Here is a 143,848-nt window from a genome sequence, read left to right on the forward strand (position 1 = left end):
GGCATTTCTCTCACCTTAGGCATCAATCAGCAGTTGTCCATGATGGATGAGGTGCCCAGAGACCTGGGGAAGGCAAGGCCATTGCAGGCACAGATAAAGTAGAGGTTCTTCGTGTGGCTCAGTCTTGTTGAGTGGACTGAGAAGGCACCAGGATAGTCCACCAGACAAAGGTACCTTGGCAGGTTGGAACCAAGGTGTGGGGGCATGACAGACAGACAGAAGAAGACATACACCCGGAGATCCTTGCTGGCTGGGACCTTTTAAAGGGTGTGTGAGCCTCATCCTGGAATTGTGCTACACTTGCTAGGTTGGGTGATATCCTAAGCTGCAGCAGCTGAGCTGATGAGAGGCAGGGCTGTGGAGCACCTCACTTACAATCCTGCTGAGCTCCAAGGTCGAGTCCCAGAGATTCTACACCTTCAGACCTGAGTCTCTGCTCCTCCTTCCCTGACAGTGAAATGGCGGGGTTTATCCTCATGTTCCCCAAAGCTTGATCGCTTCTGAACTTTCAGTCCTTACTGCAACCTTGACAGAAACTAATTTAAAAAACAAAACAGAACCCTGAGGTGGAGGTGCACACCTGAAATCATCACTTAGAAGGAGAAAGTACAGCACCAGACAGCTGAAGGCCACTCTCAGCTCCAGAGACTTTAGGGCAACCACGGACTCATTAAGACCATATCCAAAGAGAGTGGAGGATGTCAGCATAAAATGCGACCAGACTTAGGTCTGAGTTTGTTATTGAAAACAACAAAGTCCCCATCTGGACTTTTGTCTGTTATTGTGACAAAATGCCAGACAGAAATGGCTTCAGAGGGTAGTTCCCACCAGGGGAAGACACAGCGACTAGAAATGCTTTGTCTGCAGTGCAGAGAGCTTGTGGGCAGCTTATTCACATCTCAGGTACATTGGCAAGCAGGGAACAGGACTCAAGACAGGGTTGAGTATACTCACCTTCAAAGCCTGCTCTGGATGGTCTACATTTGCCAGATAGGCTCCATGTCCCCAAGGTTTCATAATGGCCCAAAACAGTGTCACCAGCCAAAAACACTCAGACATACAACTTGTTGGGGGATATTCATTGAGCATTTACACCCTAACTCCAGTCTTCTAGGACTGTCCGTGCTAAGTTTCTCTGTGTTGGGCCTTGGTCCCATTTAGTCATGGCTTGAGTGTTCCTGGGAAGAAACTGAGCCTGACAGTTGGGTGATGTCTATTTGACGAAGATTCATCATCGATCTATGCCTGTGCGTGGTGGTAACAGTGGGGAAGTTGCAGCAACTCTAGGTTAAAATGTATGTTAAATATAATAAATAAGTGGGGAAAATAATTCATAGCTGATTCAGGAAAGGACACTGGCATAAAGTTTCCTTTCAGGGGTGAGGCCATTCCAGGGCCTTCCTTGACCTGGGAGAGCATTAGAAAGCGTCAGGGTCCTGATGCAAGGAGCAGCTTCTCTTTAAAACCTAGAGAGTTCCTCCATTGGGGACCCTGTGTTCCATCCAATGGATGGCTGTGAGCATCCACTTCTGTATTTTCCAGGCACTGACAGAGGCTCCCAGGAGACAGCTGTATCAGTCTCCTGCCAGCTAGCTCTTGTTGGTATCTGCAATAGTGTCTGGGTTTGGTGGTTGTATATGGGATGGATCCCCAGGTAGGACAGTCTCTGGATCTTCGGTCCTTCAGTCTCTGCTTCACACTTTGCCTCTGTAACTCCTTCCATGGGTATTTTTTTTCCCCTTCTAAGAAGGTTTGAAGTATCCACACTTTGGTCTTCCTTCTTCTTGAGTTTCATGTGTTTTGTGAATTGTATTGGGTATTCTGAGCTTCTGGGCTCAGTGAGTGCATATCATGTGTGTTGTTTTGTGATCGGCTTATCTCCCTCAGAATGATATCCTCCAGATCCATCCATTTGTCTAAGAATTTTATAAATTAAGGGGCTGAAAGGGTTTGCAGCCCCACAGAAGGAACAACAATATGAACTAACCAGTACCCCCAGAGCTCCCTGGGACTAAACTACCAACCAAAGAAAACACATGGTAGGACTCATGGCTCCAGCTGCATATGCAGCAAAGAATGGCCTGGTCAGTCATCAATAAGAGGAGAGGCCCTTGGTCCTGTGAAGGTTCTATGCCCCAATATAGAGGAATGCCAGGACCAGGATATGGGAGTGGGTGGCTTGGTGAGCAGGGGGTGGAGGGAGGGGATCGGGGTTTTTGGAGTGGAAACCAGGAAAGGGTATGACATTTGATATGTAAATAAAGAAAATATCTAATATAATAAAAAAAGGAAACCTAGAAAGGTGCATCATCATGAGTGAGAACAAAAGACAACAATCAAGAAAGCCCCACTATAGGAGGATTGTGTGGATATGGGTGGGCAGGCACGGGCCAGAGCATCCTTGTCAGAGAAATCCCCAAACAAGGGAGATACTGGACTTGTATAGCCTTTCAGGGGAACTGGATATTTTACACCAGGTGATTTAGTTAACATAGCACACGTGACAGCAAGCATAGGAGAGCTAGGTACTGGGTAGGACTGTAAATTAGGAGCTGTCAGAGCACAACACAGGACAGCTCTTTACTCTCTATTCAGAGATAGAATGGCAGAGGGTTATGGGTCGTGATTTGGTTTTGTTTTGGTTTTTGTTTTTGGCTGTGGGATCTGGCTTCTTACAAGTTACGGCTATCTTAAAGAGGTGGGCCTCTAATGATGTGGCTGTAACCCCCAGGTAGTATTAGATTTACGTTTTTATTTTAATTCAAGTGAATGTTGTTAGGGTTCATACCTGAGACAAGCAGCTGAAGTGCCTATTTAATGTATCCAAGCAGACACTGGCTGCCAGGTTCTCCCTGTAGTCCCTTAGTCCCTACCTGCTCCAGGGCCCTCATTGTTGCCATGCCTGTCAGCTATCCTAAACTCTTGAGTCCGGGGGACCTGGGGTGCTCTTTCCAATACAATCAAACCATTTTGTTTCCTCGCCTTTTGTACCTTTGTTCTCCTGGGTGCTGTACCTGGTTCCCCTTCCCTTCTCTCCCCTTTCCTTTCCCCATGTCTCTCATCTCAGTCAGGTCATGTCCACTGTGGACTCTCCCAGATGTCTCTGCCAATGGCGATGCTCTCCCACACATCTATAAAAACTTTCTCCCCCACCACACCTAGGGGCAGTCATGTCCTTTCCCTTTTTATTTGTTTTTTCTTTTTCATTCAAATGTAAAGTGTAGAATTTTTTAATTATTTTCTTTCTTACTTTTTTCTTTCTTTTTATTTTGTTTTTGTTTTTATTTTTTTGTTTTTTCGAGACAGGGTTACTCTGTGTAGCCCTGGCTGTCCTGGAACTCACTTTGTAGACCAGGCTGACCTCAAACTCAAATCTGCCTTCCTCTGCCTCCCAAGTGCTGGGATAGAAGGCGTGCGCCACCACCGCCCGGCAATTATTTTCAACATTGAGATTTTTAAACTGAACTTTAGAGGAAAGGGATACCATCTCATCTTTTGGAAAAAAAAAAAAAACCAAACAAACAAAAAACCAAACAAATAAAAAAACCAACCCTGTTCCTTGGAAATGCATTCCTGTAGTGACATTTTTGAGTTTTAGAATTTTGGTCTCTTTAGAAAAAAGAAATATTATAAGAGTGTACTTTTGTTTTAATTCCAGGTGTGGCAGCTCTAATCCCATGTGGGGCAGCTTCGGCCTGTCTGCAACAGCTGACCATGATTTGCCTCCTGCTCTAGCAGAAGCGTGATTGTGCTGGCCTAGGATAATTCCTGTGATGGTGTCTTGTTTGGAATTCTGAGAACTTTTCAGAGGGTACATAAATGTGAGGGCCCCGAGAGGCGGGGTCAGTGGTGGTTGCTTGTGCGTGTCAGTGGCCACAGCTAAAGAAGAAAGAAAGAGAATGACATTAGATTCAGGCATTTCCCTAATCCCTGTATCCCCTCTCTGCTTGTTTCTCTATATAGTGTTAGTGGGAGAAATGGAGGCATAAAGGGTGGGAAAAAGAACCACAAGATAGCAGGGACCAGCTACACCTCTCTGAAAGGCTCTCAGGGACAATGTCAGGCTTGGCTCTGTATGTCTGTCCAACACTATTGATCCCTAGCACTTAACTCATCTGCCTCAGCTCACCAACACAAGTGACCTGCTTGTAGACAGTCACAGTGACTCACTACTTAGAATGCCATCGATGGCATCAACACCCTGTACCCCCTTCCGCCTCAGGCAGTTTGATCTCTTTCTCACTTGCTAAATTTCCTACCCTAGCAGTCCTTCACGGATGGAAGTAAAATTTAGGTAAAATTCCCAGGTGTGGGATGTGAGCCTGCTTCGGACTGTCCACAGCAGCTGACCGTGATTTGTCTCATGCTCTAGCAGAAGCGTGGTTTTGCCAGCTGCAGATAATTTTTGTGTGATTGGTGTAATATTTGGAATTCTAAGAACTTTTCAGAGGATACATGAATGAAAAAAAGTATGCCTAGACTATTGTGTCTGGGTTGACAAAAATCTCAGATCCCGATGAGACCATTTATCTTCACTTAAAGAATATGCAGGACATATATAATAATTTAAAGCTTGAATTATAGTCCATAACCTTTCTTTTAAATCTTATAGAGACCTTAAACAAAGTAGCATTTCTAAAATGAATTAAGTTTTTGAGGGAACTCCTTGGCAGATAAGAAGATTTCTTTAGAAATCTTAACTAAGAAAAGCTGGATCTTACTCTCTGCCTGGAAGATGTATTACCCTCTGTCAGTTCTCTTTAAAAGTTTGCATTTAAAAACCTGAAACACTGTAGCTCATTGCTTTCAGGACATCTATCTACTCACTGGGAAGTCAACTAGTGAGCATGCATATTCTGCCTTTAAAATTACACTGCAAATGGATAAAATGGCTCGCCCCTTCGTTTTTTAATTCATTTAGTTTTCCTCAACCCCATTCCCTCTCTCATCTGTGCCCTGCTTCCACTGAATCCATTCTTCTCCCCACCAAGTTTTACTCCTTCCTGGGTGTGACCCACTGGGTTTAAGTAGAGCTGTTTGCATGAGCATGGCTAGGAGACAATTCACTGGAGCACAGGGTAACTTAGTGCACACACTACTGAAGAAAGAGACAGCTCTCCCAGCAACTGCCCATGGCCAGGAATCCCTTACTGAGTGTCAGAGCCTCCTGAGCCACTTTGAGCGACTTTCTAAAGAGATTTTTTTCTCTCTGTCTTGAGGAGCTTTCTTAACCGATTTTCTATTATTATATCTGGATATAGTAAACTGGCTAGTTTTTGTTTGCTTGCTTTTGAGACATGGTTTCTTTTTCCAGTCTTGGCTGTCCTGGAACTCTCCATGTAGAACAGCCTCCCTCAAACTCACAGCCTTCACCTGCGTCCACCTCCTGAGTGCTGGAATCATAGGCATCTGCCACTATGCGCAGCTGACTAGCTAATTTTTAAAGAACAGAAAGAGTCTAATTTACATGATTCAAATATAAGAGATCATGTAATGCCTTTTTCTATATCTGGCCAGTTCTATTTGCCAAAATATCTTTGAAGCTTATCCATATTTTGGCTTATAATAAGATCTCAATTTTTTTTAGGGCTGAAATTTTTACCATATATGTATCAAGTTAATTGATTTATGTCATTGATATAAATATATGTATGGCTTATGTTATGTGTGTAATACTATATAATATGTAGTATATCTAACACAATATATTAATTATATATTAGCATATTTATTATATTATTAACATTTGTTATATGTGTTATATATATACATTCATATACAATACATATTATATTTCCCACTTTAACACATAACATAAGTCAGTCATACATATATTTATATTAGTAATATAAGTTAACCAACTGTGGTCCTGACCATACAGTGTATATTAAGCACACACACACACACACACACACACACATGCAGTGAACATGGGAGTACAGATATCATATCATTGTGGATGGTGTTTTAATCCTTTCAATAATGAGCACAGGATGGATTGCTGGGTCACAGGGTAACTACTTCTTTAGAAAACTTCATACTGTTTAACATACTGGCTACAGCATTCTACATCCCAATAATGTGTGCAGGTGTTTACTTTTTGCCACACCTTTGCCAGTGTTTATTCTCTTTCACTTTTTGATGAACACCATCTTAACAGCAGCGAGGCAGTCTCTCCTAGTTGTTTCAATTCGTATTTACTGGATAACTAATGATCTTGGTTACCTTTTTGTATTGCCATTGGCTACTTTTGTGCTATTTTTGAATTAGTGTTTCTTCCAATACTTGCTCACTGATGTGTGGATATCAAATGCATGCATGTGATGTATGTACATGTATATGTGTGGTTAATATATATGTATGTATGAGTGGTATATGTGTGTATTGTATATTCACACATATGTGTGGCATATGTTATATATTCATATGTGTGTGTGTGTTATATGCATGTGTGTGTATGGATTTCTTGAACCTATGTGTGAGTGCTCCCCAAGAGCATAGAAAGATATCAGGGGTACTCCTCTATTGCTCTCCATCTTATTCCTTCTTTGACAGAGTCTCTGGCTGAACAGGGAAGTAGGCAGTCTGTCCACCCACAGCACTGGGCTTACAGGCACAATACGTGGTCATATCATATCATATCATATCATATCATATCATATCATAATGTCTTAGGGTTTTTATTGCTGTGAAGAGACATCATGACCATGTCAACTCTTATAAAGGACAACATTTAATTGGGGCTCACAGTTCCAGAGGTTTAGTTATTATTATGGTGGGAAGCATGGCTGCATGCAGGCAGACATGGTGCTGAAGAAGGAGCTGAGAGTTCTACATCTTGATCTGAAGGAGGAGACTGTGAGCAACACTGGGCATAACTTGAGCAAAGAAGCCCAACTCCACAGTGACCTCCTCCTTCTAATAAGGCCACTCTCTACTCCAAGAAGATGACACCTCCTAAATTGCTGCTCCCTATGTTCAAGCATTCCAACACTCGACTTTATGGGGGCCATTCCTATTCAAACCACCATATCCAGCTTTCTCCTCGGGTACTGGGATCTGAACTTGGGTTCTCTTGCCTATTCAGCAAGCATTCTTACCTGCTGAGTCATCTCTGCAGTTCCCTCTTCCCCACTATTTAGTCAGATTTGTATACAATTTAAAAAATTGACCTCTTTTATAATAAGATTCATTATGGAATCTTATTATAAAAACTCCTAATGGCTAAAGTAATCCTGAGAGCCAAAGAGCTGGAAACATCACACTCCTTGACTGAACATTATTTCAGGAATCTATAGACTGGAAACAGTACTTACTGGCACCATTATAAACATGCACCAGTAGAATGAAATAGAGAATCAGAGACAACTCTGAAGTATATGGACAACTGATGCAAACTTTGTTGGCCCAATTCCCTGTTTGGAATCCTGGACTGTGTAGTGAATAAAGAGAAGTGAGAAGCAACATGAATCAATCTCTCTGTCTCTGTCTCTCTATCTGTCTCTCTCCCTCGTCTCCCTCTGACTGGGAATGCAATGCAATCAGCTGCCTTGAGCACTTACTGCCTTGATTTCTAGGTCAGAATGGACTGCATCCTTGAACTGGGTTTTATTTACTTTTCTACTGCTGTGAAGAGAGACCATGACCCAGACGACTCAAAGGAGAAAGAGGTATACAGGTTTTACAGTTCCAGAGGGATAGAATTTGTGACCATCCTCACAAGGACATCAGACAGGCAGGCAGAATGACACTGGAACAGTTGCTGAAAGCTGACATCTGATCTACAAACTGGAGGCAGAGAACAGAATAGGAGACTGGGAATGGCATAGGCTTTTGAAACTCAGAGCACACCCCCAATGACACACCTCCTCCGTTGAAGGCCACACCTCTTAATACTTCCCAAACAGTTCTACCAGTCGAGGAGCAAGCATTCAAATATATGAGCCTACGGGGAACATTCTCATCCAAACCACGGCACACTGAGTCAGAGTCAGCCCCCTTCCCCTTATGTAACTTTTATTACAGCTACAGAGGAGAGAATAAGCTAAGACCCCATCATGGCTCATTCCCATGATGCCAGCATTGGAGAGGTAGAGGTAAGAGGTAGTGTCTAAAGGCCAGCTTGAGCTATGGAAGATCCTACCTCAAACAACAAGACCAGCACTTGTGGAGAAGGAGAGGATGAAGGACTGGGCACATGTTGAAGTCTGTCTGTGGTGAGGGCCCGCTAAGATGCTGGCTAACACTGCATCCGGTGAACAGGCATAGTCTGTCACAGCAGTCCAGGAGGACATGTCCTTTCTACTCCTGCCTTGATCTGGTGTTAATTAATGGCATTTAGGAAAGTCATTTAGCTTGATGTCGTAGAGGCATTCTATGCCAGAATTGTCAGCTTGGCCACAAGACCTGCCTTAAAGGGAGGCCTAGGTGCCTGGTACCAACTATGATGCAAACCCCCCATCTCTACACTCGGTTGAGAATTTGGATGGGTAGGTCTTTTATTAAAAGGAGGACAATTCTTTTCTTCAGAAGAGTTGTTGGTGTGGTCAGAACATAGGATGCTAGTTTTCCCCCTGACTGGGGATTCTTAGTACAGGGGAAAGAGATGCTGGTAATTGCCTTTGGATAATAGACACAGATTGTGGTGGGGACAGAATTACACTCAACCCTCCCCTGCTTCATATGGTGAAGTTCTAACCCCAAGTGCAACTTATATCTGGAGACAGGGTCTTGGGAAGAACTTGGGTTAAATGGATGAGGATTCTGATCCTATAGGAAAGAAAGAATTAGTGCTAGAGAGGAAGGAGCTGTCTTACAATGCACAAGCACCAAGGACAGGATGTGTCAATTACAGTGAGAAAAGAAGGCAGCTATGGGCAAGCCAGCAAGAGACCCCCTCCTCCCCCCAGAGCTGAGCCATCCTGGCAACCTCTTCCCAGACTCCAGTTGCTCCAACCGTAAAATATATATTTCTTTTGTTCAAAGCACCAATCTCTTGTGACTGGGTGTTATGGTGCCACATTGTCCCAGGAGACCAATGCCTATGAAACTGCTTAGAAAACCAGATATCAGTAGTCTTCAAACTCTCTCTCTCTCTCTCTCTCTCTCTCTCTCTCTCTCTCTCTCTCTCTCCCTCTAAATCATCATTTCTTTTTGTGTGTGAAAGCACATGTGTATCATGGTATGCACATGGAGGGCAGAGGACAGCCTGCAGGGGTCAGTTCTCCCCTTTCACCATGTGAATCTCAGGGGTCAAACTCAGGCTTATGTGGTAGCTACTTTTACCCCCAGCCATTTTGCCAGCCCCTCTCCTTATTGTTGTTAGCATCTGTTAACCATGTAAGTGATGGGCCTGTAGGACCTTTTCCAACACATCTGTACTTTGAACATTTGGTGTTAGTGTAAAAGCCCTGCTTTTAGCAGCTGATTGCTCTAAAATTAGAGGAGACAGTGCCACGCTGTCCCACCCCCAGCCTTTCCATATCATCACTCTGTGTTCTCTAGTGTGAGTGTGAGTGTCAGCCATAGACCTAGGAAGTGGAGAGAGAATTGTTCTGTTAAGGAAAACACTTTAGAACTGAAGTGATTTAGGGTGGTGGGTAAAGCCGTGCAAGTTAAGATCTGTATGAGGTTGGGTTGGCAAATGAGAGCCTCATGTGTCAGAGGAGCCACCAACATCAGTGTTGGATAACTCCTGGCTCCCTGCCAGCCCCCTTCCTCCATCAGCCTGCTACCATGACCTTCTTGCTGTCCAGTGATTTGCATGGCCAAGACTGACTGGAAGGAGAGGAGCAAGGGGCCGTAGTTAAAATGTCACCCCATTCAGATGGAAGTTCAAGAGGGACAATTTACCATGATGTGTTTTAGTTAAGGAGAGAGAAAAAGTGAAGAGGTTGTATCTTTGAATCAAAGTAGGGCTTTGGTTACTGAAATGGGAATGGCTTCCTTGAATGGGAAACATGTTAATCTGGTCACCAAGATACATAAGAAGAAACCAAGAACATGTTTGCCACATCAGAGCTATCATTTTCTCATGGTACCTCAAATCTATGTAACAAAGATTCCAGAGTCAATAGCTGAGCATTTATAGCTCTGTGAAGTCAGTGAAACCCAGTTGTAGGGGAAACAGCACCTTTGCATTGCAGTGCAGACATTGTAACATAGAAAGGACCTTGCTTGTGCTCAGAGGCTGCTAGCCTGCATTAAGCAACCCACCTTTCCTGGAGGATTTGTTAGACTCGAGGGATGGTTACTTCCACCATCAGTGAAGTGTTGAGTCAAGGAGACTATATACTCATTTAAAGTTAAACAACCCTTTATATGTGCAGTGTGCTATACAGAACACAAGACAACCTGGAGGACCTTTTGTTGTAGTGGAGACTTATTTTGGTTTAAGAGTGGTAATATACAAACGTGAAACATTTTCCGCCCCCTAGTGGTTAAATGTAAGTTTGCAATGTTGGCTCTAACACTTTACAAGGGGGAAGGTCACTATTGAGTTTGGAAGTGAAAATTGCATGATGCACTGTCATAGCTAATTTCTTTTACTGCATATTTTACAAAGGAGGAACAATAGACTCTGCTTTATTAACCACAATGTACCAGTGCCTAAAAATCTGGTCAAGAAGTAAAATCAATTTTGGGATAGTTTTCCTTCAGGATTAAAATAATATTTTTCAATTTCTATAAAGAAAATGTTAATTTGACATCAATCTGGTTATAATTTATTTCTGTTCTTGATTCTAGTAGTGGTTTTCCTGTTTGGCTCCTTTCATATTTTAGTTCCTATATTGAAGATGAGGATATGGGTAATAATTCTCGCTATTTCCTTAGATACATCCAGGAATATGTGCATCACCTTCATAGTATGTTATGAGGAACTTTTTTTGTTGGTTGTCTTTGGACATATTTTGGGGTAATCATTAGTGTAGAATTTTCTGACATCAAGCGCAAAGTTTTCAGTTTTAATTGACTCTAATATGAAGCAGACAGGAAGTAAAGTAACAAGTTAGGTTCTTTCAAAGAGGGTGACCGAGTTCCCAAGTTCAAGAGAAAGCATTGCAAACAGCACACCAGCAAGCACAGCTTTTCATTTAAGAGAAGTAAACTACTCAGTCTGTTTTCATGGCTGTCCTTAAATGTCTCCTCTTATCTGACAGGCTCACAGAAAGCTGTGCTCGCCCAGGTGTTCCAGGCGCTCCATGAGCCTGGGACCCAGGTCAGTCATGCTGCCAAGTACTCACTCACTTACACGAGTGAGTAAAAGTGGAGAGGAAATAACATAGCGTCCTCTGAGATGGGCTAAGGACATTGTAGAAGAAGAATGGTTAGGTGACAAGTTTTGTTTGTTTGTTTTTGGTGTTTGGAGACAGGATTTCTCTGTGTAGCCCTGGCTGTCCTGGAACTCACTCTGTACACCAGGCTGGCCTCAAACCCAGAAATTCACCTGCTTCTGCCTCCCAAGTGCTGGGATTAAAGGCCTGTGCCACCACTGCCTGGCCAGGTTTTAACAATTCTGGGTAGCAGAAGGCACTGTAGTAGCGCCCAGACCTCTGGAAAACAGCTAGCTTTGTTGTTTCCCTGGGATGGTTTTTGTTTGTGTAATTAAGGCAAAACTTCAGGTGTGCTTACATTGTATCAGTGTGCGTATAATGAATAGAATCAGATGCCAGAAATAGACTACTGAAGTATATTTAATTGAATTGTAAACTTATAGGAGATTAAGATGATAAATGTTATGTTATATGGATTTTTATCACAATAAAAATTTGTTTCAAAAGGCAAGCAATATCTCCCCAACTTAAAAAGCACAGCAGTGACTAAAATGTGCAACGTCTGACAAACAGAGACCGAGAATACTCTTCCAGAGACTGAGTTAATTGCTAAACGGGAAGGTCACAGAGTCTGGGAATAGTGAAGATGGCCTGACGCTTGCTGGGTAATGTTTCCTAACTGAATCCTGTTGAGCATATGGCTACAGACATCCACCTGGCGGGAAGGGTGGAGGTGTCTACTATACTCCATGGTGGTGGGTCAGGGCACACTGCTGATTTATTTTAATTGCTTGCTGACTTGTTCCATTTCCCAAATAAGATCTGTAACAGACTGCAAATCGCCCAGGGACTGTATGACCTCTGTAGGTAGACATCACCTCTGGCCACTGCTCCCCAATTCTGCTTGTCAGAAATCACCGAGATTTCCTGAACCTCTCTGGCCCAGCTCCACTGCTGAAGCAGAATGGTAGGTTGGTCTTCATCATGATACAGGAGCAGTGTGGGAGCTGGGGAGATAGTTTAGTTGGTAAAGCGCTGCCTTGCGGACTTGAGGTTCATGGTGGTTCATGGGCTTAGACACATGAGTGTCTTTGAAAAAAATTGAGAAAGAAAGAAAACGAAAAATAAACCCCTGAACACCTAAGGCCTTTACTTGCATTTGCACATGTGCACATTTATGCATGCATTCACACTTACACATTGCACATGTTTGAGTGCATGTGTGTGTGTGTGTGTGTGCACGTGCTCGCATGTGCATAAATGCTTGTGTGTACAGACAGACATGCATCCCAAAGCACTTTTACTGCTGGAGAAGCAAAGCTATTAGTTGTGCTTAATGACCCGAGATGACAATGGTCCCCTCTGCCTCTGAGATGCTGGAGCCCTTACCTCTCATTCCCCAAGAGGTGGGTTCTCCTTTCATTCTCTGCAGGTAGATGCCTCAGGGAAGAGATAAAGTAATACTTTCCCAGAATCTATATTATGCCTATCTCCCCCTCCCTTCCTCCCTCCTCCTCTGCTGCGTCTCTTCTTTCCCCTCTCCCACTTCCCTTCCTTCCTTCTACATCCATGTGTGGTAGTCTAAAACACTAAGGGTTTAATCTTGAAATCCTCTCTCTCTCTCTCTCTCTATATATATATATATATATATATATATATATATATATATATTATCATTGGTGCTTAATTGAGCGGGTGTTTCCTGCATGCTCAGTATGTTGCAGCACTAGATGTTAGGAGCTGGGGGGCAGCCATTGCTGGTGGACAAGGCAGTGGATTGAGGCGAGTGTTACCTTTAAGACAGATAATGTCAATTAAACTGGTTAGTTGGCTCCTGTTTCTTCTAAGCCAAGTTCTCATGAATAGAAATCATTGTAACAGAATAGTAGTAAATGTTGAAACACACATAATCCCTACATCAACAAATCGTCACAAATTTTAGGAAGGAATAATTGCATTACTTGGCTCCTAGTCAGGAATTATTTGGACTTCCAGGTAACATTTGGTTGTGTCAAGAGACATGGGTCCATTGGCACATGACAGGCAAAACTATAGATAAAATTACCTGATTAGAAATTACCTGATAGAAAAAAACAATGGGCAATGAGCCAATAGTCCCCAGCCCAAACTCAATGGCTCATTGTTGTCTAGGGAACAGTTAAAATGTGATACATTCTTGCAACCGGCCAGCGGCTCACATGTCTGGGTAGTAGACTGGAAGGCATCTTGGAATCTGGAAGAGAAGAAGGTGGGCTAGGCGGCACGATAAAAATGGAACCAAGACACCCGTTCGATTAAGGTTCGATTTTACTATTCCAGACACTGGGTTATGAAGCAGGGAAAGGGGCCCATTCCCCGCCAAATAATCCTGGGACTCTAGTTGCAGGTGATCACGTGTTTGGCTCCAGAACAGCAAGGCAACAGGCAGCAGTAGTGGGAGTGGCAGAATGATCTCTTCCTACTAACAGTGAAATCTGAGAGCCAGGTTTCTGGCTGATGGGGGGAGGTTACAACACATATTTTATATACCAAGTAAGTGAGCTTGTAGAGTTTGCCGAACTGGTAGCCACATGGTTCCTTTTTATTTCACATTAATAGTGTTTGGGGCCACGACCCAGAGTGAAAGAAACAGTATATATAGCAGGAGAAGACCTAGTCGGCTGTCGCTGGGAGGAGAGGACCTTGGTCTGGCAAAGATTATATGCCCAGGACAGGGCAATGCCAGGGCCAGGAAGCAGAAGTAGGTCGGTTGGGGAGTAGGGCAGAGGTATGGGGGAAGGTTTAGGGGAATTTTGGATAGCAATTGATGTAAATGAAGAAAATATTTAATAAAAATATTGTTAACAAAAAAAGCAAAAAAGAACTTAGTAATAGCTGAGATTGACCATGTAATACCACTCTGAGATAAGACTAGACCTGCTTCTAGGTAGCACTCTTCAGTGTGCCCAGAATGCTTGCTTAAAGTAGCCCTATCAGGCTCTCAGTTCTTTACCCAAACACCAAGCAGAAACTTCAGGATCTCGGTAATGATGTCCTTAGATTCCATGATCCCTCCATGTCCTTAGAATCCTCACCTTTCCCTAAGGACTCCCCAGGTGCCTCTTATTCTTCCATAGTGATGCTTTCCCCGTGAACTTTCAGGACATTCTGAGTGTCCTCCTCTCCATCATGCTGAGCACACACAATTTCATTCAAGTACTACTGGTCCTTCTTGCCCAAAGCTGCATTCAGATCAATCCCTGAGCAATTGCTCACTTCTGGTGTAAGAATCTCTATTTTTCTTAAGCGTTGGAAAGCATCAATCATAATTGCTCAGCGAAAACTGTCTAATTAGTTCTCCTTTCTCTCTCTCAGTCTTTTGATGACGTCTTGATTACAAAGACTCATAGGAAGTTTTTCCTATGAAAGTTCAAATTCCACCACTGGATTTGATGACTTTATAGTTTCGGGTATCCTCCTTGGACTGTATCTTGTAGTCACCTCTTTCACAATATGCTTCCCCTTCTTTTGTGACAACTTTTCAGCGCATGACATACCTTTAATTTTCCACCAGGGGGTTCCTGTCCTCCACCAACTGCTGCTTCCACAGACACTCTGATATCAGGAAGTCCATCCTGATCCCAGTGTCTAAGATCCACTTTGACTCCTGCTCCTTGATGTTAAGCTCAACTGTCACATGACGGAGGAGAGGAGCAGTGTAAAGTTTTTGTAAGGTCTGAGAATAGGAAAGTTTCAGTGGTGAGGACCTACGAAAAGGTTTTAGGGTCTAAGAAGGTAGGGTTTTTTTCTCTTCTCTTCTCTTCTCTGTTCTTTTTTTGGTACATTTCCCCCACTCTTCTTTTTTAATTTGAATAAAGTCTTTATGCACATTTCAGAATTTATTCCCTTTCCCAGTTCCTCCACCCTGCCCCAAAAAACCCCTAACCCATCCTCATTCCCTCTGCTCCTATGTGGAAGTGTCACCTCCCACCCCACTGCCACCTACCCTCCCTCAATTACCCTATACTGGGGCATCTATGGAGACTTCCTCCATAGGACTAATGACCTCTCCTCCCTTTGGTGCATGACAAGGCAGCAGATGCATTTGAAGGCTTGGAGAAAGAGGGACACTCCTCCAGTGCTGTTGGCATTGCAAGCTGATACAACTAGTCTGGATATCAGTTTGGCAGTTCCTCACAATATTAGACATAGTACCACCTGAGGACACAGTTTACCATTCCTGGGCATGTACCCAGAAGAAGCTACAACGTGGAATAAGGACACCTGCTCCACTGTGTTACAGCAAACTTATTTACAATAGGCAGAGGCTGGAAAGAACACAGATGTCTTTTTTCTTTTCATTGAACTTTATTTTTAATTTCTTTCTTACACTCCATATATCATACCCTTCCCCACCCCCATCCACCCTTCCAATTGTTCCACATCCCACACTTCCTCCCCACCCCACCCTGTCTCCACTTGGATGCCCCCACCCCACCTCACCTCACCAGACCTCTAAACTCCCTGGGACCTCCAGTCTTTTGAGGCTTAGGTGCGTCATCTCTGAATGAGCACACACCTGGGAATCCTCTACTGTATGTGTGTGTGGGGCCTCATCTCCACTGGTGTATGCTGTCTGTTTGGTAGTCCAGGGTCTGAGGGATCTCGGGGTTCCACACATGTCCCTTTCCTTGCAGTTTCTCACACATAGTTACACCCAAGAGCATTTTACACCATAATTCAAAGATGTCAAACAACTCCTTAATGGGCAAACAAATACATTAAAAAAAAAAAAAATCCCAAAGTCAAAGTTCTAGACTGTTCATTTCTAAACAGCAAGTGCAACATTTAGAGAGATGAGGATTCACTCTCATTCCTGTCCTTATCTGGCTCCTGTCCGGCAGCTTCTCTTTCCTGTTGCTGTTTCTTCCACAGCTTGGCCATCGCCAGAAGCTTGAGGTTAGGCTGCTGGGCCGCATCCTCTGGAAAGATGTAGTCGCGGTATTCTTGCCATCCGGCATCAGAACCATCGTCGGCCTGGACCTTTCTTCTCTTCCTGACCTCTTCTGGCATGAGTTTGTCTACTCTCTCCTTGTCTGCTACGGTTCCAAACTCCCCTTCAAAAGTTCTCCAGGATTCCAGCAGCATAAGCCTCTCTTCTTTGTCCTCACAGTGTCTCATGGATCTGTTGGCTTCTTGATAAATCTGTCTGCATTTCGCCACACTTCCTTCACTCCCAGAAGAGCACTCAAACTGAGCAAAACTGATCCACACCTTGACGTGCTGTGTTCTCTGAAGCAACCGTCGGTAAAGGTTCCGTGTTCTCTCGGGCTCTTCCTGCTCCATCTCAAAATCAATATAGGATTTCCAAAGTAGCTCTGGCATATCCAAGCGCGGCTGGCTGATGGCTAATTCATAGATTGCCCGAGCTCTCTCAACGTCACCAAGGATTGTCTCTAACTCTGCAAACTTGATCCACGAGGCACAATTTTCAGGTCCGAATTCCAGAAACTTCTCATAAAGCTTCCTGCATCTGTCAAACTCTCGAAGCTGCAGCTCCAGGGCTATGTAGGCTTTGAACAACTTGTTCTTTGGACATTTGCCTAGGGAAGTACCCAAAGCTCTCCTGGCCAATGGCAGATTCTTCTGTCGTATTTCAAACTGGGCGTAATATAACCACATTTTGGCAAAGGTGAACTTTGTGTGAGGAATGAGCTGCAGAGACGCTTGATAGACGCGTCTCGTCCTCACGGGATCCTTGGCCTCCAGCTCTTCATAGAGCGCATAGTTAACCCAGAGGTAGATGTAGCGCTTCCAGTGCCTCTTCTCCAGCACCGGTGGCACACTGGCGATGGCTCTCTCATAGACTTCCCGCACGGTGTGGGCTTCTGCCTCACTTTCCACCAAGCGTAAGTAATCAAACCACGCGTCGTAATTGTGCGGATTCGCCTTCACTTCTTCTTCATAGTGGAACCGGCGTTTTCTCACGATGCTCTCTTCTACAGCCCTCCGGTCACCAAACTTCTTCTCAAAGATGGTGTAGTTTGTCAAGAGTTCTTGGGCCTCCTGTTTGGAAATCCTATCCAGGGCATATCTGTAGATAACTCGCACCCTTTCCAGTTCTTTCTGATTCTCCTCAAATTTTGCAAAGGCCACATAGAGGTGTTGGTCCATATGCTCCTCGCCGAAAAACTGCACGGCTCTCTCGTAGACTTTCCGCGCACGAGCAACACAAGCGTGCCGCTCTTCAAAGCGAGCATACTTGATCCAGTTCTTCACAGCGGGGTGCACGAGCACAAAGCGTTCATAAATGGTGCGGGCCCGCTCCACCTCTTGGTATCTCAGCTCCAAGTTGATGTAAGAGTGCCAGGCCTGCTCCTCAGGCTGCCATTCCATCCAGCGCTCAAACACCTGACGAGCACCAGCGACGTTGCCCAACAGCTCCTCCATGTACGTGTACTTGTACCAGAGCTGCTTGACTCGGGGCAGAGTTGTGATGGCACGGTCCCAGATGTTTCGGGCATGGTTGACCTGGCGGTTCTTCATCTCCATCTCTGCATATTTCAGCCAGAGGGTAAGATTGCGGTAGTCCACATCTAAAGCACGCTCGTAGATGGATCGAGCCCTATCGAGCTCCTTCAGGCTTTCCTCCCATTGTGCGTATTTGATCCAGTTGCTGATCACAGTCCTCTTGTGTCTGAGGTTTTCTTCAAAGGCCTTTCTTCTCCGGAGTTTGTAATCATTGAATTCGTCTGCGTCTGTGATCTTCTGCTGAGGTGGAGGCGCGAGGAGCTCGAGTTCTCTCTCTTTCGCTTCCCTTAAGAGCTGCTCTGCAGTTATCTGCACCTCGGCCGCAGCTTTGTTTTTGACCTGGGCCACTTTAGGAAGGCGCTGCTCTTTCTTGGCCACGGTGGAAGACGCCATGACTGCAGCAGCAGGGGAACGCAGCAAGTCCCAGGATCTAGTCGTTGCTCACACAAACCAGGTGCTCCCAACTAGGCTGGTTGTTTCAGCTGGCTCCCTGTAGAAGTCCTTTCCTACAGCAGTGCTGGCAAGGAAATGCAAGCAGGTGAAGCACACTGAATGAAGTTCCCTTCCTCTGCTGGCCTTATATTGCTCTCCAGCAGAGGGCGTGGCCAGGATTAAGGGTGTGTCCCACCCACCACGCCTGGATCTGGGACTTGTTTGGTCCCAGGATGACCTTGAATTCGGATATCTCCCCGCCTTAATCTCCTTATCTGGCCTTAATCTGATAGTAAGGGTGTGTAGGACTTTGCTTGGGCCTAATCTCCATACCCAGATCCAGATCTGAAACTTGTGTCTTTCAGCTAAAGATCTGGATCAAAGGGGACCCCTCCAATTCTGGACTGTGTAGGTCATCCCAGATAGATCCACGTTGACAACCAGGAATAGCCATTCCACTTCTGGATACAGGGAGGAAGTCCCCTGCCCCTCTTTCAGTCAATGTTCTTTCTGAAAATCCTTAATCACTGTTCCACAGGAGATTTCTGTCATGCCTGAGCTTGTTTCAAAGAATATTCCTGCTCTTTTGCCCTCTCAATCTCTCTCTCTCTCTCTCTCTCTCTCTCTCTCTCTCTCTCCCTCTCCTCTCTACTTCTCTCTCTCTCTCTCTCTCTCTCTCTCTCTCAGTCTCTCTGTGCATGTGTGTGTGTGTGTTTGTGTGTGTGTGTGTTTGTGTGTAAGAGAGAGAAAAAGAGCACTCACAAGTAAGCACACATGAAAAACATCAATTAGAATTTATTAAGGCTTAAATAGCATCTGTTAAATTTTTTTTTTTGGTTTTTTTCGAGACAGGGTTTCTCTGTGTAGCCCTGGCTGTCCTGGCACTCACTTTGTAGACCAGGCTGGCCTCGAACTCAGAAATCCGCCTGCCTCTGCCTCCCGAGTGCTGGGATTAAAGGCGTGCGCCACCACGCCCGGCTGTTAAATTTTTTTTTTTACTTGTTATAAATTGTTTTGTATGAAGATGGGAATGATTTAGAGTTTTGTAGTTTTCAACTTCCTGTGGGAGAGAGGTCAAGCTAAAACTTTTTCTGGTTCCAACCTAAAGGGCGTACTTATTTATGGAAAAAGGCTTTGTGGTTGTTGTTGTTTATTTGTTTGTTTTGAGATTGGGGTTCTCTGTGTAGCCCTGACTGTCTTGGAACTCACTCTGTACAGTAAGCTGGCCTTAAACTCAGAAATTCACCTGCCTCAGACCCCCCCAAGTGCTGGGATTAAAGGCATGTGCCCTCACTCCCAGCTGTGTCTGTTTTTAGATGAGGTGATTAGTCTCTGGACAGCCTCCAGAGTTTTGTGGTTCAGATATGACACAGTGAGACCTCATGAAGAACTAGATTCAAAAAAATCCATCAAAAATGTAGATTCTTTGTGCCATTCTTCACAAGGCATGAATGAAGATTTAGGATCAGTTATTCTTAAAACTGGCCCATAGAAACATTGTCGTTTTTATACTCAAACAAGGGTCAGAATTTCTTGCCTAACTACTCTGTACATCCTCCACAGACTAACACAATCCACACAAATACCTTGATGGTTCTTACATTTGGTTTGGAGATTTGTAGACGGCACATGGTTCAGCTTTGGTGAGATTCATCATGAGACCTGCTAAACTGACCTTCTAGAACTCCCAATGCCATGGAGTCCATCCAGGTCATCTTGCCTCATTAAACCTGTCAGATGGATCCAATCAGAACTTAGACATCAGAGACTAGAACAATTGTTGGCATGGCCTTCTTATGGCCTACCCAATTCTCCCATTTTCCCTACCCTGCCCTCCGTGAAAGATATCTCAACTCCCTTATTCAGCAGGAAGAAGTTTTCTTTTTTTTTTTTCTGCATGCATTTTATTATTTAATTTCTCAAGCTTTATTTATTTATGGATTTTAACATTTACATGCAAGTGATAGGTCATGGAATATGTTGTACAAAGGACTTTACAGAGTAATTTCCTCCTGCATAGGCACTATTTGAGGAAGTGTCTCCTTCGTCTTCACAGGGAGGTTTGCAAGAAGTACACATGTGTGGCACTGTTTGGAAAGTAGTTGTGACTGTGTTGTCTGCCTCATTTTAGCTCCCTCCAGCAATGGTGACTACTTCTCCATCTAAAGGGTTTTCCTAGGGTTAGCAGTTTCAAATCATTTTATATAAATGTCCCCCCAAACCAATAATCAGAAAATGCCAAAGAACTGTTAGCTCTTCTTGGTCTTCACTGACACAGATGCCAGAGCCAAAATGACGCAGGGCAAAACTCACCCTAGTCAGCTGTGCTGCAGAAACTTATTATAAAAATGAAGAGCCATAAGTAGAAAGAATAGCAATTAAGCTATGTTTTTGTTTATTTCAAAATGCTTAAATCAAAGGCTGCAGATAGCTGGGCATGAAAAGGCTCATCCAAAAACAATGAAATAATAATAAGGTTTGAGAGGTTTTGCTGATATGCTATCTCCAAGTATGGAGCACCATATTTTCATCCTACTCACTCCTTTGAGATTTGATAGTGACATCTCGGAAAAGATAACTTTTAATGCTTACCTTGAGATCAGGAGAGATAACTATCAGCCAGAGTGTTTCTGAAGGAAAAGCGCCTGGGCGTGTGGAAATTCAAATTCATACCACTGTACTTTGTTATGGCAGAGCCACAAGATGAAACTAAAAAAACAGAAGCCATTTTGACATAGCCTTACTATAATCAAGAAGTTCTTTAAGTATACATGTACCTCATTTTTATTATTCATTAATTATTAAATGGAAATCTAGCCTTCTTCAAATTTTGGCTATTCTGAATGAATATGAATAGATATACAGTTGTCTTTGTAATGTGATATAAAGCTCTTTGGATTATATCTAGAAGTGATATAGCTGGGCCGTATGGTAGGGTTTTTTTTTCTTTTTGTTTTTTTTTAATTTTTAATATTTTTATTACATATTTCCATCAATTACATTTCCAATGCTATCCCAAAAGTCCCCCATAGCGCCCCCCACTTCCCTACCCTCCCATTCCCATTCTTTTGGCCCTGGCATTCCCCTATATTGGGGCATATAAAGTTTGCAAGTCCAATGGGCCTCTCTTTCCATTGATGGCCGACTAGGCCATCTTTCGATACATATGCAGCTAGAGACAAGAGCTCCGGGGTTCTGGTTAGTACACCATGTTGTTCCAACAATAGGGTTGCAGATCCCTTTAGCTCCTTGGGTACTTTCTCTAGCTTCTCCATTGGGAGCCCTGTGATACATCCAATAGCTGACTGTGAACATCCACTCCTGTGTTTGCTAGGCCCCGGCATCCTCTCACAAGAGACAGCTATATTTGGGTCCTTTCAGCAAAATCTTGCTAGTGTATGCAATGGTGTCAGCGTTTAGAAGCTGCTTATGGGATGGATCCCTGGATACGGCAGTCTCTAGATGGTCCATCCTTTCACCACAGCTCCAAACTTTGTCTCTGTAACTCCTTCCCTGGGTGTTTTGTTCCCAATTCTAAGAAGGTGCACAGTGTCCACACTTTGGTCTTCATTCTTCTTGAGTTTCATGCGTTTAGCAAATTGTATCTTATATCTTGGGTATCCTAAGTTTTGGGCTAATATCCACTTATCAGTGAATACATATTGTGTGAGTTCTTTTGTGATTGTGTTACTTCACTCAAGATGATGCCCTCCAGGTCCATCCATTTGGCTAGGAATTTCATAAATTCATTCTTTTTAATAGCTGAGTAGTACTCCATTGTGTAAATGTACCATAATTTCTGTATCCATTCCTCTGTTGAGGGACATCTGGATTCTTTCCAGTTTCTGGCTATTATAAATAGGGCTGCTATGAACATAGTGGAGCATGTGTCCTTTTTACCGGTTGGGACATCTTCTGGATATATGCCCAGGAGAGGTATTGCTGGATCCTCCGGTAGTACTATGTCCAATTTTCTGAGGAACCGCCAGACTGATTTCCAGAGTGGTTGTACAAGCTTGCAATCCCACCAACAATGGAGAAGTGTTCCTCTTTCTCCACATCCTCGCCAGCATCTGCTGTCACCTGAATTTTTGATCTTAGCCATTCTGACTGGTGTGAGGTAGAATCTCAGGGTTGTTTTGATTTGCATTTCCCTGATGATTAAGGATGTTGAACATTTTTTCAGGTGCTTCTCTGCCATTCGGTATTCCTCAGGTGAGAATTCTTTGTTCAGTTCTGAGCCCCATTTTTTAATGGGGTTATTTGACTTTCTGGAGTCCACCTTCTTGAGTTCTTTATATATATTGGATATTAGTCCCTTATCTGATTTAGGATAGGTGAAGATCCTTTCCCAATCTGTTGGTGGTTTTTTTGTCTTATTGATGGTGTCTTTAGCCTTGCAGAAGCTTTGTAGTTTCATGAGGTCCCACTTGTCAATTCTCGATCTTACAGCACAAGCCATTACTGTTCTATTCAGGAATTTTTCCCCTGTGCCCATATCTTCAAGGCTTTTCCCCACTTTCTCCTCTATAAGTTTCAGTGTCTCTGGTTTTATGTGAAGTTCCTTGATCCACTTAGACTTGACCTTAGTACAAGGAGATAGGAATGGATCGATTCGCATTCTTCTACATGTTAACAACCAGTTGTGCCAGCACCATTTGTTGAAAATGCTGTCTTTCTTCCACTGGATGTTTTTAGCTCCCTTGTCGAAGATCAAGTGACCATAGGTGTGTGGGTTCATTTCTGGGTCTTCAATTCTATTCCATTGGTCTATTTGTCTGTCACTATACCAGTACCATGCAGTTTTTATCACAATTGCTCTGTAGTAGAGCTTTAGGTCCGGCATGGTGATTCTACCAGAGGTTCTTTTATCCTTGAGAAGAGTTTTTGCTATCCTAGGTTTTTTGTTATTCCAGATGAATTTGCAGATTGCACTTTCTAATTCCTTGAAGAATTGATTTGGAATTTTGATGGGGATTGCATTGAATCTGTAGATTGCTTTTGGCAAGATAGCCATTTTTACAATGTTGATCCTGCCAATCCATGAGCGTGGGAGATCTTTCCATCTTCTGAGATCTTCTATAATTTCTTTCTTCAGAGACTTGAAGTTTTTATCATACAGATCTTTCACCTCCTTAGTTAGAGTCACGCCAAGATATTTTATATTATTTGTGACTATTGAGAAGGGTGTTGTTTCCCTAATTTCTTTCTCAGCCTGTTTATTCTTTGTGTAGAGAAAGGCCATTGATTTGTTTGAGTTAATTTTATATCCAGCTACTTCACCGAAGCTGTTTATCAGGCTTAGGAGTTCTCTGGTGGAATTTTTAGGGTCACTTATATATACTATCATATCATCTGCAAAAAGTGATATTTTGACTTCATCTTTTCCAATTTGTATCCCTTTGATCTCCTTTTGTTGTCGAATTGCTCTGGCTAGGACTTCAAGTACAATGTTGAATAGGTATGGAGAAAGTGGACAGCCTTGTCTAGTCCCTGATTTTAGAGGGATTGCTTCAAGCTTCTCACCATTTACTTTGATGTTGGCTACTGGTTTGCTGTAGATTGCTTTTATCATGTTTAGGTATGGGCCTTGAATTCCTGATCTTTCCAAGACTTTTATCATGAATGGGTGTTGGATCTTGTCAAATGCTTTTTCCGCATTTAACGAGATGTCCATGTGGTTTTTGTCTTTGAGTTTGTTTATATACTGGATTACGTTGATGGATTTCCGTATATTGAACCATCCCTGCATCCCTGGGATGAAACCTACTTGGTCAGGATGGATGATTGTTTTGATGTGTTCTTGGATTCGGTTAGCAAGAACTTTATTGAGGATTTTTGCATCGATATTCATAAGGGATATTGGTCTGAAGTTTTCTATCTTTGTTGGGTCTTTTTGTGGTTTAGGTATCAGAGTAATTGTGGCTTCATAGAATGAGTTGGGTAGAGTACCTTCTGTTTCTATTTTGTGGAATAGTTTGTGAAGAACTGGGATTAGATCTTCTTTGAAGATCTGATAGAACTCTGCACTAAACCCATCTGGTCCTGGGCTTTTTTTAGTTGGGAGACTATTAATGACTGCTTCTATTTCTTTGGGGGATATAGGGCTGTTTAGATCATTAACCTGATCTTGATTCAACTTTGGTACCTGGTATCTGTCTAGGAACTTCTCCATTTCATCCAGGTTCTCCAGTTTTGTTGAGTATAGCCTTTGGTAGAAGGATCTGATGGTGTTTTGGATGTCTTCAGGATCTGTTGTTATGTCTCCTTTTTCATTTCTGATTTTGTTAATTAGGATGCTTTCCCTGTGCCCTCTAGTGAGTCTGGCTAAGGGTTTATCTATCTTGTTGATTTTCTCAAAGAACCAGCTCCTTGATTGGTTGATTCTTTGAATAGTTTTTCTTGTTTCCACTTGGTTGATTTCGCCCGAGTTTGATTATTTCCTGCCGTCTACTCCTCTTGGGCGAATTTGCTTCCTTTTGTTCTAGTGCTTTTAGGTATGTTGTCAAGCTGCTAATGTGTGCTCTCTCTAGTTTCCTTTTGGAGGCACTCAGAGCTATGAGTTTTCCTCTTAGAAATGCTTTCATTGTGTCCCATAAGTTTGGGTATGTTGTGGCTTCATTTTCATTGAACTCTAAAAAGTCCTTAATTTCTTTCTTTATTCCTTCTTTGACCAAGGTATCATTGAGAAGAGTGTTGTTCAGTTTCCACGTGAAGGTTGGCTTTCTATTATTTATTTTGTTATTGAAGATCAGCCTTAGTCCATGGTGATCTGATAGGATGCATGGGACAATTTCAATATTTTTGTATCTGTTGAGGCCTGTTTTGTGACCAATTATGTGGTCAATTTTGGAGAAGGTGCCATGAGGTGCTGAGAAGAAGGTATATCCTTTTGTTTTAGGATAGAATGTTCTGTAGATATCTGCCAGATCCATTTGATTCATAATTTCTCTTAGTTTCTCTGTGTCCCTGTTTAGTTTCTGTTTCCATGATCTGTCCATTGGTGAAAGTGGTGTGTTGAAGTCTCCCACTATTATTGTATGAGGTGCAATGTGTGCTTTGAGATTTACTAAAGTTTCTTTAATGAATGTGGCTGCCTTTGTATTTGGAGCATAGATATTCAGGATTGATAGTTCCTCTTGGAGGATTTTACCTTTGATGAGTATGAAGTGTCCCTCCCTGTCTTTTTTAATGACTTTGGGTTGGAAGTCAATCTTATCAGATATTAGAATGGCTACTCCAGCTTGTTTCTTCATACCATTTGCTTGGAAAATTGTTTTCCAGCCTTTCATTCTGAGGTAGTGTCTATCTTTTTCTCTGAGATGAGTTTCCTGTAAGCAGCAAAATGTTGGGTCTTGTTTGTGTAGCCAGTTTGTTAGTCTATGTCTTTTTATCGGGGAGTTGAGTCCATTGATATTAAGAGATATTAAGGAAAAGTAATTGTTGTTTCCTGTTATTTTTGTTGTTAAAGTTGGCATTCTGTTCTTGTGGCTGTCTTCTTTTAGGTTTGTTGAGGGATTACCTTCTTGTTGTTTCTAGGGCGTGGTTCCTGTCCTTGTATTGGTTTTTTTCTGTTATTATCCTTTGAAGGGCTGGATTCGTGGAGAGATAATGTGTGAATTTGGTTTTGTCGTGGAATACTTTGGTTTCTCCATCTATGTTAATTGAGAGTTTCGCTGGGTATAGTAGCCTGGGCTGGAATTTGTGTTCTTTTAGTGTCTGTATTACATCCGTCCAGGATCTTCTGGCTTTCATAGTCTCTGGTGAAAAATCTGGTGTAATTCTGATAGGCTTGCCTTTATATGTTACTTGGCCTTTTTCTCTTACTGCTTTTAGTATTCTATCTTTATTTAGAGCATTTGTTGTTCTGATTATTATGTGTCGGGAGGTATTTCTTTTCTGGTCCAGTCTATTTAGAGTTCTGTAGGCTTCTTGTATGTTCATGGGCATCTCTTTCTTTAGATTTGGGAAGTTTTCTTCTATAATTTTGTTGAAGATGTTTGCTGGTCCTTTGAGTTGAAAATCTTCATTCTCATCCACTCCTATTATCCGTAGGTTTGGTCTTCTCATTGTGTCCTGTATTTCTTGGATGTTTTCAGTTAGGATCTTTTTGCATTTTACATTTTCCTTGATTGTTGTGCCGATGTTCTCTATGGAATCTTCTGCACCTGAGATTCTCTCTTCCATCTCTTGTATTCTGTTGCTGATGCTCGTATCTATGGTTCCAGATTTCTTTCCTAGGGTTTCTATCTCCAGTGTTGCCTCATTTTGGGTTTTCTTTATTGTGTCTACTTCCCTTTTTAGGTCTAGTATGGTTTTGTTCATTTCCATCATCTGTTTGGATGTGTTTTCCTGTTTTTCTTTAAGGACTTCTACCTGTTTGATTGTGTTATCCTGTTTTTCTTTAAGGACTTCTACCTGTTTGATTGTGTTATCCTGTTTTTCTTTAAGGACTTGTAACTCTTTAGCCATGTTCTCCTGTAATTCTTTAAGTGAGTTATTAAAGTCCTTCTTGATGTCCTCTACCATCATCATGAGATATGCTTTTAGATCCGTGTCTAGCTTTTCCAGTGTGTTGGGGTGCCCTGGACTGGGCGAAGTGGGGGTGCTGGGTTCTGATGATGGTGAGTGGTCTTGGTTTCTGTTAGTAAGATTATTACGTTTACCTTTCGCCATCTGGTAATCTCTGGGGTTAGTTGTTATCGTTGTCACTGTTTAAAGATTGGAGCAGAAGCTGTGTTCCACTCACCAGCAGTCTCAAAATCCTGTGGCGGGGGTCGTGGGTAGCTGGCGGTACCCTGGTGCTGGTCCAGACGGAAGAGGCCTGTGGTCCTACTCAGGCCGGTTTTCTGCTTCCCTAACTAATGCAGTCTCTGGTCCCGCGCGCAATTGGATTGGAGCAGAAGCTGTGTTCCACTCACCAGAAGTCTTAAGATCCTGTGGTGGGTGTTGTGGGTAGCTGGCAGGTGTCAGGCGACCCTGCGCTCAAGCTACCCCTGTGCTGATCCAGCCGGATGAGGCCTGTGGCCCTACTCAGGCCGGTTTCTGCTTCCCTAACTAATGCAGTCTCAGGTCCCGCGCGCAATTGGATTGGAGCAGAAGCTGTGTTCCACTCACCAGAAGTCTTAAGATCCTGTGGCGGGTGTTGTGGGTAGCTGGCGAGTGTCAGCCGACCCTGCGCCCTAGCTGCCCCGGTGCTTTTCTCAGGAAGAAGTTTTCAAGAGTTGTCATCCCAGATCCTGGGCTTGGGGGCTGAAGGTGGTTGTTCTAGTTGTCTTTCTGGGGAATTTAGAATTGTCCAGAATGAATATTAGTCCCTTGTAAGTTTTAGGATTGGTAAAAATCCTTTCCCAATCTGTTAGTGGCCTTTTTGTCTTATTGACACTGTCTTTTGCCTTACGGAAGCTTTGCAATTTTATAAGCTGGATTCCAGAAAATCAAATATGCCCATTAAAAGATGGGGTACAGAGCTAAACAAAGAATTCTGAACTGAAGAAAACTAGAATGGCTGAGAAGCACCTGAAAAAAAAAAAATTCAACATCCTTAATCGTCAGGAAAATCAAAACAACCCTGAGATTCCACCTCACACCAGTCAGAATGGCTTACAACAAAAATTCAGGTGACAGCAGATGCTAGTGAGGATGTGGAGAAAGAGGAACACTCCTCCATGGCTGGTGGGATTGCACCCTTGTACCACCACTCTGGAAATCAGTGTGATGGTTCCTCAGAAAAATTGGACATAGTACTACTGGAAGATCCAGCAATAACTTATCCGGGCATATACCCAGAAGATGTTTCAACTGGTAATAAGAACACGTGCTCCACTATGTTCATAGCAGCCTTATTTATTTTCCAGCCTGAAGCTGGAAAGAACCCAGATGTCCCCCAAGAAAAGAGTAGATACAGAAAATGTGGTACATTTACACAATGGAGTACTACTCTGCTATTAAAATCAATGAATTTCTGAAATTCTTAGGCAAATGGAGGCATCTGGAGGTTATCATTCTGAGTGAGGTAACCCAATCACATTATATGCACTCATTGATAAGTGGATATTAGCTCAGAAGTTTAGAATACCGAAGATATAATTTGCAAAACACACGAAACTAAAGAAGAAGGAAGACCAAAGTTGGAGACTTGGTCCCTCCTTTAATGGAGAACAAAATACCCATGGAAGGAGTTACAGAGACAAAGTTTGGAGCTGAGACGGAAGGAAGGACCATGCAGAGACTGCCCCATCCTGGGATCCATACCATAATCAGCCACCAAGTGCAGACACTATGACATATGCCAGCAAGATTTTGCTGACATGACCCTGATATAGCTGAATGTAGTGAGGCTATGCAGTGCCTGGCAAATACAGAAGTGGAGGCTAAGAGTCATCTATTGAATGGAACACATGGCACCCAATGGAGGAGCTAGAGAAAGGACCCAAGGAGCTGAAGGGTCTGCTTTCCTATAAGAGGAACAGCAATACGTACAAACCAATACCCACTGAGCTCCTGTCTCTAGCTGCATATGTAGCAGAAGATGGACTAATCAGCCATCATTGGGAGGAGAATTCCTTGGTCTTTCAACGATTACATGTCCCAATTCAGGGGAATATGAAGTCCAGGAAGAAGGACTGGGTGGGTTGGAGAACAGAGTGGGAGGAGGTATAAGGGACTTTTGGGATAGCATTTGAATTATAAATGAAGAAAATATCTATTAAAAATTGTTAAAAAGAAAAAAAGAAAGAAATCAGAAAAAAAATGAAAAAATATGGCCATAATTTGAACAGGGAGGATTGTGTAATCATAAATCTCATTTGGTAGAAATCTATGTTTGGTTACAAAACTGAAGTTTTAATATCTTACATTTGTAGAGAATAAAGGTTTTGATTAGTATGAATTTCTAAGATAGAAACAAAAATTCAAAAATACAATGCTTAGATCCATTCCTTCTATAATTGCCATTACAAACTGTCTTTACATGATTAAGCATATGGATTAAGGGCCAGATACAGAACTCAATGTTGTGAATTAATTGTAAGGGTTTTTTCAAGATATTCTACTTAGAAATGGCCTAGAGCATTTAAAGGACAACATTCCAGATTGCTTTACATACATACATAGTTTCAAAACAGTCACAAAAAAAAAATCAACAGATTGTGACATTTAAGGAGATTTAATCATTTATTGTTGAGACTTAAGTGCTCCTGAGGGCACCTCATTCTTTGGTTCAGAGAAGAACCTGAGCATCTACACCTCCAGGTGAGGTTGTACATTGTGGCTAGGTGGTCACTGGCCAGAAATTGCCTATTCATCTTCGGACAAAAATACTATCCAGAAGAAGGACACACTATGCACAATAGTCCCACTACTGATATCTCTGCTAAGATAGGGTAATCAGCCCTTCAAAATTCTGCATTATAAAGGATTGTCAGATGATCCTGGGCCAAACAGCCAATGACTGGTACTCCAATGTGATGAGAAGCAGGGCACTGTGTAGGTAGGCAGCTGTCACTACAATTTGTTTCTGTTTTGGAAGCTGTGTTAGTGCGTCCTATTTTCAGGTAAATTTTATGTTGCTCACAGGATTCTGACAGGGTTGAAGACTAGTTGTAGTCTCCTAGGCAACCCAAGCTGTTTAGCATTGAGAAAGATGATAATTTTGACAACAAGGTTTTCAGATGGTACAAAATCTGAAACCAGAACCTAACAGGTGTAAAATTATAAGCCTTTTTAAGTTAGAATGGATGATAGAGTGTCTTACTCGACAAAATTGATGGGCTGATTGGTAAGTGTACCTTATACTTTATAAATTACAGAGTGGTAATAGTTGTGCTCAATTTATATCTCAGTGAAAATAGCCTTTTAATTGGACAAGAGGGGGGAAATGTTGTGGATTGCTGTTTGTGTGTTCTGCTCCCTCAATTGTTCCTAAACACAGATGAAGTTAGGTGAAATCTTAATTGTTCAGATAAGGCTAGAGTCTGTATTGGGCTTGGGAAGGCAAGGCAGAGCTGAAAGTTTTAGAGAGGGGAAAGAGGGATGGAGAAAAGAGAGGTAATGGAGAACAAATGATGGAGGAAGAGGAAGATGGAGCTGAACCACAGGGCCCTAGGGGCCATAAGTAACTGGGGATTTCACAGATGGGAAAGAGAGTAATTTAGGTACAGTTTCCGTATCTAGGGGTGCAACTTGTATTTATATGCGTTGAGTTTTGGATTCTTTGCAGAGGCATTTTGTGGTTGGAGATTTCCTCTAATAAATTTGGCTGGCATATTACAAGTCTTTTGTGTTATCCTTTTAAGGGTGTAATGGGAAGTGTGAGCGGCAGCCAGCTCTCTGTAGGCTAGCCACAGTTGGTGGATGGCATTGGAAGTAGGAGCAGCCTGGCAGCAGCTAATCCTGGAAACCAAGGCAAGACTGCTACTTGGGGATGAACACTGGGGGTTAGCAAGACCAACTTGCCTGTGCCTGACCACTTTATCATGGATTGGGTTTTTTGTTTGTTTGTTTGTTTGTTTTGTTTTGTTTGTTAGTTTTTTGCTACAAACTACAATCGCAAATCTCCTTTTGCTCTAAGGATATGAGCAATCTGGCGAACTTGAAAAAAAAAAAGAATTCCCCCATGCCCTCTTTCTTTTGTCGGTACTCCAAGCCCTCCCCACACTGTGTAAATGTCCTATCTGTTAAGTTTGTTGCAAAGTGGGAGTCTTAGCAGGAGCACAGGGTGGGTGGTGGAGTGAAGCCAGATGGGGGAATCGGGAGGAGTAGGGGGTGGCAAAGGAGCAGGCCAGCTGCTGTAAGCACTCAGCACACACACCTGCTGCCCCCTGCTGTGTCTCCTCCTATCCATATTTCTACATGTCAGAGGAGTTTCTATCCAGCTTCTGTAATTTGTCCATAGTTTTTTTAATTTTGGTTATAAAAATGTTTACTGAGAGAACCACATATTTGAATATGCTTCTCTCCACCCAAATTCAGAATAGCTACAGTCATTGCAGTCCTGTAGAATACATACACCCCTTGCAAACAAAACAAGCTCAAAAAGCAAATAATAATAATAATAATAATAATAATAATAATAAAAATATAATATAATAATAGTAAAAAAAAAAAAAGCCCAGCCCACACAGATCAACTTTAGGAGCACAGATGTCATAGGATCTAGTTTCTTCTTTAGGTGGAATTTTAACACCAGAAAGGAAGACAACATAAAATGAATTACCATGCAGCATGACCTACTGTAGAAGAAGAGACTCGGACACTTCCAACAGTGGCTATAAAGAAGGTATTTATAACAAAGCTGTGCCGGGCATGGTGGCACACGCCTTTAATCCCAGCACTCGGGAGGCAGAGGCAGGTGGATTTCTGAGTTCGAGGCCAGCCTGGTCTACTAAGTGAGTTCCAGGACAGCCAGGGCTATACAGAGAAACCCTGTCTCGGGGGGGAGGGGGGGGGAACCAACAACAAAAAAAAGCTGCATGTCTTAGTAGGGATTTGCTGCACATCTCATAAAAAGTCTCTTCTTGGTCAGATCACCCTAAGTTCTACCCGATTCAATCCTAAGAAAAAGCTTCAGTTGAAGTGCAAGGGACACTGATTCAACCAAAGAAAGCCACTACCCTGCAAGTGACTGGCAGAAGCTTTCCTACCTATGCATGCCTTGGACCCTAAGTAGCCAAATTGGCTTTCATTGTTTCTAAGGGCTCCACCTAGGCAACTGTGAATCTGAACCACCTACAGCAGCCTCCAGGCCCTGTCCTCACTACTCCTGAACTTGGACCTGACTGAAAGTAAAGACAGGGAAAAAACTATCAATGATTCCTTCATTTACTGTTTATTATTGCTACTAGCACAATGGTTATTGTTGTTACATGAATACATACTATCCCATCGTAGCCACAGGGCCCACTAAAGGCCCTTGGTCTACACTATAATGAGCAATAATATTGATCTCTTGTCATCTGCTAGGCAGCAGCAGCAGGCTCAGCATCTCACTTAAACAATATCAATGTGAGGTCTGGATTCTTAGCATCACTATCAGATAAGGAAGCAAAACCTCAGCGTGATGGACCCACTTGCCCAAAGCAGTAGCTAGAGCGTGGCGCTGAGAAGCTGTCAGTCATGATTATGCCCACCCACTCTTCCTTCTCTGACACCACACCCAACTTGCAGGGTAACAAGCCATCTGACCACATCACTGAACTAGTCCTGACCTCTCAGCACTGCACCACCTAGTGGTCAAGGTGATCAATGCTCTACTCTCCAAGGCCAAGAGCAAGTCCTCATCTTGTGAGGTGAGGGAGGACCGAGGGAGGCACAGGGAAGCCTGTAACTCTTCGGCATCCAGTCTTGAGGCTGTGCCTCTCAGCTGGCTCCATGGCCCACTTCCTCACCCTGTCCTCGATTTGCTGGTGTTCTGAACTCGTACTGGTATAATAGCCAACTTTATTTTTTGTTGTTGTTTTTGTTTGTTTGTTTGGTTTCTCTGTGTAGCCCTGTCTCTCCTGGAACTCACTCTGTAGACCAGGCTGGCCTCGAACTCAGAAATCCACCTGCCTCTGCCTCCCAAGTGCTGGGATTATAGGCGTGAACCACCGCTGCCCAGCAATAGCCATCTTTGATTTCAACCTTATAGCTCCTGTCTAATTATGTCTGTCCCGAAAGGTGACAAACATACTCTGCTTGGAAAGAAAAGCAAGTCTAAAACACAAGAGAAATAACACTTTTGGAGTTTTTTTAAATATACATTTGTTTTTATTTATTATAAATCCAGATTTTATCCCTTCATGGTCTACCCTCTGACAACTCCACATCCCATACCTCCTCTCCACCCCTCTGTGTCCAAGAAAAACCATATGTAACTGTAACATTACACTCTACTGCCAGACGGCAGAGTCCAAGAACAAGTAAAAACTGTAAAGGACCATTCAAAGATCACAGACTTTTGTTGAAATGCAAAAAATGTTTTCTATAAATGACACATTATGCCGGGATCTGCAGGACTTAAGCAACAGGGTTCTCAAGGGAGGGGAGGAACAACTACAAATTGGGATCAGGAGACTCGAAGGAAGGACACAAGACAAACAATTCTGGTCAAGTCTCATTTACTCTTGGGAAACAGAGGGCTTAGAAAGCTGAAAACCACAAGTGGTACTGGCCCAGGTGCATGGGCCAAACTGGTATCATCCCTTGGGTACACATGAATGTAAACGGAATGTCTCCATTGTAATATGTCCTGAAAGGAGTGTCCTCATTTTAAAAGGTCCGGAAAGTCCCGAGTCAATTCTGGAAGCAAGATAGTGGAAGGAAAAAAAAAAAAAAAAAGGATGTTAGTTAATAGATGATGGCCCACGGACAAGATGGAGACTGAGATGACAGGGGATTTTGGGCTCCAACAACATAGAAAGATGTACAAATCACAATACTTTACAGAAAGTTCAAAGCCACCCTCAGATGTTTCTAAGTATCCAATGACACATTGGGATCTTGATACTGGTCATCTTCAACCTCCTTTCCTCTGTGGTGGTTGTCTACACATTTAAACTACACATGACATCTTGAGAACTTAATTTTTCATCTGAGTCAAATAAGATCAAGACACAAAACTTAGTTTGCAGTCCAACACCATGTGTAAACCAACACAGCTCTTGAAGTCCACAAGATTTGCACCAGGTGGATCCCCACTGTGGAACTCATCTCTCGCTCGTCCCTGTGCTGCGGGCAGAGGCTTCCTGTTCCAGACCATACACAGATCTTACAGCGCATTATACTCCACACATTTCCATGGGTCTGTAGGAAAGGGCTTCTAGCAAATTGTCATTAACCTCTTGAGCCCCTGAATGTAATTCCGTTGCATTTCATCATTTAAAACATGTGCAACATGCTTGGAAAAGATCTTTTCCCTGCCCGTTCTGGCATGGATACCAACCATAGTGACACCAGTAGACCAGGGAGCATTTCCAATGGCCATCTGAGGTAAGCATCATTCGCCTTCACGTACTCTCGCTGCCACAGGAACTTAGTCATAGCTGTGACGGACCCTTTAAGATCAGCAGGAAGATTCCTTTTCTGGAGCTTTCTGAAAAGCGGTCTGAGGGAGGACTCGGTCTGCTGGTGGGTAGCACTCTTCAGTTTGCCCTGCATGCCTTGCTTCACATAGTCCTCTCTGGCATTCAGTTCTTTAGCCCAAACACCAAGCAGAAACTTCAGGAACTCAGTGATGATGCCCATGTCCTCAGGATCGTCACCTTTCCCTAAGGAGTCCCCCAGTGCCTCTATTTCTTCAATGGTCGTGTTTTCCTCAAGAACTTTCAGGACATTCTGAGTGTCCTCCACTCCAGCTTCCTGACCACCCACTATTTCATTCAAGTACTGCTGGTCAATCTTGTCCAAAGCTGCTTTCAGATCGTTCCTTAAGCCTTTGCTCTCGTCTGGTGTAAGAATCTCCTCTTTTCTTAAGCGTTGGAAAGCATCATAATCGCTTTCCCCAAACACTGTAATTGGTTCTCCTCTCTCTCTCAGTCTTCTGATGACCTCTTGCCTAGAAAGAGTCATAGGAAGTTTTTCCTCTGCAAGTTCGAGTTCCAGCACTGGATTTGATGGTGGTTTCTAGTCATCCTCTTTTGGCTGTGTCTTGTAGCCCCATCTTTCAAAATATGCTTCCTTCTCTGTTTTGGCAAGTTTACTCTGCTTGAAGTACGTTTTATTTTCCACCAGCAGGTTCCTGTCCTCCACCAGCTGCCGCTTCTGCAGAATCTCTGATCTCAGGACATCCATCTTGCTCCCAGGGTCTGAGATACACTTTGACTCTCCAGCTCCTCGGTGATAACCTGCTGGCAAGGAAATGCAAGCAGGTGAAGGACAGTGAAGCTGGCTTCTCCTGCTGGCCTAATATGAGTCTACAGCAGAGGGCGTGGCCAGGATTAAGGGTGTGTCCCACCCACTACGCCTGGATCTGGGACTTGTTTTGTCCCAAGATGACCTTGAACTCAGAGATCTCCCATCCTTAATCTCCTGATAGTAAAGGTGTGTACGACCTTGCTTGGGCCTAATCTCCATACCTAGATCCAGATCTGAAACTTGTGTCTTTCAGCTAAAGATCTGGATCAAAGGGGGCCCCTCCAATTCTGGACTGTGTAGGTCATCCCAGATAGATCCACGTTGACAACCAGAAATAGCCATTCCACTTCTGGATAAAGGGAGGAAGACCCCTGACCCTCTTTCAGTCAGTGTTCTTACTGAAAATCCTTAAGCCCTGCTCCACAGGAGATTTCTGTCATGCCTGGGCTTGCCTCAAAGAGTATTCCCCTCACACTCTCTTATACACACAGAGAGAGAGACAGAGAGAATGCTCACAAGCAAGCACTCATGAGCACATATCAATCCGAACTTATTAAGGCTTTAAAGCAGCAAAGACAGGTGATGGGACCTGTTAGTTACTTGGTTCAATGACAGCCAGGACTCTGCAGAGAGACCCTGTCTCAAACCAAAGCCACAAACCAGAAGTGCTAATAATGTCCCAAGTGGGAAGTGTGAAAAGACAGCACGAAATGTGCAGAATAATGAATCACCATAACTTCTTCAGGTCATGTTGACAAGGCCTAAGAGAATGTCAAAAAATCTAAAAGTGCAGATGGGAAATGCTCAAACCATCCCAGAACAGGCTGCCTGAGGCACTCAAGGTTTAGGCCTGAGCTGTGGTTCATCCTGTTCTGGGAGGGAGCTGAGGTCCCCGAGGGTGAAGGGACCACTGCCTGCAGGTTGGGGTTCTCTGGGCCTCTTTCCAGGCTTTGTGTTTATCAAGGTTTCTTGACAGGAACTTTCTTGGAGGAAGTTCTAGCACCTGGCTGGTGTCTCTGCAGAGCTCCAGGTCCTTTGTGGTGATGAAACCCTTGAGCTTATCCAACAGAGATGACACCTGTGCACTGGAGCCTGGGGAGCAGATGTCCCCAGGTGTGGCAGGGTAGTCCTCAGAGCCTGCTGTAGATCATCTAGGAGCTTCTGTCTGCTTCCCTGCTTGTGGGTGGCCTGCACAGGGGTTCTATGTCAAATGGTATCCAGAACTGTGATTGCATTGCTCTTTGAAGCCCTCTGTCACCATCTAGAAAGGGCTCAGCACCTCCAACTGGGCATTAAGTATGGCAGCCAGCTCCTTATGTTTCTGCCAAGCAGCAGCTAGTGTAAAGCTTTGGTGGCTGCCCCTGTATCCTCTCCTTCTCCAGATACATGGCCACCAAGTCCTTCTTAGCCTTCTCCTACAGCAGAGCCCCCCTCACAGACAGTGGGGACAGCAGTATCAGCAGCAGCATCTGAGTCCATGTCCATGGTCTCCTGCAGATTCTGTCTCTTCTTGGGAACCCTTCTCTTTCTGAAGGGTTGTAAAGGACATGTGGACTCTGCTTTCTTTGACATTCCTGTCTAACTGGGAACTCTTCCTGAACATGCTTTTGGTGGTGGCGGATGAGAGGTCTAGGGTGGGTAGACTTAGCATCATGGATTGCATGTCACTGGTCCTCATCATTGTGGATTGTTGTTCGTATGTTCTGCTCCCTCGAGAGTGCCTGTAGTCAGGTGTGGTCAGGTGAAATCTTAATTGATCAGATATGTCTAGAACCTGTGATTGGGCAGTGGAAGGAAAGGCAGAGCTGAAAGTTTTAGAGAGGGTAAAGAGAGGGAGTAGAGAGGGGGGACGGAGGACAAAAGATGGAGGAAGAGGAAGATGGAGCTGAATCGCTTAGTTCTAGCGGCCATAAGTAACCAGTTTAGCGTGGACTTTTTTTTAACTACATGCTATATCAGATACATTCTTCTGCTCTTAGGCATTCTTCCCTCCCATGGCTTCCCTCCTGCTACAGAGGTCTTTTTGGTTTTCTCATATTTCACGTACCTGGACTCAACTACTCAGCCGCCTTGTGCTCTCCTCCTCTTTCTTGGGGGTATCCAGAGCTTCGGGCTTCCCGTTGCCCCACTCTGAGAAGTCAGCCATTTTCCGTGCTTCTTCCCTGAAGTGAGCTTCTTTGGGCCCTGTCTGTTAGGAGGCAGGGAATACCATAGAGCTCTGAGCTGGGTCAGTAAGGATGAACGCCAAGCTTTGTTGGTCTGAGCTGGGCAAAGGGCAGTGTGAGCCGGCATGACTTCAGTAAATCCCTCAGACACTCCCAGTGTTCATGTTTTTTACCCAAACCCATTTCTGAAGCTTCTAGGACGCAGAAGGTGTATAATGTGGATTTCAGTACAGGTTACAATGGCAATGCTTGTCAGAAACTGATCCTCTTTTTATGAACTTAAAATCTTGGAAGCTTCAGAGAATTGACTTAAATCCACCTCTCATGGGTCAAAAGCACTCTAGGTAAGTGCTTCTGTCAATCAAATGGCCCGTTTCCCCACCTGCCTGTGCTGTTTATTCCTGAGGGTGAGCCTTTTCCTGGTCCTTGGACTTCCCTCCCTCAACTCCTGGAACCATGGGCCTAAAAGCTTCAAATGTACACTGACGAAATATCTTCTGCCCCTAATAATATGTGTGTTTCAGCATCCTGCCAGGTCCAGGTGTTCGCTCAAGATCTGCATTCTGGACAGCTTCAAAGCAGCTAGCCCCAGGTGCTCCAGCCTCACAGACTGCTCTGACTAGGCCTATACTCTCCAGTCCCAGATGGTCCCACAGAGCCTGGACAGCAAGTGAAATAGCTAGCTCTCAGGACATGGCCAGCATCCCAGCTTTCTTGGGTCCCCAGACAGCAGGAAACAGTTTAAAGAGAACAGTGCCCTCACTTCCAGCCTCGCGTCACTCCTTCCTGTTGCCTCACCTTTAATATTAAAAGAAGGAACGTTGTGAATCGGGTGCTCTGCCAGCGTGCTGCTCAGCAACTCGGCAGCAGCACGTTTCCAGGATCAATACAAGTTACGCACTTCCTCTATGCAACAGGCACATCCGTTAAAAGTCCCTGGCCACCCAGATCTAGCTCTGTCTGTGTCTGCCCTGTCTGTTTTGTTCTGTTGCCTGGTCTCTTGTCTCTCTCATGTCCTCACTCTGAGAAGGCATTTTGCTCTTCCTCCCCAGTAAGCCCCTCGGGCACTCATCTGTTCTGCAGCATGAATCCTTAGCACACCTTGGCCCCACACTTAATGGGTATTCCTGAAACTTAATGCTAATAGTGTTGGTGTTATGCCCAGATTGTAAAAACCCCAAAGAGGCCACCAGGAATCACAACCTGCTGTAATCGCATGAGGGTCTTTATTCAAGCTCGAGCTCGGGCCACCAACCTTCCTGATGGAGGAGAGTGAACCCCCAGGTCTAAGCGAACTGGGGTTATAAAGAAAAAAAAAAAAACCACAAGCAGGGTCTCCAAGCCTTGGCATTACATGAGAGGGTAAAGGAATGCTGTCCTTCACACCTGATAACATTTATTCAGACAGGGGGGCAGAGCCATGCAGCTGGAGAGGGACCTTTGTGACCTGGGAAAAGTAACTTGTGCTATCAGAAGCTGGTGTGTTTCTACAAACTGGTCACAGCTGTCTGGGAACGCTTAATTGTCTCTTTTCCATAGTCCCAGAGTGGGCTTTTATCATTTCAAGGATATTAGCCTCTGCTTCCTTCAAGAGCAGGACCCTTCTGCACAGGAGAAATGTTGGTTGTTAATCAAAAGGGGGTGTGCATTTCCGTGATGTGGAGGCTAGAGTATGCTGCTTTTCATCTGTTCTCAAGGCTGGAATTTGCTCCCCCCACCCCAGGGAGGTTGTCAGGGGGGAGGGAGTGCTAACTGCTCTGGCTCCTCGAAGAGTCAGGAGAGTGTAAGATCTGATGTGCAGGTTTCCCCTGTCTCTTAATTGGAAATAATAAATTCAAAAGACCTTTGTAAAACAAGCAGTTTTTAAGATTCAATTCAGCAGAAAGCAACATAAGCACCAAGAAAAGCCAAACACTGCTGCTGTACTGATTCGAAGCAAGATGATGGCTTTTCCCGATACCAAGAAAGTCCATCTCCCTTCCTGTAGACCAGGACTTGCACCCTTCCCAAATTCTTCATCCTGTTGGTTTATGGCAAGAGTTTTATCCATAATTTAGGGCTTGAGAGTGTCCCCTTCTCTGATAAAGTGCTCAGCAGGCTACCAGTAGCTCTCCAACTCTTCTGAGCTGTGAGAAGCTGGGTGAGCCACCAGCTAGTAGAAAAGATACCTCGTTGCCTCGGGCTTTTCTGTAACCCTTACGAACTTAAGAGCACATCACACTGCAAACTGTAACAATCTGGTTTTTTACACAAAGATCTTCTCTCTCTCCTTCCCAGGACCAGAGCTTTTGTTTCCCTCACACCTTGAGAAAGCATGCTCACCCACCCAACTTAGGGCAACTGTAGATCAGATAGATAGTCTAGGAACGAAAGGACTGCCAAGCCGGCACCACCAGAGGGCGCCTGGGGTCAGCCTATGGCGTAAGGCAGAGGGGCGGGGACGGGGCCTGGGGCTGGGTTGGTGCCCTCAGGAGGTGGGGCGAGGGAGGGAGGAGGTGGGACTTGGGTAGAAGGGCGGAAGCAGGCCTGAAGGAAAAAGGCCCCAGGGACGGCGGAGAGAGGCGAGTGGGCGGGGCCTGAGAAGGGGGCGGTGCGCAGGGGCGGGGCCGAGTCTGTAGTTGGTCGCCTCCGGCATCTGCAGGAGTTTAAAGGCGCTAGGACTCCGGGGCCAGGGATGGGGTTGAAGCGGGAAACGCGGGTGACACCTTTCCCCTAGCCACAAAGCCCTCTTTCCTCACTTCCGGCTTTTTTTCCAATTCTGGTGGTCTAGGATGCTCTGAAGGGCTCCCCACCGCACGTCGGCCAGCGCCCCACCCTCAGGATGTGTTACCTATTGCGCGGTCACCACCGCCGTCACAGGCAGCCTCAACCCCGCCCCGGCCTACCCGCAGCCCTCTGGCCTTCTTCCCCCGCACCTGCCCGCACGCTCCCGGGGCCCGCAGGTGCGGAAGACCACGAAATTCCACGCCCCGCGGAGAGGAGACCCACCAGTTCCCGAGACAAGAAGGGGAGACACGGTCGGGCAGCGCTCCGGGACAGATGTGTCAGGTGCGTGCGACCCCTGGCTGCACGGCGCCTAGGGACCCGAGTCCTCCGAAGGGACGGGCTTCTCTCCAGCGCTCTGGGGAACCCAATGTCCCCCATGAGGCCAGAGGTGCGCACCACCCAGTTTAACTGCCTGAGAAACAGAATCCGCAGAGCCTTTAGAGGAAGGGCTCCTGACCTGTTAATGAGGAGTCTCCCTGCTTAGAAAGGCCCCCACGGTAGAAGTCACCTGATTGTTCTTGAATATTGTTAAATTTGAGGTGAGACATGAATTGTAGTAGGGGACTCAGTGCTTGTTTCACAACGTGCGCAGGTTTGCTTCAGTTTATTCCCACAGGTTTGACAGCATCCACAGACCCTCACAGCCAGTAAGAAAATAAGCCTCTGGTTTTTGTGCATCGATGAGCTGAATTTTGCCAGCAGAAACTGTTTCCTATCCGGTCTAACCAAGGCAGTTTACAAGTCCAAATTTTCATTTTTATCTATTTATTTATCTCCAGACTAACATTTTAGGCAAGAAGCATGGAGGTAATTCACGGCAGGCCCCACTGCTGCAGGAACCTTGAAGGAGCTGACATTCTGTCAAACACCTTTTACTCTAATGGACTGCACACCCCATATGAAACAACTATTCGGCCAACTGCTTCACAAGACAGGTAAAACAAAAGTTAGAAAAACGCAGGAGAAAGATGTCGTTGCATTCATGAATTTTTCTATAACACATACACGTGAGCACTCCCATATATCACATGAAGGAGAAGGCAAAACATGAGTAAACTACATGGTTAATCTGTTAAAACTGGAAAAGGGCTGTAGGCTATAACAAGGGAGACATATTCTTCCACTGCATTCTACAAGTGTGTGTGTGTGTGTTGCTAGGGACTGAGTCCAGACCATGCCTGCAAGGCAAACACTACCACCAACCTACATTTCCAGCCCTGTTCTAGAAGCCTAGGATGGTCCTTCCTTCACTTGGAGAGTGTTTTAATAGAGTTCTACAGTATTCACTAACAGCCTGCCCACCAACACCTTCTGCCAAGAAAGAATCCCAGAATTGGTGGCAAACATGATGCTGTGTTTTGTTGTAGACCTTTCGCTCCTCGTGACAGCCATGAATACAGTAGAACTGTTACCCTCTTTCACCTGTGATATATGTAGGGTACAGACACATATTTCGCCAAACTCTGTCTCAGCTACACCCCCCCCCCAACCCTTTGATTTACTTGATTTTTAGAGGAAAAATAAGTCTCTGTTTTCTAAGTACTTTGTGTAGTTGTGTTCTTCTAATTTCACACGGCCAAATCCCTAATAATTCATGTAGAAGAGGTTAGGTAGATAGATGTCTCAGCTGGCACAGTGCTGACCACACAAGCCTGAAAATGTGAGTTTGATCCCTAGTAAAATAGGAAGCATAAAAAGGAACATAAAAAGCAAGTGAAGGTGGCATGAACGTGTCACCCCAGCGCTGGGGAGGCAGAGACAGGAGGAGCCCTGGAATCACTGGGGCTCAATAACTAGCTAGTCTAGTAAAATCTGTAAACCCCAAGTTCAGTGAGAGACCCACTCTCAAAAAGTGAGGAGCGGTCAAGGAAGATGTTTAATGTCAACTTGTGGCTTCACAATAGAATGAGTAGAAACACACACACAAACTTGTTTCTTTATTCTCACACACACAAACTTGTTTCTTTATTCTTAGGGAAATGGACAGAAAGCCACCTCATCTCAGTTTAAACACTTCCAAAGTAGGCCTGGAAAGATACTTCATCTGTTAAGAGCACTTGCTGTTCTTCCTAAGGACGCAAGTTTGGTTCTCAAGATGTGAGTCTGGCTCCCATATCCTACATTAGGCAGCTTGTAACCACCAGTAATTCCAGTTCCTGAAGATACAGTGCCCTCTCCTGGCCTCCTAGGGCAACTGCACACACGTGTACCATACATATAGTCATGCATATACACACACTCATAAAACAAAAACCTTCCACACAGGCAATCCATTCTACTTTTGGAATGATCGATGATCATTTTGAAAATGATTGATGATCATTTTCTTTGTGGTGTTTCTAAAAAGACTTTTTCTTTCTTGTAACTTCTACCTGTTTTCTCTGGTTTTTCAGTCTGAAACCTGTGAAATGATAAGTAATTATTCCCATGCCTAGAGCTCTTCAAGGGTCTCCCTCAGGGTCTGAGCACCAACACTGGTTCTCCAAGACACTGCTCTTAACATTTAGGCTCTTGCTGTCCTGGTCAGGTTTCATGGATCCATTTCAATTTATAAACCTGCTCTTTGCAAAAGAAATTTTTTTTTCAGGGCTAGAGAGATGTCTTGGCTTTCAGAGCATTTGCTGTTCTTACAGAGGGCCCAAGTCCAGGTGCTAGCTCACACTCTAGCTATATGGAATCTGATGCCCTCTTCCCAAATCTCTTAGCACCAGGCACACATGTGGTGCACATGCATGCAGGCAAAATACTTATTAATAATAAATATATAAACAGATGTTTGACATGTTCAGTGCTTTTGAAAACATTTGAGACAGTTAAGTGCCCATGTGATCAGTTATCCAGAGTGTGAGAGGCCATTTAAAGCAGAACAACCATTCCTGGCTTCTCACAAGCAAGCCTTGCTTTCCCCTTTATTTCATGTGAGCACTTTCCTGCTATAGTCTCCAGCACAACACCAGGACGACCATGTGCTCCTACAACCCATCTTCTTAATGCCTTCATAAGGAGCCACCAGGCAGCCTCGAGAAGATCCTTTCCCTCGGCGTTCTGGATGCTCTGGGAAGTTTCATCAAGACAACAGCAGCCTCTCCACACTGTCATACCCGAGGCTTGCTTCCAAACAAGTTCTGGGTCAATGACTCTCAAGGGAAACCACGGGGCACTCACCAAAGCAAAACAAAACAACAGAAAGCAGGAGCCCCTGTGCGCCAGGGAATCACTCCTCCTAGTGATAGTGAGAAATCAATGTCCTGGTGTACGCTAGCTTTCAGAAGCTTAGTTTCTAAGCACAGACACAGGCATGCCCTTATAAAATGGGACACATTTTTAGTTAATTTGGCAATGTTAATGTAGTATACAATTATACCAGCCTACTTTGTTTTTTATGCAGTGGACAAAGCAGTCAGAGTACATTAAATCATCTAGGGATAATCCTAGCAGCTTATCCCTGTAATTTGAGCACTTGGGAAGCTAAGACAGTACCACTGAATAAGAACTGTTGTCATGAGTTCAAGGCCAGCGTGGGCTTCCAAGTAAGACCCTATCTCAAAAAAAAAAAGAAAGAAAGAAAGAAAGAAAGAAAGAAAGAAAGAAAGAAAGAAAGAAAGAAGAAAGAAAGAAAGAGAGAGAAAGAGAGAAAGAGAGAGAGGGAAAAGGAAAAAAAGAAAAATCACTTGAGAAGCTTTGTGAAAACATGTATTACCAGGCTTCACCTATATGTATTCTGGAACACAGAAGAAAGGCAGAACCAGAGGAAGACTGGGTTAGCAGAGCACAGTGTAAACAGTAAGAGAGTCAGAAATAGGGCTCTGGCTTACCCAGTAGCCACGGAACACTGCAACCTTTACACCTTACTTCAATTACTTCATTCACTTGCGTGTTTTAGAACAATTACAGCAGCCACTATTTTCTATCATCTCATTTGTAATCCTTTGAGAATGTTAAGTTAATAAGCAACGCGTCGCTTTGTTTTGTTTCTATTGAAAGTTTTCTATTGAAAGTTTAGAGAGTAGGAACAGTTTGGTGGCAGAGCTCTTGCCCCATGCATGAGGAAATCTAGATTCGATTTCCAACATACACACACACACCAAGTATCTACAATAAAAGGAAATAGACTGGGCATGGTGGTTCACTCCTATTAATCCCAGCATTCGGTAGACTGAGGCAGCTGAATTGCCATGAGTTCCCTGCCAGCCAGGACACAGAAAGATTGCAGGGGTGGGTGATATGGGTCACTGCTGGTTTAGTCATTACCTCTTATTTTAATGTTTTTTTTTTTTCTGTAACTTTCCAGTGTCACCGCGTGTCAGTACCATGATTGATTAACGTTTCCTTCTGGCTTGCCTTCTGGGACAATGTAATTTATTGGGGTCAGATATTGAGAAATTAACTCATTTATGATTCAAATGTAACTTTACAAACTTAAAAATTAAAGCTTAGCTTGTCATTAATCACAAGTGTTTAATATTTTCCCTTGTCATGACCCCTAAACCATGTGTGTTGATCATAGTCAGAGCTGGGGAGAGGGGAAAGGTCTGACAAGCTACTTGCCAGGACCCCAGAGCAACTGTCACCAAACTCTCCTAAACTGGTTAGTGTAGAGCTTAGGACATGTTCTCTGTAATGAGCCAGGGCTTTACAGTTTCATCATAGATGCTCAGATCTGTAGCCATGCATAAATGAAATGCAGCATTCCAGTAAAATACTATTTTCAGAACAGTTAGTAGGTCCGTGGGCCATAGCTTAGTAATTGTTTATCTCAAAATTTCATTCAGTTCTATCTTAGCAGTTATGTGCGTGGGTCTGTGTGTGGGTGTGGATGCTCTAAGCCATGTACTGTACCATCTCAGAGGTAGCTGGCAGCTCAGGCATCTCCAAGCTCCACTCCATATCTCTGACTGCTCCCCTACACTCTCATCGTACGGCCCACGGGGCTCAGGAAGCCTTCACGAGGCCTAAAATCCTAAAGAAGCGAACAGGATTCTCAGTGCAGTCAAGCAGCGTCAGTCTGTCGTGTCTCGCAGGTATCAGGAGCTGAGGGAGGCTCTGCCACAGTGCAGGCTTCGGTGGGGTGCCGATAGAGAATATGGTGGCGTGCTTCCAGTTTCCCTTCCCGAAGAACACAGGCCAAAATGTGAACCTCCCCGTCTCATGAGCAAAGGACACCAGCATTACGGATTTGGCGGGGAGATCTGGCCAAAGTAAGTGACCATTTCTCATTCTTACTGTTGGTTCTCTGTCAGTGTGTCTGATTCTAGACGCCTTTTATTGCTTATAGAAAGATACGAACAGGAAAACGGGCTCTGTGCTTCCCGTCGTGAAGTCAGCAGAAGTCTGTGGGATTCGCTTTATGCAGCTGTCATGTGAGACATTGAAGCACTGTGATTAGAAACTCTGATTAACTCCCCCTCACTTAGCAAAAGCAAACGAGGGCTGAGAGGTAGCTCAGCTCTTATGAGCACTGGCTGCTCTTCCAAAGAACCCGGGTTCGGTTCCCGGCACCCACGTGGCAGCTCACTCTAGTTCTGGGAGAGCTAACACTCCCTTCCGAACTACACAGTTACTATATGCATGTGTTACAAAGATGCACATGTAAACACATACAGCCACACACATCAGATAAAAATTTAAGTTAAATGAGATAAAAAAAAATAGAAGGAGGAGATTGGGTTAAAAATGGTTTAGCTTGAGCAAAAGCTAACCCAATCTGTACAGACATGTTTTCCAGCTTGCTCACCAGTCTTTACAACAGTATTTGAGTCTGCAGGACACTGTTTGCTGGTTGATTCCTATGTGTCTGGGGTGAGGGACAAGGAGGTCAGAGGACAACATTGAAAGTTGGTTCTCTGCTTCTGCTATGTGAGTTCTGGGAACTGGTCAGGCTTGGCAGCGGGCACTTTTACCCACTGAACTCACTGCCCGCTCCTATTTTTAAGTAATAGATGGTAAAGTCATTCATTCATCAAGGGTGTTCAAAATACAAAACTAAAGGCCCCTAGGGCTGGTGATGTGGGTGTATAATCTGACTAAGAGGCTAAGGCAGGAGGATCAGAAATTAAAGGCCTGGACAACTTCGTAAGAAAGACCTTGTCTAAAAGTGGAACATGAAAGGAAAAAAAAAAAAAAAAGATTCCAGATATAGCTCAATGGTCAGTGGTAAAGAACTTGTCTAGCATGCACAGGGCCCTAGATTTTAAAAAAAAAAAAAAAAGCAAGCAGCAAATTAAATTAGATGCCACATTATTTGCTAAAGGTTATTATATTTATCCAGAATGGACTCCATAAAACTACGGCACAGAGCCACCTTTCCTGCCTTATCTAACACTCTCAGTTGCCTGGTTTACTAACAGTCTAGGTAAAGCATGTGAAAGACATAAATTACAAAAGATAAGCCACCGATAGAAAATGAAATGTAATACAAGGCCATGTGCAGCCAGTGATCTTCTCTAAGCATCAACAAATCAAAAGCAAGATCCCACAGAGACCGAACAGGAAGATTCAGACACATCAGACCTTCAAGGCTCCACTCTCAGAGAAACCCTGAGCTGTGCTGGTAAGTCTGGAAGCTGGAAGCTGTCGCTCTTCCCGGGAGCCTTTGAGACATTGCAGATCTATAGAGCAGGGATTTGACCCCAGATTTGTTTGATGCTAAACTCCCAAGTGCTACCACCTGTTCCATTTATTGATTCACTTATTGTCTACTCCATAACTTGAATATAGCAAGCACTGGCTTAGCACCTGGGTTACAGTTCTTTGAAGACGATAGCTAAGTAAAACTCTCAAGGGATTTTGACCAAAACTCACTCAGCCATAGTGTGCACGCTTCGGAAATTCTAAGTCGAGTCAGACATCTCCCAGTTCATCTATTCACTGAAAGAATAGAATCAACATAATGAAAATGTGTAGTCTTGTTTTCACTTTCATAAATGCTTATATTTATAAGTTTGGTCAAGTAACATCGTTGAGTTCTCCAATAGAAAAGTAGGTAGACTCTTCACTAAACTGCTGTCAAATGATAAAAACTATTAAATAGACCTGTAGTACTGTCTGAACTAAAGGATCTGGTGAACTATTTCTTGGTCCTCTTTAATGGTAATGATGGTGGTACTTGAAAGTTAATGTGACTACATGAAGAAAAACTTAAAACTGTGTAAAAAATAAAAACAAATTCAAAATTTATCACCAGGAAGAAACAAATAATAAAAAAGGAAAACCATATGCCATTAATAGGAGCCAACCAAGGAAAGAAACTTGCATGTGACTTATTCCAGACTCTAACTTAATGTCTACCAAGAAGGCATTTGGAGCCAAGCAATTCTTTATCCCACAGATTCTAAGATGCTTAGCTTCCCTGGCTCTTCACCTCTAAACAACAATCAGCAGTGACAAACGGGGCAAAGCCACCACCTCACACCCCTGTGCTGTCCCATCCTGTTTAGGGAAAACTTCTTACAGCCTTAAAGCACTACGTTTTGTATGCTCTATATAGAAGCTCTGTATAGTTATGGCTGTGTTCCCCTGTTCGTCCTTCGCTGTCTCATGGATGTGCCGTCCTTTTGTAGAACTCCATTGAGTTTACTGTGCTGTCTTTTCAGAAAGCTTCCCATTGAGCAGTATTACTATATGACACAGAACAAGAAGAGCGACGTGTATGGAAACGACTCTTTGTAAGTCCTGGGCAGGGGCTGCTTTATGTGAGGTCACAGAGGATTAAGAGGAAATTAATTATTTGAGAAATTCAAAAGCCCTTTTATAGAAATAAACCTCCCCTTCATATTAATGATCACTAACACCAGAAATCAGCACTAAGCAATGGAAAAAAACAAACCAAACAGGCTCTGTGTAGTCTTTAACTAGCCTGAGGAAACTAAAGACTAACGGACAGGAGGAGAGGAGGCCGTCACCTCAGGCCACGCCCCTGCCTTCCTCCTTCTCAGTCCAGTAAGAGCCTGTTAGATGTTTATAACAAGTCACTGGAAATGCCAAGGGTCCTCAACACAATTTGAATTTGAGTTTATGATGAGAGAGGCTGTTATGATCACCTAATTTAAATAAAATCCCTGTCTCTTTATAGATAGGGGATACTTGCTATCTCACCTACAATTCAAAGTGCTGTCTCCATCACATTAAATTGTTTTGAAATGGTTTCTTATGTATACTGAAAGACCACTACTTTATTTTCGACTAAAAATAAAATGCCATCTCCTTAATGGAGCCTAGTTCCACATTCAATGAACATACAGCAACAAAAGAGACCCTGAAGGAACACTTGCACCCTTCAGATTTGTCCTAAGAAGCGAATGCAATATAGGACTGAGCCACTAGAGGGAGCCAAACTTTGTGTTTGCTTTACTCAGAGATGGCAGAATTAATGGGCTGGTGTCAAGAAAATGGTGTCTCTGTACATCTGTTACTTTGGTTGTATCTTTTAAATTTTTTAATATTTAAAAAAACATTTCATCTAATGTTTTCATTTTGAAACAAGTCTATTTTAGTCATGAATTATAGCAAAATTTGTCACGTGAGAACAATTTTAGATGACAACTCATGTTTTAGTTACATAAAGTTATCAGTCTAGCAACACTAAATCCTTTGGATTCACATATCCGTCACTTCCTGTCCCCACTTTATGCCTCTGTAACATAGCTGAAAGACAGAAAAAGACTGCTTTTTTTAGTTCATACCCACAGAATACAAATCAAGATCAAAAGCATTATGGCTCAAGCGAATTGTGTTTATAATGCACTATGATAGTATAATACAGTTATGTGGCTTGCTGCTTTCTTGTGAATATATCCAGAATGGAGGATATCTAAAGCAATTAAGAGTGTATTCTATTTTTCTCATATATCTTATTGCAAAATAATAGCATTCTGGTTATTTTCTGCACCCGAAGTCTTTCAGAGTCTATAAGCATGGGCTGAAAGTGACAGTATCAGCGTGTAACTCTCTCTTCAGGGGCTTGCTTCTAGCACTATGGCATTCTCTCCTGGCCTGTGGCTACAGAGTAGTTAGCAAGTACATCAGAATGAACTGCTCAGAAAGCCCATTCCTCTGGGAACTTGGTTGGCTTTGTTCTCTACCCTCTGGTGATTATGCAATATTTACTGTCATGAACGAGCAGCCATGGGCAAAGGGACAGAGCATAAGCAGTATTTATATATCCTCCTGGCCAGTCCACACGGGTTGCTTTAGGACACACCGTTGCATCACACGTGATGGCAGGCTCTCAGGACTGTCTGGCTACTGCCTGCCTATGACTGTAGAGCTGAGAACAGGAACCTTAGCCCCTGAACCTTCCCTGCAAATAAAAACTGCAAAAGCTTTGGTGGTCAGGACTAAGTTGGAATCCATGGGAAAACCAACCAGTAGACAACCAAGAGATGAAAATAACAGTGCCTGTGTCTTATCATTGTGCAAGGCAATAAAAAATTGCCAACATGTCAACATGGTTTAAGCACAGAATATATCTTCATATTCTTAAGTTTTTAATAGGAACTCAAGTGTTTAAAAGCTCCAACTTAAATTATGACTTTTTCCTGTTTCTATTCAAGGCTACCCAAACCACCTAATTCAGCAGTAAGGTAAGTATATACTTTATATTTTCCTCCCCATTATAATAAAAGAATGAGAGCACGGCTTCTGACTTAGATAGGTCTGAATACAGAGGGAACTTTTCCTGACAGCTGCATTTGAACTGTTGGAGAACAGTCTGGAGAAGCCCAAGGCACTGGTGTTCTGATTTCTCTCCCCTTAGATCCAGTCAGTCTTTCTAAATACAAATGTACTTTAGCATAGTGTTGGGCTTATCTACATATTTGAAGTTTCTCTGCATACCCTACTCCCCCTCCTGTGAGCCTCTTAATGTCCATGCAGCATGCTTTTCATAGCAAATGAACCCCAGTGATGCACTGTAATTAATGAGCCCACACTTCAGATCTGATCACTTGTATACACTGTCCTTTTCTGTTCCTGGATTGCACCTCGAGCATGGGATTACGCTTAGGGCACGTCTCTTCAGGTGCCTCTTGCCTGGGACAGCTCCTTAGAGTTGACTTGTTTTGAGAATCTTAACAGTTTTGAGGTTTATAGAATATTTGTAGAAGGACCCCAAATGGAATTTGGCTGAATTTTTTTTAATGGTAAGATGGGTGCTGTGTTTTGGAGAGGAAGACCACAGGGGTGAAGTGCTATTTACACACTGTCCTGTTCCACTTGATTTAGTGCTGATGTGACCCTTGGGCAGTGGACTTGGGAATGCTCACAGGCTTCCTGGCTGCAGTTACTCTTTCTGTCCTTCCTTCCCCGTTGTGCTCTTGAGAGAGTTGATGTGTGCAGATGGCATCTGGAATTCTGCATTAACTTCCAAGAGCAGAGCATCTGCATAAACTGTTTGGTGCTGGGCTGTAGCTAAGATGGTAGAACACTTGCCTAGTATACACCGGGCCCTGGGTTTGATTCCTAGCATGTGCCTAGAGGCAACGGCGGGAGATTATGAGTTTAAGGTCATCCCCAGGTATATAATGAGTTTGGGGCCAACCTGGACTACATTAGTTTCTGTCCAAAAAATTCCTTTCTGGTATTCTGCATGGGAATTTTACATACTCTTGTAAAAAAAAATGGTGTTTTTTTTTTTAAATAATAACCTATTTCAAACTTGTGGGTGTTTGTCTTGGTTTAGGAACTCAGAAAGGGAAAGACCTTTGTGTCTTGCACTGGCTGTAAGCTGCTCCTTGAATCTGTTCCTGTATTCTGTTAATGTCTCCCACAGCGCGGTGGGCCGTGGGCAGTGTTACTTTTATCACATACTCCCTTCCTGACACATGAGATAGCTCTGGGCCATCTTGTTCATTTCCTGCCCACTCCCCGGCATCAGCCGGGACCTTGAGAAACAGAGCCCCTTTCATTAGAAACTGGCATAAGAAACTGTGTTTGAGCAGTAGGTGCTCCTGGCCACCAAGTTCTCTTACCCCTAATGGAAATCTTAACATTTTAAAACTGTGTTTCAGCTAAAGTGAAAAGCTAGCTACTCAAAAAGCTGTCAGAAGCCAGGTCAAGGGTGGGGAAGCCAGATATTAAACAACAACCTTTGATGGATTTTTGTTTGAGATTTTTAACTCTTCACAAAGTGTGAGAAAGGAAAAGCCCTTTGGTGGGGTTATATTTCTTGAGTCTGCGTACTAAGACGCACAGCACCTCAGTGTAGGCAGGGTTGGTCCCTTCTGAGAGCTGAGGGGAATCTCTAGCTGGCCCAGGGCCTGCTGGCATGCAGATGTATCCCCTCAGCTCTGACCCCACATGGCATTCTCAGTGCGCCCCTCCCTATGTCCAAATTTGACTTTCTTTTAATCAAACAGCCCTCAAATTAGGGGCCCACCCCACTTCAGTATGACCCCCCTCTTGCCCAACTACATGCACACTGACCCTATTTCCAAATTAGTTTACAATAGAACGCTTTGGGGTAGCATTTCAACACACAGATTTTTGAGAAGGAATACAATTCAACTGTAACATGGGTCTTGTTTTATTGGGTTCTACTTATAAACACCATTCTCTATTCTGTGGCGCTTGCCGTCTCAAATTTCCTCCTGTTCAAATAGCTCCCACACTTCCTCTTAGCCTGAGCCAGTTCTCTAAGAAATAGCAAACTTAGACCCCTCTGTCTTTTGAACATTTTTCTTCACTGTGCTATTTTGTTTTAATTTCAAAAGTGTGTGTGTGTGTGTGTGTGTGTGTGTGTGTTTGTGTGTGTGTGTGTTTTGTTGATTGCTCAAAGAAACAAGTGACCTGGGTTGGAATTCCTAAGACAATGGATTACTAAGCCAGATGCTCAAAATAGTTCTGTAAAAATAAAATACATACATCTCCTTAAAACATGAAGTGGAAGTTAAAAGCAACAAAAAGTTCTTCTATGCTTCCTACAAACTATAAAATTAATATATTGTCTGTTTTATCTTAGCCATTTAGGAAAACTACTCACTAATATAATTAAGTATGATTATTTTTCAAATTAAATTAGTTTTGATTTATCTAGAAAAAGTAAGATTTCATTGTTTTGGTAGTTTCTATAGAATGCTATCTCTGTGAGTATAGGAAAGGTGCTCTGGGCCATCTCCCCAGGATTAGATCAGCATGCACCACAGCAAACACTGGATGGGTTCTTTACTGTCCCCCTTTGTCTGTTTTTATTTATTCAATGAATCGTAGAGAAATCTGCTCACCTTATCCAATTGACCATCCCTACCATACACATATAAGCCGTGGCTCCGTGTTTCCGACCTTTACATCGCCTAAGGACCTTTACACCGGCATTAAAGCTCGTACCCAGCAGCCTTTTCCTCCTACGGTGCCAACCAAGGCCTGCGATACAACCGTTCTGAAGACAAGAGGTACAGTGTGACTTGAAATCAAAACTGTATGACTTCCTATCATTGGCATGAATTCAGTCATAAAACCAAAAACTACAAGGAGAGCAGCCGATGTAGTGGCCTAGCACCAGTAGGTTAGGCAAGATGCCCAGCTGACCTGCAGTCAGCTGAGGGCACGTGACTAGTTACCCCAGCCGCTGCAGACACTCATGGCTGCACTACATCTGTAGTAGAAACAGGATCTCTCTCCCCGGTCTTACTGCACCCATAGGTCTGGTTAACTAAAAGCCCACTCTGATATCTTAAGAATAACTGCTTTGTGTCCATTTTCAGGTAACCCTTACAGATATGAACTGCTCGATTTTCCCATGGATTCAAAGAAAAAAGCATTGACTTGGCCAGGTCAGGCTGTATATTATGATGTAAGTACCCTTTCAAAATGTGTGTTTAAGGGGAAATTAATTGTACCTGATACACTTATAAAATACACAAGATAGTGCTGGGGAGATGCTCAGCAAGGAAAGTGTTTGCTGTGCAAGCATGAAGCCCTGAGTTCTGATCTGCGGCACCTACATAAAAAGCTGGGATGCAGGGCAAACTTAGCCAGACTGTCCAGCTGAATCAGTAGTGAGAGACCCTGTTTAAGGATTATAATATGGATAATGATAGAGGAAGACACCCAGTGTTAACCTATGGCATGTACACACCCTTTAACATACACATGTCCACCCCACCCCCACCCACATACCTGTATGTACACAATACATGTATCAGACACATAAAAGATCACATAGTAGACTATTCATCTTATATCTAGACGAAAAGTGTGCCATTCTTAGCTTTCACATTTTCTTACTTTATTAATGATTTCACATACTTGTGATAGTTATGGGACATCTCAAGAGGCATAAGACAAACATGGTTTTGTGTGTGTGTGTGTGTGTGTGTGTGTGTGTGTGTGTCCTTCAAACTACACTGGGGAAGGGCTGGGGAAGGGCATCATTTCACATCCTTTGTGCTCTCTAACTGCACCCTTGTGATAAATCATATATTAAGTACTTTAAGTGATTCCACTAAGCAGAGAAGAACTGGAAGGTTTGTTTTTAGAGAGATTCATCAGCTATTTTCATGCCAGTCATTAGTAATGCATTTGTATCAGAGTTTAAGAGAAAACATAGTATGTTACATTTCTGCACACAAATCTTTTGAGATAGATGATTTCAATCTTACAGTAATTTTCTAAGATTCTATCACCAAGCCTGGTTTATAGATGGGGACACTGAGACTCAAAGTTTGTGACTAGGCAGTGATTACAGAATTCAGGTTTGTGGGGCTTGTCTCTGCTTTTTACCCTGTACCATAACTCCATATGGATAAAAATGAGGCATTTTCAAACATTAGAGAGTATATCTAGGCATTTGAAAATAACAATAGCTAGCATTTATTGGCCAATTAGTTTCTAAGGGGCAATGCCAGGTTCCTCCACATAGTAGCTCCTTACACTCAAGACTTTGTGAGCTAGGCGAGCAGATGATAATGCAAGGTGGGAAACATCTGAGCTTTACCTAGAAAACCACCGTGGCAGGCCACATGCGGACACTGCAGTGACACACGGCTGTCCATAATGTAAACAACTCCCATTTGTGATCTGAAGTATGTCTGAACCCTTTACACAACCATTTCAACTGGAACTCGCTTTTTATGCCCTTTAAAAATGAGTTACTTTTTAAAAAACTATTATTTTAAAAAGTTTTGCAAATAAAAACATCACAGGACCTCTGATTCTTTCAGAAAAAAATCTATCACATAAGTAACATAACTATGAGGTTGTCCTGGTGAGCACCCCATTACTTCATGTTCCCATGGCCTCTATCATGTGCTGTCTTCATGTCACTCCCCTTTGGGGTCCTCTTTGCCCAAGTGGTTATGAAGCCCAGTGAGGCAGTGAGGCAGGAAGGCCTCTGAGCCAGCCTTCTCCCCTCATCTGCTCTTTCCTCAGTAGACCCTCTTCCACAGCCTTCCTGCCTGTCTAAAAATTTCTCATTTTCCAGGGCTCAGCACCACAATTTGCTTCTATTGAAACATAGTTGGGATCCAGTCAGGAGTCCTTTGTTCTGGTTAATAACTGTCCTTTGTCAGCATCTCCTGTCTCAGTGATAGGGGAGACATATTGTTTCTTTTCAAGCTTTGATTAACTGTCTGTATGATTTCATTAAAGCTGGCCTACAAACATGAAAAGTTTGGGGGATGAGATAAAAGCTGGAAAATATGAAATAAGTCCATCGGGGATTTTCTCCGCTAACACCTGCTATACTCTATAGCCAAAAACCTTCCACACTGGTTGTATAGCTCATCAACTAATTACAACTCCTTCGAGAAAAGAACATACTGTATTTATATCTTCTACAGTGTCTTAGGGGGTGTGTTAAGTATTTGTTTGTTTATAGCAGGATTTCATGTAGCCCAGGCTGGTATTGTACTTGACCTGTAGCCAAGAATGACCTCAGACTTATGATCCCCCTGCCTCCCTCTCAAGTACTAGGATTCCAGGTGTGTGCTGCTGCACTGGTTTTATGCAGTGCTGGGGATGGAACCCATGCTAGGCAATCACACTACCAACTCAACTACATCCCAGTCTCTTCCATATTTGCTCTATACAAATATTTTCCACGGGTTTTATTCTTTTTCATGTTTCTAATATTTAATCTCTTTTGTGATCTGTTCTAATTAGTCATCATTTTTAACTTTTTGATCATTTTTCAAACCATTCCTAACCTTAATAAAAAATTTTGCACTCCACTAGGTGGGGGGTACATCCTGGTTCATCATCTTTTGTTTATTTTTGGCTTTGTGTGTATGAGTGCTTGCTTATGTGTGCAGTGTTCGTGTCTGGTGCCTATGGAAGTCAGAAAGTGCACTGTACCCTGGAACTGGAGTACAGATGGCTGTGAGCCCTGTGGGTGCTGAGAACCAAACCTGGTCCTCTGCAAGAGCCACGGCTAATTATAACCTAAGCATCACCCTTTACTTTCTGTGAACTCGGATAGTGCCCTCTCCTCTCCCATGTCCCTCCTCTTGCTACTTGACTGGGAGAGTTTATATAAACCAATGATTTTTTTTGTTTGTATGGTTGGTTGGTTGGTTTTTGGTTTGGTTTTGTTGTTGTTTTGGTTGGTTGGTTTGGTTTGGTTTTTTTTAAGACAAGGTTTCTCTGTGTAGTCCTGGCTGTCCTAAAACTTACTCTGTAAACCAGGTTAGCCTCAAACTCACTGAGATCTGCCTGCCTCTGTTTCCCAAGTGCCAGGATTAAAGGTGCTCGACCAGCAGTGGTGTGTATATATGCACATGGGGTCAGAGAACAATTTCCTGGTGTCATTCTCCCTTCTTCCAAGAATTTTGAGATGAAACTCAGGCTGTTAGACTTCCTGGCAAGCATTTCTACCTACTAAGCCATCTCCCTGCCCTGGGGCTATGTTCTGACAGAATCCTTTAAATGCCACCTTGTCCTTATCCTCTCTGACATATGTGTGAAGCTCATACTATGAGCTCATAAATAGAGTCACACTAAAATGCATCTAGCCAAGTTTACATGCACAACTCTTTAGAGAGTTAAAGATACCGCTGTATATTTAGAATGGCCATTATATTTGAATTTGAGTGACTTAAGGTTTCGTCAGCTGTGTCCAACATCATCAGTTTTCCTTTCAGGGAGAGAAGACAAAGAAGCAGCCATTTTTGGCTAAAAGCAGCCAGCAGTACACAGAACCCTCAGGATGTCTAAGGAAACTGTACTAGCAATAGAATATCCAGGGACAAACTCCAACCAAGGTTCTCAGAGACTTTTAGAAGAGATATTTACATCTTTGTGATAAAATATGGTTATAGTTACAGCTAACATGCCTGGCTTGAATATTGTAATTAATGAAGAAAATGACCTCAACTGGTGCTTGCTGGGACGGTGAAACAGTCCTTATTCAGGTATATACAATCAATAACAGCAATCTTTATGTTCATATTCTAGTTTCCTAAATGTGTTGAGAAAAACAAGCCAGTATTCTACCCCAAACCTCCTAAAACCTTTGCTCCTAACTCCTCTGTGAATCCATGGGATACGATGAGCTCTGCAAAGGACGCTAATATACAGAGAAATCTTGAGAGGTCTCACTGGCTCACTTCATATGCTCACGATTTTACAGGTATGAATTCATGCCAATACAGAAAATGAAAACAAAAAGGGACACTCAACAAATGCTATCTATGGCAAGCTTCCATTTTCTGATGTTCTCCCGTGTTACTCATTATAAATACGAATCCAAGTTAGTGGGAGAACTCAGTTTCTCTCTTAAGTGTGTAACTGGGAGGTAGGGCTGGCTTATGTTTTATTGGTTCTGATTTATATGATAAAGTGGGTAGGCTTTCCTATTTACAAAGTAGTTAATTATCATTTTTCATTTACTCGACAATGTTTCCATTAAGGTCTAGGTCCTATGAGCCCCCTTGAACTGGATGATTACCATGAAAAGGAGCTAGCAGAGCTAACTGGACAGATAGGATTTGACCCACAGCCTGTAAGTAATTGCAGTCAACTCTCAGTTATTTGGGAGAGATTATCCAGGCCTCATCTCCTCGCTCTTCCCAGGTTTTATGTCTTGTGTATTGGTGGCCACCTAAGCAAAAGGACAATCTAGTTGGTTTTCAAAGAGAACTGAACTTACTGGAACTGATTTGGATATTCTTGTCAGTATTTGGAAAAAGAAACTTCTTCATAGTATTATTCATTAGACATGTTTTCTATCATGGTACTGTTGATAAAATAATTCACAAAAGAGTAGCTTACAGAAAGTAAAACTTAACTAGTGACTTCATGATTTCTGAACGATTCTGGATCTCTACAGACTTATGTATCTTACCATTCCCATTACTTTTGAAGAAATGACTGACTTCTTCCTGATAGTCACAATAATTGAGGGTTGGCTGAATTACAATCAAAAGCCAATAAGTTTTTTGCCTATATCAATAGACAACTGATTATATAAATGGCTTGAAAGAAATTATCAAGTACTGTGATAAAATATACGATCTGTTAGACCAATTATATAAAGAATGTGAAGTGACCTATATTCATGTGTTGATTTACTGAATGCCTAAATTGTATTCTCTGTAAATATAAATTTTGAAAACATAATTTCCAAAGCTATAAATTGTGGAAATATATATAATATAAACATATAAAAATATGGATAATTTTTAGGTCAGAACAAACACTTTATTTTATATTAGTTTCAGCATTTGTTAAGGGGATTCCAAATCAAACACCTGGATTGGGTCCATAGCTCTACTTTATCAGCCACCCAAGGGCTTCTAATCGTTCTGACTCTGTACTTGCAATGGGCACTTCCTGTTGGATTAGTTACAGTTCTGACACTGATGTGGGCTCAACACGCATGACTAACTCCAGGAAAGCATGTGTTAGTGGTGACAAAAATCCCTGTGAAGCTTCTTAATGAAATGCAAGTCCTGGAGGCAGAGATGTTGTTCAGTTAGTTGGTAGTGTGCTGCCTCCGCATGCATGAAATCCTGGTTTGATTTCTCAGCACTGCGTAAAGCAGGCCTGGTGGAGCATATCTATGACTCCAGCGCTTGAAGACCAGAGGTAATTGGTCCAGGAGCTGAAGGGCATTCTCAGCTGCGCATCAAGTTCAAAGCTAGCCTGGGATATATCATAAGAAAAAAGAGTACTAAAAGCTGTTGCTCATGTGACAGATACTATTAAAGTCTGATAGCCTATTTTTAATGACAAATTAGTGAAACATATCAGGAAGCTGGGGTCTTTCTTTGCCACTTATTTACTAAAGCTTGACTAGCTAAAGGTTATAACAGTTAATGATCCAGTCTAGAAATACCTCCAGCTAGGACAGTCCAGAAGGATCATCCTCCATATTCCTTTAGTCTATGTTACTGTTGCTATTTTATCACCACTCTTTTTTTTTTTCAAACATGGGGTATCACGTAGCCTAGGCTAGCCTCAGATTTTCTATGTAGCAAAGGATGACCTTGAACTCCCAGTCCTAGTTCCTTAATGTGTGGGTTACAGGCTTCTGCCATTATGCGGTTTTATGAAGCACTACAAACTGAACCCAAGCTTCTAAGAAAGTAGTATCCCACCAAATGAACTCTATCCCTACCCGTCCCCCAAGACACACTCTCATTACCTTTCCCCTGACAGAGACATGCATACCCTTCTTTTTGATATTATACAAATTTTATATTTTATTTGATATTTTATTATATTACACTTCTTTTAGCATATTATAAAAATCTTCAATCATACAGAAATAATTTTCATTTAAGACCTGTCTACTCATCAGCTAGACTCTACCATCATTGCTTAACTCAGTCTTTTGTATGATCTATTCCCTCTAACCACCCATCAATAATTTTATTATTTTTACATATTTTAAAATATAGACCTTAGTATACTTTATCCTTTAAGATTTGATATGCATACCATTTACCTGAGTTAAAATTTTGGTTTTCTGTTCTTCATTCATTGTGAAATATGCATGCATTAACACTGTACAAATCTTAAATGTACATCTGTCAAAACAAAAGGATATAGCTTTCACTCAAGCCTCTGCCACAGAATAGAACACATGCCCCCTCTCCTTTCTTCTCCACATACATAGCTCCAGTAATAATATCCTAAATATGCTTCCTATTTTTGCAGCTTCCAAGCTTGACTGCATCCATACTTTTAAATCATCTCAAAAGCTCACACAGACAAGGCAGTGGGTATACCTCAGCAACAGCATGTGTCACAGACAGGGCAGTGGGTATACCTCAGAGGCAGAGCATGTATTCGACGTGTGCAAGGCCCTGTGCTCAGTCCCTAACACTAGTAACAGACACAGACTAAACACCTCAGACAGTGCTTCTCAAAGCATTTAGCATGGCACCAGCCTCAGCAGCACCCAAGACACTTGTTAAAATGTGTGTTCCTGCGTTGGGAGAAGGGCTCACAGTGCACGAGTTTGTTCTCTTACACCCTCCCGAAATGAGCTCCCAGACCCCACTGTAGACTTTACAAGGCTTGGTCTTAGAGCTAAAGTTAGGAACTGCATTTTCTGCCACCTCTGAGGTGACTGTGATTGCCGAGGCTCTAACCTTCCCTAGATGATTTAAATAGCTGCTCAGGAGATAGTCAATGCAATCTTGATTTCCTAAGTTTTTGTCCAGTGAGTCCTTTTGTATCTTTGAAATTTTGAGAGCTGAGAATTTCCACACAGAAAAGCTTCTCTATAGCCAAATAAAACATATATTTTTTTCCATTTTACCTAAAGCCAGTAAAAGAGAAAGATGTATTTATTTGTGCCCAAAATTCAATGTCTTCAAATAAATACCGAAGCATCTTAGTCTGTGCACCTCTCACTTCTGCTTACTGAGATAGTGAAAATGAGTATGAAATTGGCCAGTTTGTAATTATATCATTATATTACTATATTTATTAATTAATTTCCCCCTTTTATTCCACTGGTACAGCAAGAAAAATTCCATCCTGCCTTAAAAACTACTAGACCTTTGGATGGTCGAATTGCCCGACTTACTCAGAACCAACGACCTCTGGAGGCTACGGTGCAAATACCACCTCCCTGTCCAGACTGTACCCCTAGAGTTTTGTGTGCTTTTCATACATTCATACCCACTTCTGCAGAAATTATGGCAATGAATAATAACCTCCTGTCTGGAATAACCCATAAAAACCAGGATGTTGAAGAGAAGATTAAGGAAGAGCAAGGCTTGATGTCTACCTGTCCACTCCCAACTTGTTATGAATCTAAAGACTTGACTAGTCTCTATGACCTACAATCATTTCCAAAGATCACAGACACTAAAAAGACAGATGATTTGTACTGGAGACAGCTGGAGATGAAGCCCCTCCCCATATCCTGCTCTAAGTCAAACCATTACATTGACTATGAACCACTTAAGTCTGCCTACCGTGACCCATATGCTATGTGTCCAAACCCTGTTCGCCTCAGTAAGTCTAATATTCTTCAAAACAAAGCAGATATGGCTGACTTCACTTTTGACAACTTTTTAAGTAAACCAGAACTTTTGGGCATGAACATGGAAAGCAATGAAGAAACAAGACCTCTTTTAGATTGGATCCCTAGAGCTGGAGTGCCCAAGCATCATTCCAACCTGCGAAATCTTAGGAACACATTCTCAAAGTCCATGGCACAGAAGCGTCTGCATAACTCCATTCAAGAAGAACAAAAAGACCTCCGAGATAAACTGCAGTGTGGGATGAGACATCAATTTTTTGGCTACAATGGCCATCATTTCTATAATTGAGATTCCCTTGAGACCCAGTCTCTTGCAAGAAATAAAATGTCACAGAGTGATGTGCATTCGGCTGGATTCTGTTTCTGTATTAAGCCATAATGGCATTAATGAGGTTGTGTTTTCAAGAATTTAAGTTAGGATCTGGTCAGAGGGACCAAAATAATGTCCTGACTTCTCAAAACATTTAAGTTTGTCAACAAAATATCAGAGCCAGAAAAAAAAAATAGTGTTTAATCTCATCTTCAAATTATACTCTGAAGTTTTCCAAAATCATGAAAATCAATGTGTAGACAAAATTCACATCATCATTTTGTGAGAAATGAAAAAATTGAAAAAAATCAAATATTGAAGATTTGACAGACAGCTATAGAATGTATCATGTTTTAATAAAATTAGTATATCAACAATCTCTTTCTGTAAATGTTTTCACAAAATAATGGGCAAAAAAGGTAAAATTAATTTCTCTGAGTTCAAGGCTAGCCTGGTCTACGTAAGTGAGTTCTAGAAGGACCCCAATCTCAAAAAGAAACCCAGCAAAGCAGAGTGGGGTAGAATTCAAAGCCTCAGTTAACTGAGGGTGGACTGGCTCTCTAAGCTATCTACAGTCAATAAAAGTATGTCAACAGTCAGTGGGAAAGATGAACTCTGAATGTTCTGCGTGTACACATTATAGGTTATATGTTTCCTTCCCCTTAGCCTTCTGATAGAAAATAGTTATTTTATATGGATAAATTATTTTGTGACGATCCAATTTATTAGATTTGCAACTTTGGCAAGAAAAGGTGTGGCTTGATGCCAGTTATTCCAGAGCCCAACTCCCTCATCTTTGAAGTGTTTGCCTAATGTGTAGCTAACTCCCAATGCTAGCCAACACATCAGTACACTGAGGTCTATTTTTAAAAGTTCCCTTCCATGCTCTGTGTGTTTGTGTGTCTAGCACAGCACCAGTGTGTGGATCAGAAAGCAACCTTAGTGAGTCTTCTCCCACTGTGGGGTCCAGGGACACAGCTCAGGTCATCACGCTTACGTGGCAAGTGGTTTTACTCACTAAGGCATCCTACTGGCCCAAGAAATCCATTATAAAAATAATTTCCCATGACAAGTTTACTAGCATGAAGAAGTTAGGAGTTGGGATAAACGGGGTTGCTTAGAAGAGGTTCAGATGAGAGCAGCTACTTGAGTGAAAACAGATCTGCCTAGTTACATGATAGAGATCAGCTGAACTTCCCAGAAGAGCTTCAAGCCACTTGAACTGCCTAAATGAACCTCCAGCATGACAAACTACTTCAAAAATGTACAATGAGTTCCCACCTTTTGTGAACTGTCCCCTGAGCTGAGGTGGGCTGCAATGCACCTGTCTGTTCTGTTCCTGTCCCTAACCCCTCACCTATATTCCTATAAGTAATGCCAGTAAAACTCATTGACTCTCACACACACACACCAAAGCCACGTGTTTGAATTATTTTTTGTCCTATAACCAACATGTACATTCCTTAAACCTATTCTGAGCTAAAATGAATTAGAGGTAGGTATTAACGAAAGCAAAAATTTCCATATTGAAATACTTAAACTGCATGTAATATAAACCAGTCATATGACAACTCCTTAATCATAGTCTTGGCTGGAGTGTGCTCAGTGGTAAAGTCCTTCACTAGTATGTCTGGGTTTGACCCATAACACCACAGTTTATAATTTAGGTTCTGGGGAGACAGCCCAGCAGGAAAAGCACTTGTTCTCCAACCATAAGGACCACATAAGACAGCCACGGTCCCAGCCATGCTTGTAACAAGAGCCCTTGGTGCTTGCCAAGAAAGGAAGACCACTAGGGCTTGCTGGCTTCCTGCCCACCTGAGAAAGCTAAGCTCCACATCTAAGGAAAGATCTTGCCTCCAGCATGCACCTATTTGTGCAACACAAACACACACACACACTTTAAAAATGTTCTGGGGCTGACAGATGACTGGGTAGAGCACTTATATGCAATCTAATGACAGTGGCATTTATATACCTGCACTTACACTTTTTTTTTTTTTTTTTGGTTTTTCAAGACAGGGTTTCTGTATAGCCCTCTCTGTCCTGGAACTCACTTTGTAGGCCAGGCTGATCTCAAACTCAGAAATCTGCCTGCCTCTGTCTCCCGAGTGCTGGGATTAAAGGCGTGCGCCACCACGCCCAGCAACAATTTTTTTTTTAAGTAAATGTCTAAATACCTTTTACAAGGTCATTGGGATATCCAAGGTGGTGGTCAATACAGTGGACATATTTATTTGATCCTTTTATTATCTAGTCATAAGAACATGCCACAGGACTGGACTTTTAAAGAACAAGTGTTAAAAGACAACTCCACAGTATAGGAGTATATATCAGTTTCACCCTTTTACAATTACGTGGCACACACACACACATACACATGGCATAGTGCACATGTGGAAGTTAGGCAACTCCTTCATTGTGTGGATCCTGAGGACTGAACGAGGCCTGTCAGGCTTCACAGCAAGCAGCTTTACCCACTGAACCATAAATACACAGGTCCAAGAGCTTGAAGTTCTAATAACACATTGTCCTTGGGTCTCCAGGGTATACACAGCATTCTAATCCACTGCTCTGCAGAAGTACCACAGCCTTCTCTTCAACACTGTCCCTTCTCCCTCTTGCTTCAGGCCCCACTCACTCTGGCCCATAGTTTGTTTGTTTGTTTCTCATTACAGATGGTTGTGAGCCACCATGTGGTTGCTGGGATTTGAACTCATGACCCCTGGGAGAGCAGTCAGTGCTCTTAACCGCTGAGCCATCTCACGAACCCGAAAGGCTCTGTCCTTTAGTGAGAAGATTCCTATACTTCATGTAGTTCATTAAAAAGTTCATTGGTGACAGTTTTTAATAGAAGATTCGACACTGAAGACTATCCATCCAATTTCACTTACTCTTAAAAAAAAAAAAAAACAGGAAAACTTTTATTTTGGTTGTTACACTATGCCTTATGCTACAAGCACACAACAGGCACAAAGGCATCTGAAAGCTGGAAAATCCAGACAAGTGAGTAGCATGGCAAAATCCACACCCAGAGAGCCCACAACCAGGGGCTCTAGTACCGTATAATTCCGCATAAGGACTAAGGGCTTACTGGTGCAAGTTCCAAAGGCCAAAGAATCTAAAATTGCTTGTCCTATAGCTAAGAAGGGAGTTCTGGCTCCTGAGGAGACACCAGGAATGCCCTTCTCTGCTTCTTTGTTTCCTCTAGGCCCTCAACCAATTGCATCTGCCTACCTATTTTGGATGAAACAGGATGTCTTATTTAGTCCACTGATTTTGAAATGCCAGTTTCTTGCAGATAATTTATTGACATACCTAGAAATAGTACTGGCTACCTGGATATTATAGAATCCAGTCAATCTGACAAATATCCATCTCAGCACATGTAAAATTTCAGATTTGCAAGATGAAGGAGTTCTATGTACAGATATTGGTCAGTTGCATAATATACCTGTACTTAATACCACCAAACAAATCATAGCAAACTATGTGGTGTGTTTTTTATCACAATAAAAAAGAGGAAATTAAACTATAAATCTAAGAAAGCTATCTTAGTCCGGGTTTCTATTTCTGCACAAACATCGTGACCAAGAAGCAAGTTGGGGAGGAAAGGGTTTATTCAGCTTACACTTCCATACTGCTGTTCATCACCAAAGAATTCAGGACTGGAACTCAAGCAGGTCAGGAAGCGGGAGCTGATGCAGAGGCCATGGAGGGATGTTACTTACTGGCTTGTTTCCCTGGCTTGCTCAGCTTGCTTTCTTGTAGAACCCAGTACTACCAGCCCAGGGATGGCACCACCCACAGTGGGCCCTCCCACCCTTGATCACTAATTGAGAAAATGCCTTACAGTTGGATCTCATGGAGGCATTTCCTCAAGGGAGGCTCCTTTCTCTGTGATAACTCCAGCTTGTGTCAAGTTGACACACAAACCCAGCCAGTATAAAAGTCATGTATCTATCTGACATTTCTCTATTCTACTCCCTGGCCTGCCTTCAGAATACAGTGGCTGGCATTTTGTTATTAGTTTGTCTGTCTGTCTGTCTGTCTGTCTCTCTCTCTCTCTCTCTCTCTCTCACACACACACACACACACACACACACACACACACACACACACACGATAGCCTCTTGGAAGAGAGTGTCATATGGTGGGAAGCACAAGATGTCTCAAAGCAAAGAAGGAAGCAAGAGGGACCAGGCTTGCTCCTTCATAATAGCTGACTCTCTTAGGGACTAATCCACTCATGAGAGAACTAATGTACCCTTACAACCAGAGCCACCAGAGCCCAAGATAGCTCTTCATGAAGAATGATGGTGCAAGAGACCTCATGGAGAAGTCATGTTTCATTAGGCCCTTCCTCTTAAAGGTCCCACCACCTTCCAATACTGTTAACTGTGGAGCAAGCTTCCAGAATATGAATCTTTGAAGAATAAACTAAACTAAAATTGTGTCCAAATTGTAAGCAGAGAGCCACTTCTTGTTGTTTCTTCTTCCTCTTCCTCTTCTTTTCTTCCCTTCTCCCTTCTCCTTCCCCTTCCCTCTCCACTTCTTCCTCTTGCTCCCTTTCTTCCTCCTCCTTCTCCTTCTTTGATTTTTTTTTTTAAGACAGGGTTTCTCTGTGTAACAGCCTTGGCTGCCCTGGAACTTTCTTTCTACTCCTGGCTGTCCTAGAACTCACAGAGATCTGCCTGCTTCTGCCTCCTTAATTCTGGGATTGAAGACATGGGCCACCATGTCTGGAAAATCCTATCTTCTTAATGTTTCCATTTCCCTGGGATGGTTTTAGACCTTCTGAGAGATTCATTCACATTGCAAAAATGAGAGTAGGAACCCAGGCCCTTTAGTTTTTCTTAAAATATATAATATATGCTATTTAAAGCTTCTATTAAAATTCCCTCCTCCTCAATCAAAATATGGAACCGAGGCCACAAGGAGTGTGCTGTTTGGAGGTGGACAATGTGCTCTGTCCACGCTGAGCCTAGGGCTGGCTATGGACTGGAAGGAAACCATCTCTGGCTGTATGAGCAGCTCGGCAAATGAAAAGCACAGCTCAGAGAAGGTGGCTTGGGGCAGCTTTGGCAGGAATGCCTAGGAAATGCTGCTACATTTACATCTAAAGCATCCGATCCAGTTGTTCCCTGTAAGTGAAGAACATTCTAATAGCGATTTGTTCGTAGTTCTTAAAAAATACGCAATCCACTACATTGAAAAGAGAGGCATTTGCTTTAAAACAGTTACAACTCTTACCAGCCACTATCCTTCCTAAAGGATAAGAGTAGATAGAGCAGTGGCTTTGAGATAGGGTTGGGATGCCGAGTCTTTTAAATTCAGACTCCATTTTAGAGAACCTGACCTAAGTTTGAACTCAGGTAAACTAACAGGCTGGTACCTAGCATTAGTTTCCAAGTTGCCCCCCCCCCTCCACCAAAGAAACCCAAGCCAAACCCAAACACTCCCCTCCCCCACATACACACATAAAACACAAACAAGAGCAACTCACAGCCAACTCGTTTATAAACGAAAAATGGTATCTTCTGTTCCACAAAGAATCGATATTGAGAGAAAAATGGCTTCAGTAAGGGCTACTTTCTCTTTGGAGAAATAAGGAAGGCAGCACCAGGACTTGATTTAAGGACATATTGAATGTCTACAGATTTGCTACACCAGGTCTTTAAAAACTTTTAAGAGTTTGATAAATAAGCCTATATACAAATAACTTAAAATAAGCCTACATAAGGACTATGTCTAAATGCTCAACAAGTACCCCCAAAAGCTACAAAAAGTCTTGAATACATTGTGAGTCCCACTGTTTTATAGTTAAAGAAGAATTAAAGTTAGGACAGTTTAATAACAATGAAAATACATCAGACCTCCCATATCCATGTCTTCAGAAATCAGCAGATCACATCACATACTATGTAGTTAGGCTTACAATATTCTCACCAATACAGAATGACTAGCGTTTTTGTCATTTTTCCTAAGTGACACCATACAGCACTGCATTTGGCATTATAAGTTATAATCTAGAAATTATTTAAATATTGGGGAGATTGTATAGATTATATACAAATATTACATCATTTCATGTGAAGGACTTAAACACCCATGGAATTCTGTATGGGTTCTGGGGATTGTTCTGGAATCGACTATCCCTGGGAATACCTAACAACTATACTCACACAAACTGACATCTTTGAGCAGATAGGACCAGTGGCTGGAAAGAGATCTATGGAGACTTTAGACCAGCCTTCTAACATCTCATGCTAATCTGATGGTGGAAGGAAAAGTGGTAGAATATAAACAAGCTCAACCAGAATATGTGAGTTTATACTGAGAAGGGCCTGGCACACACCAGGCATCTATAAACACATGATAGGCTATGTCAAGGCTAGACAGAACATAGGGAATGGACCGACATTCATCTGAATTTGGGAGAGAGAAGTAATGAAGAAAACGTCCAGTGGCAGAATTTAGGGTGTCCGAGAGTTCGTTTTGAAGTACACCAGGAAAGTGTGCTAAGGAGACTTCCATTTCCAATATGGTCAGAAGGGATGCAAGTCTAGTGGATTCCTGGGAATCCTCTATTCAGGCGAATCCCATTTCTCCCTTAAAGCTTGCCTGCACACCCTCCTTGTTTTTCTACAAACACTAGGGGAAGAAAACAGGGACTCTGGGTAGGATGTGATCCTGTCTGCCTCTTGTGCGCACCTTCCCCAGTTTTGAGGCTCTCACTGGGAGAGCAGGAAGACGGTTTAACAGAGTAAAGGTCACCAGCAGGCGTCCACTGCGAGGCCCGTGCAGTTGCGCCAGCCAGGAAGCCTTGACCAAGCCTGGGTAAAGGTCGCCAGCACACGGGCCGGCGGTCTCAGCACTCCCCGTGGGCGGAGGCCGAAGGAGTCCTCAGGGCCGGGTGTTACCTGAGCCGAGCCACACCCGGATCCCGAGGGAGCAGCGGCCCCGCTACTCGCCCTCGTCATCTCGCAGGCCAGAGGGTGACGTCACGCACGTCCACGCCTTACGTCCTAAGGCCTGTCGTAAGTGTCGGGCAAACGAGGCCTCTGAAGGAAGGGCGCCCTCTGGGCACATCCAACCATGCTAGCCCGCATGCGCGCGCACAAATCAGCCCTGGAGCCAATGAGGTGTGGGTACGTCACGGCGCAGCAGTCGGCGCTACCGCACGTCGGGCCGCGGACGGGCGGAACAAGTGTGGTTGCACCGACACCGGTACATAGGCGCGGGCCGGCGTGTCCTTGGGCTAGAGCGCGGGACGTCTGTCTTCGAGTCCGAACGTTCGCGGTGTTGACCAGCCCGGAACGGTGAGCGCGCGACGGGGATGCGGGCCGGGAACGGGGCGAGGAGGCCGGGCTAGGCCTGACCTACAAAGCCATGCAGAACTGTGGCACGGCTGGAGGCGGCGTGGGTGTAGGACCGGGGCCCGGAGTTCTAGAGGGAACTCACCCGCCGCCCCTTCTGAGAGCAGAAGCTGCTGTTCCTAAAGGACTGGGCCGGTTCTTTTCCTGATTAAGCATCTGAGAGGGTGGGTTTGTAAAGTCCCCTTTGGGTGACCTCGTAGTCACCCCTGGGATCTCAACGTGAGAATGAGACGGTTCCTTCCCCAGCCCTCCCTTGCCTTGACTAAAGCAAGAGAGAAGTGACTTAACCTCCTAGTGAGACCGGAGCAGGCGGAAGCGCTTAGGATCACCCCCAGCCTCACTGATGTCTTCTCCCTTATCTTTGGAAGTGACTTTAATCGGCAGCACAGACAGCAATTTAGCATTCTGAAATGTTAAGAGTTGTAGTGGTTTTGCTTTAATGAGATTGTAGTCCGGTTTCATATTTGTGACTTTTTGACCTTGCCTTCTTCGGAAACTGGGGTTTGAGCTGTGGGTTTCCATTTCCCTTGGCATGAACCTGTCTTGAGCACAGACTTGCTTTAAAGGAGAGTCTCCTAAGTAATGTGTTTGCTATTGAAGAATATTGCAAGTGGACTGCGTTAGCACCCTGCCTGGTGTTAGAGGACATAAGAATAGCGGTTTGAATGGTCATTGGGATCCCTAGTGCGTTTCACTGTTGGATCTTTTCCCTTTTAGAATTAAAAATGGGTGATGTTGAAAAAGGCAAGAAGATTTTTGTTCAGAAGTGTGCCCAGTGCCACACTGTGGAAAAGGGAGGCAAGCATAAGACTGGACCAAATCTCCATGGTCTGTTCGGGCGGAAGACAGGCCAGGCTGCTGGATTCTCTTACACAGATGCCAACAAGAACAAAGGTAAGGGGGGAGCTGGTGTTCAGCCACAGCACAGGTTGCTTGGGTTAACCAGTGCAGAATTACCAGGTGTGTAAAACACTTAACCTCTGCATCTCTTTCTGTTTAGGCATCACCTGGGGAGAGGATACCCTGATGGAGTATTTGGAGAATCCCAAAAAGTACATCCCTGGAACAAAAATGATCTTCGCTGGAATCAAGAAGAAGGGAGAAAGGGCAGACCTAATAGCTTATCTTAAAAAGGCTACTAATGAGTAATTCCACTGCCTTATTTATTACAAAACAAATGTCTCATGGCTTTTAATGTACACCATAATTTAATTCATACACCAAATTCAGATCATGAATGGCTAACAATGTACTTGTTGGACAGTCCTGATTTAAGTAAAACTGACTTGTCATAAAGTGGGTACGGTCTTTTTTAAAGCAACAATTCCAGTTGTATACAGGCTACCACTGCTCTCCCTTTCTCAAGATAAGATTGGACTTAATTAGTAATGTTTTACTTTCCATAAATACAGGCATGTTGCCTCAAATCTACTAAATGGTTTTATACTTAGATTTATATAACTGGGCATATGAATATGCTTAAACACTGGGAAAATTCTATCACTGTCTCAGAAACAAGAAGACTCAAATGTGTTTCAGTTTGTGTTCACTGGCCTCTTACAGGTCATGGCTAACCACCAGGAGGCAGCTGTCTATTCTTGACAGTGCAGTTTTAATTAGAATTCCCTACATCAAGGATGCTGCCTTTTACTATTGAAAGTCATTTACTGTGGTTTATGTATGATATCAAATAAAGAGTATTTAACACTTCTTTATAGTTGATCTGCAAATTAAAATGCTTTTAGAAACAAGCAAGTTAGGCCTTTTAAATTCTCTATTTTCTAAGACTAAGTTGTAAATCAGAATTGTCCTTAAATACCCACTCAGAAACACACATAACTGGAATTCGATTAGGAATGGCACTCTTTGCTAACTTACTAGATGGAAAGATGGAAATAAAGGAAATAGTTTGTATCAGCAGAAAGAAGATAATTAAAACAATCACAGATCATGATCCCTTGATTGTGCTTTGTTTAATGACAGTTAACAAATCTTTAGTTGTTTAAGTTTCCCCTAGTATAAAGCCATGGTCTAGTGAAGGCACTAGATGGTCTTACCTTGATATCTTGGGCAATTCCGACTACAGCAACGCTTTACCCTTCGTTCTTTGGCCAGAATGTGATCTATAAAGGTGAATAATTATGCGTTCACTGAGTAGTCCTAAATTTTATAGAGAGTGGCAGGGAGACGGGTGATAGTGGTGTCTTTGTGGGGTGAAGAGGCTGGAGAAAGGCCTTGTCGATGACTTTAGACAAGTAGAGAATGATTAGCTGGGCCTCAGGTCAGACGCAGCACTTTGTGACAAATCTTACTTTATACAAGAAATTGAGGACAATCTGGAAACAAGTTTGGAAAGTTTTCTGTAATTTTTTGGACCTATTTTGTGTGTACGGGTGTTTTCTCTGCATGTATATCTGTGCACTACACTTGAAGGCCAACCCAGGGTGTTGGATCCCTTGGGACTGGTGTTACAGTGGAATCTGCAGTGGGTGCGGGGAGTCCAGGCTGGGTCCTCTGGAAGAACAGCCAGTGCTCTTGAGTCCTCTCCAGCCCTGATAAGCTTTTTACTTTGTAAGTCCTTCAGAGATAGCTTTGTAATAACACTTGATGAGTCCCAAGTTTTTGTAACAGCTTTCCAGGGCACATTTTAACTAATGTGTAAAGGAATAAAGCCCTGGAATTGCCGGGCGTTGTGGGGGTACACACCTTTAATCCCAGCACTTGGGAGGCAGAGGCAGGTGGATTTCTGAGTTCAAGGCCAGCCTGGTCTATAGAGTGAGTTCCAGGACAACCAGGGCTACACAGAGAAAACCTGTCTCAAAAAATAAAAATAAAGCCCTGGAGTTGTTTTCTTGTATTCTGGAAATGATAGAAAAAAAAAATCACAATAAGCCGTTGAGATGAATATATAGACATTTGGCTTAAGATTTTAATTTTTTTTTTAAAGATTTATTTATTTATTTATTATATGTAAGTACACTGTAGCTGTCTTCAGACACTCCAGAAGAGGGAGTCAGATCTTACGGATGGTTGTGAGCCACCATGTGGTTGCTGGGATTTGAACTCCAGACAGACCTTCGGAAGAGCAGTCGGGTGCTCTTACCCACTGAGCCATCTCACCAGCCCCGGCTTAAGATTTTATAACATTGGGCTTTCATTATAAATTTAAATGGGCCTCGTTAGTGCAGCAGGTTGTGTGTGAGCCCTATAGTTTATAAACTCAGATTCTATAACCCAGAAGTGGTGAAGCCATGATGACTCATTTCCTGACAGGCTGCTTATCTCACAGGAGAAACCTTCTCTGGGAGCCCAAGTAAAGGGTCCCTACTGATGACCAAACTTAGAGTTGTTATTTCTGTATCTATACCTAATACATCATCTAAGGCCTGTGTTACACAGATGGGACCTCCTGTGTTCTAAGGCTAGGCTCAAGTAAGATCTCCAGTGATGGAGAAGGTAAAGCTGTGAGATGCAGAAAGGGGGCAGTCTCTGTACATGAATTTACAAATAAGGAAGTGGGACCTAGCACTCTAGCTCATATGCTTGCTCTTAGTTGTTTTGTAGGTGGCTAGCTCAGAGATGCCATAAAGGAAAATCAGATGAATTTCACCTCAGTTCCCCCTGCACTCAGAATGCTTAGAAAAGCTCTACCCCATAGTCCTTCCTGTAATGGATCTTTTAGACATATTTGTCCATTACCCTGGTGTGGCTGTCAAACCCATGAAGTGCATGTGGGTTGATGAAGTAGCTAATGGCTGCTGTATTTATGGCATTGACCTAGAACTAGTACCAGCCAGTGTAAGCACTTGCCTTCTGAGAATCCAGAATTGATGCACATAAAATTCTGATGCCTTTCTGAACACTGATTTTGACAATCCCTTTGTCTAAATCCCCTGTTCACTTTGATTTTACCATGCTTCATCTGTTGAGTTTAAGTTGTCTGTTTTAGGTGGGCAGGGGCACCATCTGTCTTCTGTTACCCTTACATATTCATTTTAACCACTGAAGATTGCTGAATAAAGGACATGTCAGAGTACACACTCGCTGTCTAGGAAAACGGTCCTTAACAGACTTTTTACAGCTACATAGTCTTAGATGACATCATATTAGTCAAACTCAGAAGTAAGCTGAAACCAATTCATTTCTAGGGATAGCTATTCCAGCTTCCTATTAAAATATTTTGAAAGCCAGAGAATGGACCCTGGATGAGAGCTGCGTAGATCATCCAGGTGAACTCATGCGTAACGCATGTGAGTACACCCAGAACTCCTGTTTCCTGATGAAGCGTTGAAGTATTACTGAAGTACACACTGACCTTTGGCTGCATTCGTTAGTTTAGTAAAACATCAAGTATTAAGTTTAGAATTAATAATTGGGTTCTACATTATTTTGTTTGGGAATTTACTGTGCTTGAAAAACTGTCCTAAGCTATCGCTCACAAAAACCTTAAGTTTACCATATACCTGTATTCTCAGAGAATAAACACAGTGGTTCACTGGCACTCTTCCTGTCTATGAATATAGCATACAGCTTATCATTCATAAGGATGGCACATGACCAATGTGTAATGGCAGTGAGTTCTTAGAAGTAGGCTGACTTCAATTGCTAGAATTTTTTGGGTTTTTGGGTTGTTTTTTTTTTTAAGATTTATTTTTTATTTATGAGTACACTGCAGCTGTCTTCAGACACACACTAGAAGAGTGCATCAGATCCCATTACAGACGGTTGGGAGCCACCTTGTGGTTGCTGGGAATTGAACTCAGAACCTCTGGAAGAGCAGTCAATGCTCTTAACCGCTGAGCCATCTCTCCAGCCCCTAGAATTTTGTTTTAATGACTTTGTTTCTAATCACATTATTGGGAAGATTGTAGCATGTTTTACAACCCAACTGACACAAATGAAGCTAACTGAGCCAGGCATATGTAGCTGAAGAGCATCATAGATGAAACCAGAACCCAAGGAACATGGTCAAAATTTCCTGGTCTGGATTGATCACATGGCTTAGTGGGTAAAAGGCACCTACCTGCTTTCAATTTTGTTTTGTTTTGTTTTTTGTTTCTGGAGACAGGGTTTCTCTGTATAGCCCTGGCTGTCCTGGAACTCACTCTGTAAACCAGGCTGGCCTTGAACTCAGAAATCTGCCTGCCTCTGCCTCCCAAGTGCTGGGATCAAAGGCGTGCCTCCCAAGTGCTGGGATCAAAGGCGTGCGCCACCAGCTGCTTTCAATCTTAACCCGAGTTCAATCCCAAGAGTCCATATAATTGAAGGAAAGAACTGACTGCATATTGCCCTCTGACCGCCACCCATGCTGTGATACGCACAATAAGTAAGATTGCTTTTTGTTTCCTGTTCACTAGAAATTCAGCCACATTCCACATTAGGCTCATATTTAATAGGCTCATATTTAATAGGCTCATATTTAATAGGCTCATATTTAACATTGAGTTAGTGTTTTTGACATTTATTAGGTCTATAGCTTGAACTGTGAACTTAGAGGAAGAACCATTGGACTAAATTATTGTATTATTTGAGGTATACTGTAGAAAATGCTGGGCTGGGGACTTAAACTGTTTAGAGTACTATGTCAATACACATCAGAGTCCAACCTCACCCCCAATAGAAAGTGAAACCCTACTGGATGAATCACATTTCCTTTCAGTGTTGTCTACACCTGGTTTCATGTTACTTAGTGACAGCTGAGTGTGGTGGTACATGGAGGATTTTGAGTTCAATGTCAGCCTGAGCTACACAGTGATGCCTGTCTCAAAAGTAAAAATGTTTACATGGCTGCCACTGAAATTGTGGCCCAAACACCTAAAATCTGTGATGCTTTAAGAAAGTCTCCCCAGGCCCAGGGATGTAGCTCAGTTGATAAGAGCCCTGGGCTTGATACCTAGTGTAAACCAGGCATGGTGGTACATTCTTGTGGTCCCAGCACTTGGGAAGTGGTTCAGGAAGTTCAGAAGTTCAAGGCCATCCTTGGCTACATAGTGAGTTTGAGGTCAGACTGGAATACATAAGACCTTGTCTCAAAAATACAGTTAAGTCACACTAGTTAAGAGCTTTGCCAAATGGCAAAACGAAGTTGTTTCTCATAGATGGGAAAAAAGTTACTTAGTTTAATTACTTTGCTAGATATCATACAGGAAGACGTCTAAAACTTTGTATGATCTGAGTCATCTCTTATTTATTATTTATTTTACTTATCTCTTATTTACTAGCTGGACATGGTAGCGTAGGCCTTTGATCCCATCACTAGGAAGCAGAGGCAGGAGGATCTCTGAGTTCAAGGCCAGCCTGATCTACAGAGAAATCCTGACCAACCAGGGTTATACAGAGAAACCCTGTCTCACAAAACCGAATAAAATGCACTCAGTGGTTAAGACATTGACTACTCTTCCAGACGTCCTGAGTTCAGTTCCCAGTAACTACATGGTGGCACACAAACCATGTATAATGGGATCTGATGCCCTCTTCTGGTGTGTCTGAAGACAGCAACAGTGTACTCACATAAATCTTTAACAAAAACCAAAACCAAATAATAACAATACATATTTATTTGTATTCTATGTGTATGAGTGTTAAGCCGTCATTTATGAGAACCACATGTTCGCCTAGAGACCAGAAGCAGTTATCAGATCTAGAACAAGTTACAAATAGAACATGGGTCCTCTGTAAGATCAGCAAGTAGTCTTAACCACTGAGTCATCTTCTACTAGAACTTGATAGGAACTGTGTTTGCTCCAGGCCTGTGCTCCAGTGGCCCTCACAAATGGAGCCTGCTTTTAGTCTCCACATTGTCCACAACAGAAACCCCATGACCATGGCATCTTCCTGAGCATTTCTGGCACAGACAGCCGCTAGTGGGATCTAGACATCAGCATGAACCTATTGTCTCTCCTACCCATCATCACCTCCACTGAGCACCTGAGCTTGCTTAGGCTTGCTGACACGCTCTCTTAATCATCTACATACCACTGAATGCTCTATCTGCTTGCACAGACCCCTGCTATTGACGTGTGACCGTTGTCTTTGGTCAGCCTCTCAGGATTTCTTCTCAGTCTCTGAATTTTACACATTCTCTACCTTAGCCGTTTATACTTCCTTTCCTGATATCTGCTCTGTAAGGCAGCCTGGGAGCTCAGCAGTCTGCTTTCTCCATTCCCATGCCTGACTTGATTCTACCATCAACCCTTCTGATGATCACCTCTGAGTGCACTGAACCAGTGGACTCCCTGACAGTCTGTTCTTTGTAGATCCAGGTTCCCAGTCTGGCAGCTATTGTATTGTTCTGTTTTTGAACATTTTAGCCCTCCCCTCTTCCCTGTCCCATGAGATGGCCCTCCAACATGACTTCTTTACCTCCTGGCCAAAAGGACAATTCATCCACCTTGCTGTCTGCCTTGAGTAGTGTTCCTAATGTAGGAATGGCTCAGAATGGTCAGTTAGACCATCAGCATCTCTACATGATACAGATACCTCAGTGTGCTCTGACACCCTCAGCCTCCCTCTCACACAGGAGATAAGATGTTGGATGTCTGCTTTCTGTTCACTTCAGGGCCTCTCCACAGGCAGCCACACTTCCTCAATACAAATGTGCTGTGTGTATGAATTCTTAAATAGTAGCTTTTCTTACTCAGCGTGCATAATAAGTTTGTAACTGTCCCTACCTGAAATAGGCCTGTATAAGTCAAGATTGGATATGACAGACCTTCCAGCTAGAGTTACAGGAGAGTCTTTCCAAGTCAAGTACACAGGGTTTTTACCCATTATATTCAAACTATAACTTTTTGTGGTTTTATTGTGACGGTTGGAGGAAACACATCCCAAAGAGTTAAGCCTTCTGCTGACTGTACCTAGCAGAATCAAGCACACTAACTTTTCTGTGCCTCATCTGTAAACTGACGCTAGTCCTTAGAATTGTGAGAATTTAAGAAATTGTATGCGGCGTGTTCGCCAGCATGCAGTAACCAGTGTTAGCTAGTTTTGGACTAGCTGGACCAGACATACTGCCACATTGTTTACAGCCATAAAAATGCATTTCAGTGTAAAAGACACATGGTGGTTTTTCCAAGTGGATTGAATCTGAAGCTCACTGGGACAGAAGTGCTAGCACTAGAGATTTGTATTCATGACAAAGGCATGACATTCTAAAACTTCACCCATCCCTGTGTGAGACCAAGAGTCCACGAACTGCAACCTTCACATTCCCCTAAGAGCGTTTCTAATCAGGGCTGAGTTTAACTAAATGGACGGATGGATGCCTAACATTCATGCACTCATCTTCTGAGTGTGTCTAGTTTTCCCACCAACCTGACAAAGTTTTGAATTTTGTTAGTTCGTTGTTTTGACTGAGGTAGAGTCTGCCTTAGGTCATGCTGCTCTGAACTCGAGCTCCTCCTGCCTTAGCCTCCTTAGCACCGAGAATACAGGTGTGGCTTTTATCTGGTTTGCCGGTGTGACACAAATCCTAGCCAACTTTTCCTGAACCTTAGCGGTCATTTCAATAAGAACACACAGATGGAGATGGTAATGTTCTCATCAGAGGATTTCTGCTTCTCCAGAGATTCAATAAAGATCAGGGCAACATGCTGCCCTGAGGCCCCCTACCTGTGACACTGGGAAAGGCCCATCACAGCACATGGCTCACTTGTTTGGAGTAGTGTTAAGTAGTTGTACTGTTGATGACTGTTGGTTCTTCAGTGATTCTGGGACGGAAAGTGCGTAACAACAAAAGCTCCGTGTGCTAGCCCAGGGAGTAGTTTGCTGAGTGCACTGGCTAGAGATGGGAGGAAAGAGATGTGTGAATCAGACTAGATTAGAACATTTTTTTTTAAAGTTTCTTGGGAAATAACAGAAAAGACCTGCCCATTTCAATACCATCCCAAGCTGGTATCTCAAGGTGGTGAGGGGCAGTTTTAGTTGACTCAAGATCAAGTCCAGATTCAGGTAAGTTCTCCAAAACAAAATGTAGCTGTAACCACTAAGTTATTTTGTAAAGAAACCCACTTGGAGATTCTGATAGTGTTCTTACTATTCTACAACCTAGATGTGATGAGCAGGTTAGCATCGAGGTCTGTATTGGATAAAGTAGAGTGCTGTCAGGGTGTGTGGTTTCCAACAGATTCTGTCAGCTGGAACAGCTGCCCTTTTCTCCCACAGAGTTCTCAAGCAGAATCCCTTGACAATGGAAACTCGATGTACCGTAACCATACCCAACCTCTGAGTGGGTTTGAAGGCAAAAGTGAGTCCTTGGGGTAATCGCCACGGCCTCCTTGTTCTTTCCTCAGGTCCACGCCCTTGCAGTCTCATTCGTAGGCTTCTTCTGTCCACTCCTAATCTGTACCCATTCTCCCCTTTCATGCCGTTGCATATACTGATTCTAATAATCCTCACCCATGCCCCCTTTTTTCTCCCTCAAACCCAATTAGCACCCATTCTCTACTCATCTCCTCCCATGTTCATGTTTGTTTTGTGAGCCACTGATTTTAACCAGGGCCGTCTGCATGACCCTACACTTGGAACTATCCAAGGAAGCCTAGGTGGCTAAGCACTGGGTGTCCAACTGAAGACAATAGGTCCCCCTCTCCCACAGACTATCAGTAGCCAGTAGTTCAAAGGGATGTGTAGGCTCAATATCCCCTTCCCCTTTCAGTCCTGGCTGTTGTATAGGGCCAGTCTCATGAGGCCCTTTACAGGTAATTGCAGCTGCTGTAAGTTCATTATTACAACAGTTTTGTTATTTCCGTAAGATGGCGGTCTGCAGCCTTTCTCCCTATCTACCAGAACTTACATTCATTCTTTCTGCTTTCTTTTCTATGATGTTCCCCTTAGACATGGTGGGATACATGTCTTGTTTAGGGTTGAGCTTCCCTCCACCACTTATTCACAGGAGCTTGAGAAGCCAGGATCCTTTGTGGTCACCGCTGTACAGGGCTATAGACAGATCTATAGAAGACAGTTTTGGCACTGTGTCAGTTTAGCTAAACAGCAGAAATGAGTTCCCTTCTAGGGCTTATAATGTCCCCCCCCAGCCACATGGTTTGGGTTTATAATACCAGTTTTCAATACCAGGCGTGAATTCTCTGGAACAGGCTTAAATCCAAGCACAGTGGTTGGGCATTCCCTTAACCACTGTGCCGCTGTTGTAGACATGGACTCATCTTGCCTGGCATGTTGCTTGTGTCCTTCAGAGGATAAAACTGTGGATGCCTCCTTGCTCCAGCAGCCTGCATAGCATCTTCTGACACTATGAAACTAGACAGCAGGGAGAACGTTTCCAGCGCAGTTCCAGCTTGATTTCGCTCTGTCCTGTAACCAAAGTATGTTGTGTCTTCAGCAGTTGAGTCCTATCATCTAACTATGATAGGCAACCAAGAGGAGCAGCAAGAACCCATGCTGCTTTGCGGCTCCCAGAGCCTCCCTGAGCAACAGCTCACGCAGAGGCGCCTGCACCAGGAACTTGGGGTTTTGTTTAGAATTTGAAGCTTCTAACAACAGCATTACCAGCTATGCAGGGTATCACCCTTCTAGAAAAAAATTTTAAAGTTATATGTTTAATTTGGGTTACAAGATAGTAGGTTTCCATGTGGCTTTTTGTTCACCCTCCATTTTGGTTTACCCTCCACCCCTCACTATGTGTGTCCCCAAATCGCTCTACTGCTTAAACCTTCCCTTGCTAAATTCTCATCATTGTGTGTTGTTTGTCTGTTTGTTTGAAGCAGTGCTGGGACTATAGGCATGTGCCACTGTACCCAGCACACGGGTTGTTTGTGTGTTTGTTTTAAGATCTGAGATGGTGTCACCTGCCTGGAATCCCAGCACTTAGGAGTCTGAGGTAAAAGGACTGCAATTTTGAGGCCAGCCTGAGCTGCATGGCAAAGGCCCTGTCTCAGAGAGGGAGAGAATGAGAATCCAAATGGGGAAACACCTGACTGACGCAAGAGGACCACCTTGCCCTACCCCTCGCCTTCCGGGAACGTGGAGGGTTGCCCGCTGAGCAGCCATGTTGGGTTGGTGGTACCTGAAGATGGCAGCCAAGCGTCTGTGGATGAAGGAGTGGGAAGACTGAAGGACCCAATGATGGCACAGCAGAGCTAACATAGCAAAGCAGACCTACTCTAGCACTTTAAGAGAATTCTTTCTTACTTAAACTGTTAGCATTTCAGCATCTATTGTATGAAGCAATTATAATTCTGATATACCTACCCATGTGATAATGTCTCCCAAAACAATGCCTTTTCATATTTGTCTTACCTTTTCCCCCGCTCAGAAGTAGCCAAATCCATAAGCACCTAGCATGCAAATGACATCATGGCTATATTTACAGGCCTAAACTCTCAGATCCAAAAACTATACATTTAATTGCATTTTAGACACCTTTGATACACCGACACACATTGTGATATGCTGAATGAGGGTGACCGAATATGTCCATATCCTGACTCCTGAAGCCTTCAAAGTTACATAGTGGGGCAAGAGAATCTTTAGTAATGTGATCAAGCTAAAGATCTTGGCATGGGACTTTACTCTGGTTCATTCATGTGGTTCTGATCTAATGATATAAGTGTTTACAAAGGATGAAACAGGAGTCAAAGTTGGGAAGAACAGTATGATAAAGGAAGCAGAGGTTGAAGTGATGTGGCCCCAGCTGAAGAATGCTCTGTAGATCATTCTGGGAACTCAGAGATACACCTGCCCCTGGCCCTGCCCCTGGCCCTGCCCCTGGCCCTGCCCCTGGCCCTGCCCCTGGCCCTGCCCCTGGCCCTGCCCCTGGCCCTGCCCCTGCCCCTGGCCCTGGCCCTGCCCCTGCCCCTGGCCCTGGCCCTGCCCCTGCCCCTGGCCCTGCCCCTGGCCCTGCCCCTGCCCCTGCCCCTGCCCCTGCCCCTGCCCCTGCCCCTGCCCCTGCCCCTGCCCCTGCCCTGCCCCTGGCCCTGGCCCTGGCCCTGGCCCTGGCCCTGGCCCTGGCCCTGGCCCTGGCCCTGGCCCTGGCCCTGGCCCTGGCCCTGCCCCTGCCCCTGGCCCTGGCCCTGGCCCTGGCCCTGGCCCTGGCCCTGGCCCTGCCCCTGCCCCTGCCCCTGGCTCTGGCCCTGGCCCTGCCCCTGGCCCTGCCCCTGCCCCTGCCCCTGCCCCTGCCCCTGCCCCTGGCCCTGCCCCTGCCCCTGCCCCTGCCCCTGCCCCTGCCCCTGGCCCTGCCCCTGCCCCTGGCCCTGGCCCTGGCCCTGGCCCTGGCCCTGGCCCTGCCCTTGGCCCTGGCCCTGCCCCTGCCCCTGCCCCTGCCCCTGGCCCTGGCCCTGACCCTGACCCTGACCCTGACCCTGACCCTGACCCTGACCCTGGCCCTGACCCTGATCCTGACCCTGACCCTGACCCTGACCCTGACCCTGACCCTACTCCTGCCTCTGCCTCCCAAGTGCTGAGATTAAAGGCATGCACCACTACTGCTAAAGGCAAAGAAAATTCTTAACTTTATCCTCGAATCTAACCTTTTTATACTTCCTATCTTTAGCATTTAACCATTCAAACCGGAAATGACTCGTGTGCCTTGAGTGGTTCCACACTTGATCTTTCAGACATAGAGGGTGTGATGGTTTGTATATTCTTGCACCAGGGAGTGGCACCATTTGGAGGTGTGGCCTTGTTGGAATAGGTGTGACCTGGTTGGAGTAGGTGTGTCACTGTGGGTGTATGCTTAAGATCCTCACCCTGGTTGCCTGGAAGTCAGTCTTCCACTAGCAGCCTTTGGATGAAGATGTAGAACTCTCAGCTCTGCCTGTGCCATGCCTGCCTAGATACTGCCATGCTCCCACCTTGATGATAATGGACTGAACCTCTGAACCTGTAAGCCAGCCCCAAGTAAATGTTTTTTATAAGACTTGCCTTGGTCATGGTGTCTGTTCACAGCAGTAAAACCCTAACTAAGACAGATGGATATCTAGTTCTACATACTATCCATGCAAATCAGTTCCTAATCCAGGCCTTCATTATCTTCTGTCTAACAACTCTTAATGGAAGCACTGGGCAATGGCGAGGGACATTTTTATTTGTCAGCACTGTTGATGAAGATGCTACTGGATAACACCCAGTAAGTTAGAACCAAGGATGCTGCCGGACATGTCCCAGTGCCCCAAACCAACAAACACAATGACTGAGAAACCCCTGAAGTCTTCAGCCAAGTCTCTGCCTCTTGTGGTAAGGCACCAACCACAAGCATCACAAACTCTAGTTCCCTGCCTGTATCTTTTCTGACTGTTCTAGCAGGAGTGCTCTGCTCCGGGCACTTCGTTAGCTCTATGTGAGACAGAGGGATGAGGGTCGTTGACACGGCACAGTGGGTAAAGGCACTTGCCGCCTGACGATACAAAGCTGACTGCCTGACTGTGATTCTCGATACTCACACAAAGGTGGAAAGAGAAAATCCCCTCCACAGAGTCGTCCTCTGACCACCGTGTGTGTGCCGAGGCACACCCCCATCACCACACAAAATTCTTTTATAAAAGCGAGACGGCTTTGTGGCTGAACTGCTTTCTGTTCTTCTGAGGATCCAAGTTAGAGTCCCAGCTGTCCATGTCTCCATCTCTGGGGTATGATGCAAAGTGAAAGCACAGAAAGGCAACAACTAAAGCAATTGAACTAAAGCACTTTTAAAAGGAGCCTATTGGTTACCACAGGAGGCTGGGGACGGGCTGGTGGAAGGAGGAGGTTTTGAGAAGTGTGACAGTGCAGGGAGTCTATAGCCAACACCTAGTTCAGTGTTTCTGAAAGACGGTAAATGATTAACCAGAGGGCACTGGGTATGTTAACAGCTTTGACCTTTCTGCAGTGTGCACATATAGCAACACACCAACCACACTGAACCCCACAAATGCATACAAGTGTTGCACTGAAGTACTTGTTAGTGAATATCAGCTGCCTCCAGTAACTTGTGTCTAAGAAAGAAAAGAAATAGATTCTTGGTATGGCCATCGGTGGCACACCAGTGGGGTCTAAACTACAGATGTATTGTGACACAAAATGAACTATCCCCCAACAGTGTGGAACACACTGTAGCTGTTTTAGAAGGTGCTGGAAACTTAAGCATGTGTGGCCAACTAGAGAAGTAGACCATGTGGGCTTTGATGTTCTGTTTGTTCCATGGTCCCCTTCTCTGTCTGCTTCCTGTCTGCCGTTAGGTGCGCAGCCTCTGCCATGTCCCCTGTCACCATGGTTTTCTGCCCTGTCATAGGCCCAGAACTCACATACTCAGAACTGATCGTCTGAAACCTTCAGCTAGTCTTTTTTTTCCCCCCTTAAGTTATTCTTTCAGATAACTTGGTCACAGTAACAGAAAGCTAACTAACCCAAAAAGCTGGTACCAAAGAAGTAGGGTCATTGGTGTGACTAAATCTGCCTGTGTTGCCTTTGGAACTGTTTTGTGGGAAGACCTTAGAAATTTTTAGAGAAAGCCAGAAGGGCTATCAGGGAAGTTAATGGGCAACTCTGGTGAGACTCAGAAGACCCACAGTGATGATGGGAATGTAGACGGGGAAGACTGTGGGGTTTCAGATAGGAGCAAGGATGGACTAGAGGCCATGCATACTACATCCCAGTAAAGACCTTGTCTACAGTTCATCATTATTGTACCCCTTAGGAGGAGGTTGAGCTTAAAGGTGATAGAGTGATTCATCCTGTAGAGGACACTTAGGTTATCCCAACATTCAGGCCATGACCAGGGGATTACTGGCTGCCATTAGCCAGGTTTGTACTAAGAATCAGAGGCAAAAAGGAGAACCTAAAACTAGCTAGCACGTTGAGGCTGAGGAAGAAATGGCTTGTGAAGAGATGAGCCAAGTACTTTGCATAGGGATGCTGAGGAAGAGTCTCAGGGATTAGCCAGATGTCACTCATCCTCACAAACCCAAAAGTATGAAACAGTCCGCTCATTCAGAAGACCCTGCCCTGAGAAGAGAGCCCCGCTCCCTCCGGACTACCGAGTTGTTACTTCAGGAATCATTTCACTGTCTCAGATGCTCAGGCGTTCTCCATGGATGCTGGCAAAAGACAGACTCCCAGTCAGAAACAAATAGCAACGTTTCCTTACAGATTTATTTATTTTTACTTTAAGTATGTGAGTGTTCTGCCGACACATATTTCTGTGCACCAAACGGTGTTTATGGTGCCTGAGGAGGGCAGCAGAGAGTGTCAGATCCCCTAGCAGTAGAATTAAAGATGCTTGTGAACCAGTGGATGCTGAGAATTGAACCCTGGTCCTCTCAGCAGCCGATGCTCTTAAACCACTGAACCATCTCTCCAGCCCCCACTGAGTAATCTTAATTGAAACAATAACAAATGCCGGAGTGCCATTTTTCTGTTGCTTTCTCAACTCCGTGATTCTCACAGCATGGTACAAAGAGGGATCACAACACAAATAACGCAGCAGTGTGTGGAGAAATCAAAGTCTAAAGAGTCTCTCTCTCTCTCTCTCTCTCTCTCTCTCTCTCTCTCTCCTTCTCGTGTGTGTGTGTGTGTGTGTGTGTGTGTGCGTGCGTGCGTGCGTGCATGCCTGCCTGCCTGCCTGCCTGCCTGCCTGTGTGTAGGCGAGGCTGTCTTCCAAGGCTATTTATTGTACAAACAAGTTTGACAACGGTTCAATATGCATGAGAATGGCAGCTGAGAACGCCTGAGCTTATGAGCCTAGTGAAATGAATCATAGAGTAGCAACTTCCTGGGTCTACTGCAGTCTGCTGGTTTGTATTCAAACTGGCCCAGTTCTACTGAAGGTCTGGGCCAGAGTGGATGGAGGGTGCATGGTCTCAGTCATCTTCATATGGAACCACCATGTTGGTATCTCCATAGTTACTCAAGAGACGACCTCTTTTCCTGACACAGGTTCTGAAGGGGAGAAGAGGAGAGGAGAGAAGAGAAGAGAAGAGAAGAGAAGAGAAGAGAAGAGAAGAGAAGAGAAGAGAAGAGAAGAGAAGAGAAGAGAAGAGAAGAGAAGAGAAATGGGATATTGAATGTTGTCTGACTTACTGAAAAATTGTGAACCAGGTAGTCCTAGTAACTGAAGCCTAGATGTGAAACTGAGCTCCCACGTGGTCACAGCGTTGGTGGAATGCTTGGTTCTTAAGTGCCCCCCACATTCCAGTATTGAAGGCTACATCCTCAATGGGGCATTTGTAGAGATGGCCTTTGGGCGTGGCTGGATCACATTTTCAAATTAATCCACTGATGGAATCATAACTTACGGAGAAACTGAGAGGTGGGAAGACTTTGGGAGGTGAGGCAAGGTGGAGAAAGTGGGTCATTGGGACGTGTCCTGAAAGGGGATAGTGTGTCCCTGTCTATTTCTGCCTTGATGTCACTGCTTCTTGGCAGCCATGAGTAAGCAGCCTGCTCTACCACATGCTACTCACCTTCTGGTGTTCCCCTCACCACAGAGCCAGAAACAAGAGCCAGGAACCTTGAGCAGAAGCCGTGAACCAAAACCATCCTTCTCCTTTTAAATCGATTTACCTTGGGCATTGCGTCCCAGTGACAAAAAGCTGAGGAACGGGGCTATCCAGTTAGTGTGTCTGTTTCCTTGGGCTTCTAGGTCTTAAAAGGAGGACGGTTTAGCTCATATCCCCTTTTTAACCTTTTTCAGTTCAGAGAGTGGAGAGTAGCCATGAGTTACAGTGGCTGAGCTTCTTCTCCATAGGTGGGAACAGTGGGCCAGATGTTTTTGCCTCTGAATGAACCACTGGGTGTTGGAACCATCTTCAGTCCCTTCCCTCCACCACCCTCACTGGATGGCCCCTCCACTCACACACACACACACACACACACACACACACACACACACACCCCTCACTATAAAGCCCTTCCACTTACTGCTCCTGGTGGAGTCTCAGAGGACACAGCGTGTGTTCTGCTTCTCTTCATAGTCGAGCACCTGATACCTGCTTAGCAGTAAGAAACTGATAACTGTCCCACCCACCAACCTGCATTTTCTTCCCAACTACAGCTCAGTGCGGGCTTAGATTCTTCTCTCAGCCTATTTTCTTCAAACCAACTCTACTTCATTTAGGGTTCTCGCATGCTTCAACCTCCCTTCTCGTTAATTGGGATGTGTCAGCGGCGGCAGCAGCAAGAATCAGCTGGAATACCACGAGAAATTCTTGGGCGCTTTTCTCTCTAGGAAGTGAAGAGCAGAAAAGTGCCACACACCTTCTCAATGTGAAAGCGTCCCCTCCGTCTCTGTGGGATTCCATTTGTACTCTTCCCAAACTTCACGCCCCCTCTCCCGGGTCTGCTTCAGCAAAACACCCTCTCAGAGGACAGCTTCATCCCACGACCCGACTGAGTTTCCAGAGAAACCAGAAATTTCCACTTCAGTTTAGCTCTGTGGCTGTGGAGACGTTTTCTTTATTTTTTATTCCCAATGCTGGTTAATTCATCTTAATGAATTATATGAAGCAGTGATCTTAGATTGCCCCAAGAAATGGAGTCTTACCAAGAACAGCCCTGTTCACACTTTAAGGAAGCTTTAGAGAACAGATTAAAGTATGAACAAATTGTTGGCTCTTTAATCTCTTATGCTGCCACTAGCCTGATTCCTCCTTTAGTGTTTTGTTATTTTATTTTATTTTTATTTTATTTTTGGTCTTCTCTTCCATCTGCTGTTGACTAGCAGACTTCTCTACCATTCAAAGGTAGGAAATCCTTTTGATCTTATCCCCCCCTGACAGGAAGGGGATTTTGAACCAAATTGCTTCGTAGGTAGCAAGGTCCTTATACCTGCTCTAATCAATAGCAACCTCTTTCTCAAAACCAGCCTATGGCCCACTTCCCTTGGTTAGGGCTCTCAGGCACTCTCTCCTAAGCAGCAGCCAGCCCATGGAGTTCTGGGGCCCTTTGAGTGACATAATCGACAAAAGCTTTCCTGGAAGTTCCAGCTACGTGGTGGTGATTCCCGCTATCTGAAGGGAGAATCGGAAGAGTTGTATGACCGTGTATGATCTTGTATGACTGTGTATGATCTTGTATGACTGTGTATGATCTCGAATCCTGTTCAGCAAATCCTGGGTACTTATTCGGGACTTAACATTGAGCAAAGGCATAAATGCCCTGTTGTTTTATTGTCAGCCATTGTGAGACTGTAGAAGTTTTGATTCTCTCTTTCCTCACAGTTGGTTCCCTGCCTTTGACTGAAAATCCTCCCTGTGTTTCCCAGTGGTTTTTAGAACTCTGGAAGTTTGGTTTTAGACGATGGCTCACCGGAATGTGTTCTCCCTCCTCTTAGAGTCTTCCAGGGCCACACCTTTACGTAACCAAGTGACTCGTGCCATCCTGATTTGGCCTGTGTGTGCTATATGCCTTATACTTTTCCATAGATTCTAAGCAAGCCGGTACACTGCATACTTTACACAGGTTATCTCACTTAGTCCTCCTAACAGCCCTACCAGTTAGGTATTGGTACTGTTTTACAGCTTGGAAATCAGAGCTTGAGAAGGTAAATAGTGGCCAGGTTTGTAGAGTATGGGCACGGAGACTTCAGGCTGATGTTGGTGTCCATGGAATTTGGACCCATCTACGATGAGTCATTCCCAGCTTCGTGGAGGACACATATCACTTGGAGAACACATAAGAGTAAAAACTATGCCTACCTCTTGTCCACTGCCTCCACTCTGCCTCCTGCAGTGCCTCTTTTGTCTAAGGCAAGTGACTAACTGGGTTCTCTCTGGTTACATAAGCCATTAATAACCATAACATATATTTTATAATAATTTATTTTTTATTCACTTTACATTCCAATCACAGCTCCCCTCTTCTCTTCTCAGTCTCACTCTTACAAATCCCTCCCCCCCATTGTTTCTTCCCCCTTTCCTCAGAGATGGGGAGCCCCCCTTGGGTACCACTCTACCCTGGGACATCTAGTCCCAGCAGGACTAGGTACATCCTCTCCCAATGAGGCCCAATGGGGCAGCCCAGGTAGGGGAAGGGGATCCAATGGCAGGGAACAGAGACTGAGACTCCCCCACTCCACTTGTTAGGGGGTTCATATGAAGACCAAGCTGAACATTTGCTACAAATGTGTGGGACGGTCTAGGCCAAGCCCCTGCCTGCTCCCGGGTTAGTGACCGTCTCTGTGAGTCCACATGGTCCCAAGTTAGTTGACTCGGTAGGTCTTCTCCCACAGCATATTTTTAAAGATGTATTTTATTTTTTACATTATGTGTGTGAGTTGCACGGGAGCAGGGGGCTGCACATGGTTGCAGGTGTCTGAGGAATCCAGAGACATTCGGTCCTCCTTGGAAATCTAAAAAGAATATTTAAACTTAGACCATTATCATAATGCATAAGGACCTGGGCACTCCAGAAGGAATAAACAAAGAAAGGTCAAGTGTTGGAGAGAGTGGGGTTAAAGAAAAAAGAGAATGTTGTGGGTTTGTCACCCGGAAGCTGGATATCTGAATACATGATTCTGAGGGTGACAGTAACCTTTGGAAACTAGAGGCCAAATCCTCACCCTTCCGGTAACAGTAACAGCGCTTGGTTCTCTGTGGTCACACGGGGTGTAAACTGACAAACGTGTTTGACTTAATGCTCTACGATGTCTTTGCAAAGTAACTGATTAAAAAAAAAACAATAAAATGAAAATTGAAATCTCAAAACAAAACAAAACAAAAATCCCTTGGAAGTCATAGAAAGCCCCTGTGCTTGGCCTCCTAGTGAACACAAGAGGGCGCTAGGCTCACATGATTCACTGGCTGCCTATGAACACACTAGACACATTACTTGAAAAGGCATTTCTTAAACGTTGCACGTGCTAAACCAACAGATTGCTTCACACTGTAATCTCCACCCCTTGTGTAGTAACTGTCATCTCAGTTAAGTTTATGGGTCTCAAAGGCTTGCCCGTCCATTGAATGAGGAATTATATACCTAAAAACAAAAACCAGAAGTTTTGTCAGGTATGAGGATCCGAAAGAAAAGTTGCAAAAGCATTGGTGAAACCTCCCAGCAGTTTAAGAAGAAGGGGCTTTGGCGAAGATTTCAAGTGCTATAATTCTGTAGGACACAGGCTGTCTGACCTGGACATCGCTAACCCTTCTAACTCCCCAGCTAGCTCCAGACTCACAAAGCAAACTCCCATAATTCCTCAGCTTCTCACAGGGGCGGGGCTGTCTGTGTCAATGTCAAGGAGCATTCAAGGGGGGGAAATCTAACTAATAATTCTGGGTTTTTTGTGGTACAATAAAGAAGAAAATCGGATAAATAAACACATGGTGGTAGTCACAGTTCTTACTTTAGGACGGTTGTTAGACAGAGGAGTGTCACATACCATTCAGATTTGACATCGTTGTCTGGAGAAGCCATAAAAAACGAAAAGGGTAGAGTTGGGGAACAATGGAAATTAGGGTTCTGCCATGAGTTTGAGATGGGGGTTGTTTGTAGGAGTGGACACTGGCAATGAAGGACAGGCCTGATTTGTTACACAGGAAGGATCGGAGATGAAGATGCTGGGTTAGAAAGCGCTGGCATGGAGGACTTTGACATGGACGGACTCACTAAGAATAGGACATTAGTACTCTTCTAGTTGCTATGACAGGACACCTGACAAAAGCATCTTAAGGAAGGCGGGGTTTATCTTGGCTCACAGTTTGAGGGCACAGGTATATTCCAGCAGTGGTGGCGGGGAGGGTGCAGTTGCTTGCATGGCACCTGGAGTCAGGAAGCAGAGATGGATGGGGGTACTCACCTTGCTTTCCCCAGCCCCTGGTAGAATGACACACACATCTAGGGTGGGTCTTCCCTCCTTGGCCAACCCCATCCTCACAGAATCACAGACTCATCTGGGATCTTGTCTCTTCAGTGGCTCAAGATCGTGTCAAATTGACAGTGAGTGTTAAGCATCAGATGAGGTCAGTGTAGAGAAAGAAGGTATGAGAGACAGCTTTAAGGGCCTAGAAAGTCTCAGGAAGGACAGGAGTATCAAATACCACACCACTGTCTAGGGAAGACAGCAATCCTAGTGTTAGATACTGCAGAGAGAAACATGACAAGCACCAGAAGTTGTAATCAGAGAAACCTCTGGCTACATTCAAGAGAGTATGCTCCAGCAGAAAAACCTAAGAGTGTTCCAGTGGATAGACTTGAACACCTTCTCGCAGCAGAAGCAGGATGTCAAGCTGGAAACTAGGTTGAAAGGATCAACATGACACTCACTGTTCCTTTTCTGTTGTTATAGCAAATCATCACAGGTCAGTGGCTTCAAAAACAAAAACAAAAACAAAACAGATGTGAGTTCTGTAGAAGCACAACACAAGTCTCAATAAACTCCAATCAAGGTATCTGCAATATTTTAAAATAATGGCTACTAGCTATATTCTAGGACAGAGCCTCCAGATGCAACCTGGAGTTTACAGGGAATACAGGGATCTGAGGAACACAAGAAGTCACTCTTAAAGATGTAATGAGCAAAATGCAAACTATAGAAAGCTATTGTAGACTAATGGCTCACTCCCTTAAAACACTGTGAGCAAAAGCAAAATGCAGACAAGTTGGAAGACTTAGAATGGCATCAGCCAATTGCAATGTATTGATTTGGTCTGCATCTTAATTCAAACAAACTTAAAAATGTACAAGGCAATTAGGGAAATTGAAGCAGGGACTGAATACTTGATGGTATTAAGAATGTTTGATTGCCTTAGGTGTTACGATGAAATGGTTACAAATTAAGTCACATGGTGTCAGGATTTGTAGTAGAGTAAGCTAGGGGCAAAACCAGGGTTACATGGGAGAAGACAAAGAAGCAAGGTTGACCAAGCTGCTAGTGTGGTCCCCAGGTGATGGAGATATTCACTTTTCTGCTTCTTTAATCTTTTTAAGTTTGTATAATTAAAAGAATATCATAAAACATGGCTCAGGCAGGATGTATACTCCTTTATTTTCTTTTTTTTTTTGAAATAACATCTTATGTTTTCCAGGTTGGCCATGAACTTCTGATACAGCTGAGAATGGTCTTGAACTGAATCATCTGGCCTCCACTCCCCCAGTGCTTGGATGACAACTCTGCACGACCCAGTTTGTCCATCCTTCCATCCTTCCTTTCTTCCTTACTAAAAAATTTGGTTAAAATATGGAGAAAAAAAGCTGAAACTATGTGTCCTTAAAATAATTTTAAAGTATCTAACCACATTAACAAGAAATGCAAATAAACATAGAAAAGAAATGGAGAGATGTGATTGGTGTATTTTATTTTTTAAGTTTTCTTCATAACAATAACAATTACCAAGTGTCATTCATAGCAAATGAGCATTTTTCTAAATGCTTTAAAATATTGCTCAACAGATGGATAAGTGAAACCTGGTACACATATAATCAGATGTTATTCTGTTTCACAAAAGAAGAGTGTCTTATTTTCGTAACAAAATATCCCACAAGAGCAACTTAAGGGAAGGGTTACTTGAGTTAACCAGAACAGGGGATACAGTGCATCAAGACAAAGAAGAAATGGGAGAGGCAGCAGGAAGTGGCTGGTCACATGGTGTCCACAGCCAGGAAGCATAAAGTGACTGGTCACATGGTGTCCATAGCTAGGAAGCAGGAAGTGGCTGGTCACATGGTGTCCATAGCTAGGAAGCAGGAAGTGGCTGGTCACATGGTGTCCACAGCTAGGAAGCAGGAAGTAGCTGATCATATGGTGTCCAAAGCCAGGAAGCAGAGAGTGACTGTTCACATTGTGCCTAGCTCAGCATAGCCCTGGTAGGGGTAGAATGACATGGCTCCTGCCCCAGCAGGATTCTCTGCCTAGTACATAGACAGTGTTTTGCTTTTCACTTGGACCCCAGCCTTTATGATAATTTTGTAATAACTCATGTCTACACTCAAAGCATTCAATTACCTTTTCTTTAAACTGATATTAACGGGTGCTAACGGATGGTAGCTCCTGACTACATGCATAGCTGTGACAATATATGGGGCTGAGAGGAAGATGACATCCTCCATCAGGCCTGAGACTTCTCACCAAAGCCCAGGATCTAAAGACAGTGGGCTGATATGTTCAAAATGATCAAGAACATATCTGTCAGCCAGGAACCTCTAGACAAAAGATATGGAGATGGAGCCATATCCTGGCCCTTCTGCTCTCAAACAAACAAAACCTTTAGTTTTGTCCTTATAAACAACAGAGATTATGATTGCTTGTGCATCTGGATGTTGGCAAGGCAAGAGCAAGATACCAACAGATTGATTGGGTAACGGGTCTGCTTTCTAGTTCTTTTTTTTTTTTTTTACTTGTTTTCTTTTTTCTTTCTTTCTTTTTCTTTGATTTAAGTATTATTGCATTATGATGAGAAAAGATACATAATTTCAATTTATCTGAATTTGTTAACTACTTAAAAACATATTTTGAGTAAATAGACTTACATCACATTCTTCTTTCTTTTTTGTACCCCAACTCCTCCCAGAGAGTCCCCCCACTTCAAAACCTGCAATACCTTTTGTTTTTTATCATATTCTTTAAACTTTATAAAATATTGTAACAATAAAAATGAGTATTATAAAAGTTGTTTGATATAAAACAACAATCAATTGAACAGTCTTATGTAGATGTTTGTCTACAGCAATACTGAAAATACATACGTTTTTCTCAATATAAATTTTAAATAACTTCAAATATATTAATTATATGATATTTTAAAATAATATATCACTATTAGTTTTTTTAATGAACATAAATAGATAAAGTCTTTTTGTTTGTTTGTTTTGTTTTTAGTAGAGAACTGGCTTTTTAAGACTTACCTTTATTCAGTCCTTGAATTCTTTTCAGCTGCCCACTTCCATAGTTAGCATCAACATAATGGGATCTGAGCATTGCCTTTGGCCCGTGCATGGAGTCAGGACTTTTGAACTGGCAGGGAGATCCTAGGATAACCAGCTAGGAGGAGGCTTCCTGCTAAAGCACAGAGACGCATTGGTGCCCTTGCCTAAGAGACCATCCAATATGGCCTGTCAGGCCTCTGAACAGGATTTTGTGTGACTTGGCCGGTACTTAGAAAGTAAGGGTCTGAGTATAAAAGAAACACGAGGAACTTGGAAGGGGCAGAGAAGAGGCCGTGTGATCAGGGGAGTGTGGTCCCAGTTCTTCATGTACATGTATGCACATGTCACTGTGAGATCGCTCATGTTGTGTAGCTAATATAAACTAATGTTCCAAAATAGTGAAAGGAATAGAGCCATGGAAAATAGGACATTTTAAAACAGAGTAAAGAATCTAATTAACGAAGAAATAAAAACTCCCCCCAATCATACTTCAAACCAAGAAAGGACAGGAAGAGAAAGTGCTAAGTCCAGAAAACCAAAACCTCTAGACTGAAACAGAAATGTAGAACAGACTCAAGAATTCACAAAGACCCAAGGGCAATGGCTCACCAGCCTAGAGATCCAAATGCTGTCTAGCCAGCCAACAGCTACCGCAGTGTAAGGGCAGGAGGCAGCCCCAGCCAGAGCTGGAAGTGGGCAGGTAAATGACCCCACAGTGGTGAGGTCATTTTCAAGTACATTTTAAATAAGCCATAGCATTTCCAAAAGAGAGTGGGCAAAATGAGTTACCCAGTGAAGAACTGTCAATGGAAATGAAGAAGGGGACATTATGGGTTGAAGTGCAGCTCAGCTTGCAGAATGATCACCCAGTTGTGCACAGCAGCCAGAATTTGATGGACAGCAGCACATAGACCAGTGAGGCTGTGAGTGGTGCAGGCAGGAAGCTCAGGATGTCAAGGGCATCTTCTGCACCTTCATGAGGTCAGTGATGTAGGATAACCAGGGATGTAGGAAACACTGAGACAGAGTCAGAGACACAGATGAGGAGACAAAGGTGTGTGTGTTAAAGAAGGGAGTGAGGAGGCAAGCCTATAATCGCTGCTTCTCAGGAAGCTGGGGCAGACTGCTTCAAAAAATATTGTTTATTTTTTTGTTTCATGTGCATTAGTGTTTTGCCTGTATGAGAGTGTCAGATCCTCTGGAACTGGAGTTACAGTTTTGACCTGCCATATGGGTGCTGGAAATGGAACCCTGGTCCTCTAGAATAACAACTGATGCTCTTAGCCACTAAGCCATCTCTCCAGCCCAGACTGCCTCAAATTTATGACCAGCATGGGCTACATACTTGCAGGTCAGCCAAAGCAGAGATACACATAAAAGGCTCCATCTCAAAACAACAAAAAGCCCTGGAGGCATTGTAGGTGTGGCTGCCACGTCACCTGTGTGTCATGGGTGACAGAGGGGAGAGAGGCTATGTCTATACTCAGTGTGTTGACATACGGATATCTGAATGATCAGTAGACTAACATTTTCTGGAACAAAAAGCAAGCCTGGGACAACCACCGGTCTGGCACCAGGCAGGCCTAGATGGGTGCCCAGAATGGGAAGCAGGTCAAAGACTAGAAGAACCCCCCCTGGGAACACAGACCCCAGGCAGGGGTGACCCTAAGACAGAGGCCACTTGGATGGGCCAGTAAAGGAGCAAGCCTGAAATGACCACCAGACTGGCACCAGGAGGCCTGATAGGGAGCTAGCCTGAGATGATTATCAGTCTGGTGGCCCCCCACCCCCAAACCTGGGGGAGGCAGACCACACTGGAGATGGCCCCTGCCAGGCACTATACTGCATGAGTAGAACATAGCACTCCTGAGATCACCTGAAATGACCCCAGACACTCACAGACCCTGGGTGCCATGAAGTGGAGCAAGTAAGTGGTAGAGCAATGGAAGAGAAAGAGAGAAGAACATGGGCACAACAAAGAGAGGCAGGGCTGGAAACTTGAGGGTAATAAGGAACAGCCAGATGCCAGTAGCTGGTGATGCCACCTAGGATCATGGTGGGGTTCTGTGCTAACACTGGGGGTCACATCTGGGTCTGAGGCTCTGCAGTAGGAGGGATCTGTCACAACCAAAGGCCAGGTGGATGTCCCTGGTCTGGGCTGCCACTAAGGACTCGTTGATGTCAGAGGGCTGAGCAGAGCTAGCCCCACCCTTCACCTGGGCATTGTGGGAGAGCTGGCCCTAGAGGCCTGAGAGCAGGAGAGCAGACCCCGCCCAGAGCCAGCCACAATACTCAGGGGCCCAAACAGTGCAGGAGTTGGGGGTTTAGCAGGCTCTAAGGATGTTAGCACATGGAAGAGCTGGCCCTACCGCTACTTGTCTCCCTGACGTAGTGTGGATGAGAGAGAGATACTTTTTTCCCACCTTGCCCCTCACCACCTGCAGAAGTCAGGATCCCTGGCCTTGGACTCGTGAGAGCAGGGGAGCCGACCCTGTCTTTCAGCAGCTGTAGTACAGCCCTGCACCTCATGTGGAACTGACCACGATGGCAGGAGTATGGGTGAGCTAGCCCTGAGGATGCGAGCATGGGAGAGTTGGCTCTGCCTTCCATCCAATGCATCAGTTGGGAGAGCAGGCCCTGAACCTTGCCTGGGCAGCAGAGCAGCGCTGGTCCCCGAGGTGAAGGTTGCAGTGAGCTGGCCCTGCGCCTTGTCTGCTGGGCACTGGAGAGTAAGAAGCAAAGACACCTTCTTCCCCTCCCCCACATCTATGGCAGATGAGGAATCTGGCCCTCAGGATTATGCGTGGGAGAGCTAGCCATGTTCCTAGCTGGCTGTAGCACTCAGGGCAGCAGTCCCTGCACCTCACCTGGGCACCTAGAGCTGGCACTGGTTGTGGGGGTTGAGGGTGAGCTAGCCCCAAGGGCATGAGAGCTTGAGAGCCCAGCAGGCAGGCTGACTATCTCCGATGCCTCTCAGGCCCAGATCCAGGGCTTTCAATTGGTCCATCCCAATATCTACCCCATCATTGATCTGCTGGAGTGCAGGAAGGGGCTGGTTCTACAGATCCAAAACTACAGGATCTCCATGAACTGATCCAGGTGGCCTCTTCTCCCTAGTACAGAGCCATCTGACTTGGCTTCTAAGAGGTGCCTGGTCCCACGTTGCATGGAATTGGGACATCCAGATGACCCACAGTGCTGACAAAGCTGCGATCACATTGTCAACCCACCAGCTGGAATCTACTCAGTAGTAATAAGATTCCCCAAAGCTTGGCCTGCTGGGCTCTGTCATCCAGCATCCATGGAAGAACTCCCAGGAGTTCTCAGCATTCTCACCCTGCCTGGGTCTTCTCAGTCTTACCCACCAGGATGCTCCTGCAGAAAGGAGGTCAATCCTTCCAAAGGGCTACCTGGGGCAGAAGTTGACTATGGACTTCTGTGTCACTATTTTTAGTGTGCCTGCAGGTGTGCCCACACATGTTTGACTTGTGTACTCGTACATGCATGTCCTTGTGTGCATGCACGTGTATGCTCAATTTTATATATGTGTAGTGCATGTCTACACATGTACTTCAGTCTCAAATGCCAACTCACAGGTGCTGAGCACCTTGACTTTTGGACACAGGCTTTCTTTCCAAAGGCCATCGAGGTTGAAATGCACCTGTCTAGCTGGATGGTAGAGGCACATGCCTTTAATCAGGAGGAAGATGAGGGGATCTCAGTGAGGTCTGGGTCAGCCCGATCGATCTGCAGAGTGAGTTCTAGGATAACCAGGGCTCAATAGAGAAACCCTGTCTCAACCCCTCCGATAAAAGGAGGTGTATCTGTCGCCATCTCAAAGTGCCAGGTGACAAGCTTCTCCTTGCCGTCTGGGGAATAAACTCAGATCTATCATGGGAAGCAGGCACTGTATGGACAGACAGAGTTGTTGTCTCAGGCTCCCTGTGCTTCTGAATCTCACTCAGGCTGTAGATGTCACACTCTTTTTTTTTTTTTTTTTTTTTTTTGGTTTTTCGAAACAGGGTTTCTCTGTATAGCCCTGGCTGTCCTGGAACTCACTTTGTAGACCAGGCTGGCCTCAAACTCAGAAATCCGCCTGCCTCTGCCTCCCGAGTCCTGGGATTAAAGGCGTGCGCCACCACGCCCGGCTTGATGTCACACTCTTGACTTGCAGCCCAGCCAACTCTCATTAAGGTCAGGAGGGCCAGGAACAGCAGTGTGTCTATGCAGCAGTCTATGCAGCTTCTTCCAGGGGCGTTTCCCAGGGCAGCCAAAGGATGAAGGTATTTTGTTCCTTATTATGGCATGCATGAGGAAAAGGAAAGACATCACCTTAGGTAGGTGAACCAGTGGGAGCTCCTCCCATCCCTCTTTAGTATGCATTAAAGCAGGGACCCCAGCAAACTAGCTACACTAACGTGGTACTGCTATAGAACCACCACAAGGGGGCAGTACAACATCAGTTTCTGACGGATTACAGGACCAGCTGCCTTCCTGCCTTCCTTATTGGCAAGGATTGGGGTTTCTGTGCTCTCCAAACCTTCCTCCCTATTTCCTCACAAGGGACTATCAGGAGCACTAGCTACACAGCGTCCCAGTGCCTCCAAAAGAGCCAGCAGGGAGCACTGTCTGCACAGACCCTCCAGACCTCCCACAGGGCCAGCAGGGAGCACTGTCTGCACAGACCCTCGAGACCTCCCACAGGGCCAGCAGGGAGCACTGTCTGCACAGACCCTCGAGACCTCCCACAGGGCCAGCAGGGAGCACTGTCTGCACAGACCCTCGAGGCCTCCCACAGGGCCAGCAGGGAGCACTGTCTGCACAGACCCTCGAGACCTCCCACAGGGCCAGCAGGGAGCACTGTCTGCACAGACCCTCAAGGCCTCCCACAGGACCAGCAGGGAGCACTGTCTGCACAGACCCTCAAGGCCTCCCACAGGGCCAGCAGGGAGCACTGTCTGCACAGACCCTCAAGGCCTCCCACTGGGCCAGCAGGGAGCACTGTCTGCACAGACCCTCAAGGCCTCCCACAGGACCAGCAGGGAGCACTGTCTGCACAGACCCTCAAGGCCTCCCACAGGACCAGCAGGGAGCACTGTCTGCACAGACCCTCAAGGCCTCCCACAGGGCCAGCAGGGAGCACTGTCTGCACAGACCCTCAAGGCCTCCCACAGGGCCAGCAGGGAGCACTGTCTGCACAGACCCTCACCGCTGTGCACAGGGGAGGAACTCGATGCTCAGGCCAATTCCAGATGTGAGTCACAGGAAATAATTACTGCACATAAGGATGCCCAGCTTTCTTCTCTCCAACAGAGAGGACTTCTGATTCATGGGGAATATGTGGTTGCTATGAGCCACCATGTCACTTCTCTCAGATTTGGGCACTAAGATTTGGGGGTGGGGGTGAGGTGGGATGGGGTTTGTTTGTAAAGGGAGTGTCATGAATTCTAGACTGGCCTCAGACTCTCTCTGTTAGAAGATGACCTTGATGGTCTGGTTCTCTTATCTCCACCCCCACAATCTTGGGATTCTGGCCGTGAACCACCTGACTTGATTTGATGCTGGCCAAGAACCCAGGGACTCCAGCAGGCTAGGCACATTGAGCGATAGCACTAGGCCTGTTGGTTTTCTTCAAAGATTTTTGGGGTACAACTGGGGTGCACTGATGCTTGAGTGTACATTAGAAGGGGAGGTGGGCATTGTGGGTATAGTGTGGGTAGTGGGGTAAGTGGATGTGTAACACTGCAGGTTCCCCTCCCCTTCCCCTTTTCCCTCCTTCCCCCCTTCCTTATCCCCCCTCTCCCACCCCCATCCCGCCTTTAGCAGCACAGTGCCACCAAAGCTTCGAAGCCTCGGGACTGACTTCTTGGTTTCCAGTCCCAATGGCATCGCTTACCAGTATGAGATCCATGTTAGTGAATCTCCATCCTCGTGCAGCCCATATTACACAGAAAGTAAAGTCACTACTTGGTCATGTGAGAGTGGGTCCCCTCTGAGGGCCCTGGTGTCAGAAGCCATGCAGTCACAGCTGAGCCATTTTCCAGTGACTGACTCTTCCCCGCCCTGCCCTCTGCATAGGAAAGTTGCTTGGTCTGCGGTGGGCACTCAAATATGGATTGAGCCTGGCTGCCTGTCACTGTCTGAAAACTTCTCAACAATCACACGGGTTCCGCTGCCAGACAGACTGTTTCATGTGTCACCCAAACTAGGGTACTGTTAATAATTACAGTGGGAAAACAGTTTAATCCGGGATGGCTCTGGTCAGCGAAGCAGAGTGTATGGTGACCTGTGCTAAGACTCTCTGACACAGGAGAAGGAATCAAGACAGGAGGTTCACTAACATGGCCTCTTTGGTTGATGGTTTAGACTCTGGGAACTCTTGGGGAGTGGGGGGTTCTGGTTGGTTGATATTGTTGTTCCACCTTGGGATTGCAAACCCGGTCAGCTCCTCAGTCCTCCCCCTAACTCCTCCATTGGGGCCCCCATGCTCAGTCTGACAGTTGGCTGTGAGCATCTGCATCTGTATTGGTCAGGATCTGGCAGATGTCGATTCTTTTACACAAAAATATTAGGTTATTTTCTGACTTCCACTTGGTGCTCAATTGCCGTCATACATTCCAAGACTGTGTAGTCTGCTTGGACTCAGTAGAGACGTCTACAAATGGTGGCTAGATACCATGGGTTAGTATTATAGAGGTCTTCTGGGTTTTTTTTTTTTCTTGGTCTGGGTTTTTTTGTTTGTTTGTTCTTGTCTTTTGCCCAATCTGACTGTTGATGCTAACAGTTCCTGAGAGAAGTACTGAAGTCAGTTATCATTTAAATTTGTCTCTCTTTGCAGTCCGGCCTGGCTTTGTTTCAGGCACTTGGTACATTCAGTTATGATTGTTCTGTTGTCTTGGAGAATTATCCCCTGGTCATTTTGTGGTAGTGGTTCTCCCTGCTAACAGCCATGGTTCTAAAATCTGCTTATAAGTATGCTTTTTAAATTCTTTTATTTTATTGTATTTATTTTATGTCCATGAGTGTATTGCCTGTCTGTCTATCTGTCTGTGTACTACATCCATACCTGGTGCTTGAGAGTCCATAAGAGGGCATCCGATCTCCTGGAACTGGAGTTACAGACAATTATGAGCTACCATATGAGGGGAGGGAATTGAACCCAGAACCACAAGAAGAGTAGCCGGTGCTCCTAACTGCTGAGCCAGGTCTGCAGCCCAGTATGTTTTCTTTTGGTTGTTTGTATGGTGTTTTATTATCCATTATGCAGATTTACTTTATATCTGCATCCTTTACATAGATGGAGCCTGTCTTAGTTAGGGTTTCTCTGATGAAACACCATGACCAAAAGCAAGGTGAGGAGTAAAGGGCTTATTTTGTTCCCAGTTTCATGTAACAGCTCATTATCAAAAGCAGTGAGGGCAGGAACTCAAGCAGAGCGGGAACCTGGAGGCAGGAGCTGATGCAGAGGCCATGGAGGGGCACGGCTTATTGGCTTACTCCTCCTCCTTGCTCAGCCTCTTATATAATATCCAGGACTGCCAGCCCAGAGAAGGCACCACCCACAGTGGGCTGGGCCCTCCCCCATCAATCACTAGGTAAGAGAATGCTCCACCCACAGGCTTGCCTAGGCCTGATCTTAGGGGAGCATTTTTGTAATTGAGGTTCCCTCCTCTCAGATGACTCCAGCTTGTGTTAAGTTGACACAAAAGTATCCAGCACACAGCCTTCGTTTTACTTAGTCTGACAACATTTGCCTTTTACTTAGTATGTCTGGATAACATATTTAACTGTTGATGGGGCTGGATTCTGGTCTGTAGCTTTGTTGTTTGGCTGTTTGTTTTTGACCTCTTGATTGTTTGTTTGTTTTCTTTCTTTCTTTTTGTTAGACACATTTTTTTTTAAAGCTCCCTTTTATCTTTTGTGTTTTGGATTTGAGAAGATATCTCTTTGTACATGTTTGTCTTTAACAGTGGTTCTAGGGATTATATGCATATTTTTTAAAACTTCGGGGAATCTTGGAGTCACCTCCTTACCCTGCTGGAATTGGAGACCTGTCACCTTGTATCTGTGTCTGGATCACTCTACCGGACTCCCTAAGGATGAGCACCTGGGCTCTTCTCACGCTCCAACAGCTGGCATCCAGGGGCTGGCAAGTAATGAAGACTCGGCCGTCTCTGCTCTGGAACACCCGCCCAAAGTGTTCTTCAGCCCACTGTTCAAGGAGGCCTTCATTAAGAGACGCAGAAAAACTGTGAAGCACATGGTAGCAACTTGGCCCTACCCAAACCTCTATATTGGCCCTTTGGTGGACAACTACCATGTTAATACCTTCCAGGCTGTGTGGGACGTAGTGGATTGACTGAGTGGCCAGAAGGTTCAGCCTAGGAGCTATAGACTGAAAGAGCTCAATTTGGTGGATGTCAAACGTTGACTTCCTGGAAGTATGGATTCCAACACGGGATCTTCTCCGAGTTCCAGAGGAGGAAAAGGAGGAATTTCACATAACAGTGCTGGTGCAACCACTAAGTGTTCATGCTGACTATGTCTTCCTGTTCCCCCTTCTCAAACAGTACCATGAGCACTTCTTTTGGTGGGTTAGGCAGAGATTAAATACAATGCCCTTCTTTTCTTATAATTTGGTACCAAAAAAAAAAGAAATGAAATTGAGACAGGACAAGGTGTTGCATCCCTTGGGATATATATTATGGGATCTGTAGTTACATGCAGGTGGTTTTAAGCCACCTGGTATGGATGCTCTGAAAGAGCAGTCTGTGCTCTTAACTCTTTAGGCAATTCTCTAGCCTGAAAATAATCATGTTGTGACATGGGCTGGCTTAGAACTCACTATGTCGATCCCTTCCCTCAGCTTCTGCCTATGGAGTGTTGATACAAGACAGTGTACAGCCATGCCTGGCTATGCTATTCTTCTTGATGTTTTTGTATGTTTGCCCAGGCTTGACTCAAAGATATGACAACAGTGTTTCTGTCTCTTGTTGTCTTTTTTCATTGGTTATTTTATTTTACATTTCAAATGTTATCCTCTTCCCATTTTCCCTTCCGCAAACCCTCTATTCCATCCCCCCTTCCCCTTGCTTCTATGAGTGGACACCCCCATCATCTACCTACCTACTCCTGCTTCTCCACGGTAGCATTCCCCTATGTTGAGGCGTGGAGTCTCCACAGGACAAAGGGCCTCCCCTCCCATTGATGCCAGATAAGGCCATCCTCTGTTACGTATGCAGCTGGAGCCACGGGTTCCTCCATGTGTACTCTTTGGTTGGTGGTTTAGTCCTGGGAGCTCTGGTTGTTTGATATTGTTGTTCTTCCTCTGGGATTGCAAACCCATTCAGCTCCTTCAGTCCGTCCCCTAACTCTCTATTGGTGTCCTCGTGCTCAGTTTGAGGCCTGGCTGTGAGCATCCGCATCTGTATTGGTCAGCAGGGGACAGCCATACCAGGCTCCTGTCAGCAAGCACTTCTTGGCATCAGCACTAGTGTCTGGGTTTGCTGTCTGCAGATGTGATGGAGTCCCAGGTGGGCAGTGTCTGGATGGCCTTTCCTTTGGTTGTTTCACTCGTTTCCCTGCACAGCACATTTTCCGTACCCATTCCTCTGTTGAGGGGCATCTGGCTGTTTCCAGCTTCTGCCTCTGGAGTACTAAAATTAAATGGTGCACAGCCATGCTTGACTAAAAAAATAAAATAAAATGAAATGAAAATAAATACAAACTTCTGTAGCTTAGCGTTAACTCTGTAGCAGTCCCTGCAAAATGTCCTTGCAAGCGCACATACTCTATTACCTTCGGCAACTCCCATACCCGGCATTCTGTTACACATGCAGGTTGCTCTCAACAGTTACATACTTAGCAACTTACACAGAAAATGTTCCTTTCTGCAGCTACACCATTGATGTCAACAGGCAGTTAGCATTTCCAGTGCCTTTCTTCACAGTCTGAGAACAGCCATTCCCTGGGGTTAGTTCCCTTGTAAAGCTTGGCAGCTATCAGACCAGGCAGACCAGAACTGCTGTAGGCAAACTCCTGAACTTTCCTCCTTGAGAGACTTGATTCACCTTCATTCTTTTTTTTTTTTTTGTGGGTGCAGCAAACTTTATTGATGGTATTCAAGAGAGTAGGGAGGGCTCCCTAGCTCCCTCCTGTTATTATGGGGGTCTGGGATGGAAATTGTGAGGGAGATGCTCAGTGTTGGGGGTTCAGAGTTGGGATAGGGACTCCTCAGCAACCGAGGGCCTCTCTCTTGCTCTCAGTGTCCTTGCTGGGGTGGGTGGTCCAGGGTTTCTTACTCCTTGGAGGCCGTGTAGGCCATGAGGTCCACCACCCTGTTGCTGTAGCCGTATTCATTGTCATACCAGGAAATGAGCATGACAAAGTTGTCATTGAGAGCAATGCCAGCCCCAGCATCAAAGGTGGAAGAGTGGGAGTTGCTGTTGAAGTCGCAGGAGACAACCTGGTCCTCAGTGTAGCCCAGGATGTCCTTCAGTGGGCCCTCAGATGCCTGCTTCACCACCTTCTTGATATCATCATACTTGGCAGGTTTCTCCAGGCGGCACATCAGATCCACGACAGACCCATTGGGGGTAGGAACACGGAGGGCCATGCCAGTGAGCTTCCTGTTCAGCTCTGGGATGACCTTGCCCACAGCCTTGGCAGCACCAGTGAATTCAGGGATGATGTTCTGGGCAGCCCCATGGCCATCACACCACAGCTTTCCAGAGGGGCCATCCACAGTCTTCTGGGTGGCAGTGATGGCATGGACCGTGGTCATGAGCCCTTCCACAATGCCAAAGTTGTCATGGATGACCTTGGCCAGGGGGGCTAAGCAGTTGGTGGTGCAGGATGCATTGCTGACAATCTTGAGTGAGTTGTCATATTTCTCATGGTTCACACCCATCACAAACATGGAGGCATTGGCAGAAAGGGCGGAGATGATGACCCTTTTGGCTCCACCCTTCAAGTGGGCCCTGGCCTTCTCCATGGTGGTGAAGACACCAGTAGATTCCACAACATACTCATTACCGTCCTCACCCCACTTGATGTTAGCGGGGTCTCGCTCCTGGAAGATGGTGATGGGCTTCCCGTTGATGACAAGCTTCCCATTCTCGGCCTTGACTGTGCCGTTGAATTTGCCGTGGGTGGAGTCATACTGGAACATGTAGACCATGTAGTTGAGGTCAATGAAGGGGTCGTTGATGGCAACAATTTTCACTTTGCCATGTGGAGAACAGAAGGCAGCCCTGGTGACCAGGCGCCCAATACGGCCAAATCCGTTCACACCGACCTTCACCATTTTGTCTATGGGATGAGGCTGGCACTACACAAGAAGATGCGGCTGTCTCTGGAACAGGGAGGAGCAGAGAGCCTCACCTTCATTCTTGAGAGTATGCTGTTGTTCCGATGCCTTTTCGACTCTGTGGTTTTTGAAGAGAAAGCCAGATGGCGGCTCTGTATAGAATGTATTAATTTTTTTACTAGCTGCCCTCAAGATTTTTGTTTGTTTGTTTGTTTGGTTCGTATATTAAGTGATAAAGTTCCTAGGAACTTTAATTTTATTTTATTATAAAATAATAATAATTCTCAGCTTGGGAATAGCTGAGTGTCTTAATATATGCTTACAAGGTTCTTTTTGTGTTTTTGTTTTGTTTTGTTTTGTTTTGGTTTGTTTTTTTGTTTATTAGTTTGTTTTTGTTTTTGTTTTTTTCGAGACAGGGTTTCTCTGTGTAGCCCTGGCTGTCCTGGAACTCACTTTGTAGACCAGGCTGGCCTCGAACTCAGAAATCCGCCTGTCTCTGCCTACCAAGTGCTGGGATTAAAGGCGTGTTGTTTTTTTAAATCTGCAATTATTTCACCCATTATTTCTTCAAATATCCTTCTTCTTAATTTTTTTTTACCTCTTAGTCTTGGATTCTAATGGTATGTATATTTGACCTTGACTTTTTGGTAGTCTTATCAGTCACTGTTACCTTCCCATGAATGAATCTGAGTTGAAGAATGAATGATGTGATTAAAACACCAGATGGAATTCATATTGAAATGTCATCGGCACTGCGAGGCATTAAGGAGATGGAACGGATGTGGATAATTATGGTTTCTTTGGAAAGTCAGTTATGTCGGATGGTGCTTGCTGGGACAGACACATGAAGGAGTGTTTTCCTAAATCAGACACAGGTGAAAGGATGTTTTGCTAAAGCAAGAACATGAAAGAATTCTTCACTAAGGGCACACACATGTATTGGCTCCTCTTACATTGTGTTGCTAAGCTCCACTTGTGGTGACACCATAGAGAGAAACTCCCTAAAGAACTTCTCATGAGGTTCCTGTGGCTTCTTGAAACTTCCATGGACTTGGGCAGATTGGCAGGGTGATGTCAGGTAATAGACTCATGTGGAGTTTTGATAAGACAGACTCATGTGGTGAGGCAAGACTGGTGGGAGGACACGTGATGTTTGGACAGAGTATAAATACGACTCTACAGACCGTGGCAGGAGGCTTGCATGGCTAGCTTTGCAACTTTTAGTTCAACTCACATCTTCTTCACTGATCATCACTTCGTTGAGAGAGGCATGGCAGAGAACTTCTCTTGGCATCCCTGCTGGTCTAGGTCGCTCCTGTTGTCAATTTGGCAGAGGCCTGGCTGTTTCTGCTGGGTCAGGCCACTGCTGCTAATTCATGTTCACTACCCTGACGCTACTGAACTGGACTGCTGGAATATTCATGAAGTGTTTGCCAGTGGATCAAGTTGCTGCTGCTGCTGCTGCTGATTCCTGTGAACTGAACTGCTGATCTCCTGACAACACAGATAGGATTTGCTCCAAAGAACAATTTTCTCAACAGGTCCACTTCCCCCTGTATCCTAATAACTGTTCTTTTCCACTACCTCTGGTGTTTGGTGGGCTGGAAGGGGTGTTAGGCACTTAAGAACCTGTATTAAAAGGAGGGTTTAAAAAGTCAAAGCAACATAGAACCTTTATTTGATGTATTTACAAGATGACTAGGACTAAAATCTTCAGGGCAGAGCATCCATGGTGAAACACTGATGACTGTTTAAGAGTTACCAACATGGACCCCTGTCCCTCGCAAGAAATGTCCTGTAGTCCAGCAAGGAGATGATTACCAAATATAGTCTCCTGACTTTGGGCCTTCTTTCCTTTATAATACACCCAGTCTGTGGACTTATGCTATCAGCCACAACAAACAGGCTAGGACAGTGAACAATGCCTAAATCTACTAACTGACTGCTTTCTCTTGCCCATCCTAACTCAGGATGTTAAAAGCACTTGCAGTGCAGTGCATCTCCATTTGTGTTGATTTTATTCTTGAAATGCCCATGCATCCTTTCTTTCTTCTCCATCTCCTTGCCGACGCACCAGTCCAGGTCTTTAGCCTGACTGCCTGTTTCTCCCTTGTCTCTTTCCCGGATTCTTGGCTCTGGATGGATTCACTTGACCCATCACCCATTCCTTTCCAGTGTAAGAGCCAGAACCCTCCAAAAGCACCCCAGTATCTGGTTCATAGACCTTCACCTCCACATCAGAGCAGTTTCAACCTTACCTCTTTGTTTATTCTTCTGGGGCCATTTTGCTTGACTGAAGTTCACAACCAGACAGAAACCAAAGAAACTTCCCACCTCACTTTCTAGACATGGACTCTTTTTTTTTTTTTTTTTTGGTTTTTTTCGAGACAGGGTTTCTCTGTGTAGCTCTGGCTGTCCTGGAACTCACTCTGTAGACCAGGCTGGCCTCGAACTCAGAAATCTTCCTGCCTCTGCCTCCCAAATGCTGGGATTAAAGGCATGCGCCGCCACCACCACCCGGTGCGACCTGGACTCTTCTTGGTAGAAAATGTCAGGGCCAGATTTTCACTTCCAAACCAATTGATTCAAATAGTAGTGGGAGAAGAGCAATCCAGGAAGGCTGCCAGGCAGGGGTGAACTCCCTGCAGGTACGAAAAGCATTCAGCACTGAGCTGGGAGGAGATGGAGGTGTCATTTCAGAGCTTGAGTGTAGGACATTCATTTCGGTTCATGGTTGCAGGGGTTCAGTCTATAATAGTGGGAAGAAAGCAGCAGAGCGGGATTTACATCTGGGCAGACCAGGGATGGGAGATGGGGATACTGTACTAAGCTGACATACTTCTCTTGGGGGGGGGGGCAGAGTGCAGCCACGGCCAAGCCCACTCATCCAAGGGATGGTCTTTCTCCCCGAGTTCATCCACTCCTATAACAGCGAGAGGTGGAGAGGAGTGCCTCCTGCTACTGATGGGCTCTAAATCCAGCCAGGCTAAGAGTGAGCGGTAAATGCCACGGTCTCTTTGCTTTCCGCCTTGTCTATTTTTAGTAACAGGCAGCATGGAAATTACAAGAAATCGCATTTCTGGCTTTCCTTTTACAATTTTATCTAAATGAAGGATTTGTAGCTTCCAACCTTGACAGTAGGAACGGGGGTGGCGGGGGCGGGAGGTGGAGTGGGGCGGGCGGCGGCAGCCTACGCTCTGTAACCAAATAGAGCAGTCTCCAAATCTGCTTTGTTCTCAATTGTGAAAAAATCGGACTGGTGGAAACCAAAAGCAGACTCAGGTCGGTCGGGTTCTGACCTGGATGTGGCTAAGGCGTTGTCCATTCCTGGCCAATCAGATTCTTTTATGGAGCTCCTGGTTTATAATTATTTTCCTTCAAGTCATTTAGAAGGGTTAAGATGATAAGTTTTATATTTTATCACAATTTTTAGAAAACAGTCGCACCAGACAAGAAATTTTACTTCTGGGTTTCCTGTTCAAAGATGCATAAAATGTTCCAGAATATCTGGGTCAGAAGTAGTCTTGAAGTCACCTAATAATACCCGGGTTATCAAGCGCTCACGGGAACGTTTCTTAGTCATACTTTAGATTTAAGACAACGTAAAAGCTATATAAAAACAAAGACTATGTAAAACAAGAATATCCAGTAAGAAGCGGAGCCAGGGAAATGGCTCAGTGGGTAAAGAACTTGCCTTCCAAGCCCAGTGACCAGAGTCAGGAGTCCCCGGAACCCAAGAAAAAGCCAGGTGTCATAATGAGCACTTGGGTTCTCAGGACTTCAACTCAAGGTGGGAGACAGAGACGGAAGTGGCTCAGAAACGCGTGGGCAAGCTCAGCAGGCAGGCAGGCAGGCAGGCAGGCAAGGCCTCACCTCAAAAACGAGGAGGGAGCAAAGCGGCAGCAACTCCTGAACGTGTCCTCTGAGAGTGGTGGGGAGCATGCGTACCCTGCCCCCCACCACCCCACCTCTTCGTTTTCCTCTAAGATTTTTTTCAAAGCTCAAAGCAATAATAATTTTCAAAAGGAGAATGTTTAAAGTATTTTTATGACTTCAAAATTTATTTTTTAAGATTATTTTTTCAACATAGGGTTTAATCATGAGGTCAATACAGATGTAAAAATGAAGATATATTCAGGGTGTTACTAAGAAGAAAACTAGTGAGGGTCCTTCAATCAGCATTGAGCATGAGGAGGCTAGGAAGAATTTTCATAGTCGAGGAACACTGAAGAGTACTGGGGTAGAAGCATAGATGGCGGGACCCTGAAGATGGCGGGACCCTGACCAGCCCTGGGCAAAAATGGTTTTGTATCAGTAATTTGTTTCTTTCAGTCATCAAATGGCCTCCACAGAATGGGAAGCTCCTAGAGGGGCTGACTTGGGGGAGGGGGGAGTCTAGAAAATACAGTTTCCAACAAAACACCATTTTTTTCTCTGTATCTGAAGCTGGCTGAGAGGAGACTAACATAACAATCCATGCTGGCTTGGGACGGGTTGAAAAGCGGTCTCCTTTGGCAGGAATAGTGGAGGCTCATGCCCTGACTCTGACTCAGGTTTAATTTGTCTCAGAATCCAACTGTGAGGCTGATTTGCAAGTGCCACCCATGGATCTCCCAATCCCATAATAGTCCCATAGGAGCAATGACCTTTTCTGGAATTTTCATTATTACGTCAGGGCAGAAACATTTTTTTCTCCAGCCACACAAATTTCCCCTTTTATTAGTTTTGAATATTTTCATCTAGTTACACAATTCATTCTTTTCAGGATTTTTTGTTTTGTTTTGTTTTGCTATTTTAAATATTGGGAACTTAATCTGTCCCTCATCAATTAAACTGTCTGAGTTACTGTATTAGGGAATCTCTCCAGGACCTCATGACCCTCTGTAGCATTAAAGCTATAGGAAGAAAAAGGAAAAAAAAAAAGAAAATTAACCACAGTTCTCTTTAAGGATCTTAAGAGAGGTTGTAAATACAAGACAACACGAATCCCTAGGACCAAGTGCCTTTTCCTGTGGCAAGACTTTGGTCACAGTCCCTTCTGAGACTTGTCTGACTTTACACAGCAAAGGAATTGTGACAGCCCAAGTTCAGAAATTCAGGTGAGAACTCAGCCTTCCAAACCCACAGAAGAGAATTCAACTATTAAATGTGACTCTGAGGGCCCACTTTCCCCATTGGAAAATGCCATCTTTGCCTATATGAAGAGACACCCTCTGACACACACACACACACACACACACACACACACACACACACACACACACACACACACACACACTAGAAGGGGGTCAGCCTTGGATTCTGTGGTGTAGAAGGGAATGTGCGGCCAGAAGGAACTTATTACCTAGTGCCATTCACCTCATTACCACAAGGTGTCGCTGTTGAATCCTAGTAATCCATTCTACTTTGCACCTTTCTGTCCTTTTCCTATTTTAGATTTTTTTTTTTTTTAAGGGATGGATTGAAGAACAAAAATTAAATCTAAAATTCTGTTGCCAAATGTCATGCTATAATAGGTCATAGTTCACGGGAGAAGCTTAAGCATCGAGTTGCTGCCATCTGGCTGTGCTCCCTCTGGACTGTACCAGCAGGGTTCACACTCCAGGTGCTCCGAAGCAAGCACATGGGCACAGACACGTGACCTAAATCCCAAGAGCTTTGACACACTGGGATGTTTGTTTTGAGGTGTGTATTCTCTAGCACCATTGTTTCTTTCGGTTTTAGAGACTCATTCTAGCAGCAGCAACGCTGCCCTATCGCCCCTTTGCAGAGAGGCTCCTTCACACCGCCTGTCTCACTTCTAGAATCTGTCTCATTTCTCTACTTCCTGCAAACACTGATCTGATATACTCATTGTCTCCCCTTGCTTGCCTCCATTTTCTTCCCAGTCAGTCTTGTTGCCTAAGTGTTCTCTGCAAACACTGCTTGCCAGACCCGTGGCACAGCTGAACTGCCCTCACCCACCTGGTTTGTAACGTCTTCCCTCAGGTGCAACACTCTTGTCTCCCAGTTGCACTTTTCTGGTTTTAACCTCTGGCCTTCCTCTCTAGGCATGTCAGCGCCTCTTGTGGTTAGCTTTAATTGTCAAATTGATACAATTGTATCTCTGTAGTAATCCCTTGGGAAGAGAGTCTCAATGACGGATTGTCCACATTGGCTTGGCCTATGGTCTGTGGGGATTTTCTTAATTAGGTTAATTGAAGGCCCAGCCCACTGCAGTGTCGGCATTCCCTATGGAAGGGGTCCAGAACTGTATTATGAGGAGAGAGATGAAGTTGAGTGCAAGCAGGCAAGCAAATCAGTACGGAGACTCTCATTGCCCTCTGCTTTTGATGTGGATGTGATGTGACCCACTGTCTCAAGCTCATGTCACTGAGACTTCAGTGCAGTGACGTATTGTCACCTGTAATTGTGAACTGAAATAAATTCCTTCCTCCCCTAAGTTGCTTTCTGTCAGCAGCAACAGAAATGAAACTAGAGAGCCGGGCGTGGTGGCGCACGCCTTTAATCCCAGCACCTGGGAGGCAGAGGCAGGCGGATTTCTGAGTAAGAGGCCAGCCTGGTCTACAGAGTGAGTTCCAGGACAGCCAGGGCTATACAGAGAAACCCTGTCTCGAAAAACCAAAAAAAAAAAAAAAAAAAAAAAAAAGAAAAGAAAGAAATGAAACTAGAATAAGTCTCAAGGTAACGTCATATGGCCCTACGACTTCCTGCACCATCAGCATACACTGCCCCCAGATTCTTCCTGCCAGTCCAGCATCTGTATCTGGCTGACTTTTGACACCTCCAATTTCTCATCAAAAGTGTCTCAACCTTCACAAATCAGCACCCGATTCTTCATTTTTAGGCATCTTTTATTAGATATTTTCTTCATTTACATTTCAAATGCTATCCCAAAAGTCCCCTATACCCTGCCCCCGCCCTGCTCCCCAACCCACTCACTCCTGCTTCCTGACCCAGGCATTCTCCTGTACTGGGGCATATTATCTTCACAATACCACGGGCCTCTCTTCCCATTGATGGCTGACTAGGCCATCCTTTGCTACATCTAATAGATGACTGTGAGCATCCACTTCTGTATTTGCCAGGCATTGGCATAGCCTCACAAGAGACAGCTATGTCAGGGTCCTGTCAGTAAAATCTTCCTTGCATATGCAATAGTGTCTGGGTTTGGTAGTTGTATATGGGTTGGATCCCTGGATGGGGCAGTCTCTGGGTGGTCTTTCCTTCCATCTCAGCTCTGAACTTTGTCTCTGTAACTCTTTCCATGGGCATTTTGTTCCCCATTCTAAGAAGGAACAAAGTATCCACACTTTGGTCTTCCTTCTTCTTGAGTTTCATCTTGGATATTCTAAGTTTCTGGGCTAATATCTGCTTATCAGTGAGTGCATATCATGGGTGTTCTTTTGTGATTGGGTTACCTCAGACTGGTGTTTTTATGCACCCCATTTCCTCAGGCCAGGCTCTAATGAATCATCACAGATTCTTTGCTCTCAAAATCCTCTGAGAACCCAGTTAATTCTCTACTGCTCAGCCTCCTGAGTGCTGGGATCCCGTCCAAGTATATCATTAACAGAGCATTTCTCTCTATCTCCAGGATCACACCTTGTAATAATATAGTTTTCATTGTTATAATGAAACACCAAAAGCAGGCTAGTTATGAAGAAAAAAGGATTTATTTAGCCAAAACCCAAACAGCTCAGTGTGGCGGTGTGCTTTCAGGAGTGGGTCCCCGGGTAGCATTGTGTGTGGCCTATAGCAGCTGCAGGATTGCTCGAGGGAGGACGAGTTCACTTTTGGAACTAGAAACCAGAGAGACCGGGAGGGTCCAGCAGGCCATCGCAACAAACCCCGTTCAAGCACTACTCAGAGCCCCAGGTCTGGCAAGCAGTGTTTGCAGAGAACACATGGCAACATGACTGGGAAGAAAACGGAGGCAAGCAAGTAGAGACCGTGAGAAGTCAGACAGAATCTAGAACTGAGGGGAAAAAAGAGACATCTAATCCCTTCTAAGTTCCTGCCCCAGCTGACCTAGGCACCTCCCACTAGGCTTACCTCCCCAAACTTCCACCTCAGGGACCCAGTCCTGAGGCATGAACTGTGGGGAACAAGTCACATCCAAACCACAGCATGCCTCCACGGTGCAAGTGGGCATTGAGGTGGGCTCACTGCTTTGAGCCTGGACCACCCTTTGCAATCTATTCTTCACATGCTAAACAAAGTATACATTTACCAAAGTAGCAAAATAAGTCAGATCAAGCCACCACGCCCTGCTCAGAACATTCGGCTGACTTCACTTCTGCATCCTGAAGATGATCTTCACGCTCTCTAAGGCCTGCCCAGCCTTAGGGACCTAGTTCTCTGAGACCTCTTTAACCTTTTCAGCACTGAAACCTGATCACTCCACCCCACTTCTTCCAATGGCCACTCCCTTGGTCTAGAATCCTCCCTTCTCCTGGGGTTGGCACACAGATGGTTTTGCTCTGCTTCAGTTTTCCTTATTGGACCCACCGCCTCCTGCCATTAGATTGTCCGCATATTTATTATTTGGTTCCAGGAGGGCAGAACTTCAATGAGTACAGTCCCCCCAGCATGGGTGCTCCATGGTTACTGAATGAGGGAAAGAAAGGGGGCATGTGTCTTTTTTGAAGACAGGGGACAGGTCACTGGAACTGAATGTAAAGCTTTGTCAGAACATTTTGACCTGTGTTGGTATTTCAGAGTGTTAAAAAGTATCACCTGGTCTTGACCAACCTTGTCTCTGAGTCCCTACAGCCAGTCACTTTCATGTGTTTCTTGTGTATTCCCTTAGCACCAAGACACAAATTTTCTTGTTCCCCAGATTACCCATAGGCTGATGGTCCCCAGTCTGTAACAGTACTGGGAGTTGGTGGAACCCTTAGAAGGCAGGGCCTGATGGGAGGATGTTAGGTCATTGGGAGATTACCCTCAAAGGGAATATTAGAACCGTGCCCATCCCTCCCTCCTCAGCTTTTTGGCCACTGTGACGCAGAGAGCTTTGCTTTTCCACAAATTGTCACCATCTTGTACTGTGCTGCCTTAGGCCCCAAAGTAACAGGGCCAAGTGCTCCTGGGCTGGTGGCTGCGGAGCCATGAGCCCATCCTCCTTCTCTGAAGTTTATTCCCTCAGACATCTTGTCACAGCAACAGAAGCTGATTGACACAGCTCCTAATCTTCACACGGCTGACAGTGCCAACAACAAATCAACAACAGTGGCAGGACCAAAAATTAATTTAAATCTATTGGATCTCAATTTTCAGTTTTTTTTTTTAAACTTATTTCCTTAGGACTTTGTAGCCGTATTCTTAGTGTTGCCAAACTTACTGAGGAACTGTGACGACCATGTCAGTGAGTTTCCAAGATGTTTTCTGGGAGCAAATTGATCCCAATAGAAGACTCTCACCAACCCGCAAACGGCTTCATGCAGTCACATTGGCATATGAGTCATCTGATAGCCTCTGTGTAGCCAGGTCACATGGTCTGTGATGACTTAGGATGTTGGATGGTAATCCTTAGTCTGACAATATTTCTGCCTGCCACAGAAAAGGCTTCGCTGATCACAGACCACCACTCAGCTCACAGTCTCAGGCCCATCACTGGGTCACTGGTCTCACACTCAGCTCACAGTCTCAGGCCCATCACTGGGTCACTTTGAGAAAGGAGTCTCTGTCTCTTTAACTCAGGTGTATAGGTGTTCCTGCCCTTCTGTGACACAACTGCTTAGGTATAAACCCATATAAACATAGTCATTTCCTCCAAGATAACCCCTCATGGGTGAGGCAGCTGGGTCCACAGGAATGCTCTAGGATATCCTGAGGAGTTGTGCCTTTTCTTGACTACCCATTGTTGGGTTAAAAGGGGGAGATCTTTGTCGTCCTCCTCAGTCTCAAAAGCAACCCCCATTTCCAATGAAAAGGTGTCATAGTCTTTGGGAGAGAAGGACTTTCTCACATGATCATCAGGGTTTCCGGTCACATCAAGTATGTGAAAACATGATGACAAACGGACAAACTTGCCCCTTAAAGAGAAAGTGTTGATCATCGGTCGCAAACATGCACTGCGAAGTGCGCTAATGCACACTAATTCACTGTGAAGTGCGCTAATGCACACTAATTCACTGTGAAGTTCACTAATGTACACTAATTCACCCCTAGCCAACAAACAGCTAAAAGTAACAACTGTGTCTGGCTTGGTCCTTTGGAAGACAAGTGACTCACAATGCGGGTTAGATGATGTGCTTATAACCAATACTTTTTAAATGAACATAGGCTAAAACTCTCTTGAGAACAGTTGCACACCAGGAGGTGGGATGCATTGTGAGGCTCTTCCCCAGGAGGAACTCAGCTCTGCGGAAAGGTCAAGGCAAAGCTGCAGATGACCTTGTGAAGGGGTTGGGGTGATTAAAGGTGAAGGCAGGGGTTTATCCTGCCTTCAGAGCCTGCATGGAGCCCTTCCTGCCCACGTGCTGTGAAGACACCTCCCTGCACCTTTCTCAGTGCAGTGCCACTTTAAAGACATAAGATAACACTGTAAGGGGGGGAGGAGGGACTGATGTTAACAGATTTGATGGTGGCTTCTTTATGGTGCAAGCTCTTAAAACCACCAACGGCCATTTCCTTTAGCACACTACCAGTTTAAATCACTCGTATTTAGTTAGAGTCCTCTGCCACCGCTTCTTGTTTTTCTTCACAGTGCTCTGCAACTGATGACTTCAGGTGGGATGGATTTAAAATCTTCAGGGGAAGATTTTCAAGAACGCAACATCACATGATAGCGTTATATTGTGACCTCCCTTTTCTTCTGAGGCCAGGCTTACAGCTGCTGGTCTTTCTTCTGGAAACAGTGGTTAGGATATAGCCCTTAACTAAGACTTGCTCCACTCCAGAGAGAAAGCTGAGAAAAACATTTTCCTAAAGCTACCCTCTGACTATGAGGTCTGGGGTAGAAGGAGACCAAAGAGGTCCTGGAATCCACATTTCCGCTAAGTCTTATGTGGTGACAATTTGGGAGTTTTGGGTTCTTTAAGAAACACAGAAATGTTGTAAGAATATGTTTTCATTTTAATCCCAGGTGTGCGACATGGGGCTGCTTCAGACTGTCCACAGCAGCTGACTATGATTTAACTCATGCTGTAGTAGGAGTGTGATTTTGCCAGCTGCAGATAGTTTCAACAAATATGTGATATTTGGAATTCTGGGGACCTTTCAGAGGATATATAAATATTAGAACCCTGCTATTGATTGGGAGGTTGTTGGTTAGTTGGTTAGTTGGTTGGTTGGTTGGTTGGTTGCTGGTTAGTTGTTGATGACTGTTGGTCATGGCTTGTTAAGTAGTTGTATGCAAAGAAGAAACAACAATAAAAAGAAATTAAATATCTTTTTTAAAAAGATTTATTTATTTATTTATTTATTATTCGTAAGTACACTGTAGCTGTCTTCTGACACACCAAAAGAGGGCATCAGATCTCATTACAGATGGTTATGAGCCATCATGTGGTTGCCGGAATTTGAACTCAAGATCTTCGGAAGAGCAGTCACTGCTCTTAACTGCTGAACTATCTTTTCAGCCCAAAATTAAATATCTTGATGGCAGAGATCAAACTTGCCCCAAGGAACTCAACACCCCTAATCAGCAGGAAGTAGTCTAACAATAACATCATCACCGCCTTTTCGAACCCTGACTTTATTCAGGGATCTCTCTCCTTTCCTCTATGCACTGCCCACCCCTTGCTCATCTAGTGTTAGGAGGCTGAAAGAATAAAAAAGGGGTAGAGAAGGGTGGGAGAAAGAAGAACCCACAAAGAGGCCAAAGAACAGCTACATCGTGTATATACCCACAGCCCTCACTTGCACTGAGCTGTGTGTGCCCGCTGCCTTCAACATAGTCTTTGAGAGAAGAGGAAACAGGTCAGGCAGATCTTGACACTGGAGAAATCTCTGCTGAGTTTGCCTAGTTGCTAACACCTGGCGTGTTGACACCTTTGTCATTTATTTTCTTGACAATCATTAACCAACACAGTCCCCATAGACCTGGCTCTTCACAGAACCTTCTCTCTGCTGTTGTCACTGCTCCACTAATGGATGTAATTGTTAGCTGCCAACTTGATCTGTCCATGGGGGATGCTCTAGCCACACACCTGTAGCTGGGGCCTTGTGGTCTGTGGCCTATTGCTATACCAGTACAGAGCGGCCCCTGTTTCCCCAGGCAGTTAAACCTAAGTTGTCATTCTCTTTGCTCTGGCTGTACCCATTGACGTTCTACAGACACTGCTGACTCATTCTGTAAGAGCAGACAGGCTGAGCTTCCTCAGACCTCTTGTTTCTCTCTGCACTTCTTCAAGGTCACCTGAGGACCTTTGCATATCACTCTGCCTGGACAGGCTCCGCCTTGTTTACAGCACAGCAGAGAGCAGGGGAGGAGGCGCTGGTTCTCAGAGAGCAAATCCACCCTTGGGTCTACATGCATCTGTGTGATAGTTCCTCCAAGGACCAGTTGCTGGAGAGTGACTGGGGGCTTTGCAGTCTTCCTCAGAGAAGCCTTTCCCTGTAAGGATGGTTCAAGGGATAAAAATGAAGGGACAGTGATGTGGAACCTGGACACACAGCAGGGTGCTTTCCTCTTTTACCCCAGGCCCCTGGGAGCTCAGCTGACTTGAAAACTTTCTGTTTTGAGTGAGATCTTGAGTAGAGAGCCCATGTGCATGCAGCAGTGGAGGAGGTCTGCACTGAGGAGTCACTGCAGGACAGTTTGTTATCCTTTTGTCCATTAAGAAAGCTGTCCTTTCTGCAAGGGTCCTTATTCCTTTGGTTGAAATGTTACAATAAACTTGCTAGGTTACAGGGACTGCGATATGAATGGTACCCTTAAGAACTGTGTAGTGTGGCTGGAAGAGGGGACAGTTGTGACAGACTTGGAGCTACACATAGTCTGGCAGGTCTGGCATATGGACAGTGGCAATAAAGGTATCATCTAGGATCCAGGGTGGGTAACAGAAATGGTGACCTGGACTAAGTTAAACATCCCCCTGTGGACAGCAGAGGACTAGCCGCAGGGGACACAGGGTTCTTTGAGGCTGCTGGCTGTATTGAGCACCTAGAGACCTCGCAGTAATGAAAGAGGAGGGAAGGTCCTTCGGATGAACCAATCAGATGGGGTTCCCCTTCTTGGAAGCAGAGTTAGAAATGTGGGGACTATGGCTTGGATAACTTTAAGTTACCCCAGGATACTGCTGGAACCGGAAGACTCATGTATGATTAAGGACAGAGTGAGGGGCCCTATAATTCTGTAGGCTTGAGCTTCTGCCAGAAGAATGTGTTTGGTTGCTGTCACTGTGGCCAGTTGTATACCCAGGGCCTGGGCTCGTGTTAAGTCACAAGTGCACTTAATGCCCCTGACCAACACCAAGCCAAACAGCATGAGTTCCTCTCCCCACCCCCTCCAGAACACTTCTGAGTTGTCCATTTGGTCCTCTTTCCTCTGGGCAGGCCTTGTTGGTGATGGAAACAGCAAAGTGCAGCAACTTATCCTGATACACAGATTCATTAGTCACCAGCGAGTTAAACAGTAAACTTCAACAAACTAACAAACAATAAGATCCAAGATACTACTGCCACCAGCTCCTAAGGGAAGAAAGGAAGGGGCAGCAGCCATTGCTGGACTTGGAGTGCTTTGAGCCCTGGGCCTTGTGCACCTGACCACACCCACCTGCCACCCTGGCACAATCTCCACAAGCAACACATTGTCTATATCTGTACTGTCTGTCCCCACAACCGCCTTATGAATCAGCACTGCTTCGCGGAATAATAGGCACGGTCCCCCAAAAGTGTCTACAACCCAATCTACAGAAGCCACGGATGTATTGCCTTAGATGGGAAAACTCAGTTTGCAGGTATGATTAACGTGAGGACCATGGGAGAATTTTCTGGATCTGGCAACTAGACCCAATGCCGTTACAAGGATCTTAGAAGTAAAAGCAGGAGGCAGAGTAGTCAAGCTCAGAGGAGCGCATGCAGCAGAGAGCAGTCAGCAAGACGAGATGGGAGAAAGAAGCCTCTGGTGGTGGGAGGAGGGCTCCAGCCAAGGGATGCTCATAGCCTCAACAAGTTGGAGAACACAAGGGAACTCAAAGAAATGCAACATATTTAGTATAGCCCACTGGCTTCCAGAACTCTGAAACAATGTTTATTCGTTCTAAGCTACCATATGTGGTAATGTGTTGGGTAATGTGTCTAGCTCAGCTTTTTGTTTGTTTTGTTTGTTTTGTTTTTAACTTTTAAACACATCTCTTTTTAGTCATTCTTTGTCTCTCACTCATGCAATATCAAACATGCAACCTATCTACTCATAAGTCTGAATATTTTGGTATTGTAATGCACTCAGATGATCAATTCCCTCCTACCCCCATGAAAACACGATTTCTCTAAGGCTGATTTTGCTCGGAATTTTACAAATGAAACCTCCCATGTCACATACTTTCTAGAACATCTTTACTAAGAAAAAAAATAATATTATAAGTAAATGTGAAGTCTACTGTTAAAGTCACATGACTTTTTCACTCTTTATTTTATCAGATATTTTCTTTATTTACATTTCAAATGTTATCCCCTTTCTTGGTTTCCCCTTTGAAAATCCTCATCCCCTCCCCCTCTCCCTGCTCCCCAGACCACCCACTCCCATTCCTGGCCCTGGCATTCCCCTATACTGGGGCATAGAACCTTCAGAGGACCAAGGGCCTCTCCTCCCATTGATGACCGACTAGGCCATGCTCTGCTACATAGGCAGCTAGAGCCATGAGTCCCACCATGGGTTTTCTTTGATTGGTGGTTTAGTCCCAGGGAGTTCTGGGGGTACTGATTAGTTCATATTGTTGTTCCTCCTATGGGGCTGCAGACCCCTTCAGCTCCTTGGGTCCTTCCTCTAGTTCCTTCATTGGGGACTCTCCAATGGATGGCTGTGATCATCGACTTCTGTCTTTCTTGTAATCCAGAATTTAAACCTAACTCCATGACTCAAAAGCCTGTATTTCTCCCTACTTTAAAATACTTATATGAATAGTCACATAAATATATAGATATTTATATAAATTTCTTTAAAATAATTACAACTAATATCTTTACTCAAATCCTCAAATGTTTAACTGCCACAACTACTTTAGAAAAAAAAATCCCTAGAGGCATACTTCTGATCATCTCTGCTTGGTGTGGTAAATAGATGAGAGAAAAGGGGTATTGGTTGACTATTGGCTACCAGCTTTATTCTTAAAAACTAAATTTTAAATGGCCCAAAGGTCTGTTGATGGGTAAATTTGTTTCATGCCATGGAATACCTCTCGGCAATAAAATCCATCAAATTTCTAAAAGCCATATGAGTGGCTAAGAGACACAACCAGATCATTATTCTTGTAATCATCGCATTGAGTGGAAGAAGAGCCCAGCAGCCTGCGTACTGCATGGCTCCATTTCTGTGAACTACTACAGTGGACAGAACTCCTCGGTGATGGAAAGCAGACAGAGGGAGAGGGAGTGACTGTAATGGAGTCATGAAGAACTTTCTAGAGTAGTGCAAAGTCTCTGTACTGGCTGGTTTTGTGCGTCAACTTGACACAGCTGGAGTTATCACAGAGAAAGGAGCTTCAGTTGAGGAAATGCCTCCATGAGCTCCAACTGTAAGGCATTTTCTCAATTAGTGGTCAAGGGGGAAAGGCCCCTAGTGGGTGGGACCATCTCTGGGCTGGTAGTCTTGGTTCTATAAGAGAGCAGGCTGAACAAGCCAGGGGAATCAAGCCAGTAAAGAACTCCATGGCCTCTGCATCAGCTCCTGCTTTCTGACCTGCTTGAGTTCCAGTCCTGACTTCCTTTGGTGATGAACAGCAGTATGGAAGTGTAAGCCGAATAAACCCTTTCCTCCCCAACTTGCTTCTTGGTCATGGTGTTTGTGCAGGAATAGAAACCCTGACTAAGACAGTCTCTTTACCTTGATACAGATAGATATACTTATGGAAGTTCATCAAATAGTCTTGCTTGAATCCCTTTGTGTAATTTACTTCCCCAGTTTGGAAAAGAGGAGTAGGAGTTGAAATCAGAGGAAGAAAAGCCACACTGGGGTTCTTTGAACTGTGGGCATCAAATTAGAGCCTTCACACAGTGAGTGGAGTGGGAGAGAGAGGCAGGCAGGACACCAGTGGCTTCCCTCAGCTCTCAGTCCCTCCTACCCTGATAGAGTGACATCCCTTCACCTCCCTGGGTCCTCAGCTGCAAAACCAATGGACAGAATTAGATCTCAGAGCTCCCTTCTTACTGTAAAATTCCATCAGCTGCCGTCTGAAGTGGGGAATCAAATAACCCCAGAAGCTTCTACTTGCTACAGTGTTGCTTTTCCAACACTCCTGGATTCTAATCCAGTTCAATCTACACAGGTCCCCACGGAGTAACAGGATTCTCAGAGAACACATTTTCCTGTGAGAAACTCGGCTCTTTGTCCATTTGTTTTTAGGAGCACAACTTAGAGGGATACTAGTGTGGGCCTCACCTGTTTGCATGTTCATGAGGCCTTAGCATGTCGGGGAGGGGATGCTGCCTGTGACCCCAGACAAACCACTCACACAATGACACAGCACACCATATTTCTGTACTGTCTACTTTTCTGGGGAGTGTTTAGAGACAAAATGAGATCTGGTCATATATATGAAGGACGTTTTATCTTACAAACAGTGATACATATATAAAGTGGGTTGTTCTTACTAAGGTTTGGGAGAGAAGAAGAGCAGTTGTCTGGGAGAGGACCATTTTACAGACAAGGAAAAGCCAGCACTATTCATTGAGCAGAAAACAAATGGCCATGGTGGTCAGAGTGCAGGAGATAACTGGAGGGGGCGTGTCTTTGGCAAACAGAGGCAACATAGAGTACTATTGCTCCCTGTGGTCTCTTTGCTAATATCCTGTGTGCAAGGTGACTGATCTTTGGATTACCAGGCTAGACTGGAAATGATCACCCAAGCCTGATGGAGATGGAGTGGGCACCATAAAGTGTCTGGGAAAACAGATCCCAGAAGATGGCAAAGGCTGTTTCCCCGCAGCTCTATTGCCAGGACCTAAAACTGCAATAGCCATGTGCAGTGCTTTAAAAATGTGGATTGAAGAACTGGGTGGGAGCACAAAGAGAGACTCACAAGGCAGCAGCAATGTGCCCACCTGTTTCTCCGGGACCCAGAGATCTCCAGATCTATCTTTCTCGTCTCATATATCTTATATCTCTCATTCACCTCTCTTTTTAAAACTCGTTTGTTTTTATTGCTGAGTGGTATTTGATTGGATAAATCATGTAAAATATACCCATTGACAAGCATTTGAATCATTTCCAATTTAGTTTTTAAGAGTAAGGCTAGTAGGGCCATTTTAATGTAGATCTTTTCATGTAGATATATTTCAATTCTCTTGGGTATCTGGATAATATGTCGATTTGTATTTAATTTTACAAGAAACTGCTGACGAGGTTTTTCAAAGCAGCCCTGCTTTGACATTGCCTCAGCAACTTAGGAGAGCTCTCGTTTCTCCATGTCTCCACCTCGTGCTTTGATATCTGCATCTCTGGTGACTGACAAATGAGGGTATCAAAATGATTTACAAATCTGAAGAAATAAAGAAACAAGCCAAAGGCAGCCAGTCCAGGCCCCTCACACCACTCAGCACTGATACCTCTTCACTGATAACCCAAGCCCAGGAAGCAAGCTATGCCTTTCCCTTCTTCTATGTTTGGTCAAGATACCACACCAACAGTACTTTCAAATGCTCCTCTGAATCATATCATTCTGTCTTCTCTGTTTCTCTTACCCCAAGCCAGCTCCCATCTGGGACACAGTAATACCCTCTTAAGTGTGTGTGTATACATGCAGCACATATATAGTTATAAAGTCTTTTATAATTCAAATAACCTAATCTACACGTATATACATTTATACAGAGAGACGCTCCTCTGCCATAAATCATCCAGTTGCTTCCAGTGGCACAGAACACTGTCTGACTCCTGAAAGCTCAGTTTCTCAACACAGAGATGCTTGGGTTTATTTATTTCATTGTCTGTTGTTGTCTTAGTTAGGGTTTCCATTGCTGTAAAGAGAGACACCATGACCAACGCTACTCTTATAAAGGACGACATTTAATTGGGGCTGGCTTACAGGTTTAGAGGTTTTGTCCATAATCATCAAGGCAGTATGTAGGCAGGCATGGTGCTGGAGGAGCTGAGAGTTCCACATCTTGTCCTGAAGGCAAACAGGAGAAGATTCAATCTCTCAAGTAGCTAGGAGGAAGGTCTCCAAGCCTACCCCTTCTTCCCCCACATAGACAGTGTGATGGTTTGTATATTCTTGGACCAGGGAGTGGCACCATCTGGATGTGTGGCCTGGTTGGAATAGGTGTGTCACTATGGGTGTGGGCTTCAGACTCTCACCCCAGTTGCCTGGAAGTCAGTCTTCCTCTAGCAGCCCTTGGGATGAAGACGTAGAACTCTCAGCTCTGCCTGTGCCATGCCTGCCTGGATACTGCCGTGCTCCCACCTTGAAGATAATGGACTGAACCTCTGAACCTGTAAGCCAGCCCCAATTAAATGTTGTTTTTATAAGACTTGCCTTGGTCATGGTGTCTGTTCACAGCAGTAAAACCCTGACTAAGACACACAGTGACACATTTCCTCCAACAAGGCTACACTTCCTAATAGTGCCACTCTCAGGGCCAAGTATATTCAAACCACCACAGTAGGATTTGGTAATGTAGGTCTGTCTCTAAAACTTAAGTCCTCTCTTGGATCCCTAACAAGGTAAATATCTTATCCAGGGCAACCACTGAGGAATGGCAGTTAGGATGCCTCACTAAAGTAAACCCATGGCCTTCAGGACCCTATCAGGATTGTCCTCTGAAGTTATCTGGTTAGTTCTAGAACAAGCAGAGAATGGTTTCCTTCTGGGAACATCCCCATGGGACAAGAAGGTAAGTGTTCCATGGCTCCTTCATCTTGAACTTTAGCATTCTTGAGAATAGGGGCTGGAGAGATGGCCCAGAGGTTAAGAGCACTGACTGCTCTTCCAGAGGTCATGAGTTCAAATCCCAGCAATCACATGGTGGCTCACAGCCATCTGTAATGAGATCTCATGCCCTCTTCTGGTGTATCTGAAGACAGCTATAGTGTATTTATATATAATAAATAAATAGGCCAGAGCAAGTGGGGCTGACAAAAACAAAAAAGAAATTTCTTGAGAATCTTAATTCTCCTCCAAATGCTACTGCCATATGGTAACCACCTTTTTTTTTTTTTTTAACGTTCTGTCCTGTGGCAGAGACCAGTTCAGAGTTGTAGGGGTGAGAGAAATAAGCTAACCAGCAGGAACCACATACTTTATTGTTCTCCATCAAGCACACGGAAGCTCACCGATACACTCCTAACACTGCACTCTCAAACCTATGGAAAATTAAAATGTAGATTCCTTCCAAAGTGAAATAAGGCCCATTGATCAGATCAGACTCATGGGATTGAATATCTGAGGCCATTTCAATTTCTGAAACAATGGCAGACATGGACAGTCTGTAATGAATGGGAGTTTGCTGTCTCACGGTTCTAGAAGCTGGGAGGTCTGGGTCTTAGAGTCTAGCATCTACTGGGTGCCTTCTCGATGTGCTATCCATGGCTGGAGGGGCAGGGAAGAAGAAGGGCCTCAAACTCTCCCCTAACGAATCCACTCTGAGGATGACTGGGTCAGTTACAGTCATTCGCTCATGAAAGCCAAGCCCTCAGGCCTGACCTCCCCACTCATTAGCTCCACTGCACTCCTGCACCAGCGACTGCATCCCTAATGTGCATTGCCTAGGGGAGGGGTAGATGGTCAAGACACAGCCCTCCGTAAGGACACAGTGATACTATGAGGTACTCTGAGTAATGGACCCTCAAACATGCCTCCTCGGTCCTCTCCTGACACATTAGGCTGTGTTCTGGTGACGGGATAAAGTAGCCAACTTGGATTTCCAAGTTTGTCAACTTTGTAGTCACATAGTTAGTTATATAGTGTATGTGCCATTTTCCATATGTGCCACAGACATGTATAATTCACAAATCACCTCCTGAGACTGACCAGGGACATCTGATAAGTAGAAGATAGATAGATAGGTAGATGGATAGGTAGATAGATAGATAGATAGATAGATAGATAGATAGATAGATAAATAGATAGGTGATAGACTGAGACAGGAAAGAAAATGGTCAACTTCTAATCTTTCCCTCCTCTAAGTAATAGTTTGTCAATCTGAAAGACACCAGTGGCTATTTCTCAAAGCCTTGGAAGCCTTCCACCCCAGTCAGCCCAGCACAGAGAACACAGCACAAACCACCAGCTGCTCCCCCCTACCGCTGCCTCAGACCTGCCGGGTTTCTACAGCAGAGATGATATATTTCTCACTTAAGTAGGGTTCTATCACTAAGATAACGTGGGGTTGATTTCCAAATAGTTCTTAGAGCACCTTATTTTTAAAGAACTTTTTCCCAATCTGTTTCTGCTGCCGCCGATGGTGGTGATGATGATGATGGTGATGGTGATATTCTCTCTTTGATGCCACTGACTGGCATCCACTATGATCAGATCAGAATGTCAGAGCTGTGTCAGCTCACTGAGAGTAAGTTCTTTCCCAGTGGCACTGAAACACTACCATATACCCACTGGGTACCAAGGGAGAAGAGCCATAGTCCCAGCAGTCAGAGAACACACAGTCCAATGGAAAGATTATACACACACACACACACACACACACACACACACACACACATATATATATATATATATATATATATATATATATTCCCAATGCCTCTGATGTTGTGTATGCAGCCTACCTTTAGAGTATGAAAAAAGGCTCATAAGAGAGGACATAAAAAACAGTTCTCTCCCTAATGGTGTCTGGAACCAATCTAAAGTGAACATTTTGTCCTTTTTCAATACACCATTAAGTAGCTGATAGAATGGGCTGTGCTGGTTGCTACAGTATAGGAATGACTATTCAGAGGAAGGGGGTGTCAACCAAGTTCTAGCTGGGGATGTGGGAGCAGGCTCTCAGAGGCACGCTGGCCAGGCTGGGTCTGCTGAATTTCTAGAAAAAGCATGCAGACAAAGGACTTGCACATGCCCGAGGCCAGGTGATAAAAAGGAGAGAGAAAGGTGCAGGGTCCCAGATGAAACACACAACCATAACAAACAGGCAACATTTGCAAAGGAAAAGCTCTTTTGGAAAGCCACAGGTGTCACCCTGCCAGAGAGGCACAGCTAGAAAGCAACAAAGCTCCGGGGACTTGATTGCCAGTAAACTCTGGAAAACAAGGGGAAATGAGCAGTCACCAGTTCTGGCAAACAGGGTGGCAGCCCCCCCCCCCCCCAGCAAGTCAACTGCATGCTCTGCAGCCCTAGCTCTGGGCGAATACTGAAATCGGGGTCTCAAGAATGCACAAGCAATCATGTTCACAGCAGCCCTAGTCACAGCAGGCAGAGGGAGAAGCACCCAAATGCCTACTGACTGGAGGAGGAATGAATAAATAGGGTGTGTTTGTATTCTGGCCCGCTGTTCTGCCTTTAAACTGGAGGGCACTCTGGCACACACCTCAGCAGGGTGAACCTGGAGGGCACTGCATGTGTTCATTGTAATAAGCCAGAAGCAGGAAGGTAAGTCAAGTGTGATCCAATTTTTAAGATTTTATGATGAACAGAGGTTTGTTGGGTTATTGTTTTGAGTTTTGGGAAGCCCAGACTGTAGGGGTTGCTGTCTGTCTGCCCAGGGCCTCATCACTGTATCAGTCTGTGGGGGACAAGGAAAAGCTTAAGTTGCAGGCCTACACTTATTCAAAGTATTAAACGTCCTCAGGTTTACAGTCATTGCCAGCGCTACAGGGTGGAGGGAACTGAAGAGTTTCAGCTGTGAAGATCAAAATCTCTTCAAGGGGGCTGAAGAGATGGCTCACTCTTGAGGAGGACCCAGGTTCAGTTATCTTGAGGAGGACCCAGGTTCAGTTACTTTGCATTCATGTGAGGCTATTCACACCCGCCGGTATTCCTGATCCAGGGTATCTGTTTCCCTCTTTTGGTTTCCACAGGCACTTGCGAGCATGCACATACACACAAACACACACACACACACACACACACACACACATATGCACGCAAAGAGTTAGAGTCACAAAAGATAAGAAAACATTAGGGGACTGTCACAGATAGGAAAAGACATCCTATGTAAGGATACAAGACATCTAAAATGCAATGTGAATCCTGTGACTTGATCTTGGGATGGAAAAGAAGACATTCATTAACAAGTGGAATTCAAATACGATGCATAATTTAGTTATCAAGCATTGAAACTATGTAAGTATGTTGAGCGTTACAATGGAATTGTAATTTTATAAGATGTTAATATTTGGGGGTATAGATTTTTTTATGACTCTGCTAGAGGACTACATTTGTTTCTAGATAGCATTGACAACAGCCCCACCAGAGGTCGTGCTGCTCTGATCTTCTGCTACCAGATTGCTTTGTCTTTCTCGAACTTTACTTCTTAACCAATGGCTGCTCCTTATTTGAAGTGGTGCTGGGTATTGAACTCATGGTCGATAGACTAGTTATGCCCCACCCTCCTTTTGCATTATATCTTGAGACGGGGTCTCACTAAATGACCCAGGTCTTACCTTTACTCTGCCACCCAGATAGACCTGGACTTTGGATCCTTCTGCCTCAGTCTTCACTCTAGCTTGAATTAGAACCCTATACCAACAGGCACTGCCCTAGAGCTAAAAAGAAAAAAAAAAAAACAACTTGATGAACACAACTTCATTGGGAAAAATCAATAGCATATTGAGTTTTTAATGAATTATCTCCAAGAGCTCTGACGGTTTGCCAAAATACATGCTTGTTGGAACACAATTACAGCCAAAGGATGTGTCCTGGTGGTTTCCTTCCCCCTTTAAACCATTTATTCATGGAATAATAAATAATGGCCTCACCTACTACGCATGAGCAGCCCGGCAGGAAGGACAGGAAGTAAGGTAGTACTGAGTTCCTACTCTTGAATTTTGTTTTTCAGAATTATGAGGTAATTAACATGAACAAGGAAATCAATATAGTATGGTAAGTGTAGTGTGTGCTGCCACATATAACACACACACACACACATCAATTTGACACACGCTAGTGTCATTTGGGAAGAGGGAAGAACCTTACCTGAGAAAATGTTAGCACATGATTGTTCTGTGGGAAAATCTGTGGCACATTTTTTTAAATAAATGATTGATGGGGGAAAGCCCCGCCTACCGTGGGTGGGGCCATCTCTGGGTTCTATAAGAAAGCAAGCTGAGCGAGCATGGGAGAACAAGCCAGTAAGCAGTACCCGTACATGATCTCTGCACCACCTCCTGCCTCCAGGTTCCTGGCCTGCTTGAGTTCTCCCCCTGGCTTCCCTGGATGACAGACTACAACTTGTGAGCTAAAATAAACCCTTTCCTTCTGAAGTTGCTTTTAACCGCCGTGTTCTAATCACAGCAATGGGAAGTCTAAGACAGTAGGTAAATTATCAAAAGGCTGTGGGATAGCAAGAAGCTGTCTATCTCTGTTTAGAAATAACTTGGTGTCTCGCATATGGATATCAGTGGCATCATCACGCATCAGAAATACATGGTTCCACTTGTAATAACCCAACAGCTGCAGGACTGTTATTGAGTTTGCAGAGAAGAGCCCAGCTTACCCACTCTTGATGTAAGAGTGCATTGCCAGACACTGGATCCTAGAGCAAGACCAAGGGGTAGGAGTGTGGGACTTCTGTTTGCTGGCTCCCTATCTCTATCCTTGTACTGGCTGACTGCACATTTGCTGTTGAGAGGCATCGATTGCAAGTCAAACCACCATCCTACAGGGAGGAGATGCGAGGGATGACTGCAGCTCAGCTTAGTGATGGGAGGTCAACCAGATTTCCATCGAACAGCTCAACCTGTTTGCTTCTTGTCTGAGATAAGACTGAGGAGAACCAACTGCCACACCGCTTTCATAACCTCGGGGGATCGTACACTTGGTGGGATTCCTTCCTCCACCAAGACTTGCTGGAGACCCAGCTGACGACTGTGGCTCTGACCTCCACCTCTGACCACAGCTTTACTCTTGCATCTTTAACTTCTTTTTAAGTTTTAATTTTATAAAATTACCGTGTTTACATTTGAGGGGTGTGTGTGTGTGTGTGTGTGACCTCTGCTATAGCATGTGGAGGTCAGATGACGACTTCTGGGAGTCAGTTTACTCTTCCTTTTATGTGGGTCCTGTGGATCCAGTTCTGGAGTCACCAGGCTTGGCCACAAATACCTTTACCTGAGGAGCCACCTTGCTGGCCCTAATTGTATTTGCATTAATACAGAGTTACGGGTTTCCTTATGCTTGGTGTTGATGGCTCCCGAGCTCCTTCTCATCTCTCTGCCCTGTCCCTGCTTGTACCCGACACACACACAACCTCCGCAAAGCCTTCTTACTTCTCTCTGAGGATTCCTTACCGGCTTCCGACCTCTACCCATCCTTACTGGTACCTAAATATACACATATGTGATGTGAGAACTATCTACATGTGAGAGGGAACATGAAGGGTTTGTTTTCCCAAGCCTTGGTCACCTCACTAGATGTAGTATTGTTCAGTTCCATTCATTTCCTGCACATTCCATAATTCTATTTAATTTTTCTCAATGGACGGACCTTTAACCTCTTCCTCTCTCTTTCTCTCACTCCTTCTCCCCCACCACGATCTGCTCAGGTTCCGAAGTCTCCCTCCCTCCTTCCTCAGACCCAGCTGAAGCTGGTTCTGCCTCCCACTCCCAGCAAAAGACAGATGGTTGGAAATTGTAAAGACCATATTTCCCTCTGCAAAACAATAAGTGAATGTAGTAAATAAACGAACAGATGAAAATTTCCCCTTGGGCTTTTGTCCCTGTACGCCCACTCCTTTATCCAGCTCCTTCCCTCCTCAGAGGCTCTGTTACCTTAATGCCACTGAGTCCAACAGTGAGTCCGTTGCTTATCTCTACATTCACAAACAAACAGCGCTGCCCACCCAACCTCTAGGACAAGCTGTGGGTTTGCAGCTTCTGCATCAAGCCAGGCCTTGGGTGTAGTCCCCGACACTTGCCTATCCTTTGTGACTCTAATTAGTTACCAAGCCTCATGAAACTGACTCCTTTAGTACATTTCAGATCTGATGTGAAAATCTATTTTATGATAAATGTTATATATTATATTAATATTTCATATCTTCCAGGTTTATTCTATGCCTTCTCTGCCCCCCCCCCCACACACACACACACTAGTGCCTGGCTTCAGTCTTCTTCATTTTTTTGTTAACTATTTTAAGTGTAATCCTCTCCTTCCCTGCTCTGGTCTCACCTATATTCCTGTCCACTTACACCCCACTTGGTGTCCAGGTGTAGATCTGCCTTCATACTCATGGACTGAAACATTTGGGGGTTCCCTAACAGGCTTGCACAGCTTTCCTTGGCCCTTGCCAGCTTCACGTCCTCATGTCCAGTAAGGACTGGCTCAGCAATTAAGGCTCTTCCAGAGGACCTGGGTTTAATTCCTAGAGCCACTTGGCAACTCACAACCATCTATAACACCAGTTCAATGGGATACAAAAGCCTCACACAGACACACATGCAGGCAAAACACCAATGCACATAAAGTAAAAATAAATAAATTACTTAAAAAGAAAGAATTGCCATCAGATTTCTCCCTTGTTGGAAGGCACGTAATGCCAGCCATTTTATGAGCTGTTTCATTAATACAAAAGCCCCTTTGTAGAAGTCTAAATTTAGGCCTGGTTCTTTCCTTTTGGATAATAAAAACAAAGCCAGGAATTATGCTCAAGTTTATATAAATTCTAAGCAGGAAAGCTCAGACTGAATCCAGGTGTTCAGCTGCTAGCTGGAGTGTGCACAGGCTAGCAGACCCAAGAGAGCTCCGCAGGCACTGAGCTCTGCAGACACTAAGCTCTGTGCAGCAGGCTGCTGTTTCCTCCTTTGAAAAAACATTCCATCCACTTACTTGCTGATGATGGCGTCTAGCTGCAACATAAGCCTTCCGGAAGATTCCCTCCAGAGACTGTTATCTACCTTCGTTATTACAGTTCCCTCTGCCCACTTTCTGTCTCATCATTCAGTTGGGGCATGCTAATAGTCTTAGCAGTCTCTCTTCCCAGCAGTTGGAAAAACATTTGGTACACAAAAAGTGCAGGTTTTTCAAGGTCTTTGAATGCTAAGGATCAGTTCCTGTAACTAGTTTCTTTGTTTCTTTGACCTTTTATTGTTATTACTTTTTGGTAAATAATGTGTCAGCAGTGCATACCTGACAATTTTAAAACGCAATTAAACAGCTGGGGATGGTGATATACACTTGTAATCCTTCCACTCAGGATGGGGAAGAAGGAGAGTTCAAGGTTTGCTTGGGCTATCGAGAAAGACTATCTTAAAGAAAATTGAAGCAGAAAACAGGAGGCCATGATTTCAAAGGAGTGGGTGCAGGAAGTTTTAGGGTTTTTTGTTTTTGCCTTTGTTTTGTTTTGTTTTGTTTTTGGTGCAAGTTTTTGCGCAACTCACTCCACTAGAACCAAAAGATCCGACATATAAGATACCGGAGGATTTCTTCACACTGGAGATAAATCAGCCTCCAGCACGTTTGTGGTTTAAAGGCCACTTTAATGATTAAACAAAAGAAGCGACTAACCCCTGCAGTAGCACTTGCTGAGACATGCATGTGCTAACATCCACTTCCCTGTATCTCCCTGTTACTTACTCAGCCTGGCAGTTCTGAGAAAACAAGGGTGAGATCCGGGTTAAAAAAAAAAAGAGGCCAAAGTGGAAGAGAGATCAGCAAAAGGGAATGCTTAACTTCCAGAAAATGACTGCACTGTGAACACTAGTCAGGTGGTATGAAGTTTCTAGCTGAGGACCACCTCAATTTCATAATGACATAAGCGTGTGGTATCTTCAGCTATGAACCCCAAAGCTACAATAGCAACCTGCCTAAGAGACATACACGCACTGGTGTAATAGTGACACAAACGTTACAGAAATAACTAACCACCTGCTCTATTAGATGGAGCCCATACCTGCTGCTAAAGAATTCAAGAACCTGAAACTAAGTCGGTCGTGGGCCCTAAGGGAAAGCTTACAACAATTCTTCTGCTAAATGAACAGAGCAATAAAATGATCCCTAAGAAACTATAACCAATGAGAAGTACCTGTGGTCAGACCCTTACCCATCCCAAAACTGTATGTAAGAATCCCGGGAGGATTGGGGTGCAAGAACTACTCCGTTGTCTGAGATTTTTGTCCCAAGAGCTGCAACACTTGGGAAGAGATCTGCTCTCCCGAAGTGAAAGTGCCACCTGAGGCCCTGCTGCACTCCTCCCTGGCTAGTCGATTCTCATTGGCCCAGCTTACCACCGAGCATTTATTTCCATGACTTCACAAGAGCTTGAAGAAGGAAAGGAAGAGGAGATGAAAGAGGGAGGAGAAGGAGGGGGGAGGGAAGGACAGAGATAGAGACGGAGGTAAGGGTCTGCTTAGCAAGTATTTATTGAGCATCTAATATGTGACAGGCCACCTAAACCTGGTGTTGATGTGGTCCTTATCATTAAGAAACTTCCAATCTATATTAGGGAGTGAATAAAAAAAAATAACTACAAATTTCAGTACAAAATTGATAGAGAAAGGAATGACCTACCAGGTACAAGGCAGAGTCGGGATGCATTCTCCAGAAGAAAAGCCTTTTATACTGGGCCATGAAGAACTACATTGTCCTGGTAGGGGAAAGGACATCTTTAAGCACAATAGCAGAACAGAACAAAGTTGTATACATGGAGAACCTTGGTGAGCCTATGAAAAGGAGCAGTTCTCTGTAGTGGGGATGCATGGATCACGGTGGGCTTGGCTAATGGGTACAGGGCCCTGGAGACCATGCTGAGGAGCTGTGTTCTTCAGTCCTTCACAGCTATTCTTCCTCTCATGCCTGCAGCCATTGCCACAATGCAGAGCCTAGCGTGCTACAACAGTCTGCGAATGGATCGCTCCCATCTGGCCTTGATCCCTTCATCCATTCTCCGCTCTAAACCCTTGGGATCCACTGCAGGTGCATCCGCTCTACAACAAAAGAGAAAGCAGAGCTCAGTTGCCAAGGACTGTATATGCTCTGCAGAGGAGCAGGCGGGAACATTCTGAGCAGTAGTGGGTGCCGTGGTGGCTGCTCACTTAACTGGGGGTACTTAAGAGCATTTTAGTTATTTCATGGCAATTCCCATTTTTAAATCAACCCCCTTTCACTGTCTTGGGATGGCACTCATTATGATTGGCACACCCCTCAAACCATGCATAGGGTAATCACTGTGGTTGGCACACCCCTCAGGCCATGCATGGGGCTATCACTGTGGTTGGCACACCCCTCAGGTCATGCATGGGGCTATCACTGTGGTTGGCACTCCCATCAGGTCATGCATGGGGCTATCACTGTGGTTGACACACACCTCAGACCATGCATAGCCTCTGGCCACCTCAGCCTCTGTCTCATCCTCACCATGGTGCCCAGCCTTACTCTTTCTTGCATCTGCAGGACAGAGCCTGCCCTCCTCTCTAGAACTGTGCTGATTTGTTCTTTATGACCAGAACCTGAATCCTCCCTTCCACTGCTGCTCATCTTTCAGGGATCGCATGAAGTCTTAAGACCTGTGTGTCATCTTGTTCATACTTGCCATGTGTGACCTTAAAAAGGCTAAGAACGGTAGTTCAGTTTCCCCCATCCACTATAGATCTCTCACTTCAGGAGGACAGGGGCTGCCTTGCCCTACTCTCTACCACCTCTCTGCTGCCTGGCATGAGAAAGGATCAATAAATAAACACACTGAAGGGTTTTAAGAAAGTTTAAGAGAGATAACATATGTGCATATGTGTTTCTAACAGATGTCTCAACTGAGACATTGAAAATATCTCAGGCATTTCTGTTTTTCACAGTGGCTGAGAGTCTCTATTGCCATGTAGTAGCCTGAAGCCAGGCATGCTAGACATTTCTCAACACTGCTGGAGAAAGATCACCCCATCTAGGCCTGGGAAACAGCTGTGAGACATGGAAGAACAGGAAAGAGGAGTTGAAATGGGTATGACTAGCTGGAAGGCTTTCCAAACCATGAGTGGCTGTAGCCAGGAAGAGATCCTGCACAAAGCAAAATGGAGTGAAACGAAGTGTGAGTGGGAAAGGGGGAAAAGGGGAAGGGGAGATGGAGGGTGGAGGGGACGAGGAGGGGGAAGGCAGAGGGGGTAGTTAAGGAATAGAAGCAACAAACCGAGTGATCAATGGATGGAACATCCCTCCAAGGACAGGGATGGGTGGGTGTAAGGTTTGACCTTAGACAAGTTAGCCAGCTTCTCTCTCATCTGCAAACCATGGTTGAAAATAACACTCAGATTGTTAGGGCTGTCCTGAGGACCAAGTCAACTGAGGCAATATGTGTATAAAGCACTTAGATTTTTGCTGGCACATAATAAGCATCAGATAAGCCAGGCAGTGGTGGCACACGCCTTTAATCCCAGCACTTGGGAGGCAGAAGCAGGCGGATTTCTGAGTTCGAAGCCAGCCTGGTCTCCAGAGTGAGTTCCAGGACAGCCAGGGCTACACAGAGAAACCTTGTCTTGGGGGAAAAAAAAAAAAAAAAAAAAAAAAAAAACGAAAACAACAACAACAAAAATAAGCATCAGAAAATATTTGATACATGCAGGAGTAAATGGATCCTGAGAAATCCAATAGAGTAATGGAGGAAGGGAGGGAAGAAGACGGATGGTAAAGAATAAGTGAATACTGGATGTGGGGGAGGGAGCAGGAAGCATGTTGGTTTGAATGAGAATGGCCCCATAGGCTCCATATGTTTAAATGCTTGCTTCACAGTTAATTGAACTGTCTGGGAAGGGTTAGGAGGTGTGTCTTTTTGGAGGAGGCTTTAAGATTGTTTTAAAAGCCTTTACAGGGCCCAGTCTTTCTCTTTGCTTTTTGTCTGCAGATTGGGATGTAAACTCTCAGCTACAGTTCCAGTGCCTGCCTGCCTGCCTGCCTGCCTGCCTGCCACCACCCCTCCCCACCTTGATGGCATCAGTTAGCTCTCTGGAACTGTATGCATCACCCAATTAAATGCTTTCCTTGAAAAGAAGTTGCCTTTGTCATTGTGTTTCATCACGGCAATAGAGTGGTAACTAAGACACCCCTAAAAGTAGTTGCGGAAAATCTGCCCGTATTCTCCCTTTTTTTCTGGATGGCTAATGACTAAAGTAAAGGTGAGCTTTGTTTCCTAGGACATCGATACAATGGCTTACACTGGATGTCTGACATGAGTGGAAGCTGGAAATAAGTGACAGAATGAGGTAACCAGAATGTGCCAACAGGCATACTGCATACCACATTCCTCTGTTCTATGCTATAACAAAACCCTAGAGTCTGGGTACTTATGGAGAAAAGTGGTTTGTGGTGGGTTGGTCTGGTGCTGCTATGTATTCAAATGCTAAATACTGAATCCCAAGATTTGGTTGCTCCAAGATGAGCAGAGCCTCATTCGCACCAGTTTTGTTGTGTAAAACTTGCCCCTCAAGTTATCCCTGATTGGGTAGTAAAGATGCTTACAACTTGTAGCTGGGAAGAAGAGAGGTAGGGGGGTCTCAGGCAAGGACCATGAGAGGAAGGAGAGGAGGAAGAAGAAGTCAACATGGGGTAGGTGGATCATGAGCACATGGCCATGAAGACTGGCTTGTTGGGATAGGAGCAGCCCAGATGGAACATGGTAAGTGATATCTTGGAATTTTTGACAGTGAAGTAGACAATATAGCTTGGAGGGATGATATCTGCCCAGCTCTAGTGCTTTTAAGCTTATAATTCTAAAAACTTTTGTGTCATTTATTTGGGAACTAAATGATCGAAGGTGGGGTAGAAACCCTCAAATAATATTTACCAGTGGTTTATTTAGCTCACAGTTTTGGAGGTGGAAATTGATCAGAGGCTGGGGAGAGGGCTCAGTCAGTAAAGTGCTTGCTTGCCACACAAGCATGAGGTCCTGATTCAATATCCAGCTCACTGACTGGCTCATGCCCAGCCAGATATCTTATGTGGCTCATGTTCAGCTGCCTAGAGATGGTGCTGCCCACATAAGATTGGGCCTTCCTACATCAATCGTCAATCAAGATGGTCTCTCACAGACATGGCCGTAGGCCAATAGGAACTGGGCAATCCTTCAAGTGTGACTCTCTGAAATGACTCTATGTCCAGTTGACAGCTGAAGCTGAGAAATCTTCAAGCCAGTTGGAGCAGGAAGAATTTGTTACAAATATTAAATGGCTAGTAGAATCACTTGGAAGGGAAAAACAGACTCAAGACTAAGTTTTCAGGGCCCACTTAGCAGGCTTCCCAGGACATGCTCTCTGCTCATTCTTTGGTGCCAGGAAGTCTGCAGCACAGCAGTACCCTATTAGCATTAATAAAGAGCCCAGCTATCCCACAGATACCTCATAGTAAAATGAGTCTGCTGATGTTTATGACAGTGCACCTTGCACTAAGCCAAGTCTAACCTCACTTACTGCTGAGCAGTTTGAAAATCCACAGCTTCTAGTTCATAGGCTCAGTGTGGCTCAAAGAACTTAAGATGTTGAGTTGAGTTCGTCTGGTTTGAAGCTGAACAAGAGGCTGCTGGAACCAAGGGCACAGCTACTATGTTTCCTCTTTCTTGGCAGATGAGGTTGACTTTCCTCCTACCAACAGAGTTCACTGGTGATTGATGGAAATTCAATTGCCCGGCTGGACAGCAATTAATGTTCTGTGTGCTCTTAACCCTAGCCATGCTCAGGTCATCAGCACATGACTGGCAGATGGGAAACTGCTCTAACAGAACAGGCCGGCATCCCAGAATCCTGGGAAAAGGAAGAAATCAAGGAATCATAAAATTCCATAGTCATAAAATACCACTATGAAATCCAAGGAGAAGAGCAAGGATATATAACGAATTTTATTTTATCTAAAGGAACTCAATTTAAGATGTGGACTTATTCTAAAACCCTTTACTTTGCCCTCTATTTCTTCTTTCTTAATCTCTACTGGGTTTTTTTTCTCATAATTTTACAATGCAGACAAAGTACTTTGGTTGTTTTCAATCCCTTTTCCTCTCTCATCCACCTCCACTCCCACTAAACCATATTTTTCCCCAGGAAGTGTCCTTCCCACTTTCACATCTTTTTGGTCTCCAGCAACTACATCACTGAAGAAAGTGACTCCTCCTTCCCCAACAACCATTCACTACCAACAGCTCCTGATGGAGAGGTAAAGGCTCATAGGATCTCCCACGTTCAGGGTAGAATGTTGGGGACACCTCTTCTTATTTGGGTGTTGTGAGTTCCTGAGTGCAACAGCCATGTGATGTCCAGAAGTCAAGAGTTTCACAGAACTCTCCAGTCTTCCCTTCTCACCCTACCCCACTTTCTGAACCTTTGGAGGGGCTGTAGCTGTCCTGTTTAGGGCTTTGCCCTATAACATTTATGATATTTGTAATTCATAGATTTTATATATTTAGGCTTTTCTTGCCGAAATAAAAATTAGATGGTCCTTTGTTGGTCTCTTGAAGTGTCCTCTTGATGTTTTAATGTGACTTGATCGTCCCTATAGGGAAGTTCTACATAACCTCTTCTCTGTGGCCTCATCAGCTTCATTCTTTATTTCCAACTATCTAGGAGGTTTCTTTTTCCTATCATATGTACACCATCAATTTTTACTTATTCTATTATAGCTTTTGCTCCATGGAGGAAGGCTTCATCGTAATCATGTTTTCAGTTTTAAAGGGCTGAATTTACACTGTACAGTACTCAGCAAGCAAAAATAAAATGATACTGTGGTTTGAATAAGAATTACCCTTGAAGAGCTGAAGGGGTCTGCAACCCTATAGGTGGAACAATATGAACTAACCAGTACCCCCAGAGTTCGTGTCTCTAGCTGCATATGTAGCAGAAGATGGCCTAATCGGCCATCATTGGGAAGAGAGGCCCCTTGGTATTGCAAACTTTATATGCCCCAGTACAGGGGAATGCCAGGGCCAAGAAGTGGGAGTGAGTGGGTAGGGGAGCAGGGCGGGAGGAGGGTATAGGGGACTTTTGGGATGCATTTGAAATGTAAATAAAGAAAATACCTAATTAAAAAAAAGAATTACCCTTGTAGGCTCACATATTTGAATGCTTAGTCACCAGGGAGTGGCACTATTTGAAGGGATTAGAAGAATTAAAATATTGTTGAAAGAAGTGTGTCACTTGGGGGAGGAGAGAGCTTGAGGTCTCAGAAGCCAATTTTAAGCTCATGACTCCCCCACCCACCTACCCATGCCTATGGATCAGGATATAGGTCTCAGCTACTGCTCCAGCAATTGCCTGCATGCTACCATATCCTCCATCATGAAGATAATGTATAAAACTTCTGAAACTATAAGCAAGCCCCCAACTAAACGCTATCTTTCATAAGATTTGCCTTGGTCATGGTGTCTTTTTACAATAATAGAAGAGTGACTAAGAGGGAAGTTGGTACCAGGAATGGGGAGAAGTTTGTACTGAGGACTGGTGTGTATTACTATGACAGGCCTAACCATGCTGCTTGTTGGAATACAGAAGACTTTGGGACTTTGGACTAGGAAAGCAGTTGGACGCTGTAAGCAGGGTTTAATGGGCCATACTAGTAGGAGCATGGAAGACAGTGGGGTTGAAGAACATTTGAACGGTGGGGATTCGGCTCCAGAAGTTTCAGAAGATTGTTAGTAGGTGTTGTTAGTAGGTGTTGTTAGTAGGTGTTGTTAGTAGGTGTTAGTAGGTGTTAGTAGGTGTTGTTAGTAGGTGTTAGTAGGTGTTAGTAGGTGTTGTTAGTAGGTGTTGTTAGTAGGTGTTAGTAGGTGTTGTTAGTAGGTGTTAGTAGGTGTTGTTAGTAGGTGTTAGTAGGTGTTAGTAGGTGTTGTTAGTAGGTGTTAGTAGGTGGCTTAGAAACCATTCTTCTGGTATTTTGGTGAAGATTGTGGCTGTTTTCTGCTCTTGTCTAAAAAAAGTCTGCATGAAGTAAAATTGAAGAGTTTTGGACTAATGGCATTGGCAGAAATTTCCAGACAGCCAAGTGTTGACTGTGTGTGCCATGTGGTTATTAGTGATCACTCCTATGTTGATCTGTAATGTAAAAGAGCAAGTGGGTCAAGGAGAAAACCAAAATGTACAGTTTGAGGAGAAAAGGAACACCAGGAAGTGGAAGAGAGCTAAATCCAGTGCTCAGAGAGATGGAAGTTTAAAGAAAAGCCTGATATGAAACGGACTAGGGGGAATGGTGACCTCAGGACTAGCTAAGCTTCCAACTTATGAAAAGGAATTAAAACAAGCAGTAAAGGAAACCAACAACAACAGAAAGCTGATGTACCTGTAATTGAAGGCACCTGTGTGGGTTGTGGGGGTGGTGGTGGTGGTGGTGAATTTCAGCCTTATCAAGCATGAGAAATTCTCAGTTTTAGCCACAGACTTTTGACTCAAGGACATAAGAAAGGGGTTGTGGAATCTTTCTCTGCAGCCAAGGAAAGCTGCTGAGGCCAGGCGCATGTCAGGAGTGTCTCTGCATAGAGGCCCAGAGAGCCCATTAGGTGAAGCCTGGATTGTGTTGGAGATTCCAAGATGTTGGAGATGCCAGAGTCATGGGGTATAGCTGCCGACAAGAGCTATAGACTGATTGTGGAACCAGCTCAAGAGAGAGACGTGTGCTGCAGTCATCAAAGCTGAAAGGAATTAGAGAGCCTAAGAGTGCTTTGACATCAGGCGTGGAGATGCAAGAGTTTACCCTGCTGATTTTAGGTCTTGTTTTGGTCCAGTATTTCCTCCCCTTTGGAATGATAATATATACCCTGTGCCATTGTATAATAGAAGCATGTGATCTGCCTTTTTATTTTGATTTTTCAGGGGCTTACAGTTAAAACTACATTGAACTTTGGCCTTTTAATCAGTGTAGAAACTGTGATAACTGACTATAGGAACTTTCGAAGTTTGAAGGAATGCATTTTTTTTGCATTATGTTATCACTATAAGCCTTTGGGGACCAGGGAGTGGAATGTGGTGGTTTGAATAAGAAGGGCCATCATAGGCTCATATATTTGAATGCTTAGTCACCAGGGAGTGGCACTATTTTAAAAGATTTAAAAAATTAAGAGGAGTGGCCTTTTTGGAGGAAGTGTGTCATGGGGGCTGGGAGTGGGGTGGCCTTTGAGGTTTCAAAATCCATGCCAAGTCCAGAGTCTCTCTCTACCTATGGATCACAATGTGGTTCTCAGCTATTGTTCCGGTGCCATGTGTGTGCCCCATGCTCCCTGCCTTGATCGTAATGGATTAAACCTCTGAAACTTCAGGCCAGCCCCCAATTAAATGCTCTCCTTCATAAGAGTTGACTTGGCCATGGTGTCTCTTCACAGCAATTGAACAGTGATTAATAAAAAATGGTGAGTACCAGAAATATAGTAGAGCACCACACTAGACACACGGAGTATCCAGCAGATACTGCCTAAGCAAATTTAGGAACCAAAACAGTTCAGTTGGCGCTTCTGTTCCACATAGAGTGTGCCAGGAAGAACATCTGTTTGTGGGTGAGACTTCTAAGCACCCCTTCCCACCATTGATGTCGTTATACCATGGGATAGACTGGAGTTTAGTCTTTAGCTTTGGGAAGGTGCTGGCATTGTTTCTTTTCCTCCAGCTGTGTTCAAGAATACAGTGTTTTTTACCCAACGTGCTTTCCTTCTGTTGTTAGGGACACCATGCTCACTCTTGATCTATCAGGCTCTTTCCCTTTCCCCTTTCCACAGGGTGGGTATGGAGCAGCTGGTTCCTGGGCAAGAGGTCTTGGAGGATACAAATATAGCTGGGTCTGAAGTGCCAACCCCAAATCCAGTGCCTCTGTCTCACTGAGCTTAAACAGTGTGTGATAACTTACTAATACACGGAATATCAACAGCTTTATTCCAAAGGGTTCTTCTGTTTTGTTTACCAGTACGAAGAACCTCTAATGGCTACACACATCTTGAATCCAAACTCAATCTTTATGATCAGGCACAAGAATCTATGACTTAAGGTAAGGTTTGCAAGCATTCACTAACTGAAACATGAATTGTTTTACTCTGGCTGCTTCCCTGGGCCACATGACTTGACCTCCTCCAGTTTTGCTCCAGTTCTAAAGACTGGGTACAAACTCCCAGATGAAGTTTCTCAAGCCTTTGTGTTCCCAGTTTTAAACCTGGCTTGTCCACAATGACAGGAATTGGTAGAGTCCTGGAGAAAAGGAAGGGACATCTGTCTATAACACCAGCCTCTCCTCAGTGGTCCCATCCCTACTAGACAGGCCCAACAATGTCCCAGCTTCTATCAGGTGACCTTGTCTCTGGACTACCTGTCATGGAAATCCTGAGCCAGGGCTTCGGGCTTCTTGACAGGGCTCAGTGTGTTCCTTCTATCAGGGACAACATGCCTGCTTTGAGCTCTGTTAGGAGGAATATTCAGAATGCTTTTCTATTTTGAGGTTAGACCCTAAAGGATATGAAGATGAATTTTCATGGTGGGAATCTTCACATTACACAGTGAAAGTTAGAGAACTGTCTCCTGCTGCCTTCCTCCTTCAACACATTCTTCTGTCTCCAGCTCTGGGGAGAGCCAGATCCTCTCCTTTGGTTATTCCATCTGGTTTCAGATCTCTGCACACTGGGTCATCCCTCCCTCTGGTCACATCGTGATTTTTAAACTGGTAAGCAAAGCACAGAGGTAAGGGGGGGGCGGGTGGGAGAGCCACCTCTTCCCTTCAGAAGATGCCCAGGCAGGTAAAAAAGAGTGCGTAATCACTGAGAGGGTTCAAGCAAACACTGACTCCCTTCACCTGTCAGGGCTGAGGGCAGGAAGGACTGGAATTGGGAGCATGCTTCTAAATGGTGGGCATCAGTCACGGGTGCCACAGCGTCCAGGCAGGAGGTGCTAGAGGGTACACTAGTCAGCCAGCACAGCCCTTGAACTGGGTTTTGAATTTGGTAAGACCAAATCAGGGGACAAAGTGACCTTGCCATTCATGAAGCTGATACAGTTAAGTGATGTGGACCGCACCTGATGACTGGGGAGACTCTAGGCATGGCCGCTCCATGATGACTGGCAATAAATCTCTCTGTGTCTTTCCTTCCCATCAGACAGAGCCTGGCAAAAAAAGAAACCAGACCATCATTGACCTTGAGCAAATGTCTGGCTTTTTGTTGTGATTTATCAAAATAACAACAACAAAAAAATCAGCTCTTTGTTTTAGGGAACTGATTTATCTTTAGATTTCTCTGGTTCTGTGATCCCTAAAGACATTGTGTATTTAGCCATGGGACATAATTATGGAAAGTAATTTATGCACCCAAGGCATTTCTCAGATGCAGAAATAGGGAGGCAGAGTAGTGGGGAGAGCCACAAATGGACAGGGAGTGGAGTTGAGCTCTGGCCTTGCCCATCCCTAGTTTAATGACCAGGCTCAGCCACTTAATCATAGAAGAGTTTCTCAATGATCAAAATCAAGTGTCTTGAGAGTGAAGAAGTTAATGTGGGAGGGTACTCTGAAAGTGCGTTTTAATATTATTTCATTTTAATTAAAATTTCCAATAGTGCTGTAACTTTGTGATGTGATGACCCCAGGCTGTGCACACTGGTTTTCTTTCTATTTGGTTTCTCTCTCTCTCTCTCTCTCTCTCTCTCTCTCTCTCTCTCTCTCTCTCTGTGTGTGTGTGTGTGTGTGTGTGTGTGTGTGTGTGTGTGTGCATGTGTGCACACCTTTATCAAACAGAGTCTCCTGTAGTTCAGGATGACTTTGAACTTCTGATCCACTTGCCTGCACCTCCTAGGTGCTGGAATTGCAGGCATGGTAACCAGATGTTTGAATCCATGAAACCAAGAACACACTAAAGTGTGAGTTTAGTGTGTTTTAGCAGAGTCAACACTACCACGGCTATATGGAGGGCAGAATCTGAAAGACATCACTGAAGAGCTGGTAGGTTTGACAGGCCAGGTTGCAAATGATGCCAGGGAAGTACCTAGTACTTCAGTGGCAGTGTATCCTCTTTCTTTGCTCTTCCTTTGGCTCATCCTTCCTGACCCCCTGAAAGCATCTCTACTTGGATGTACTAAGTCTCTATGAGTATCTGTAGTGTTGACTTTATCTAACCCACTCTGCTCCAGACAGGTCTCATGCTCTCTGCACCTGCCCAGGAGTCCTCTGGATTTGTGAATGAAAGACACACACACACACACACACACACACACACACACACACACACATACCAGTTAATTTTAATATGCCTTAACTAGTTCAAAGGCTGGGCAGTTCTAATCCTCCTGCTGTGAGCAAGAACTCCCCTCCAGTATTCCTGAGTTAACATCTAAAATCTATATTTCATATTTCATCTCTGCTACCCCAAACACAATTGGGGAGGTGGCCCATGTGGCCACTTTCCCTGATTCTGACATGTCGGCTAGCCTTTAGGTCTGGTCTTTCTCCTTCCCTGTAATGGCAATCTCCTCCTTCCAACTGGGAACAAGGACCTTCAAGGACATGCAGATTCCCAATTTTGGGGGCTGGGTTAATTCAAAGCATTAGAACCAATCGCCAACAGTGTCCTACTATTGTGGGGACAGCAAACCACAATCCAACTCAGGCTGACTGGGGACAGTGAGCCCAATAATAATGAACAACCCTTTGGGACAGACCCCCAAAATAATCTTAGGCCCAGAACACAGTAGTTGCCACTTGTGGTTTACCATGTGTTACCAAGAGAACAGAAGTACTGCCTGCTACCAAGGTTCTGTTTCCCAGGATGGAAAAATAATGAAAGGGATTATGGGAGGGTGACTAAAATTGAACACGCAATCAGAGGACAAACAGTGCCAGGGGCTGCCCTGCAGGCTCCCAAGTAAATTCTTCAAACACCACCCGCCCCCAAATCTTGCCTACAGTTCCCTAGCACCCAGATCAAGCATCTCTTTTGCTTCCACCCCAAACAAATCTGCCTTGCTCCAGCTTTGCACTTTACCCACCAGCCTTCTCTGGGCATCTTGTCATTTGCAAGGGTGTAGGTTTCTTCCCAGCTTCTCCTGCCAGTGTGAACACTTAGCACCACTGCACTGCTGTGAGAATCAGCAGGCAAGGATGATCTAGTCTCCGACTCTGACAGGGTACAGTTGCTAACACTGCTAACCTGGAAAGCATCGTGGATATATGATTGCCTCAGCTAATGCCACATGAACACCTCTGGTGCAACCAGATCCAGACTGGGGAAGATGCCCTTTGGGGGTGAGAGAATTTAGAAGAACAATTTCCCAGAGACTATGTTGCCGCTGAGCTGAACGTAACACAGGAGCATCTATCTATCTATCTATCTATCTATCTATCTATCTATCTATCTATCTATCTTCTATCTATCTATCTTAGAGACAGGGTCTTACTATGTAGCTCTGAGCTCTGACTGTCCATACTGGCCTCAATCTCACAGAGATCCACCTTCCTCTGCCTCTGCCTCTCAAGTGCTGGGATTATAGTGCACCGCTATAGCTGGCACTAAGCAGGAGCATACATAGTCCTCGGGTCTAACACAGAGGCCACAGCGAATCCCTCTTACCAGTGATGTGCTAGCTAAGTGCAAAGCATAGGTGGGACATTGCACAGTATCCCACACTCCATAAATGTTATTTTCTTTCTCAAACAAAATCAACAAACAACAAAACAAACAAAAAACCATTCTCTTGATTTTCCAAACTAATCCCAATGTCAAGACACCCACTTCTAGATCTCATGTGTAGAAGATTTAGTGTGTGTGTGTGTCTATTTATTAACTACAATATGCTATTGGGCAAAAGCATCTAGATCTTGCTCCATCACTCTTGCTCTTCTACCTCCTCTTCCTCCTCTTTCTCTTCTCCCTTCTCTCCCTCCTCCCCCTCCTCCTCTTTCTCCCTCTCTGTCCCCTTCCAGGGTGCTAAAGTACAGATTAAAGGGAGCACACTGCGCAACACCAAGAAGCCAGGGTGGGAAGTGACTTTGAGAAGGGAGAGGTAGCATGAGCTAGGATGGAGGCTTCCGGGCAGATTGCTGGGAAAAGGACTGAGGAATTTGAAGAGCTGTTATCATGGACTATGCAGTGAATCTTTAATGACACCGCAGAGATGCTGCTAGGGCTGGAATTACTCCTAATTACCCTTGACTGCTGGAATTGATGTGCAAAACCCTGCTGAGACAGAGCCAAGTGGGTACCTCGGTTTTAATTCATCCACATAGAAGAGTGTATATAGATAGAGAAATCTTCAGAAAATTACCAGCTTCCAGGTTTAAAGACTCAGACTAGGAAGGGACAGGAGGATGGAAACAGGGGACAGTGTGAGCACCATCTCAGGTGACAGGGATACATGATTCACAACAGCTTCACCTGCTGTGTTCAGGGCAAGGAGAATATTTATTGTTGGATCTCTTTGGTATTTGGATAAATAATGTATTTCATGTGAAAAAAC

General features: G+C 44.5%; 3 protein-coding genes, 1 non-coding gene and 5 pseudogenes across 6 annotated transcripts; 4 read left to right on the forward strand and 5 right to left on the reverse strand.

The window, feature by feature from the left end:
- Positions 1–14,253: 14,253 nt before the first annotated feature.
- Positions 14,254–14,886, reverse strand: LOC110295605 (pre-mRNA-splicing factor 18 pseudogene; annotated as a pseudogene).
- A 1,214-nt stretch (positions 14,887–16,100) lies between these two features.
- Positions 16,101–18,179, reverse strand: LOC110295606 (crooked neck-like protein 1 pseudogene; annotated as a pseudogene).
- A 15,117-nt stretch (positions 18,180–33,296) lies between these two features.
- Positions 33,297–67,866, reverse strand: LOC110296336 (pre-mRNA-splicing factor 18 pseudogene; annotated as a pseudogene). The gene is made up of 3 exons (XR_015047643.1): positions 67,435–67,866; positions 37,096–37,236; positions 33,297–35,038 (listed from the first exon to the last, which is right to left on the reverse strand). The product of XR_015047643.1 is annotated as a pre-mRNA-splicing factor 18 pseudogene (transcript).
- On the reverse strand, positions 35,327–37,068 carry LOC147003986 (HAUS augmin-like complex subunit 8 pseudogene; annotated as a pseudogene).
- Positions 39,880–61,089, forward strand: Spmip4 (sperm microtubule inner protein 4). Its single transcript, XM_021165816.3, has 10 exons — positions 39,880–40,261; positions 40,759–40,914; positions 45,001–45,177; positions 47,572–47,643; positions 49,531–49,560; positions 52,184–52,365; positions 52,678–52,766; positions 56,366–56,540; positions 56,821–56,912; positions 59,884–61,089. Exons 2-10 carry the CDS (start codon positions 40,781–40,783, stop codon positions 60,697–60,699), a joined length of 1,767 nt encoding a protein of 588 aa, XP_021021475.1. The 5' UTR covers positions 39,880–40,261; positions 40,759–40,780; the 3' UTR covers positions 60,700–61,089.
- A 24-nt stretch (positions 67,867–67,890) lies between the features above and the next one.
- Positions 67,891–70,053, forward strand: Cycs (cytochrome c, somatic). Its single transcript, XM_021165599.3, has 3 exons — positions 67,891–68,042; positions 68,817–68,993; positions 69,100–70,053. Exons 2-3 carry the CDS (start codon positions 68,825–68,827, stop codon positions 69,246–69,248), a joined length of 318 nt encoding a protein of 105 aa, XP_021021258.1. The 5' UTR covers positions 67,891–68,042; positions 68,817–68,824; the 3' UTR covers positions 69,249–70,053.
- Positions 70,054–93,289: 23,236 nt separating this feature from the next.
- Positions 93,290–93,416, forward strand: LOC115031408 (small nucleolar RNA SNORA17). The gene has a single exon (XR_003837047.1). It is a non-coding gene; the product is annotated as a small nucleolar RNA SNORA17 (small nucleolar RNA).
- Positions 93,417–99,973: 6,557 nt separating this feature from the next.
- LOC147003987 (PRAME family member 22-like) lies at positions 99,974–100,603 on the forward strand (annotated as a pseudogene).
- Positions 100,604–102,071: 1,468 nt separating this feature from the next.
- LOC110296273 (glyceraldehyde-3-phosphate dehydrogenase-like) lies at positions 102,072–103,206 on the reverse strand. 2 transcript variants are annotated; one of them, XM_029478683.2, is made up of 2 exons: positions 103,063–103,192; positions 102,072–103,008 (listed from the first exon to the last, which is right to left on the reverse strand). In XM_029478683.2, exons 1-2 carry the CDS (start codon positions 103,189–103,191, stop codon positions 102,184–102,186), a joined length of 954 nt encoding a protein of 317 aa, XP_029334543.2. In that variant the 5' UTR covers position 103,192; the 3' UTR covers positions 102,072–102,183. The 2 variants fall into 2 exon arrangements, with proteins under 2 accessions (XP_029334543.2, XP_029334542.2); XM_029478682.2 differs by having other exon boundaries at positions 102,072–103,206.
- Between the last annotated feature and the right edge of the window lie 40,642 nt (positions 103,207–143,848).

Source organism: Mus caroli, unplaced genomic scaffold (assembly GCF_978045245.1).
Source record: "Mus caroli unplaced genomic scaffold, Mus_caroli_1 scaffold_7, whole genome shotgun sequence".
Taxonomy (NCBI): domain Eukaryota; kingdom Metazoa; phylum Chordata; class Mammalia; order Rodentia; family Muridae; genus Mus; species Mus caroli.

Bases quoted from the DNA above. Each gene is read 5' to 3' on its own strand.
- Spmip4 (XM_021165816.3), top strand. From the start codon at position 40,781: ATGGAGGTAATTCACGGCAGGCCCCACTGCTGCAGGAACCTTGAAGGA. The intron at 45,178-47,571 runs GTAAGTGACCAT...CTGTCTTTTCAG, and splicing joins GGCGGGGAGATCTGGCCAAA to AAAGCTTCCCATTGAGCAGT. The intron at 52,767-56,365 runs GTAAGTACCCTT...TTCATATTCTAG, and splicing joins GTCAGGCTGTATATTATGAT to TTTCCTAAATGTGTTGAGAA.
- Cycs (XM_021165599.3), top strand. From the start codon at position 68,825: ATGGGTGATGTTGAAAAAGGCAAGAAGATTTTTGTTCAGAAGTGTGCC. The intron at 68,994-69,099 runs GTAAGGGGGGAG...CTTTCTGTTTAG, and splicing joins AGATGCCAACAAGAACAAAG to GCATCACCTGGGGAGAGGAT.
- LOC110296273 (XM_029478682.2), bottom strand. From the start codon at position 103,191: ATGGTGAAGGTCGGTGTGAACGGATTTGGCCGTATTGGGCGCCTGGTC.